Below are 144,179 nucleotides of genomic sequence, written 5' to 3'. Positions count from 1 at the left end.
TCTCCTGTGGACTGCAGACCCCTGTAGCCGATTTCCTCTTCAAGGTCTCTACTCGGAGGTTTGGCAGGACCTTCAAACCAGCACATCTGTCCCCATGTGAACGCATCATGTCCCCCTCCCCCACCATCCAGCCTTCTACTTGCAGTCTTCCCTTTCTCCTACATGATTTGCTACTGTCCTTATAAGGACACAAAAGACCTCTGCTTAGCTAAATTTGTTTTTCCCCCTATACATACCACTTAGAAAAGTTACATGAAATTTCATTTTCCTGGTTTGTAGAAGAGAGATAATGCCTGACCTACAGGGTTAATTTGAAGGCTTTATATAACTTTACATAACTTGTGTAAACAACAGAATATCAAAAGTCTGTACATAAAAAAATTAGAGATGCTCTTTAAGTGAAAACCTGACTGCCAAATATGCTCTGATTAGGATTTGGCATTTTTCCCTTTTCTGTTTTTAAATTGAGACATAATTGCCATAGAACATTATGTAAGCTTAAGGTGTACAACGTGTTGATTCCCATACACTCATACTTTGCAATATGACTATCACCACAGTGTTAGCTCGCACCTCCATCACGTCACATAATTACTTTCCTTTTTTGTGGTGAGGACATTTGAGATCTAGTCATTTAGCAACTTTCAAGTATATAATGCAATACTGTTAACTATAATTACAATGCTGTGCATTAGGCATTTCCAATAATAATAGTTTAAAAAGACAGGGGCTTCTGATTTCCTATTTACTTATCCTAAACTAGAGCTTGTTTCCCTTTCCCCACCAAGTAGGTGCCTGAGTCAGGTGGGTGGGTCTGAACTGCTCAGCCTGGAGTGACAGCGGGGAGGCAGGGTTCCCCACAGGTATTCTCTGTGTAAATGAGGTGTGTGTGCATCAAACAGACTCTACCTGTCTCCCTCCTACCTGTCTACCTGTCTTTTCACCCCTTCGCCATTCTATTACTTAAGTACTGATGTAGTATAGAGTATCTTAATCTCCCCCACCTTGGTCATAGATAAGAATTAGAAAAAGCTGACTTTCCAAAATTAAAAACAAACACACAAATGTAGCCATCTACATCCAGCCATCCCACCTGTCCCTTGCCTAATGCCAAACTAGCCATGTGGCGAGAAGTGGGCTGTACGAAATCAGCTCTGTATGCTTATTTGTGATCTGCCACTTCCAGAGTTGTTTGCTAAACCACTGGCATTTTGGATAACAATGTAATTTTAGTCCTACAATTATTGAAGTGGGGGGAATAAAACCTTATGAAACTTTTTCTTGATAATAAGTTGCTAGGTACTGTTCTCACTATTCCAAGCTAAGGACTATTCTCAGTTGGTGTTAGAGGAACATACCAATGATCACATTAGTTACAAAATATTCTTGATACCCCCTTGGGTTAAAGTACTGGTCCTAGACTTCCTCTGCCATCCCAAAGCAGTAAAAGCTGACACACGAGCGCCACCTAGAGGAGCCATCGTGTCCTGGGGGAGTGTCGGGAAGCTGGCAGGCGGGTGAGCGCGCTCTGGAGTTTACTAGCTCTGTGCCATTACCAAGGTTCCTAAGGGCTCTAAATCTTCCTTTTCCTACCTTTAAAATAAGAATAATAATTGCTACATCAGCAGCTGCAGTAAAATTTAATGCATAATAAATGTAAGGCATTGCCAATGTGCCCAGCATCAGCTAAATTCTCAATAAATCAACAGCAGCAGTTAGAAGATCCAGGCACCATGTCCAGCATAGCCAGTTATCAAGCCATGAGCCCACGCAGGAAACCTGTGCTGAACAAACCCCTTTATTAAGAATGATTGATTCTGGCTTCAGGTGCAAGATACATATTTTATACCAAACAGTGAAGAATTCTAGCTATACATCTGTTGTTACCCTTTGAATCTATGTATCTACCTCAAGATGTGTTTGCAACACATTATCATAAAAATATGCTTCATCATGTACCTTTAAGTGTAGGATTTTATGAGCCGGCAGGGTAGCTGCTGGAAGACAATTTAACTGCAACATTCTCTCCTGGTGAAGGAGTTTTAAATACTGTATGCATGAGCTGCCCATCTAGTGCTAATTTGGGGAATATGTCTCTAATGTATTCTGGAGCTTTAAGCTGACCTGGTGAGTTCTACCCCCGAGCAGGATTTCTAGTAGATTACTGGGTAACTGGCCTTGAATTCCCTTCTGAGCCCTCCTGCCCAATCCTAGCTCCCCTCCTGGTGTGTGAGTGGGTGTCACAATGGGACCCTTATGACATCACTGCCTCTCCCTTGGTTACTTGATTCTGGGAATTGCTTCTCAACCTGCCCCAGCCCAACTCCCAGTCTCTGGGGGACTCATCCAGTGATTGTCCTTCCCTCCTTCCAGCTCCCGCTTCTCTCTACCCCTGTTCCTCCCCTATCTGTCAAGAGTGGAGTCAGTTACATGTCCCAAGTTAGCACCAGAAAGAAATAATTGAAGCTCAGAGAGTAACACTGCCAAAGACTGACAGCCCAGATGTGCAGGAGCAGTAAACACAGAGACATGGAGCCCCCAGGTGAGTGGCCAGGCCTTGGGAAGTCAGAAAATGAGAGACGAGGCACTAAAGCTTGGGTCTCTGGACCTGGGGTTCAGGGTGGCAGCAAACAGGATCACAGGAAAACATCATAGGAAGCCAGGGTCTCAGCAGCTTAAATTGGGGATCATGGAGGAAGTATGGCTGAGGGATGTTCCTGGGTCTTCCTTGGTGGCCAGCGCTAGGACCAGCCTGAGGAAGACACATTGGGGCTCTGTCTATGGAAGATGTTGGAAGGGCCCTGGCCAGTGGGGAGGTGGCTCTCCCAGCCTGGTGCTGTGTGAGCAGAGGCCTGAGCCTTGCAGGTGCACCCTTAGTGGGTCAGCACTGGGTGGTGGTCAGGAAAGAGGTTCCCTTCTATTAGTATCTATTTTTTAAATTCAATTCCTTCATTCATCTGGATTGAACAAATAAATTCTAAGAGGTTTTATTTCAGGAAACAGCAGTCTCCTCCCCTGGCTTCTCCCCATTGTTTGCCCAGCAGAAAACTATTTTCTCCTGTTTGAGCTGAGCTGCAAACATCTCTCATAGTCCCTCCCTCTCCCCATGTCCCCCTCAATGCCAGCTCCAGTTCAAGGCGTCCTGCTGTCCCCCTTCTGTTCCATAGCAGTTAGATCTCACCCTTGCTGTGTTGCAATTTGTTGCAACAATTTGGGTCATAGTTGTCTTTGCTCTAAGGCAATGTTTTTCTGGTGAGTGTTCTCAGTAAGCCTTCCATCCCTTTCCTTTTCCATTCTTTTTGTAGTGTTTTTGTAGTTTTCATAGATTGTTTGTGGTTCTCATTTCCCCACAGCTTGCAAGGTCTGTCCTTTTCAGCTTTTCACTCCCTGGAAGTGCTGTCCCGTAGCCACATTGCCGCTCTAAGCCACCGACTTTTTAGGTTAATACTGTCTTTCTGTCTGTGCATTATGTCTCTCCTGCCTTCTCAGAATGACAGTGACTCATTAAAGGCAAAAACAAAATAACATCCTGTCTATCCTTCCTCCAACAGCACCGTTACGCAAGTTCTCAGTGAGTATTTGCTGGTGGGTAGATGATTAGTCTCCATGTGTACATGTTTTTTTTAAGTGAAAGAAGCCAGTTCTGTTTAAGAAAGAAAAATCTCTTTGTGGTTCACTAGGAATCGAGGGCACATTCATTGTCTACCTTAATTTATTACTATATTCACAACTCCCAGCAGGATGCCTAATGGGTGGGAGGTAATCAAAACCTTTCTGAGTAAGTCATAAATGGAAGGTAATATTTCAAATAAAAAGAAAAAATAATTACGTATATAAATCCTAGCTGAAGGACTGTCATCAGTGCTAATAAAATATTTTGAATGCCATTTGCTCAGCAGAACAATAGGGAAGCCCTGGACTGGGCCAAAGGCCTGTGCACCCACCCACCTAAGGCCCCATAGCAGTAGAAGGCGGCAGTGGTTGTGGATTTCAGTAATTAAACCATACAGGTTTAAGGTGTTTCAAATAACTGAGGACACTTATTTTTTAATACCGTGTCTCATTTGCTGAGGCCCTGGGTTAAAGCTTCCGCAGGGATCACCCCACTGGAGCTTGAGAATCATCCTATGAAGTGTCTCTGTCGTGCACCCATTTAGCAGATGAAGTTGAGCCCCAGAAAGGTGAGGTGATTTGCCCAAGGTGACCCAGCTGGAGAGATCTGGAGCCAAGAGGAGGCTGAGCACTGCTGGCTTCAGAGGCCACTGGGCTGTATCCTGCCTCCCCTGCGCATGGAAACAGGACGCCAACAGCCAGCGACTCTGCCTTGTTCCCTGCGCCGGGAGCGAGCGCAAGGCCCCAGGCGGAGGGCAGGCCCGGCGGAACCGGCCGCGCCCTCCCCGCGTCAGAATCCGCGCTCCTCCTGGAGACCCGGGTACCGGCTTCCCCAGAAAGACCCCCGGGTGCAGCCAGCAGCCAGCGTGTCCTGCGCCGGGTGGGCCGCGGAGCACGTGGATGGGGAGGCGCGGTTCCCGCAGGAGCAGCGAAAGATGCGAAGGACGCTTTGCGGCGCCGACGGGGAATTCGACCGCGGGCTGCGCGGGCGGCCGGCCACCGGGGGGCGCCCTTAGCGCTTTGCGCCGCCCTGGCCTCCACGCCCGCTGGCCTCCTGGGGGCTCGCGAGTTCCGAGCAGCTCCGGGGTGAGGGCCTGGGCCTTTGCAGCGGGCGGCCTGTCCCCTGGGGCAGCGGAGGCGCGAAATCCACCCAGTGGAAGGCCGTTTGCTGGGCGGGGAGCCCGCGCGCCCAGGCCGTGGCGCAGCGCCCAGGCGCAGCGGGCGGAGCTGGTCCCGGCTGCCCCCCTCTGCAGAGGCGGGAGGGGCGGTTCCGCGCTCGGCCAGGCCCGTGCGGGAGGGCGTCCTCCCTCGGCGTCCCCAGCCCTGCCTGGCCAGGCACGAGTCCCGGGGAAGGGAGCCCTCCGTCCCGCAGACGGCCCCCGACGACCAGGAGACGCGCAGGGGCACCGGCGGCCCGCAGGGGCGTTTGGAAGGGAGCCCGAGACGCAGGGGACTGCGCGCGCCCGGTCCTGCAGCCCAGCGCGGTGGCTCGGAAGGACGGCGCCCGGGTCCTCCAGCCCAGCGCGGTGGCTGGGAAGGACTGCGCCCGGGTCCTCCAGCCCAGCGCGGTGGCTCAGGAGGACTGCGCCCGGGTCCTCCAGCCCAGCGCGGTGGCTCAGGAGGACTGCGCCCGGGTCCTCCAGCCCAGCGCGGTGGCTGGGAAGGACTGCGCCCGGGTCCTCCAGCCCAGCGCGGTGGCTCAGGAGGACTGCGCCCGGGTCCTCCAGCCCAGCGCGGTGGCTGGGAAGGACTGCGCCCGGGTCCTCCAGCCCAGCGCGGTGGCTCAGGAGGACTGCGCCCGGGTCCTCCAGCACAGCCCGGTGGCTCGGAAGGACGGCGCCCGGGTCCTCCAGCACAGCCCGGTGGCTCGGAAGGACGGCGCCCGGGTCCTCCAGCCCAGCGCGGTGGCTCGGAAGGACGGCGCCCGGGTCCTCCAGCCCAGCGCGGTGGCTCAGGAGGACTGCGCCCGGGTCCTCCAGCCCAGCGCGGTGGCTGGGAAGGACTGCGCCCGGGTCCTCCAGCCCAGCGCGGTGGCTCAGGAGGACTGCGCCCGGGTCCTCCAGCCCAGCCCGGTGGCTCAGGACTGCGCCCCGGGTCCTCCAGCCCAGCGCGGTGGCTCGGAAGGACGGCGCCCGGGTCCTCCAGCCCAGCCCGGTGGCTCAGGACTGCGCCCCGGGTCCTCCAGCCCAGCGCGGTGGCTCGGAAGGACTGCGCCCCGGGTCCTCCAGCACAGCCCGGTGGCTCAGGAGGACTGCGCCCGGGTCCTCCAGCCCAGCCCGGTGGCTCAGGAGGACTGCGCCCGGGTCCTCCAGCCCAGCCCGGTGGCTCGGAAGGACGGCGCCCGGGTCCTCCAGCACAGCCCGGTGGCTCGGAAGGACTGCGCCCGGGTCCTCCAGCCCAGCCCGGTGGCTCAGGACTGCGCCCCGGGTCCTCCAGCCCAGCGTGGTGGCTCAGGGCGCAGGGCTCGTCCTTGGCACGAGGCCCGGGCGGTGCACCACTGGACGGGCAGCCTCGGGAGGGAGGCGGGCCCTGCGCGGGGCAGGAGAAGGAGCTGGTTGTGTCACCTGTTATTTCATGAGGGGGACAGACGGGTGAATTTCAAGCCCCTCTGGCAAAGTGTCAACTCCGATCATCTGATCGGTTCTTAAATTGTTTGCTGTAAGCTTATGTTTGACCCATTTTTTTTTCAGTTGTAAAGAAAAATGATGTAAAGTAATTTTAAAAATAACAGAGAGCCCACCAGCCCCTCAGAGCCTGTCTTAATCTAGGGTAGTGGTCCCCCCACCCCCAAGCATGATTCCCCAGGGAAGGCCTGTGTCCATACCTTCTGCTTCCCAGGCCCAGGCGGGGGGGCCAGGCCTAACCATGGGAGACCAGACTCTGCTCCAGCTCTAACCAGCCCACAGCGCCTCAGGTATTTAGCGCTTTGTCTTTCACATCTGTAAAATGGGGAGGGGGCTCGTCCTATGTACTTTATCGAGTTATAACACACATTAAATGAGATATTTGTGAAAACAGCTTGAAAATAACAATACAAGGGAGTTAGTGATAATCATTTACTTGCCAAGCTCTGAGTCCCAAGGTCCTGTACATTGGTAACATTAGCATCAGTAACAACAGAAGAGGTGCAGGGAGGGTGAGCAAAGCAGTATAAAGGGAAAGAGAAAGAAAGAAAACCTCACTGATGAGAGCTGAGACCTCCAAGGGAACAGTAGTTCTTCCTAAGTCCCGACTCAAGGCCGACCTTTTAAAATACTGAAAATTATTTTCTGAAAAATGGTCCCAGGGGTCACTGTACTTAGAATTAGGAACAGTTTTTCTATATCTTGTATTTCCTATGAAAGCCACAGGGCTTCCATGTTCTGAGTTTAAATAAGGAGCATAGAGACACCACCAAAGAAACATAAGTATCAGTATAAATAAACTGGGGGGGAGAGAGAGAAACCCACTGAGCTGCCCACGGCAGTTTCCTGCTGAGACTGCTCTGCAGATCCTGGGGGATCAACATGACTTGGCAGGTACTTGAGAATCAGTTAACCCAGTAGGTGCAGACTTTCTGGGGAAGGAACAAGTCTGTTTCTGTTCTAAAATCCTGGTACTACCTAAGAAAATCCAAACCTATCGATAGATGCTTTGCAGGAGGACCACTAATGGTATAAAGGAGTGTGAGGGACCTTCTGACAGTTGACGCCAGGGGCAGCAAAAAGCAAGATACCCAGTGGGTGGCAGTTATCTGGCCCCTCCCAACTCCTCCTCTTGGACCTGCCCTCTGCTCAGTGTCCCTGTGTCTCTCCCCTCATACCATGCTCCAGGACCCAGGCTTCTCTGCCTCTCTCACGACATTCTTAGTATTAGTTTACCTACACCTGCTGCTACAGGCTTAAGGTGATGACTCTTTCAGAAGGACCCCAACATTCAAAGAGGCTGCTGGGGAAGCGCAGCATGGTGTGGTACAGGGGCTTTCCCATGCACGGCCCTGGATTTGAGCCCTGGTTTCTGTATGTGGTCATCAGTCTCCATGACAGCTCACAGTGTACCCCACCTCCTGGTATACATGCTCTGGCTAGTTCCCTTGGATACCCAGTCACGTCTGGCCCTGGGTGACCAATAGAATATGGTGGAAGTGACAGTGACAATGGATGAATTCCAAGGCTGTCACAGAAGGCGCTGCAGGTTCTCCCCTGACCTCTTACATCCCTCCCTCTGAGGAAGCCAAGCACCACTCGCGAGGAGAAAGACCCACATGGGGAAGAACCAAGGCCTCCTACCAATAACCAGCACCAACTTGCCGGCCTTGTAAGTGAGCCCCCAGCCCCAGCTGACATCTGACTGCAACGTCATGGGAGACCTTGAATTTGAGGCACCCAGGTGAGCTGCTTCTGAGGTCCTGACTGACTGGAACCATGAGAGATGATAAATGATCATTGTTTTAAATCCTAAATTTGGGGCAATATGTTACATCGCTATATTAATAAGAATTTAACCTTTCTAAGTATTGGGGGTATTTGGACTGATATTCAGTTGGGAGACACCTGTACAGCTATATCAGTGGATTCAGTGTGCGGTAGGGAGAGAGAAGCCAAAGTTGGGAGGCGCAGAGGTGGGCCTAATGAAAAGCAAAAGAGGCTTTTACTGCTTCCCAAGATGGGGACGACTCTGGGAATGGCAGAGAATAAACCCCTCTCCTTGCTGTATCTCCAAACTTGGTTGGAGAATGGCAAAGTTGCTTCTTCAAGGCAGCCGAAACCATGGACCCATGAAAGAAACCACAGTGTTCAGAAGACCAAGGCCTCCTTACCCGAATGTGCATGAGACCCAGAGACTCCTAGAAAAACATGAGTGAAGAAAATTCTCCTCCATCCAGGAAGGTGAACACTTGGAAAAGCTATGTCATATTTAGAGAAAAGGTAATGGTAATTTTTTGCAACAAATAATGTAAAATAAAATTGAAACCCACTATAGCAAGATCTGTGACAACTTCCTCAATTCTCAAAGGAGGAACTTAAGAACCAGGGGACTAGAAAGTGAGTCCCAGCCTGCTGGCCCACACTGTGCGTGGTCTTTCCCTACATCCCTCTGCCCTGGTAGAGTTGTCAAATACTATCTCTACCCTCCTCTCAGGATACCGGTGCCCTGACTTTTATAGGCCATCTGGCACTTCTCTCCCAACAAGCTAACATGGGGCCACCCAAACTGAAGACCTCAATATGACATCACTTCTAGTATCCCCTTATTTTCTTTCTCAGCCAAAATTCCAACACCCACTGCTTTTTCTAGGCAGACATCCACAAAAGGTCGTCCTTCTGACCCAGCCAGCTCATCACGCATTTTGAGTGTTTTGAGTAGGACCTTCCAGAATACTGTCTTATTTCTCTGTGCCTTTGAAGTTGGTCCTAATAATTTTGAAGGTTCCTTCCAGCCTTAATCATTATAAATAAAACCTTTTGATTTCTTGTCAATTCTAGGTGTCTCCTCTGCCTCCATTCACAGTGACTGTCATTCCCTTCTCTGACCTCCATGGCATGGCAACCTCTGTCATGGTCTGGAGAGGCCTAGCTTGCTTTCTTTTCTTTTTTTAAAAATTATTTTCTTTATTGTTCAGAAGCAATTTTTAAACTTTTTCAATTACAGTTTACATTCGATGTTATGTATTAGTTTCAGGTATACAACAGAGGGGTTAGTCAATTATATACTTTACAAAGTGTCCCCCCAATATTTCTAGTAACCACCTGGCATCATATGTAGTTATTACAGTATAATTGACTGTATTCCCTAGGCTGTGGTTTACATCCCCATGACCATTTTGTAACTACCAATCTGTATTTCTCAATCCCTTCACCTTTTTCACCCAGTCCCCCCCCACTCCCCTGACAGCTAGCTGTCCGTCTGTTCTCTGTATCTATGAGTCTATTTCTATTTTGTTTGTTTCTTATACTGTTCTTTAGATCCCACATATAAGTGAAATCATATTGTATTTGTAGAGAGATCTTGTTTTCAATCCCAACTTGACCACCAACTAGGTATGAAAACCTGAGCAAATTCACTAACTCCTCTGAACCTCAGTGTCTTCCCCTCTGCCTGCATCACAGAGCTGCTGTGGGGAAGAGCAGGTCACAACTATTGAAGGCCAGCCCAGTAACCAGCACAGAGTTCCTCAGAAAACAGCGCAGAGTTCCTCAGAAAACAGAAGCCTCAGTTGCCTGCTCACCCTGTCTTATGATCACTGATTCGCACGTCTTCTCTCCCTGTGTCCCCCCCAGGTCAGAGCCTTGTGGCGAGTAGGCATCCATGAACTCATTACTCAGACATTACTGAGGTAGGGAAACAAGTACTGTGGATACAGAGTGGATCGCACAAGATTTAAACTCTCAAGTTACATCCTAGTGAGAGAAAAACACAGGCACAAACACTGAGTTCTCAAAGCCGAGCTGTAATCTTTAGCTTTCCTTGACCTTATAGTGTGATTACTGCTGCTTTAGCATAAGTCAAAATAATTGACCTAGATGGACAGAAGTCATTAAATATGGGAGCACATCAGTTTGGGGCTATTTTATTTCCTGTGGGGTCTTTGAGAGCTTAGAGAGAAATCCAAGCAACAGTAAAATAATAGCCAGCAGACTACTACAATTAAATGTGATTTCCCACAACTTAAGTATCACTTTCAGATAGCGTGAAATTAAAGCATTTCAACGATTGCTGAAAAAGACTTTTCTTATCAAAGTGAAGTGCTGGCACAGGAAGCCTCCAAGGAGACACGGCAGGTGCTGTTTTGTGTGCTTGGGGTGTTGGGGCCTAATGTCGCCGCAGTGTTTTTGAATTCCACATCGTCTGCAAAGTTGCCACTTCTCGAAAACTGCCTCTGAAATTCATTCTTAAACCATGCAGGTAGCTTGTCCATCACATCTGTCCTGCCTGGTTTGCATTTCAGAAGTGTAGGATTTCGTTTCAAGAAAAGCTTTCTTTAACCTCGGTTTTCCTCCCACCCCTACTCCCGGCCAATACCCCCCACCACACAGTGTCTTGTGTTCTTAACAGCATCAGGGCCACTCAGCTCCCCTGGCAACTTCCAAAGCACTGCTCTTAGAGCATTTCCCACTTCAGCACACATGGCAGATAAACAGACACTACTTCCACTATCTCTTTAAAATTGTTTGGCCATGGAAAAAGGAAATTAACAGACCATGACGTTGTCTTTTTCATCACTGCACTTAAGTAAAATAAGTGAGATAATATAATCACTTCTAAAGCCTCAGTTCACGGGCCATTAACCAAAATAAGTCACAAGGCCAAGCCCAACATCAGAGGGGTGAGGAAGTGAATTCCACCTTGGAGAGGGCAGGGGAAAGAGGAATCTTTGTTACCCGTAATGCAATCACCAAGAGGGGAGAGTGGAGAGAGTGGAGACTAGGGATGGTGAGGCCCTTCACAAAGAGGCAGCTGAGAGCCAGCATATTTTTACCAAAGAACATTACTAAGCCCCTGGCCTGTGCCAGACACTGCACTGGGTACAGGGATACAATTTATGAACAATTAAGGTGGAGTCCTTGGTGGCTAAAATGTCACCAAATCACATGGTCCTTAAAAACAAAGAGGTGATTTAAAGGGGAACAAGGGAGGAATGTTTCCAATTCCTCCTTCTCTGCTGGGTGGCAGCCACCAACACTTCTGGCCCCCTCCAGGTGTCAGCTGCCTCCAAGGCCAGGGAGTCAAGCCTGGGATGCCAAGTAAGTGCTCCCCACGAGATGCATGTGGCAATTAAGCCATCGGCCCCTGGAGAAGCCTGCACTCTGGCTGTGCTTCTCCCCAACAGAAAATGAATCAAACTGCAGGGAAGGTTCCTGCCCCCAGCCCTGCGCTGTTCTCCATGCCAGAAACGCGGCAGCGATTTCTCTAAAGAGCTAATTGCCAATTTTAACAGAACTCAAAAATCTATATATGGATTTTGCCCAAGAGATGAGGTCTGGCATGGTTCACAGAGCAGAGCCCAACCCACAGAGCAGGGCCCGTGGGATGTCCCAGGAGCACCATGTCATGGCCCCGAATCCTTGGCAATGTCTCCCTTCATAGTGACCCTGAACTAGAAATTCCTTCCTCCTCTACCTTCTAGCACAACCTGGTCCCCCAGGGAGCTGAGTGGGTCCTGGGGGCCTCCTTCCAGGGGCAGACCACAGCCTAGGTGTGCACTCCCCTGGGCTGGAGGCCTAGTCAAGGCTGCAGCTAGGAGGGGTGGGAAAGGAGCTCAGACCACAGGCTGGAGTTCCAGACACATGGGAGCAAAGGCCCCCTCGGTGTGGAATGCAGCTGAGAGGAGAAGAGAAGGGAAATAAATGAGCCACAAGCACAGGGTCAGTTACCCTGTTTTGGCTCAGAAATCCAAGGAATACAAGAATTCTGACATTGAACCTGGCCTTCCAAGTAACTATAGAGATATATAGAAGATAGAGTATTTTATTTCACTTATTAGCTTGATTTAAAACTTTAAATATTAGCTGGATGATCTGAGGGCCTGTTTGTATTTTCTCCAAGCCTAGCAAATGTCCAAGGTGGGACTGTAATTTTGCTAGGGACATGGAGGAGAAGGTCAGTGCCCACTTGGCTGTCCCCTCAGGCATTTGTGATGAGAAATCACAGGGGCATCTCCCAAAGCAGTGGGCATTTTAGATCTGGCTTGTTGACTCTGGGTCAATTTTTCGTCAGCTGCCATGCATGCTTGTGATTAATCTTCCAGTGTTTTATCCAACCCAAGTCATATTTACTCACCTATTTTTTATGAGCATAGTTTTCCAACCCCAGCATTTCATCTGAACAACACTGTGTACCTCATTCATTTATTTCAAATTTCCTGTGCACTCAAAATGCCACAAATTCACCAGCAGGGATCAGTTTTTTGTTAACAAAGGGAGAAAGAGGCAGATTGAAACAAGGGTTTCTTAGGCACAAGAAACCTCCAGTCAAAGAACAAAATGAAAATGATCAGAGTGAGATTTCTGGGGATAAACAGAGGAGGGGTCGAGTCTGGAGGGCATATTGCAAGAGGAACCTAAGAATTACAATAGAGCCCCTTTAAAAAGCCTTCTTTTATTTGGACTCAGGGGAGACTTAAATATTGAATTGAGGGAACGATTCAAGCCGGCAGTGGACTGAGTGGAAGCTTCCTGCCACTCTCCCGGGACCAATCTGGATTTACAACTAAACTATAGAAAAACCATCCTGAAAAACCAACTGCAACTGAAGACTAGATGGACAGCACCCCATAACCAAGGAGGAAAAGGGGAGACCGCATAGAGAGGGGAAGGAAGTGCGGAGGCACGAGAGGGCTGGCCGGGCTCCCACAGGCAGCAGCTGAAGGTCCCGAGGGAGATCTCAGCTGTGGGGGGTTCCCACAGAGGACTCGGGCCTAAACCCCTGGCGGGGCTCCCCAGCCCAGAGCACCAGACCTGAGATGGCCCCACAGAACATCTGGCTGTGAAAGCAGCCGGGGTTCTGTCTGCCAGGGAGAGACGGCTGGAAAAGCAGGCGCCCTCTTAAAGAGCCAGCGCAGTTTCGAGTGCAGCCACTCACCTTGGGCTCCAGCAGAGGGAGGGCAGAGTGGACGGGAGCTGTGTGAGGAGAATCTGTGGCTGCCGGCTCTGGACATAGAGCTCAGAGGGCACCCCTCTGGATTCCTGGGCTGAGTCATTCACCCAGACTGCAGAGGAAGACATTTACCTTCCAAGCAGCTTTTGCCTGAGGAGGAAACAATTGCCCAGCCTGCAAGAAAACCTCTTGCCCTAAGCCCCTAGAGATTCTACAGACTGACGCCCATTAGAGATGAATATCAATCAGCTGCCCCACGCTGGGGCCCGAGGCTCATTAAGAGAATCAGATTAATCAGCCTGCAGGCAGAGGCAGACCTCAGGGTGCTGAATCTTTGCCTGATCTGTTTTGGGACTCGGGCCTTAGAAAAGCAGACTTTGGTGTGCATCTTGGTCCTGTCCAAATGCACCCAGCCCCAGCAGTGGAGACCTCAAGCCTGGGGTTGTTGATAGCTCCAAACAGGGTACTCAGGGCCAGTCACAAACTGCGTCTGGCATTGGCCTGTACCAGAGACCCTCCAAAAAGACTGAGTCCTAGCAGATCTACCTAACACTTAAAAACAAACCTAAAAAAGTAGTTAAAATGGGGAGACCAAAAAACAAGCCCCAGATGAAAGAACAAGAGAAGTCTCCAGAAAAAGAGCTAAATGAAATGGAGATAAGAAATCTATCAGATGTAGAGTTCAGAACACTGATTGTAAGGAAGCTCAACAGCATGAAAAAAAGATATAGAAACTAAAGGAAATGAAGAATGACATAGCAGAAATAAAGAATACGCTGGAAGGAATAAACAGCAGATCAGAGGAAGCTGAGGATTGTATCAGTGAATTAGAAGACAGGGTAGAAAAAAATCAATCAGAGACCCCAAAACAAAAAACAATTAAAAAACAGGAGGACAGTCTAAGGGAGCTGTGGACAGCATAAAATGTAACAATATTCATATTATAGGAGTGCCAGAGGAGGTTGAAAGCAAGCAGGGGTTAGAGAACCTCTTTGATGAAATACTTCATCAAACTTCCCTAACCTGGTCAAGGAAAAAGGCACACAAGTTCAGGAGGCACAGAGAGTCCCAAGCAAGAAGAATCCAAAGAGGCCCACACCCAGACATGTCATAATTAAAACGCCAAGAATCCAAGACAAAGAGAGAATCTTAAAGGAAGCTAGAGAAAAGCAATCTGTTACCTACAAAGGAGCCCCCATAAGACTGTCATCTGACTTCTCATTAGAAACTCTACAGGCCAGAAGGGAATGGCATAAAGTGTTCAAAGTAATGCAAAACAAGGATCTGAAACCAAAACTACTCTATCCAGCAAGATTATCAATCAAGCTGGATGGTGAAATAAAGAGCTTCCCAGGGGGGAAAAAAAAAGGTTAAAAGACTTTATCACTACAAAACCAGCATTACAGGAAATGTTAAAAGGACTGCTATAATTAGAAGTAGAAATAAAGAGAATGAGAAACATAGGTATAAAGAAACAAAATGGCAGTAGATAAGTATCTTTCAATAATAAACTTAAATGTAAATAGATTAAATGCCCCAATAGAAAGATATAGGGTGGCTGAATGGATAAGAAAACATGATCCAAATATATGCTGTCTATAAGAGACCCACCTCAGAACAAAAGACTCACACAGGATGAGAGTGAAGGGATGGAAAAAAATTTTCCATGCAAATGGAAATGAAAAGAAAAAAAAAGCTGGGGTAGCAACACTCATATTGCACAAAATAGACTCAAAATGAAGACCATAACGAGAGACAAGAAAGGTCACTACATAATACTAAAGGGATCAATCTAGCAAGAGGATATAAAGCTGATAAACATATTTGCACCTAATATAGGAGCACCTAAACTTATTAAAAAATTTCTAGAGGACTTTAAGGGAGAGATCGACAGCAATACAGTCATATTAGGGGACTTTAACACCCCACTGACTTCACTGGATAGGTCTTCCAGACAAAACATCAACAAGGAAACAGTGACCCTAAATGACACCCAGATCAGATGGATTTAACTGACATTAACAGAACATTATACCCCAAACGTGCAGAATATACTTTCTTCTCAAGTGCACACGGGACATTCTCAAAGATAGATCACATATTAGGACACAAAACAAGTCTCTATAAGTTCAAGAAGACTGAAATCATATCAAGCATCTTCTAGGATCACAGTGGCATGAAATTAGAAATCAACTACAATAAAAACACTAAAAAATATTTAAACACATGGAGGCTGAAAAGTATGTTTTTAAACAATGAATGGGTTTCCAAAGAGATCAAAAAATAAATTAAAAACTTCCTGGAAAAAAATGAAAATGAACACACGACAACTCCAAATCTATGGGTCACAATGAAAGCAGTCCTGAGAGGGAAGTTCATAACATTACAAGCCTACCTCAAAAAACAAGAAAAACTTTGAATAGACTCTCTAACCCTACAACTTAAAAACTTAGAAAGAGAACAAAAAGAAAAGCCCAGAGTAAGTAGAACGAAAGAAATAATAAAGATAAGAGCAGACATAGAAACTAAAAAACAATACAAAAGGTCAATGAAATCAAGAGCTGGTTCTTTGAAAAGATAAACAAGATTGATGAACCTTTAGCCAGACTCATCAAGAAACAAAGAGAGAGGACCCAAATAAACAAAATCAGAAACAAAAGAGTTGAAATAACAACAGACCCAAAAGAAATGCAAAGAATTGTAAGAAAATACTATGAACAACTATGCAACCAAGCTGGACAACCTGGATGAAATGGATAAATTCCTAGAAAAATACAACCTTCCAAAACTCAATCAGGAAGAGTCAGAAAGTCTAAATAGGCCAATAACTTCTGATGAAGTTGAAGCAGTAATCAAAGGGCTCCCAGCTCACAAAAGCCTTGGTCCGGATGGCTTCACAGGGGAGTTTTACCAAACATTCAAAGAAGAACTAACACCTATCTTCCTCAAACTATTTCAAAAAATCCAAGAGGAAGAAACACTTCCAAACTCTTTTTAGCAGGCTAGCATTAGCCTAATTCCAAAACCAGATAAAGACACTACAAAGAAAGAAAATTATAGGCCAATATCCCTGATGAACATAGATGCTAAAATCCTCAACAAAATATTAGCAAATCAGATCCAGCAATATATTAAAAAGATCATACACCATGACCAAGTGGGATTTATTCCAGGGATGCAAGGCTGGTACAACATCTGCAAATCAATAAATGTGATACATCACATAAACAAAATGAAGGAAAAATTCACATGATCATATCAATAGATGCAGAAAAAGCACTCAACAAAATCCAGCACCCATTTTTGATAAAAACTCTCAGCAAAGTGGGATAGAGGGATTATATCTCAACATAATAAAGGCCACGTATGATAAACCTACATCCAACATCATACTCAATGAGCAAAAACTAAAACCATTTCCCCTAAGAACAGAAACAAGACAGGGGTGTCCACTTTCACGACTCTTATTCAACATAGTACTGGAAGTCCCACAGCAATCAGACAAAAAGAAAACATAAAAGGCATCCAAATTAGAAAGGAGGAAACAAAACTGTGATTATTTGCAGATGACATGATATTGTACATACAGAACTCTAAAGACTCCACCAAAAAACTACTATATTTAATAAATGAATTCGGCAAGGTAGCAGGATACAAAATTAACACCCAGAAATTGATGACATTTTTATACACCAATAATGAACTCTTAGGAAGAGAAACTAAAGAAACAATCCCATTTACCATTGCAACTAAAAAAATAAGATACCTAGGAATAAACTTAACCAAGGGAGTAAAAGACCTGTACTTAGAAAACTACAGGACACTGAAAAAAGAAATAGAGGAGGATATAAACAAATGGGAAAATATACCATGTTCATGGATTGGAAGAATTAACATTAAAATGTCCATATTACCCAAAGCAATCTATAAATTCAATGCAATCCCTATTAAAATACCAACAGCATATTTTACAGACCTAGAACAAACACCTCAAAAATTTATATGGAACCAAAAACACCCCAAATAGCCACAGCAATCTTGAGAAAGAAGAACAAAGTTGGAGGGATCACAATACTATCAAGTTATACTACAAAGCCACTGTAATCAAAACAGCCTGGTACTGGCACAAGAACAGACATACTGATCAGTGGAACAGAACAGAGAACCCAGAAATTGACCCATGTTGTTATGGTCAATTAATATTTGAAAAAGGAGGCAAGAGAATACAATGGAGTAAAGACAGCCTCTTCAATAAATGGTGTTGGGAAAATTGGATAGGTACATGCGAAAAAATAAAACTAGACCACCAACTTACACCATACACAAAAGTAAATTCAAAATCGATAAAAGATTTACATGTAAGACACGAAACCATAAAAATCCTAGAAGAAAACATAGGCAGCAAAATCTCAGACATCTCTTGTAGCAATATATTTGCTGATACATCTCCTAGGGCAAGAGAAACTAAGGAGAAAATAAACAAATGGGACTGCATGAAAATAAAAAGCTTCTGCACAGCAAAAGAAACCATCCACAAAACGAAAAGGGAGCCCACTGTATGGGAGAACATATTTGCCAAAGACACATCAGATAAGGGTTAATATCCAAAATATATAAGGAACTCATACAACTTAACAAAAGGAAGACAAAAAAATCCAATTAAAAAATGGGCAAAGGACCTAAATGGACACTTCTCCAAAGAGGAAATACGAATGGCTAAGAGACATATGAAAAAATGCTCAACATCGCTATCATCAGAGAGATGCAAATTAAAACCACAATGAGATTTCACCTCACACCTGTCAGAATGGCTCCATCAACAAATCAACGAACTATAAGTGCTGGTGAGGGCGTGGAGAAAAGGGAACCCTAGTGCACTGCTGGTGGGAATGCAGACTGGTGCAGCCACTATGGAAAACAGTATGGAGTTTCCTCAAAAGACTAAAAATTGACCTGCCATTTGACCCAGTGATTCTACTTCTAGGAATATAGCCTAAGGAACCCAAAACACCAATAAGAAAGAATTTATGCACTCCTATGTTCATAGCAGCGCAATTTACAATAGCTAAGATCTGGAAACAGCCCAAGTGCCCATCAGTAGATAAGCGGATAAAAAAGCTGTGGCACATTTACACCATGGAATACTATGCAGCTGTAAAGAGGAAGGATCTCTTATACTTTGGGATAGCATGGAGGGAACTAGAAAGTATTATGCTAAGTGAAATAAGCCAGTAAGAGAAAGACAAGTACCCCAGGATCTCACTTATATGTGGAATATAATAAATAAAATAAACTGATGAATAAAGTGGATCCGGAAACAGAAGCATGGAACAGACTGAGGGATCTCAGAGGGAAGGCGGGGAGGGGAAAGAGGTGGGGAGAGATTAATCAAAGAACTTATATGTTTATAAGCATAACCCATGGACACACACATTGGTATGGGGAAAGCCTTGGGGGGTGGGATGGATGTGAGGTGGAGGGGATCAGTGGGGATAAAAAGGGGACATCTGTAATATTCTCAACAATAAAGATAAAGAAACTTTATATATGTGTGTGTGTGTATTGAATTGAATTGACTAATTAATATGACCAAATATAAAACTACCAAGAGTGAAAGTACTGATGACCAAGGTTAAGTGGTTCTGGATAGGGATCCGAGGGAAGCATTTTCTAGGGCAGAGACACACTTTGAACAAAGTAAAGGCAAGACGTCAACAACTGCTCCGCGACCATCACCTGTGAACTCTTGCTACTCAAGGTGTAGGCCTCAGACCTGCAGCACCAGCATCAACTGAGAGCTTGTTAGAAACGCAGAGTCTCGAGCCCCACCTCAGAGTGGTGGCAAATCAGAATCTGCCTCTAACGAGACAACAGTGATTCCCACGCACATTAAACTATGAGCAGGGCTGTCGTCAATTCTTTGAAGTACTTGTTTTTCAGCTCTGACTGCCCTGGACAAACTGCAAAAATAAGATAGCCATTGACCAGAACCACCCCTTCCACTTTCCCTCACTAGTTTGCCCCTAACCCTGTAAATATCTTTACTGCACCTCTAATCCTACTGCCTAGGATCCTGGACCCCTGGGCGGCCAGGAGGAGGTGTTCTAGAGAGCGGGGCACAGGGGCTCCCTGAAGGCTTTGTGAGTTCAGGCTGATGAGTTAGGCTGATCCCTGACTCTCCACCACAGGAACTGTCATCCCCATCATTACATCCTTTCTGATCCTAAGACCCTCACTGTAATGACGAAATCTCACACTGCAGTCATCCACCAACGACTTAACAGCAGAAGAGATGCCTGAAGCAGCAGCAATGCTCTCCGAAGACTCAGATGCCTTCATGCCCTGGAAGTTTTAAGAAAGATGCATCTGTTTTGAGCGCAGTTCAAGTCCTTGAAACAATAAAGGATGCCTAGTTTTGCTCCAGGGAAATTTCACTCAAAAAGGTGGAAGACATCTCTATTCTAAATCTGTTTTAAGTTGCCTTAGTTAACCCAGCCCTTGTGGAAAAGGCCACCCAACTTAACGTTTATAACATTAGTTTTCTATTATTTGCTTTCTTCTAATTAATAAATCTTTGTCGTGTGTGTTTTGTGTTTTATTTTTATCATCGATTTTTATATTTTTGTGAAATCAATGGATTTCCAGAAACAGAACTCCAGTTTATAAAACTCTGTGCCTCTGGGAAATAAAGGTTTGATTTACGAAGTGTTGATTCGCAGCCATGGTTCAGGAATTTAATTAACTCATAAGTCAGGTGAATTGTATTTCCTCCCCTAGCCCAGAGCCAGTCCCCGTAGGCGTGAGAGCCCTGAGAATGAATAGCACTCCCCAGGAACTCTGTGGGAGGCAGTGGGCCATTTGGGGACGTGCCAGGGCCCAGGAGCAGGACTGCAGGTTCTGGAGTCTGAGGCCACTTTTTTTTTAAACTTTAAATAATTTTTATTTTTCAATGACAGTTGATCATGCAATACTGTATTAGTTTCAGGTATGCAACCCGGTGATTAGACATCATATAACTTGCTAAGCGATCTCCTCGATAACCTTTTAATAGCTGTGTCTTCCTTCTGTTTCATTGTTTCTAAAATGAAAATATTGGCCAATGCAGTTACAGAGTAATGAGATTATCGATGTGAAGTGTTCATCACAGTGCCTGGCACTTAAAAAATGTACAGTAAGTATGAGCTATTGGCCACCTCTCCCCAGAGGGTCAAAAGCCATGTGTAAAAGGAGAAACTGAGAGGTTCCCCCCTCCCCACAAGGCACAAACCTGTAGGAATACTCATTCATAGGACTGAGGTCTTGCATCACAGGTCTTGATAAAGCAGGACCCCTAGCCTTGTCCTTCTCCAAAAGTGACCAGTGGCAGATGGCCTCCAGGTGTCCATTGGCCAAACCAAACATCCAGGCTGCCACTTGCCCTTTGTGGTCACACAAGTGCCTTCTGGGAATTACAGAACATTCAATGGGCTTCTGGACGGAGGAGCTGTGGCTTCCCTGGACGGGGCCTCAGGAGAAGGGACTCTATGGTTTTGGCAGGAAGCAAACAAGACCTTTCCCCCACGGCCAGGCTAACACATATCGCAATATCAAATGCCCCCTAGGGCACCTGAGTTCTAAAATGGTCTTCACATAGCTGCTGATCTCACTGAGGAAGTGTCCTCAGTGTCCCCTGGGAGTGGAACCCACACGAATCATATGGTATCCAGGCATCTGGGCTTTTTTTTTTTTTTTAATATATCTTTATTGATTTCAGAGAGAGGAAAGGAGGGGAGAGAGAGAGATAGAAACATCAATGATGAATCATTGATCAAGCCCGCAACTGGGCATGTGCCCTGACCAGGAATCGAACCCCGATTGCCTGGATCCTAGGTCAACGCTCAACCACTGAGCCACGCCCGGCCGGGCTGGGCTTCACTCTTTAGCTGTCTCCACTGAGATGCAAAGCACCCTGGAAAGCAGTGAGGGAGCCTCTGGGGAGCTGGAATGTTCCATATCTCAATCTGGGTGGCGGTCACATGTGTGAATCCATTTGCAAAAACATTTATTGAGCTCTGTACTTAAGAAGTGTGCACTTCATCCACTATATTATACATATGTTAATATACTCAAACTAAAAAATTTAAAGATGACCTAGAAAAGCTGTGAAAAATCACCAGGCAGCATAAAAACACCCGAAACTAGTGCAGACTATTAGAAAGGGGAAATGACCTTCTGCTTTGGAAACCTGAGTGCTAATCATAGGAACTCCGGAAGCTTTGCTTTCAGTTTTATTTCTGACTTTCATGGATGTGGCTTTTGACCTTAATTAAAAGCCAACGGCAAAATTAACAGCAAAAAGAGGTAAGCTTATTGCTTCTCTGACAGCCTGTTCCAATGAGACACTGAAAGCGATTCCTCTCCACTCTTGAGTGATCCCCACCAAATGACTTCAAGAAAGGCCATGGGATCACAGCCTACAGGAGTTCTGATGAATTCAGAATCGGAAATCATTAGGACCTTAACAGCTACTTAAGCATTTGCTGTGAGAAATCCTTTGCCCCAGACACAAATGGTGGGTTATAAATTATTTATGGACCCAATTAGGGACGTAATTGGAATAATCTGGCTGGTTGCCATAGCACTAATGCACCTAAAGTTTGCATGTCTCAGTTAAACGTTTTTTCTGCTTTCTGTTACATTTCCTAATATCCTAATCTGCTCTCTAGAGGTCTATGAATAATGTTCATGATTCTTTCAAAAATGGGCATAAGATTCAGCTTTAGTAAGGAGCCATTGACTACAAGTGAGTTATTTCTGCTACTGCTCCATCGTGTTCCCACAAGTATTAGCAAAAGGCACCAACCTCAAACCACTTATGAAGAATTGACTTTGATGTGTTTACGGAGCCGCCTCCCTTCTCCTGTTTCAGGGCATCTCATATCCCTTCCTCTGTCCTCATGGACCGTCTTCTTGCTGTGAACTTTGTGAGATGCCCGTCCCATTCAGGGACATCACTGGAATTAAATTAGCTCAGCTGGAATTTAAGTTTTTTGCACCAAACTGTCCCTACAACAAAGTGAGCTCACTTAATCCTTCCAAAATAAGTAATGTGGCCCTGCCCCATTAAAACTCACTAATATTTATAACAATTTAATGAGGTCAGGACTATTATTTACATTTTCAGGTGCAGTTAAATAATTTGCTCAAGACCTTGCAGGAAAAGATTATATCTGAAGGCCTAGGGGGCTTTCTATGACCAGGCTCCAGACAAACAGATGTAAAAAATTAGAGTATATAATTAGTGCCAAGTGATTGAGCCAAAAAACATTGCAGGCAGGCAGACAATAAGTGATAAGAGAATTATATAAGGGATGGATTTCACCATTTGTCCTGCTTTCCTGCCACAGTTGTGGTGGAAACCACCCATTTGTGATGTCCATCTCCCTGCAGTGCCCACACTTCCCTTCCCCAACAACCAAGATGAACTCTGGAATATGGATTCATTTTTAAAAAGTGAATACATCCCCATACTTTTAGCCTTTCCCACAAATTAACCTGGCATTGTATGCAATAGCCCTGGATAGCAATAAAAGGTGAAGGCTAAAAGCTGGAAGGTTTCAATAAGGTCAAGAGAGAGTTTCAGTGGAGTCTTTGGCAGGAGGTGGTGGTTAGAGAACAGAATGAAGTTGCCACTCCAGAAGTCATGACGCAGGGTCTGGATGTCGTAGGAATGGGTGTCCAAGTTGAAAAGGAGAAGTCTTTGGGGGCGATTAAATCAAGAAACAGAGGGTTCAGGGTGGTAGATGATACGTTCATAGGGCAAAGGAAATCATCCAGAATGAAGGGAGAAGGCCATGAAAACAAAACTCACCTTCTTTGGCAAATGAAAGTGATGAAGATGTTAGTGAGTTATAACAACGATGAAGAGGTGAGAGGAAACCGAGTGATCCCCAAAGAAACAAGGGCTTTCCAGAAGAAGCTGTTGGTATGTGGAAACGGGAATGGAGAAGAGCCTCAATTCCACTTCCTGGCCCTGCAGAACCTGTGCTGTGAGGGGAAAATAGAGAAATAAAACCCAGCCTCCACTTGAGAGAGCTGAGAGGGAAAGAGAATCCTTGAGGGAGAGCTTATTTAAATCCAGAAAGAAGTAATGGCTTTGAGATACTCCTGATGACAGGAAAGTTTGCTAGCATACCAGAAGACAGAGGAAGGCTTTGGGACAGGGAGGGGGTTTGGATGATTGGTCCATTTTAGGGAGCAGACTCAACAGAACAGGGATGAGTCTGGGCGATGGTGGCCGCTGCTGAGGTGGGACCCAGGACTGGCCCTGAAGCCCAGGTGCATTGAGGTTCCTCCATCTGGATGTCCCATGCATTCCTCAAACACAACTTTTTCCTCTCCCTCCTCCCTTCCCCGCCTCAGTTTGCTCTTCCGTCTCAGTCGATGGCACCCCATTCATCCAGTGCCAAAATCTGAAAAATGGGAATCGCCCATCACACATTTTTCTTTCTTTCTTTCACCCTAATAGGTCACCAACTCTTGTCGCTTTAACCTCTTGAGCATCTATTGAGTATGTTCCTTCCTCTCCATTCCTGCTATGCATTCTCTTCATTTCCTGCCCTGACGGCTAGCTCCCTCCAGCCTTGCCCATCTCAAACGCCTCCTACACCGTTGCCAGAGCCACGCAATGAAAACGTGAATCTGATCCATTACTACTGCCTTTGAAAGTCCACTGGCTCCGTGCAGAAAGATGCCAAGGGCTCTCAGAGAGCACACACGAGGGCTCCACGACCTGAACTCACCTCTCCAACCTCATTTCCACTAATTCTCCAGCTTGCACTGTCTTATCTAGAAATATCAACTTGCTTGGGATTTCCCAAAACACCGCAGGTCCCCACCCCAGACCTTGTCCACGGTCTTCTCTAGTGTGTGGGGGAGCTGGCTCTTTTGGATGTGAAGAATAAAGACATGCTAGGGTTCCCTTGGGAAAGGTGTTGCTGTCTATCAGAATGGAATTTACACTGCGTGGCATGTCCTCATGGCAGGACTGGAATCAGGACACTGTCCGGACTTGTGGAGACCAGAACGTGGCTGGGAACTGAAACTGCCAGTTGGGCACTGCTGTACTGTTTTGTTCCCCCCCAGCCGGCTATACGTACCCGTAGCTTTCTACCTGGTGTTTCCTCATTACGGTCACTCCCGTCCGATCTGTTTGTCTTTTGCTGACACTAAGCACTCTGCCCTTCCCTCTGCTTCACAGCTCCTGCTGCCTCGGGGCTCCTGCTTCCCGTCTCCTTTTCTCTGCATGACCTTCTGTTTCTGCTCCCTGCAGCCAACTGCTCCTTATCTCTCCGCTGTCAGATTAAAATTCCCCCAAGAAGGGCTCTGATGAGGTGAGCCCGTCAGCATCCAGTGTGGGCTTAGAGGGGGTTTGAGGAATTTGGGGGCTGATCAAGGGGAAAAAATGTGAGTACCAAAGGCAGCAACACACAGCTCTTGGACGTGGTCGCATGGGAGCGGAAGTCACTCATAGCACAAGACTGTCCAGAGGCTACGGCACAGGGACCGCCATCTAGAAAGACAGGAGGTAAGGGAAGTCTCAAGGGAGAGGGGATTGGTGAGGGGGCTTATTGCCTGGGTGATGTCACTCAGCAACACGGTGGGAGTCTCTGGGTCAGAGAGCTCAGGGGCAGGAGCAGCTTGGAGTCTTATAACCATAAGGCTCCGTCTTACCGATGGCCAGCAGATGCTGGCCGTAGTTTCACAGGAGAGCTAAAAACCTGCTTGTTTGGGCTATTTTAAAAATAATTGGATATGTAAAATTTTGAGTTTGGTGCCTGTGTGCTTTTGAACTAAGGAGTCTCAGCCTGCTGTGAAGATACAAACCACCTGAGGGCCAATACACAGAGGCCAGCTGAGATCTGAGTGGGACAGCTGATGTCCTGGATGTGGCATCTATAGTTAAGCGGCCACTCAGAAAGCAGTTATAAGCTTCACAGACCCCAGACACCCTTTGCTCTGAAATCCCAGAAAGCCTTGTATTCCTTATGATCTTTGCCTGGTCCATTCACTCATTAACAAAGTCAAATACCATCTCTTACAGGTAGCCTTTTCCTGACACCTGCCCACCATTGCCCCCACCTTCAAGTCTCCATAGCAGTCTATGCATGTGACTGTCAGATGTCTTACCTGTCATTTAGATAGGATTTTTTACATCATCTCATCTGTGAAACTACAAAGCATGAACTTTCTGAGTCACTCCCATGTCCCCAGGACATCTCAGAGTTCCCAGTACAAAGGTACTCAGTAAGTAACTGCTAAACAGATTGTTTCTAGAAAAGATGAATAAGAGCCCACAGAGGAAGTGATGCCTGAACAGTGCTTTGGAGGAATGACCCAGGAGATGAAAGGGTGAATTTCAGGGAAAGAGAGAACAGCCTGGATAAAATCCCAGAGGCATGAAGCATGACATGGTTGAGGAACTGTAAGCACTGAGTAGCTTGGGGTGGGGGTGGAAGTGGATGGTCACCAGAGGCTTCCAGGGGTAATATCATCTGAGTGGACTGAGCCCAGACCTTTGATTTTGGCAGCACCTCAGGTTCATCAATCCCAGGCAGACTGAATTACACTAACAAAACTAATTTAATGAAAAGGTATAAAATCAGAATGCCAATTTCTTAATTAACAATGAGAACTGTAAATGCCAGACAGAACAGAATGCTTGTGTCAACATGACCAGTACATTCTCTCCTTATAGATGAATTCACATGTGAAGCCAATTTATAAACAGAATAATTTGGGTGAAGATGAGATTGGGGCGAGGGAGTTATGATTTGAATGCTTAATGATATCAGGCACTGATCAGGGAACCAGCAGGAAACAGATGGCACACTTAAATTGGGTAACTTGAGGAACAGTGCAGTACTACTGTTGCTGCCTGCAGGCCAGGCGGAATGAGGGAGGGGAGTGGCAAAGCCACAGCAGAAGCTGTGGCCTTAAGTCAGGACCACAAGCATGGGGTGGAGCTGGAGGAATCAATAATCCCACCTCACTCTCCTATCTCCCTCTGGTCTCCGGACTATGTTCTCTATTAACTAACCCCAAGGCGTAGCCAAAGGGCAAGGGAACCCATGGGTCGGGTCCACTCAGGCCAGCCTCCCAAGGCCACAGCTGGGTAGAGGAGCCCACTGAGAATAACCAGACATCCTAATTACCCAGCAGAGATGCATCTGTGACAAGCAGACAGGTATTCTGAGCAATGCTCAAGCCAACATTGCCAGTTCTTTGTCACAAACTCGATTTTCTATTATCTATAGATGGTACCTCCCCACCCCTTGTGGATAACATATTTTCTTCATAAGCCTTCTTTAAACAGGGACATGACCTTCACTCTGCCTGAGCTTGTTCTGGCTCATACAGACAGGTTTTGCTACTCTTGTTTCTGATCTTAGAAATACTTTACCTTTAAGAAGATTTTCATATATATTATTCTCATCTATTATGAGTTGATATTTATAGTTTAACTGTCAAAGTTCTGGAGTACCTTGCTGCACCTGCTCCCACTCTAATGACCTTGAATTAAATTCTATAGGCATTGGGGATGGGAGTGGTTAATGGCAGCCACTGAGTAGCAAGGTATTTGAGAGAAACCAGTTAGGAAATTATTGCAGTGGTGATGGGACTGGAAAGAAAAAGGTGCTTTTAAAAGCATTTAAGAAACATGGCTCCCAAGACTTAGAAGCATCGAAGGGAGAACAGGATGTCTAGAAGAAAATGAATTTTGTTTTGGAGGGTAAAGTTTGAGAGGCCTGAAGGACAGCCCAAAGAGGACCTTCTCAAAAACCGCTCTTATTCATTGTTAGGCTCTCCAGTGTTTCCAGAATCTCTGGTTAGCACAAGTTCAAAGTTAACCTTTCAGCACCACAGCTGGGGACAGCTCCAGCTCGGGGTTCTCGCTGAGTCTCCCTGACAGTCAAGGTGCTGGACAACTGTTTGGAGAACCACATTCACATCCTTGGGGTACATTAAGAAGCATGGTTGTTTAACGGCACTGATTCCTTGACTTCTTTTTGCTGGCACAAGTTAATTGGTTCCCCTACCCTGAGATTCACTTTGGAGATTATACATACAGCTTATAATCACTCCTATTTATCTGCAAAATTATCTAGGCAAAATTATCTTGGATGTCTTATGATTATCCAAATGTGCCAACTAAGGTCCATTGGAAACTGGGAGTTTTATAATTTCCACATATGTGAGCATGTGATTCTCACTAGGCAGGCTCCAAAGAAGGGTAAGACATGTTTTTCATCTTCATAGAGCCTACAGTTTGATTGGATGGATAAGGCACTCACACACTGAAGTTACAATTATATAAAGCAACATTGACATTCAGAGGAGGGAGAGGCCACCTTTGGGGATGGCTTGAAGAGGCTTGTAGGACATGCAGAATTCAGCTATGCTGGGAAGAGAAGGAAGGGCACTCCAGGTGAAGGGAGTGTCCCTGAAAAAAGCATGGAAAAAGGGATATTCCATGTGTTGAGGTATTGGAAGGTGAGGAGTATCAGTGAGTAGGCATCTATAATCAGATCACTGAGTAGATATGGTAACTACAGGAATCAAAATTTGAGAATGTCCACGGACTTTGGCTCCTCTCACCCTAAATCTGGTCCCAAGAAAAAACAAAACAATATGCCTAGTACTGAAAGAGCTTAAGACAGGGATTTGGAGATCACTTTACTCATTCTTAAAAATATTATGAGGACCTGCTATGAATAAGACTCTGTGAACCCAACAATAAATGTAATTGAGTACTTTCATATTTCTTTAATCCACTTGATTACCAAAACACTTTGTAAGGTAGACAGAATGGAGGAGATACAAGGTCCAGAGGAGAAAGCTGAGCACAGAGAGTTCAGATCACTTGACTAAGGCCATGAGGTTAGAGACAAAGTCAGTACCATCGTCGGGGTCTTCTTTTCCCCACTGGGGTATGATTTACTTCACAAGCAACCCTGAGCCTTCCTAGAGAGTAATGGGTGACTGAGAGAGTAAGAAATGGTGTCTAATGAACACCAGTAGGTCCCATCGAGTGCCTACTATGCTAGGAGGTGTGGGATTCAGCTGTAAACAAAGGAGCCATGGTCCTGGCATCAGGGAATTTGGTTTAGACTGTAGCCTACTTTAGGACTCTGTCTTGTTGATCCATACAGTGGTAGACTCTTGCAAAGGCTGACACACGTGTCCTACACAGTGGGAGTGCTGGGATGTGGGACAGTCACAGAAGCCGATGCCCACCTCTTTCCTGCTAGGCAATTTGCAACAAGCCAGTATGGAGAGGCCTCCCCAGAGTAGGTCTCAAACCTTACACTCTAATTGGCTTGATCCACCAGGTAGACATATAAAGAGATCTGTTCCCCAAGTGACAGAAGGTTGGGCATATGGGATTCCCTTCTTTTAGGTCCGGAATCAATTGGTGATTATGCTGGAGATGTAACTGATCCCTCGGGATTCTCCATGCTTTTGTAACTCAGTCCTATTTTCCACTGCTTGCCTTTTTAGCCGCTTTATCACGATCACTCATGAGCAGTCAAGGTTAGTGAAGGGAAGGAAGCCATGTGATCCGTTTCAGCACAAGCTTTGGCAGCACCACCACGTCTTTTCATCACAATGCACAGGCAGACCTGTCAGCTACGTGATTTCTTAAATGATTCTGAGTCAAGGAAGGTTTAAGGCAGGAATCGTGCCTTATCGATTGGCTCTGCTTACTCCAGAGCCAATATCTTGGTTCATTAGTCAATAAATATTTTGTTGTTGTTAATCCTCACCTGAGGATATTTTTTCCATGAATTTTAGAGAATGTGGAAGGGAGGGAAGAGAGAGAGAGAGAGAGAGAGAGAGAGAGAGAGAGAGAGAGAGAGAGAGAGAGAGAGAGAAATAAAAAGAAAGAAAGAAAGAAAGAAAGAAAGAAAGAAAGAAAGAAAGAAAGAAAGAAAGAAAGAAAGATAAACATTGATGTGAAATAGACACATCGATTGGTTGCCTCCTGCATGTGCTCCGACCAAGGCTAGGGATGGAGACTTGACTGGGAAGGGAACCCGTGACCCTTCAGTGTGCAGGCCAGTGCTCTACCCACTGAGCCACACTGGCCAGGGCTAGTTAATAGATACTTTGGGAATCAAACCACGATCTCCTGGATCCTAGGTCGATGCCCAACAGCTGAGCCACGCTGGCAGGGTCAGGTTGTTCTTATTTGTTGTTCATGGTTTTATTGTGGCTCAGAGCAGGAGGCTGGAGCTCAAGAAGAGGGGATGCTGGTAGAATAAAGTCAGACTGCAGGCTTTTTGCCCAACAACTGCATACTGCCTGTAGACTCAGGGTGTAAGTTATTGTGGAAAAAGAGGGGTAGTGTGAATAGGCCAACCAGGAGATCACTGGTATTTTGTTTTGAGTTATCAGCAAAAGGGTTTCTCTCAGCTGGCCCCTAGTCTGGAAAATTTGGAAAAAGAAAGTGGTCAGAGCATTGGTTTTTAACCTTGGCCATGTATTAGATTCACTTGGAGAAATTTTTGAATCCCCTTTTCCCAGGCTGCATCCCAGACCCATTAATCAGAATCTCTTGGGGTGGGACAAGGCATTAGTATTTTTTTAAGCCTCCCAAGAGATTCTAAATGTGCAGCCAAAATTTAAAACTACTGTCATAAAAAAGGTACCGATTCCTGGTCCCATTGCAAACTTTCAGATGCAAAAGGTCTGGGCTACGGCCTGGGCGCCAGGATTCCTACAAGCTCCCCAGGTGATTTCAGTGGGGTAGCCAGGCTGGGAACCACTGGCTTAGAGAAGAGAGAGCAGTGCAGGGGCTTTATAAATGAAAGACATTCTACACATAGTGAGAACACCTTCCCGAGAAGTCCGTCTGATTCGCCACCCTGTCTCCCAGCCAGGGGAAAACGTCTATACCTTAGGAAGGAGTAATTTTGCATAGAGATTTTCCTAATCAAGCTATGGAGAGAGGATTTTGTAATGTAATTGTGGAGGTGGGTAGGTAACTCTACTATGCCCATCTGCTGAGGGTTGCCAGCAAGAAACTACCTCTAGCAATGGAGGTTATATCTGAGTTTTAGGATCCTATGAAAAAGGGAAAGTTTTCTACCTGGAGTGGAGGTGTCACACACCTCACAACCTCTCTTTCCCACCTAGGAACTTTGAGTTCCTGCACCCAGCAGAGACAAGGTACTTCCAATTCACATCCGAGGCCATCAAAAGCTGCAGAATTAGTAAGACCCAAGTTGGGGTGGGAACTTAATGGTTCTTCATGCTGGAAGGGAGAGAAGAGTTTGAGTCTTTGGGAAAGATGAAGAGACAAAAGGGTAGAAGAGAGAGGAACTGCCAGAAGGAAAGGTGTCCATCGTGGCTGGACACCCGGGAATAGAGAGGCCAGGTGGGTGATCGACTTGGTGCCATATCAGTATTCAAACTGCTTCCAAACTGTTACTCACAGGAGAGTCGCAACCAGAGAAGAGCCACAAGGGTCACATTTGGGCAAGTCTTTGAGGCCTCCTTCCTCTTTGAACAGAAGAGAGGCCTGGGAGAGGTACTGAGCAGGGGGAAATGTTTGAGCCAGTACTTGGACATTGGAAAGCAGCAGGATTTCACATAGGGGAGAAAGGAAACCTAGCACGATTGTAGTCACTGTTTCTTCCCAATGTGCATCACTTATGAAGCCAAACACAGAACAAAATTTCATTTTGTAACACCCCAAATACGTATTTTCAAGCATAAAGTGAAAGTGTGGTTCTTGAGTGTAAAAATGCATTTTTTGTGTTCTGAGAGAGCGTGTGGGCCAGGGGAGGCCTCTCATACAAGCCCCTTCCCCTCCCTGCCCTGCTCAGCCAGCTGGCTTGGCCTTGGGCCCAGGGGGCATTCTTGGTGGGCAGTGCCTCCATCTCTGGAATAATGAGATGGTGCTGGGGCAAGAAGACTGAGAGAGGAGGCTGGCATAAAAGAGTTGTGCCATTACTGACTTTAAATTATACTCTTATCCTGGGATTTCTTATTGACTCTAGTTCAAAGCCAGTGGTCAGCCACCACAATGTCGAAGACACCCATCACTCCAACTCTCCTACCTCCTCACCTGCTCTCCCCGGCACTACTCATTAGGCACCACAAGCTTCAGGGCTTCCCTTCCCCTTTTGATTAGCTTGTTATCTGCTTTTGAAGCTAAGCCCTCATTAATGAATTCCCGGATGGGGGAATAAACCCAGCCATTGCCAGCATAATCCGTCCCTTAGGAATCCCTTGCTTCCCAGCAGAAAGGGGCAGATGTTTGGCTGCTGTCCAGCCGAGGGCTTTACAATTCCAGTTTGATAAAGCCTTGGAGAGTCTCTCACCCTCTGGGAGTCCACATCCTCAATCCCAAGCATTTCAGGGCTAATTACACTGATTTAATGCACCTGGTTTCCTCTTACACTTAAAACCTCAATCCGAGAGAAAGTACTCCGACCGATCAGCATTTATGGGAGAGCCAGGGGACCAATGGTGTGCAAGGTCAGTTTCATGGCATACGCTAGGACAGAGGGAGCAGTCGCCACCTCCAGCCCCAGGGAGAGCTTCCTACCCTCCTAGTGCCAAAGGGTCATAAATCATCCTGAGAGTCTAAGTGCTGAGGCATCTGTGGGCTCTGGCTGTTTTCTGATGGTTTAATGTGTGTGGGTCTTCTTTCCTCAGTTAACAACAATAATAGATTGCAAGATGGTATCATCTCGGTGGGAGGCCACAGAGCAGTGGTTAAGAAAACGGACTCTGGGAAAGAGAACAAGACGGCGGCGCAGGGAACCGCGGAGCCGCCGCCTCCCGCAACCACATCAAAATTACAGCTAAAATACAGAACCACCATCACTCAGAACCTCCTGAAATCTGGCTGAACAGAAGCCCGACAACCAGGGAGCTGAAGAGGCACCAAGACCGGTAGGAGGGGCAGAAATGCGGGCGGATCGGGGCTGGATCAGGGAGATGTGGCCGGGCCCACCCCCGGTGCGGAGGGGTAAACCCGGGAGGGAATCTCGCCGGTGGGGGTTTCCCGGAGGAGGGAGGGGTCCCAGCCCCACAACAGGCCCCCAGCCCAGGGCTCCAGGGCTGGGAAGACACGTCCCCAGAACTTGGGGCTATGAAACCAGCAGGGACTGTCCCTGAGGGTCGCGGAGGCTGCGGGAGCCCCAGGCTCTCCTCTTAAAGGGCCCGGCACGGACTCACTTGGACGCTCCCTCTGAGCCCAGCGCTGGGAGCAGCCTGAAAGGACCCGAGACACTCAGGGGGGAACTAACCTGCCTGAGATCCGGGCGAGAGCTGGAGGGGCGGCTTCCTCCCAGGCAGAAGGGCTGGCGGAGGCCATGGCTCCTTTGGCGAGTCCTCCCCGCACACAGCCGGCGGGCAGGCGCCATATTTGAATCGCCAGCACCTGACTCGCACCGTTAGCCCCGGCCCTCCCACCTGCAGCTCATCCAGGCCATTTCCAGGGGCTTTTCTGTGCAAGTGGCCTCTGGAGCCTCATGCTTAGGACTTTCCTAAAATCTCTCAAACAAGCAGCAGCGGGCCCCACACGGCTTGATAACCAGCCCCAGGCCTGGCACTAGCGACAGCCTGCATTGGCTCATAGCTTGGCCTCTGCTGGACACCTCCAAGCCCAGGACAAGTAGCAGCCAACTAAGGTTTGCTGTGTAGCTCATGCTGGCTGGCCGTGGGCAAAGCACTGGCAGAGGCTGACTTTGTACCTCCCGGGAGGCCCCAGAGACAGTGCACCCGGTGGTCAGACTTGACCACACTGGATTACAACCCTACCACATCCACAAGAGACACTCAAGGGGCACACTTGGTGAACACCAAAGCCCCACTGAAGTAAATCCTGCTCCATAGGGGGTGTCTCCAGCACAGCAGCTCTTTGGCTGTAGGTGCAGCTGGTCCTCACAGCTTATTGGCCAGGGGATCAATTCCTCCCAGTGACACCAACAGCAACCAAGGCTCAACCACCACAGGACAGTGCACACAGCCCACACGGGGAGCACCTAGAAGGCCCAGCTCAGTGACTGGGGAGGCTGAGCCACTGGATCCCACAGGACACCTACTACACAAAGCCACTCTACAAATTCCAGGAGACATAGCAGCTCTACCTAATACATAGAAACAAATACCTGCAAGAAGCCAAAATGTGGAGGCAAAGAAACATGTCACAAAGGAAAGAACAGAAGAAATCTCCAGAAAAGGAACTAAATGAAATAGAACCAAGCAAGCTACTAGGTACAGAGTTCAGAATTATGGTTATAAGGATGCTCAAGAATATTAGTAAGACTATTAAGAAAACAAGTGAGACCATTGATGACATAATAAAGTACCAATTTGAAATGAAGGCTACATGAACTGAAATGAAGAATAATTTACAGGGAATCAACAGTAGAGGACACTGAGAATCAAATCAGCAATTTGGAACATGAGGAAACAAAAAACACCCAACCAGAAGAGCAAAAAGAAAAAGGAATCCAGAAATATAAAGATAGTACAAGGAATCTCTAGGACAACTTCAAGAGGCCCAACATTCATATTATTGGGGTGCCAGAAGGGAAAGAAAAGGAATTAAAAACCTATTGGAAAAAATAATGACAGAAAACTTTCCCTGCCTGGGGAAAGAAATAGACTTACAAGTCCAGGAAGCACAGAGGGTCCCAAACAAGAGGAACCCAAAGAGGCCCACAGCAAGACACATCATAATTAAAATGCCAAATGTTAAAGACAAAGAGAGAATCTTAAAAGCAGCAAGAGAAAAGCAGTTAGTTACCTACATGGGAGCTCCCATATGACTGTCAGCTGATTTCTCAACAGCAACTTTGCAGGCCAGAAGGGGGTTTTCAAAGTGATGAAAAACATGGAACTACAACCAAGATTGCTCTACCCAGCAAAGCTATCATTTAGAATAGAAGGTCAGATAAAAAGCTTCACAGATAAGAAAAAGCTAAAGGAGTTCATCACCACCAGACCAGCACTACAGGAAATGTTGAAGGGTCTTCTTTAAGAAGCAGCTAATGAACAAAAGAATCTGATAAACTAAATAGATCCAGAGATATTGATGCATGCAACAAATGATCATATTTCAGAGGGAAGAGTGAAGGGGGCTGGAGGGTGGGGAGAGATTAACCAAGGAAGTTATATGCATATATGCATAACCCATGGACACAGCCAATAGTGGGATGAAGGTCTGGGGAGGGGGTGGGAGCGAGGTGGAGGGGTCAATTGGGGGGAAAAATGGGACACCTGTAATACTCTCAACAATAAAGATAAATTTTTAAAAAACCACTAAGATACAAAAATAAATACATAAATTTTAAAAATAATTTTTAAAAAAAGAAAGAAAATGGACTCTGAAGCCAGACAGACAGCTCAGGGGTCAAATCCTACCTCCACAACTGACTGTAGGATTTAAGATAAAGTAATTACTCTCCCAAGCTTTAGTTTCTCCAGCTGTCAAGTGAGGGTAATCTTACCTAGTGCATAGAGCAGCAGTTCTCAACTTTAGCCTGTGTTAGAGCCACCTGGCTCTCACCCCCAGGGGACTGACATAATTAGTATGGACTGTGTGGGGGGATTAGGTTTGACACCCCCCACACCAGGTGCAGTCAGGATTGAAAGGCACCGTCTAGAGAAATCAGGTTTTAGGAATGAAAAAGGATCTCTTTGCAACCAGGAGAACGCTACAAAGTTTCTGAAATTGTTGTTTGGCTGTTTTCCTTAATGCCATTACTGTGCAGGACATCTCCCTCCAAAATATTAACATGCCTTCCAGTAAGAGGGGACGCACAAACAAGTCCAGGAGCTGGCTGCCTCCTGCCCCCTAGTCCACCCCACTGGCAAATGTCTTCAGGTCATCTTCTACTTTCTTCCCTGTGTCTTTTTTTTTTTTTTTAAATATATCTTTATTGATTTCAGAGAGAGGAAGGAAGAGGGAGAGAGAGCTGAAACATCAATGGTGAGAGAGTCATTGATCAGCTGGGGATCAAGCCCGCAACCCGGGCATGTGCCCTGACCAGGAATCAAACCACCATCTCCGGGATCCTAGGTCGATGCTCAACCGCTGAGCCAAGCCTGCCGGGCTTCCCTGTGTCTTTATCTCTCTATAGGTGGCCCCAAGCAATGGTAGGACAGAAAACCTACTTTTTCCCTATATTTAATGTGTTCCAGGAAATAGGTTGTTAGCCAACATTTTTCTCCTTCTAAATGGTTTAATTTGATTGTTTGATGTTTTGTCTTTTTTTTTTTGGTCTTTGTGTCATAAAGACAAGAGAAGGAACATAGATGTATTCTAGGTTGAATAAAAGTACAGTAAAGTCACCATAAGGCATAGAGCCATTTCTTCTGTTTGTGAGATTTAAAACATTGTGTGTGGAGTTGGGTGCTCATGAGCTGACCCAGCCAACCCTGCTTCAATTCACGCTGGCCATTCCTACAGAAACTTCCTCAGACCAGTTTTCCTTGTGTCTCGCAATGTGCAGGTAACAAAAGAAGCCACATTCAGGACCCCCTCCCCACCTCAACCCTAGACCCCCGACTCTGGCCCCCTAACCTGGGCCCAGGCTGCGCAGTCTCCTCATGGGAGGCCCTGGCTGCCATGCACCTGGTCCTTTGTTGTGGTGACAGCAACCTAATTGCATATTTCTTTTCTCATTGAAGCAAAATTGTTGGCATTCCACGGGAGCTGTTGGCTGTGTAATGCACCATCTGGTTCTCTGTGATAAGGAAATAATTGATTATTTTGAAGACTTAACTCATCGTGCCTGCAGCACTGAATGGAGAGGGAAGCCTAAACTCGCAGGATAACCCCACTTCCATTAAAGCGAGGCCAGCGCCACAGCTCCCGGAAGCCAAAGTGCCCTCCTAATTATTTTCTGACAAACTCTGATAAAGTGATTACTATATGCCAGGCACTGTTCTAAGGACTTTACAAATATGAGCTCATTTATTCTTAACACAGCCCTGGCCTGCAGTGGGGGAGGGAATGAGGTCTCGGGAACCTTCTGGTTGTTGATGGAGATGCTGGCTGCCTGAGTGTGCTCAGTTTGTGAAGATGTGTCGACTGTACGCTTACTGTGTGTATGCTAACGTATGTTATCCTTCAAAAGAATTAAAACAAAAAGTGCAGTGTAGTAGATGTTATTACTTTACCCCTTTTACAGACAGGAAGACTGAGACCTAGAGCCTGCTTTTGGTCACAGAGCTCAAAACAGTTCACCTGGAACTGGAAGTCAAACAGTCTCACACTGAACTCTAGGCCCTTACCGCCCCTCTGCGTGTGGTGTGCGGAATGCAGGTGGTGCGGGAGCCAGGCCACAGGGCTGGAGGGGACTCCGTGGTACACAGGTGAGAGATGGCCATGAAGCAGGTAATAAGCTGGTCAGGAGGGGCCCCGGGGAGAGCAGCGATGTCAGGTAACTGGACCCTCCATACTGGAGCCTTGGACTTCCAGATCCTTCCCTCTCCTTTCTCCAAGTTGACTTTTGGTGAAATGAGACAAAAGACAAATAGATTAAATAACCTAGAGAGTATTTAGGCAGATACCCACACTCACTACTCTATCCCTTCCCACCCAGCTGAGAAAAAGCCCCACGACTCCTGCAAGGAGGAGAGAAGAGCAATAAACAAAGCTTCCACGGCATTTTCTGACATTACCAAGAGCTCGATGGCTGCTGCTTTCCTGTTTCACATTCTGATATGGATCATACACTCCTAGTTTCTGTATCACCATTTCATCTTAGCAACAGCAACAGCAATGACATGGAGGCCCTGCTGTGTGCCAGGAATTGGACTTGTGTTGAAAAGAAAAGACTTTAAGCTGAGTATCTCCTTGACCGTGCACTTAGGAGCCAAAGCCCGAGCAAACAGCAGCCACACGCCTGCGAAGTAAGTTCCTATGAAGAGAGTCCATCTGAGTAGGGCCGTGCCCGTTGGACAAAAAAGGCTCTGAAGCCACGATACACTGGACCCCCGTGTAGGGTGGATTTGGCTTCAAGCACACCTAGATCAGGTCATCCCCTTTCTCTCAGTCCTGCCTTCTTCCATGTCAGCTTCATTTTCTGGTTCCACATGGGGGTCCCTGCTACTCCAGGCACCTTATTATCATGATACCAAATGTCTCAGAAGAGAGAACTGCTTCCCCTAAGGCTGGGCATGGGACAGTTCAAGTCTTGAGGGACAAAGACTCAGAGGTCTCCTTGGCGGTGACACTGCGTCTCTTGAATCCAGGCTTTGCTCATGATGTTTCCTCTGACTGGGACACTGTCCCCAGCCCACTGCCCCTGGTATTCTCTGTCTTAAAGCCAGCTCGTCCTGCCATTCTTGGCTTAGAGGTAACTTTTTAGGAGCTTTGCTGTCACCCTCGACCAGCTTCAAAACCTTGTTTTACACCACTCATCACCCTGCATTTCCCCCTCATTATGATTTATTTAATACAGTCCTTCAACACCACAAGGGAAGCGACAGCGCTGTTTACTGGCAAATCCCCAATGTCTACTTAAGTGCCTGGCAGGAACAACACTCTCAAAATCTCAGGCACTGAATTGCACAAGTAGAGAAAAATGGAAAAAAGAAAATTCACAGTGGACAGAAGGGACCCAGTCTGAATATGCACCAGAAAAGAAAAACAAACAGTTACAGAGGCAGGATTGGGATGCTCCCATCCCATTTCGAGCCCAGCCAGGTTCGGAGAGAGGCTTGCTCTGCTTTAGGCACCTGGGGCTCTCATCCCTTCCACGCCCTCTCCTCTGGGACCAGCTCCCTGCTGGGCTTTCAGCTGGTCCGTGGGAAAAGCCCAGGCAGACCAGTTCACAGACTGAGTCCTGAGATGCTCTTTATTAACCAAGAGCACAGCCTCGGGGAGGCCACACAGCCCTGGGGGGCTTCACGTTACCTATCTGTCAAAGCAGCAGCTCTCACAAAAGGACCTCAAATGTTCCTTCAATCTCAAACCCCACAAATCTAATTTGGATAGAGTGGTGGCAGGATTTTCCATTAAACCTCAATCTGGTTAATAGAAATGAAACCCAAGCCTTGCAACTCTCAAAAAGGGACATTATTCTGTCTTCAAATACCTTGTAAATGGTAACAGCAGAGGGGCTGCACTGTGCCATTTTGGGTTTGAATAAACGCTGATTATGTTGGCATGTTTTCCTGTTTCACCTTCTTTTCTGATTACTTATCTGAAATGCAGGTTAGGCCATGCATATGTAATGAGTGTTTGTGGGTTTTGGAAAGAGGCTGTAATGATTTGTAAATGTTTTCATTTTGAGTTTGTAACATCCCTTAGATGTTCATCTGACTCAATACAATTGCTTCCTCAGAAAGCTCTGCCCATGTGTTTACTGAGTGGACTTACAGAGAACAAATAATCACACGTTTTTCTCTTCCACAGAATTCCAAGGGTGACTTAAGAGGGCCCGCAAGCAAAAACATGGTAGGACCACTATTTCGGAAAAACCATCTGGTGAAATTGTGCATGGGTCAAAAAAATTAATTTTATTGCAAAACTTTAGTCAGAACCATCAGCAAGATATATTTTAGAACACTTTATAAGCTTCTAATCATTTTCCAGTGTCAACACTCTGTTCCAGTGAGGATTTGGAAATTAATTTACACAACCATGTGGTCACTAACGTTCCTGATCCCCTGCATTGAAAACTAGAGATTGGACCAAACCCCCAAATTATAGGCTATAAAAATATGCAGTAGAAAAATCATATCAGGGCTCAAACACTTTACAACAGCCACCAGTATTTTTTTAAAAATTTATGGAAGTATGATAACATAGATACAGAAAAGTGCACAAATGGTAAGTGTGAGGCTAGGTACATTTTTACAAAATGAACACATCCGTGTCCTGAGCACTGAGCAAGAAACAGAACACTACCAGCTCCCCCGAAGTCCCCCGTGCCTCCTTCCAGGCACTTCCTCCCCCTCCAAGGTGACTTCTGAATGAGGGGAGAGCAAGGCACCTGAACAGGTACATCTAAGCCAAGAATGGCAGGATGAGTAGGATTTGAACCAGAAAGAGCAAGGGGGCGGACTTGGGTGGGGACAGTGTCCCAGGGAGGCGAAGCACCATGTACAAGGCCTGACTTCTCACAACGTAGATTACTTGAGCCTGTGTTTGTATTTTATATAAATGGAATCACACAATATGTGCTTGTTTGTGCCTGCCTTCTTTCATTCAACATTTTGTCTGTAGCTATAAACCATTCATTCTCATTACTATATTCCAGTGTGTGAATATCTCAATTTGTGTATCCATTTCACTGTTGTGGGCATTTGGGTCCTTTGCAGTTTGGAATTATCACAAATAGATATTTTGATCAACGGCTTAGGTGTGACATTCCCCGTGACATTTGTCCAGTAGTTGTGAAGACAAGGACAGGACCCTTCTGAAGCCTCTAGGCCAGGACCCTTCCTTGCCTCTTCCAGCTCTGGTAGCCCCAGGCATTCCTGGGCTTGAGGCAGCATCACCCCAATCGCTGCCTCCATCTTCACACGACTGTCTTCCCTCCGTGTGTGTCTATATCCAAATTTCTCCTCTCTTCTAACAACACTGGTTATATTGGATATGGGGCCACTCTAATGACTTAATCTTAACTTGATTACATCTGTAAAGAATCTATTTTCAAATAAGGTTACATTCACAAGTATCAGATGTTAAGACATATCTTTTTGGGGACACAATCAACCCATAACATTGACCCCTATATAGGAACCTTTCAGAAGGGGGTTGCAGCTTAGGCAGACATGCTGAGAGTGTTCTAAAGAGGGCAGTACCGGTAACTGTCACTTTATATGACCTGTCCTTCCCACATTCCCTCCCACCCACCCAAAATAAAGCCACCTCGGAAATTGGTAGTTTCAATTTCCCCACCCAATTTTGAGAGAGCGCACCCTGACCTCAACATTCAAGAAAACAAAACCCATACCCTTGGTGTCTGCATTTGGAAGGTGGTTACCCCCACCACCCTAATTTATTCTAAGACCTGTTTACAAAATTGCAGAGAGAGAACAATTTGCTGTCATGTAACTAGCATCACATACCTTGTAAGAAAATTACAACTCTTCAAAACACTGAAGTAGATCAAGCTAAAAACAAAATTGTCATGGCCAGCAAAATCTGTCAGGTTTGTCAGGCTGGTTCCATAAGTGATGGTTTTACAATTTTGCCAGAATTATGGGCTCCCTCTATTGATATAAAGACACGAATGTGCGAGCTCCTTCAAATGTCACTGACTTTTTTGCATATTGACATTTAAGACATTTGCAAATTATCTGCAAAGTGTAAAACTGTTCCAGATTCCTCTGAGAGCTGCATGAACAATATAAATGTAAATACAATGACTCCCTCCCACTCTTACTGCTCATCAGTTACGTCAGCAGTGGCCAAGTGCTGATCTCAGAAGCCTAAGAGTGACTCGGTTTTAAAGTTGCCAGGGCCACGGGACTTCCCAGTTGCCACAAAAATCATGTTTTCAGTATAGAAGCAAGTTTTCACTGTGGCACTGGCCAAACACCACACACAAAATGTTTAACGGTCACTAAGCGACCTGGCCCTGGGTACTCTGACATCGCCTTTCTGGAGACCTTGCACGCACTGGCTAGCCACGCACGCCCCGCAGCCAGACCCGGGCCCCGTGCCAGCTCGGCCATCCCCGTGAGCAGCCTCGGCGTCCGCCCTGGAAAGTCAGGGTCGTGCCGCCTCCCTCGTTGTATTGAGCACAAACCGGAACAGCAAACTGAAGTGCTCAGCACAGAGGCTGTCACACACCAGGGACTCAGTAGATACTGGCTATGGATGGCTACCGCCGTTTCTGAAATAACGGCCACCATTTACTCCCACGGTTTATGTGTGCAGTGTTCTACCCAAGAAGGCCCGTGTTTCCCATCCTCTCCCCCTGAATCACGGCTCTCTTTTCCTTCTCTAAGGTAACCTTCCAATACTTCATGTTATCAGAATCAACCAGTCTACACGCCGTAAATTACCTGCGCTTGCTGGGAACTGGGGCAATACAAAGACACAGAGGACACCACCCTGGTTTCCGGGGGTTTATAATTTTGTATGACCCGAGAACTGGGTATAACCAGTTAGGGATCAAAAGGAGTCTCAAGGAAGAGTCATTTAAGCTGAACCTTGAAGGAAGGGGGCAGAAGGTGTGGCGGCAAGTGCATTCAGGAGAGAGGAAACAGCATAAGCAAAGGCCCAGATTACAAAAAGCAGAAACAGCAACATGAACCCAAAGCAGAAGGAAGATTTTAAAAACACACACACACACACACACAAAGACAGAAAATGGTGCAAAAATACTGCTGAAGAGTGAGTGGCCGAGAATTTCTCAGCATTGAGTAAAGACAGGAGTCCACAGATCAAAATATTCTGACAAGAGTTCAGTAAAATAAGTCTAGTATTTTTTTAATTCACACATGCACACATCATGGTGAAACTTCAACAAAAGGACACCTGAGTGGTGGATCACCTGCTTGTGTCCATGAAGGATGATGAATGGGCTGCCTATGAGCTCGTGCATTGCAATTCATCATCGGCACTTGGAAGGCATCTGCAGCCCTGGGCTCCTCCCAGGGCTTAAAAATATAAAGCCCGAACCCCAAATCAATCAGAGTGAAAAGCAGGTTTGCTACAAAGGGCATAGGTTTGTCTGTAGCAACTTGGCTGCAGAAGTCACATAAGTAATACCTACCTTCAGAGTGCTGAAGAAAAATAAATTTAAAACAAACTGAAACAAATTGTGCAAATGGCTCATCCTTGAGCATTTGATTCTTTGCCAAGTCTTGATGATTTTCCTTTCTTGTCAGAGAAGGAAATCAATAGCATACAATAATTTGTATTTTAAACCACATCTAAATGTTAGAATAGACTATGAAGAATGCTTTGGAACTAAATTCAACCAAAGAGTGGATACAAATCCACTTACGGCTCCCTCCCAGGTGGAAACACTTGACTCTCCAGCCTGAGGACCACGTTCTGGTGGACTTCGTATCCAACAAAATGCTGTCTTTCCAGGAGAGCCCTCCACAATGCCTGTCTCTGTTCAACCCAAGTATACAGATCTGATTGAAACAGCAGCCGACCGTTGGCTGCCACTCCCAGTATGTACTTAGAGCTAGGAATTTAAATTTAGAAAGACTAAAAAAATGAATCAATGAGATGTGAGCACACAATTTTTCTACCCTTGAGCTTTGATAAAAGTGCAGAAAATACCATCTCACTGATAATGAAACAATTATTTCATATCTTTTTAAAAAACATATGCTTCTGTGTTATTTTAACATTGTGTTGAATTGTTTCATCTTAACTTACCTGTAATCAGTGATCCTTTTCAGTAACAGCATCCAAGGAACGAGTCACATCATTGCCATGCCTCATACCTCCATGCCAACGGCCACCAGCCCGAACGGTCTTCTCATTTGAAATGGAGATCTCACACCCTGAGAGGGCCTGGCTGGACTGGGCGGTACAGAACAGGAATCCACATTGCTGGGATCAAGGTTTGGTGTAATGAAGGTGCATGCCCGTTTTACACCTGGCACTTGGGCACTACACTTTACAGAAGCAATGTGTGCCATTCCGTCGTTATCATGGTGGAGTTGGTAGGTGTGCCCGGGCCAAACAGTAGGGTTGGACACAGGGTTGGTCGCCCAGAAAGAGTGCTGAATTTTTGCTGCACATGCTTAGGAACACAGAGAGTAATGCTGAACTTAAGGGTTTAGATGTAGATTCTCTGGTCATTGAGCACATCCAGGTGAACAAAGCTCCCAAGATACATGCAGAACTTACAGAGCGCATGGGCGGATTAACCCACATATGAGCTCTCTCTCCCGGCCTCACGGAGATGATCCTACCCGAAAAGAGCAGATGGTTCCTAGGCGAAGAGAGGAGGTGCACGGAAGAAAAGATATCCCAGAAGAAACTGAAGAAACGAAAACTTACAGCCCGGGAGTAAATTCAACATAAAATAAATACTAATAAAAGTAATGTTGGTTGCAGAAAAACAAAAAAACAAACAAGAAAACACAGTGAGCTATCTCCTCACACCAGTTAGAATGTCTGTTATCAAAAAGACAAGTGAAAGCAAGTGTTGGTGAGGATGTGGAAAGGAGAACTCTAGTGCATGGGAATGTAAATTGGCGCAGCCATTATGGAAACTGTATGGAGGTTCTTAAAAAAATTAAAAATCGAATTACCACATGAAGCAGCCATCCTACTTCTGTGTATGTATCTGAAGGAAATGACATCTTTATCTTGAAGAGATATCTGCACCCCTTGTTCACTGCAGCATCATTCACAATAGCCCAGTCATGGAAACACGTAAGCGTGGATGGTATACAATTATATATATATAATCAGCCATAAAATGTCATACACACACAATGGAATATTATTCAACAATAAAAAGAAGGATATCATGCTGCCATTCAGAACAATATGGATGAAACTTGAGGCCATTTTGGGTGACTTAAATAAGTCAGACAGAAAAAGACAAATATTGTATGACCTCAGTTATATGTAAGATCTTTAATAAAAATTTTTAAAAAGCCAAATTCATAAATCACAAGTAGAATGGTGCTTGCCAGGGAGTTGGGTGGGGGCGTGAAGGAAATGGAGAAATGTTGGTCAAAGGACACAAATGTCCCCTATTCATAAGATAAATAGTTCTGGGGATCTAGTTAATATACAGCATCATGACTATAGTTAACAACACTGTATTGTATACTTGGAAGTTGCTAAGAGATCAGATCTTAAAAGTTCTCACCACACACACAAAAAATTATAATTATGCTTGGTGATGGATGTGTTGACTAACCTTATGGTAATCATTTCACAATATATCAAGTTGTATACCTTAAAGTTACACAATGTTGTATGTCAATTATATCTCAATAAAGCTGGAAAAAAGTTTTAAAGGGGAGGGAAAGGCAAAATCACAGAATTCTACATAAGGAGGGAAAGGCAAAGTCACAGAATGTCACCACCCAAAGGATTTCAGGAATTTTAAGCTGGTGCGCAAAGGGACTGATTCATTCTGAGATCTGCTGTTTTTGGCCAGCATAGGTTTTGTTATTTTGTTTTAACTAAGCCAACAGAGTATAAAATTCTTAGATTCCAGACTCTCTGGGAAAATGTGAAGATCTGACAAAGCAAAGTCCATATTCCAAGCTGGCAACAATTGGCTGGGATTTATCAGTGGAGGGTTCCCTCTCCTAACACAGCTCCCAGGTCCAATTCTGAAAACCCAGAGCTTCCCTCTGAGCTTTCCAGCTACATGTAGGTCATTAGAAATAGTCGGTCTTTATAGTTTAATCCCCTCCCTCAATATGTAGAGATCAAGGACCAGAGATCACGAAAACTGTCTAAAATCAAAGCCTGTTGGAAGCAAAGTGAAGGGTTCCTGAGTCTCCCGACAGACAGGCAGAAGTCCAGCTGGGATGGTCTTTGAATGGCCAAGGAATCTGGCAGTGGTGGGCATCACAAGCATTGGTGAGGACTTCAGGGTCAGAGCTTTGAGCAGGGCACTCTGCCCTCGGCCCCCCAGCTTCCTCCGAGGGGGCCTCCTCCTCTACCACCATCCCATAAAGCTCGCTCTCTGCGCTCTTAGGAGTCTCCCCACCACCAGCTCTGGGGCACCAAGAAATGCACCCCGGACTCCTCCTGAAGAAGGCACCGTGTAGCAGGAGCGGACTCTGGCACCGGGCTCCTGCAGAAGACCAGACGCTCAGCTCCTGCACGGGCCACTTCCCGCAGGGCTCCAACGTGGCGCGCAGAAAGCGTTGCAGGTTGCTGCAAATCGCATCAGCTAAACCGCGCTACTGCGCTCCCATTGACACTAGGGTGCGAAGGCGCAGAAACCTCTGCGAGGGGGACACCGCGGCCTGGGAATGCCCACCGACACGGCAGAGCCCGTGCGCCCGGCTCCCTGGAGCGCACCACGTGCCGGAGCTCAGCTCCCTTCTCCCTCTACGTCTAGGACGCGGGCGGGGGACCCCGGGGCGGAGCTGAGCGCGGGGCGGGGCGCATCGGGCAGGGTCTGAGCCTGGAAGAGCTGGGAGGCGGAGCGCCAATCCAGCAGAAGACCGAGACCGCGACCGAGGGTGCGACCACGACGCTCCCAGGAAGCGCGCTGGGGCAATTAAGAAAGAGGGACACCCCCAACGAAGCGGCTTTGCAAGTGCAAGTCCGGGTCCCCAGAGCTGGACAGGGCCAGGAGCGCGCGGGAACGAGGCGCAGAGACAAGGAGGGGTGAGGGCGGCGCGGTCGAAGGCTCCACTGGTGGGGTGGGGGGCGTCGCCGGGGCTGGGGCGCCGACGCCCACTTCTCCTCCGAGGGATTGGGGCTGCTTTGCTTCCCGCCTCCTCGGGATGCACGCGGGATGGCTCGAAGGAGAGGAGTCGGTGCGGGGAGAGCGGTCCAGCCCACCGACCTGCTGAGACCGGGCAGAGGATGGTAAACTGAGACTGGGGAGTGTGGGCGCGGGCGAAGGATGCGAGCGGGCGAGCGCCAAAGTGCAGGGAAGGGCGTGGGGAGGGCAGAGCCTTCTTGAAAGGAGAGCAGAACAGGGGAAGCGTTTGGGGGGAAATTCCCGCCCACCTATCTACCCCCACCCTCACGCTTTGCTTTCGAGCCCGAATTTCTGTCTTGATTGTCGCCTCCGTCAGGGCGGCGCCTCTGGGGACAGCGCGGCCACGCTGGGTGGTTAATCGGGGAAGGAGATGAGAGGGCTCCTGCAGCGAGTTGGTCAGGGCAGGGAGTGCATCCCGTGGAAAGGGGGCCGGGATCTGCCCGCTCCGGGTGCACGCCCCTTCCTCTGGGGCCCCGGGACAGGAGGGACTAGGAGCCTAGTAGCCAAGAGGGCGTGACTCTTGCTTGTCCGTCTGGGGCTGAGCACTGTCTGCGGGCACTGGGCCTCCCCTAAGTCCAAGAGGCGACCGGGAGGGAGGACACCCCGGCTGCAAATGCCCCTGGGGCTTGGACTTCACCTCTCAGGTTTTAGCTCAGGTACGCAGCAGGCCAGCGCACCGCAGGTGGTAGTGTCCCTGCCCCCTCCGTGCCCCCCCCCCCCCGCAGTTCTATCCCTCCCTCCACCCCTCTCACAGGGCCAGGCCATACTTCCTGTCCAGTTTCGTCCACTACTTGCTACCAGCATCCCGCGGCCCACACGTGGAGTCGTTTCCAGATGTGCTAAGGGAAGGGGTGCAGGTGGTTCACAGCTGGACTAGGGCCCTCATTCCGGGTGTTGGGGGTCCGGGTTCTTCTTCCAACCCCTAGAGGCCTTGAACTCAATGGTACCCTATCTCCTGAGGGCTCAGTACTTCAGAGGCTTCATTTCCTCTCCGTGAGCCTCTTGATGTAAAGTCCAGTCCTCTAGCCCTCCTGGCTCCTTGCTGACGCTTGCCCGCCCCTAGTGGGGCTCTTCTCAGTTAGGCCCAGTCTGGAAGCAGCTACCACCTTCAGAGGACACACACCTTGGTGACAGGCCACGGTGCTTCCCAGTCAGGGCTGATTCCGGGAGGGGAACTGTGGGCCCAGTGAAGGGGACAGAGGAGGGAGGGAAAGCAGACAAAGGATTTCTTTCTAAAGCTGGATCTCGGAATGTAGGGTAGCAGCTGAAGAATGTCCTCCCACCCACAGCCCCCTCTCCACCTGTGGAATCCTGGTTGGGATCCTCATTCATTCATTCAACAGATTCCTCTCCGGCCCCCACTATGTGCCAGGCCCTGGGCTGGGCAGCAGGATTTTGGTTTGCAGGAAGACTGGCACACAGAGCGCATAGATCACTGCCCCAAGTGACTCAGCCTGTCCACAAGAAGATGGATATGGCCATCTCTAAGTCCGTGGTTTGGCCTGGACAGAGGGTGCAGTGCCCTCCTTTAGAGGAAAGACCCTGATGTATCCGTCCTTTGGCTCATTGCCCCTGGCTAACGGATGGCGTGACATTGTGACTGCCACAGATGCCTGGACTAGCTGCCTGGAGCAGCCCTGGAAAACTTCCAGAAGACCCCCGTGAAGGCTGCTGGGGAAGGGAGGAGTGGTGATTGGTCAGTCAGCGGGATCCTTGCCCTGGTGAAAAAGGAAGAGATACAGGCTCCTCTTGGGTGTCTCTGGAGAGTCCAGTCCATCCTATGCCCTGTCCCTCCTGACAGCCCAACAGCCAGGGGAGGATTTCCCAGTCTCTGGGTCTCATGTCTCCGCTGCCCTGTACCCTGGGTAGTTCTGTCCATGGGTAGCACCAGGTCTAGCTGGCCCATACCTGGAGGACTCTGGGAACGCTACCAGGTGTTCTCCTGAATGTTGTCCACTGGTTGTGTCTCCTTCCAGGGTCCAGGATGGCAGGACTTTCCCCAAGGATGAGGGCGGATGTTCGGCTCCCTGACCTCGTGAGAGCAGATCTGGACCTCGAGCTCAGAGTACTCAGACCCTGAGATTCCCGCCCACCACTCCACCTGCAGGCTCACCATGGCCACCCCGAATGGAAACACGAGTTTTGCACCCAACTTCCATCCCCTCCCAGACCATGCCTCCCCCCTCCCCGCCAACTTCAGTTACAGCGACTATGACCTCCCTCTGGGGGAGGACGAAGATATGACCAAGACCCCGACCTTCTTCGCGGCCCAGATCGTCATCGGTATGGCCCTGGCTGCCATCATGCTGGTCTGTGGCGTCGGCAACTTCATCTTTATCGCTGCTCTCGTCCGCTATAAGAAGCTGCGCAACCTCACCAATCTGCTCATCGCTAACCTGGCCGTCTCTGACTTCCTGGTGGCCATTGTCTGCTGCCCCTTCGAGATGGACTACTATGTGGTGCGCCAGCTCTCCTGGGAGCATGGCCACGCGCTCTGTGCCTCTGTCAACTACCTGCGGACCGTGTCGCTCTACGTCTCCACCAACGCTCTGCTGGCCATCGCTATCGACAGGTGAGGATGTTGGGCAGGGGTAAAGTTGGGACTGGGCCAGGCTGCCCTTGTCCCTCACTTCAGCTCTGACTGTTCGCATTGCTTCCCATGTGAATGCTCGCTGATCCATCGCCGGGCAAGAGGAGACCTGGTTTCTCCAGTTGTGGCTTGCAGTCTCCCAAATGCAAGCAAGAGTGGGGCTCCTGAGCCCCCAGCTCTGGGCCATGCCCCCAGATACCACATCTGTTTCAGATATAGGCATGTTACATGACACGAGTGGCATCAAACACAAAAGCCAAAGTAGAAAGTTGAGGCAGCTTACTACTAAGAAACCATGTGAGAGTAACCAGTGCAGCTTCCAGTCAGATAGACTGTACCCAGTTTTTCTGTAACCCCTACCCAGACTGGGATATAGGACACTTTCATCACCTAGAAAACTTCCTGATGCCCCTCACCTGCCAATCCTCCAATACACACAACCCTCTTCTTTAACGTCATAAAAATAGAAGCATACAGGATGTATTCTTGTTTCTGGTTACTTTCTTGCACAGCTGACTTTAAAATCAGACAATGGAGCTTATTTGCAGAAAAGAAGGAAAGAAAAGCTTTCTTTGCTTTTTTGGTATACATTCATATGCTCATTTGCATACATCTGCATGAGATGTTCTAGAAGTCCTTGCTCTGTTATAGATTATAAAGTAAAATTTCTAATAGCAGCTTATGATAAACCTGACACGTGTTTTACTTATGTGAACAGTTGCAGGCCAGCAGTGATTCTCTTTAAGGGGAGCAACTGGTGTCACATCTTCTTGGTACGCGAAGAGCTGTGCTGAGACTCATCTTGATAATGTGTTTTTAGTCATCTGTTTTCCCTTTGGTCTCCTTTCAACCCTTTTACTTTTCCCTAGTTCTCAGTGCTATTTAGATTTGCTGTCCTTTTTATCAACCAGTTTATTATTACCTGTGATAATAAAATACACATACATAGAGGCATCTTCCTTTTTATAACAAACAATTATAAGCATGAAAAACAATTTTGGTATTGCAACTCTAAGGTTCTCCAGCCCTGAAACCAATGTTTATGAAATGTAACCACCAACCAACTGCAAAATTCCCCAGGCTATTGTTTAATACAGTGTCACAAAGTCAGATTCCTAGGCCCCACCCCAGCCCTGCTGAATGGGAATTCCGGGGCTAGGTCTCATGAATCTACATTTTTATCTAATTCCCTGAGTGATTCTGATATTCACTTAAGTGAGAGTTATTATTATCCTGATCCCCTTTGTCCCTTTGGAATCTTTTTGTCTTTATAATGTAGGGCTGTTGTTTTTTATGTAACAGGAGTTTCTTAAGAAGCAACCATCCTTTTACAACACAAAGTGGGGGTTTTTTCACCCCAAACCAGCTCTGCCCAGTCAGCTCCATTAGCAGTTCCACCATTCTCCCAGTTTCCCAAGCAGGGAAGATTACCGCCATTCTTTGCCTTTCCATGCCCCACCCCCACCCACCCACCCACCCTTTGTGTTCACCCTTACACCAAGTCTTGGCAACTGTCCCTCCAACCTCATCTCTTAGCAAGTCACAGCTAGACCACCATAACGTGTCTCTTCACCCCCTCCTGACTATCCCCTGAAATTCATACTCATCCATATTAAGCATCAGAATATCATCATTGATGAGTCTTCCTAAAATATTTCATTGCTTACAAACCTCCGAAAGTTTCAGTGCCTAACAGAATACATGCTAAATCCAGTCTAGCATTCCAGAGCCTTTAAAATCTGTTGCCAACTTGTCTTTGCAATCTCATACTGTGTATAGCGATACATACCTGTATGTCTTTGCAAAGAACGTTGTATTTTAAGTGCAATAACCATGTCTTCTATCTTTCTGTCTCCACAGTGCCCAGCACAGAGCCTTATACCTGTGTCTTAGTTTGGTGTACTCCCGAAATAGACTCTGACACAAGGATTCATGTGCAGGTAGCACCCAGGGAGCACCTGTAGGGAGACAAAGAGTGAGGTAGGCAAAGGAAGGCAGTCAATATAGGTTGTGTTACTGAACGAGGTTTCACTGTGAGCACCTGAGGCTTATTCCAGCTGAGGAACTCTTGGAGCCAGTGTAGATCACCTCAAAATTCTCCCAGGAGTGGCAGATGGAAGGGAGCTGGAGCATTTATACACCAACTCTCATAAGTCATTGGTGAGGGCTGCTCTGACAATGCCATGCAGGTAGCCAAGACGACTCTGGAAGCCAGAGGCGGCCTTCATACAGAGAAATGCAGGTGTTGGCAAGTGGAAGTGGACAGGTGTGCATGGAAGTGATAAGAGCAAAGGGATATAAGAGAGACAAACAGCATCTGCTACAACCTGGTAAACCCACAACAGATTGCTGGTCCTACTGTATGTGCCCAACCTTTGTAATGGAAACATAAAGCAGTAGAAGATATGCTCCTTGACCTCAGGGAGCTTTTCTTCCCACAAAAACTGGAATAATCAAATGATAGGTAAGAGTAACTTGGAGGGAGGGAGATGTGATCAATATGTTAGTGAGACGGTCTGGGAATGCTTCATGAAGATGTTGCTATCCAGCTGTGCTATCCTAACCACCTCCTACTCTAAAAATACAAAATGATTGAACACACAATAGTGACACTGGACAGATGAGAGCGACAGCAGCTCTTATTATGTCAGTATACTCACATATACTCATTATATGAGTATAATTTGTCTCATATACTCACAGCCCAGGGAAGGAGGACACTGCACACCATGCAGGGGTTGCACTCTGATGAAAATGAACCAACAGGGGCTGTGGGCAGCAAACTTTATAGTGAAAAGGGGTTGGGGTAAAGCTTGGTTCCCACGGGGGGGGGATGTGATTGGTTTGTTTGAACAATTTTGCCAACTGGAAGAGAGGTGAAACCCATTAGGTTGAGGACTAGGGTTGCAGCTGGTTCAGTTGATAGAGGAACTAGCAGAACAGGAAGCCTTTGGTGTATTTGGGAAGAACAGGAATCTCATGGCTACAACTTTGAGGCCCTGTGAGGCTCAAAGATTTCAAGGCAGCTCATGGAATTTCAGGACTTGCAATACAGGAGCCTAATAATAGCACCCCTCTTTTTCATTCACGTTTCAAAGCAACTGAGAAGGCAAAACAGTAAAATGGATTGCCAAACTCACTTTTGTTGTGATGACACTGGTATTGGAAAAAGGGGTTTTTATCTGTGGGTGTGGGGACCACTGCATACTCAGAATTTGATAAACCTGCAAACCCTGACAAAGGCAGGGTAAGAGAGGCAGAGGTGTCCCTGTGCACTTCAGTTTACCCTGTGGTAAATATGCCTGTTCTTCTACGTATAAATATCAGAAGGGCTACCTACTGCCATTTCTGGCTACCACAGCCTGAGAAAGAACAAGGTAGAGGGCCTTGTTCTTATGTGTAGAGGGCCTGGAAGAGATGCTATTTCAAGTCATAGAAATCCTAGAAGGAGAGTGTTGGCCTCGAGAAACACATCCAAGAAAATTGATGGTAACAAATACCTTGTTTTATGGGGTCAAGGTGACTTCACCCCCCCATCTAAGCTTGAGAGAAAGCCCAAGGAGCCGGGTGTAAAAGCTTTGTATCAGGAGCCTGGGTTCTGGTCCCCGCACCAAGTGAGCTTGGGCAAATCGTTTACTTCTCATTAGATTCCTTAGATTCCATCCCAAGCCCACCCCTTCTCTTCTGCTCTGTAATGCAGGATGGTACCAGGATGGGAGGAGAGAGAAAGCCCTAGTCCACTGCCTTGCGAACGGCCCCCACCTCTCTAAACCATGAGATATTTGTAATGAAAAGTTTTCAAAGTATTACGTTCTTGGGCAAAATGGCAAGATTTGAAAGCCAAGGTGGTATTCCTAGGACTTATGATAATAATAGGCCACATGTACTTCTTGAACACCGACTACATGCCAAGCATTTTACAAACATTAATTTATTTAATGTTCCCCGCAGCCCTGCCAGGTAGGTGTCCTTTTTATCCCCTGCTGCAGTTGAGGAAACATATCTCAGAGAGACTGAGGGATTCACTCCAGACCCGGAAGCCAACCAGGGGAAAAGCTGGGATTTCCTCCGTCCGTTTGGCCCGAGTCCTACGCCGTTTCCTCTAAGCCACTCCACTCCTCCAAATGCCAAACGACGTTGCTAAAATAAGACAAAGCTTGTGGAAGCTGGATGCATAGGTGCTCGGGGACTTACGCAACACTTTGCCTGCTTTTGTGTGTGTCTGGGGTTAGTCAGAAGCTAACAGTGTTCTCAGGGCACACGATCACGGGTCGCTCCCCTCGCCCACAGGTACCTCGCCATCGTCCACCCGCTGAAACCCCGGATGAATTACCAGACGGCCTCCTTCCTCATCGCCTCGGTCTGGGCCGTGTCCGTTCTCATCGCCATCCCGTCGGCCTACTTCGCAACGGAAACGGCCCTCTTTATCGTCAAAAGCCGGGAAAAGACCTTCTGCGGCCAGGTCTGGCCGGTGGACCAGCAGCTCTACTACAAGTCCTACTTCCTCTTCATCTTCGGCGTGGAGTTCGTGGGCCCCGTGGTCGCCATGACGCTGTGCTACGCCCGCATCTCGCGGGAACTCTGGTTCAAGGCCGTCCCGGGTTTCCAGACGGAGCAGATCCGGAAGCGGCTGCGCTGCCGCCGGAAGACGGTGCTGGTGCTCCTGTGCGTCCTGTCCGCCTACGTGCTGTGCTGGGCGCCCTTCTACGGCTTCGCCATCGTGCGCGACTTCTTCCCCTCGCTGTTCGTCCGGGAGAAGCACTACCTCACGGCCTTCTACGTCGTGGAGTGCATCGCCATGAGCAACAGCGTGGTCAACACCGTGTGCTTCGTGGCCGTCAAGGACGGCACCCGGAAGTACTTCAGGAAGGCGATGCGGCTCCGCTGGCGCCCCTCTCCCCTCGGGAGCAAGTCCAGCGCCGAGCTCGACCTCAGAACCAGCGGCCTGCAGGCCACGGAGGAGGTGGACAGTGTCAGGATGAAGTGACCCCTCTGGCGTTTCGCGGTTGAAACCCCAAAGCCAGGACTTAGAGCACAGTTCACCGATTGCCAGGTTCACCGGCTGCGCGGGCAGGGCAGCTGTGCTCAAGCCTCCCTGCCCTCCAGTCGCTGGATGCTGCCCGGTCGTAACGTGCACACGCCCGGGCCGCGGCCGCCGAGCGGCCCTGGTCTCCGCTCGGCGCCCGCTGGGTGCACAACCGCACCAGTAAGACGGGGCAGGGCGGCCCCGACGTGGGCGGGACATCGGTGTGCTCGCCACACCCATGCCATTAGACAAGGGCAACAGGAGCTGGCGTTTATAGATCACCTACTGTGTGCAAAATATATATATATATATATTTAAAAAGCAAAACAAAATGGCAGAAGCTACCGGAATTACCAAGCTGTATCGATACAGAGATGCCCAGGTAGAGACTACAAATGGCCACCTGGACTCACTCCTCTCCATCTTCCCTCATTCTGTATCGCGTCCGCGCAGGAACGTCACTAAAATAAGGCACTTAGACTCGATGGAGATGTAAAAATAAGTTTGTCAGAGCGTGGGGCCGACAGCCTCATCGGAAGAGAGTTCGTGCCATCACACTGAGCTTTCCCACTCGGCTCGCACCACCTCCCCGGGGCGTTCTCTAGGACCCTGGCTTCCAGAAAAGAATTTGTCTCATAGCCGGCCCATTGGTTATCTACATGGGTGTAATTTCAGAGGAAAGAACCAAAAAGTGTTTTCCACTGATGCGTGAAAGGTCGTCATTCTTTTGTGTGAAGACAGATAATCCTGAAACAAGGACCGCATCCAGTTCCTGGTACCTTAGTATTTCAGGGCTCTAGTCAGGGAGGAAGGGGGCAGAAATGGGTGGAACTTGCCACTGGCAATGAACATAACCTGTGTGGCCTGGACCGCTTTTCTAGAACAGATCCTCTTTGACAAAATGAACTCTACTTGGAAAGTGCTTTTCAACTATATGAGTGATAAGAACAGATGAGTATATTGAATGGTGTGTCTGGGCAAGGGAAACCCCATCCACTGTGGATTATTATGGAAAAACACTCCCACTTTTTCATTCCTGTTGGGACCAGAGTGCCCTGAACTCTTCACAATGTAACCCATCTACAGTAGGGCAAAAAAGGAATCCTTGCCCTGGGTTATAATCTGAAAGATTCCACTTTAGAGTCTCAGCAACATCCAGGCTTTCAGCATCCTATGGTCCTAGAAGTATCGAAAACCTTTCCTGCATGTTGCACACCCCAAGGGTGCATAATTGGTTGTATTATTATACATCTGTGGTGATTGTGTGTACTTGTCTTAATTTCTTCCTGATTCATTTTGAAGCAGAAACTATACAAATGGTATCTGACTTGGGACTGGCCCACTCACATTTGGAAAACTCCTATTTTTCTATAGAGAAAGGGTTATTTAGTTGTTTCTGTATCTTTTAAAATTATTTTTTGTTTGTTCACTAAACAGTGAAGTTTACATCAACATTTAATCACCACCCAGCAGACACCTGCAAGTCCAATCACTGTACCCTCAGAAAATGGAAACTCATTTCAATTTTAGCCAAAACCAAATGATTTGTAAATTCTGCTTTCACAAAATTACACACTGCATTCTAAAGCCAAGCAAATAACTATTTGGGTTTATCTGCATTTTAAAAAATATAATAACTATATTTGTATTTATTACCCCCTACCTGACTCTTCTTCTAATAAGATCCTTTAAGAGTAGACTGTGTACCAGTTGTGTCTGTTTACAGAATTCATCCCTTTTCCTTTTGGTCCCAAAATGTACCATCTTCTCTTCATTTAAATGTAACTGAAAGAATTTTGTAAATATCAATATGTATTTGTGATTTTCCAGTGAATACGAGTGCATATGAAATAATTAACATCAAATGAAATAATTAACATATGGAATCTTCACCACAGTGTTTGAGCATTTTCCCCACTAATCTTTAATACATGTCAGATATTTAGATATAAGTGAAGTAATAGCCATCTAAACAATTCAACACTGAAAAAGAAAAGAAACTTCTTGAAGGTGTTTTTAGAACAGTGGTAGCTCATGCCAGCAGCAGCCTCATCTTGGTTACATTCTTCAAGCTTATAGCCTAGGAGTGTAGTCATGCATGCAAATAAGCAGAGAACCACTACTGTCCCTTCATTTTAAAATTATCTTGTTTGTTTAATGAAAACTGTTTGCATGGAAACTGTTCATCTAACTGGCGTTAAGGTAATAAATTAATTGTACTTGTGTTTAACCTTTTCTTCTCAAGACTAATTAATGGAAAGCCCAAGATACTTTTAATATGCCAAGATATATAAACACATACATATTATTATATATTGAAAATTCAACCTCATTTGGGAAAAGGATCCATTTTCTGAGAATAAAAGAAAAGATGGATTTGTGATGAAGCTATCAGAGATTTTCCTTTCAGTCTCCAACATCTAAAATAAGTTGATTCTCAAGTGGAAGAAATCAAAAGATGGCTCTAAGCCCTTCAGGCTAAAAAATCAATTTCAGACTCACAAGGAAGAATGTGACTTATGGGAGGTGATTAGAAAACTTAAAGTGAGTTCTAGGGGAAAATGATAGCTTTGAAACATCTCTTCAATTTAACCATTATTTCTCCACTGGGCTCAAGAAGACACACACACACACACACACACACACACACACACACACACAGGGCTCAAGAACACACACACACACACACACACACACACACTGGGCTCAAGAACACACACACACACACACACACACACACACTGGGCTCAAGAAGACACACACACACACACACACACACACACACACACACACCCCAATAGGACACCAGAACAGGAAAAGACCTTTTAAGGGCACATAACTTACTCCTTTCTTAGGTGAGAAGATAGGAATTCCAAATGAGGGAATGGCTTACTTAATGATGCACAGCTAATATTTGCTAGAGCCATAACACTGCTGCAAGATCTTACTCTGGTTCAGTAAAATGAACTCAGTTACTGCCTTCCTTTGAGTCCAAAGGAGAGGTCTCTCTCTACGAATGCTTAAAGGGCCATTTAAGCTGGTTTCTTACCTCATGGGAGAATCTTAAGCTGCACAAAAGATAGCTTTCCTCCCTCTGGCAAGCAAAGGGTGCATCCCACCCAAGGGACTTCATAACCCAGACTCCAGGATTCTAGAGAAACGAGAGAGAATTATACCAGGACCAATCCAGTGTTCCTGCCTTTTCCCCTAATGAGAGAACCGCCCCCATGGCGGTGGTCTAAACACATTTGATTTGAACGTACAGGGAACTGTTTGAAAGTGACGCTGGAGCCATGTGGGATGGCATATTGTGATGAGAGGCAACCCTGCCCCAGGAAAAGCAGGTGGTGGGAGAGGGGTTTGCTCACATTCAAAGACAAGTCCGGGGCCACAGAAGACAGAGGATGCATTCTTCACACGCAGTACTACTGCTGACCCCAAAGAGGTCATTCTTCATGCACCGCAAGAGCCAAATGCCTCCTGGTCACTGGGCCAGCCTCTCTCCTGAGGTCCACCAACCAGGCACATACCACCTCCTAGGGATGCTTAAATCACTTATCCCTTTATAGATGTTCAAAGAGCTCCAACTACAGTACAGTTTTTCCAAGGCATAAATTAGTATGGGGGGAAAAATGTGAAACTTTCTTCAGACACAACAAATTGGTGAGAGGTGGGGGATTCATTGGAGCTTTGTGAGGATAAGTAATCACTGAACAGGGAAGTAGGCAGGGGGGTTGCCTCCAAGAAGCAGGGAGGCCAGCCCCTGCAACAAAAGGCCATGTAGGCACATGGTCCTTGTGTGCCTTCATTGGCATCCTTTTGTGACACAGATCACAGACTGGGATGAAAGAGGTCGCCTCCAGGAATCTCATTTAATGCTGACCTTGGGCTCCCACCTCTGAATTCAGCTTCCAGACAAGATCCTGACATAATCCTTTGAGCAAACTCTGCTGCAGGGATGGTCCAGTGTGTGCAGAAAAGGGTGTCCCTCACGCACTCATCTGATCTCTATGCAGTCTCCACTTTAGGTCCTTGGTTAAAAGGGTTCTCTCCAGCTAGTCTTCAATTGATTATTCAGGATGGTTTTTCTATATTTTAGTTGTAATTCCAGTTTGGTCCCAGGAGAGTGGCAGTGTAGCTTTCCACTTAATCTGCCACCATCTTGGAATCCCCTGTATTTCTTTTATCAATAAAATAACGGAAACTTTCAAAATGTTTTCTTCATATATTTTATTCCAAAAAATTTGCTTTTTTCTTAATGCTGAAACATCATTTTCACTTTGATAATACAGCTTTTGTTAGTTTATTGTTTTTTATTTATTATAAAAGATTTTATTATGAATATTTGAAACATACAGAAAATTAGGGGGAAATGGTGCAATGATCTGCCATCTACCCATTACCTAGACTTAAACATTCTTAACATTTTATCAGATTTGCTTCATGTAATTTTTTGCCAAAGTATTTATAATAAAATAAATAAAAGACATTTTACCTCATATACTTCTATATGCATCTCTAATAAGAACTTTCCCTCCATAACCATTATACAATTATTATACCTAAAAAAATAAATAATAATCCCTTTATATCACCTAGTACACAATCCATATTCAGATTTCCCCAGCTGTCACCAAAATGTCTTTTGCAGTTGGTCCATCTGAGCCAAGATCCACACAAGGACCACACACTGATCGCATTTGGTTATTAGGTCTCTCAGCTCCCTCTTAATCCAAAGGCCGCTGGACAGCTCTAAGTTCAGGAATGTGCCTGGACAAGGCTGCTAGCCTAAGGGGGCAGAGTGAGGGACACAGAAAGCCGTGTTCACGGCTGAGTACAGGGACCTGAAATAACACTGCGTGTCATAAACTCTGAGACCGATGAGGTGCTCCTGGCTCTACTGCAGAACCATGTCTGTATGTCTGGGGCCAGAGACAGGCTTCCAGACATCTGGGAATCCTCAGTCTAATGTTGCCGTCTGACGCTGCAGCTCTGGGAGAAGATTTGATGAACAGGTTTTGCCTCTTTGTGGCTCAGTGGACGCGCCTAGTCTCAGAGGGGCAGTGAGTTTTGACCGTGCCACCTTCCCTCCCCACCCGTGAGGTAAGCGAGTCTCGTTGACTGACCCGTCCATGCTTGTCTCTTGGCCTTCTGCCAATCTGAGCCCTCTCGTATCATTTGTCAATTCTATTGATTGTCACTTGTCTTTCCAGAAGAGGCTCCCAAATCTGAAACATTTGTCTTGTTTTTAAAAAAACTGTGTAATTTATCTTTAAGTTAGAAGCTCTTTTATAAACTTTGCCACCCCACAACAAGCGAACTCTCACGTAGTCAAATTATTTTCCTGCTCATCCTTTTAAAAATGTCCTTCTGCGGCCCTGGCCAGGCGGTTCAGTTGCTTGGAGTGCCCTCCCATACGCCAAAGGGTTGCGGGTTCGATTCCCGGTCAGGACACATACCCAGGTTGAGGGTTCAGTCCCCGGTTGGGGCACATATGGGAGGCAACCAAGTGATGTTTCTCCCTCACATAGATTTTCTCTCTCTCTCCCTTCCTCTCTCTCAAATCAATAAAAACATATCCTCGGGGGAGGATTAAAAAAGAAAAGAAAAAAAGTCGGACATCTTTTTAAAGAACGTCCTATGCAGCGAGCTGCCTGAGGGAAGTGTTCTGGCTTTCGCCTCTGCTGCAGCACCAGGCCTCTGAAACAACGGCGGGTGCATTTTTTATGGGGTGCTCAATATCCTCACCCCCAAACCCCAGTCGGGGTGAGTACGAGAGGCAGCCACTCGATGTCTCTCTCTCTCTTTCCCTCCTTCCCTCCCTTCCACTCTCATTAAAAATCAATAGAAAAATATCCTGAGGTGAGAATTAACAACAACAATGAAAAAAGCAGAGGCTGACACAGGATTTGATGCACATGTGTTTTTGTGGGTGACTGTCAGGGAAGGGGAGTGAGAGAAGCAGGAGCGGGCAGGGGAGGGAGCTGAACAAAGATGTGGTTACAGCTGGAGTCTGGCGCCAGCCTGGTTAACAGGGAGCTCTGAAGTGCACCACATAGTAGGTCTTACCTTAAGGCAAGGGGCTGGCCCTTTGTACCCCCTTATCAGTCAGTCATTAGCTGTGGGCTGCCAGAGGAGAGGAAGCTCCTGGGCAAGGAAAATTCTGCATGGAAGGGGGCAACTCAGGGGCAACTCTGAGCCATTAGCCACCAACACTCATTGCAGCTTAGAGATGGGGTGACTGGCTGACAAAGGACATCTGGCATTCTGCACAGCTGGTGAAGTGAGATGGAAGAGAAAGGAGGTGTGCCTGGCTGTAGTCACCGTTACCGGCTGAATTGTGTCTCGCCAACCACCACCAGATTCCTATGTTGAAGCCTTAAACCCCCACACCTCAGAATGTGCCTGTATTTGACAGTCTCTAAAGAAGTAATTAAGGTTAAATGAGGTCATTGGGGTTTAATCCAGTATAACTGGTATCCTTATAAGAGAAGATTAAGACACAGACATTCAGAGGGGAGGCCAGGTGAAAACCAGGGGAGAAGATGGCCATCTAGGCCAAGGAGAGAGGCCTCGAAATAAACCAACGCTGCTGACACTTTGATCTTGAACTTCTAGCCTTCAGAACTGAGAGAAAACAAATTTCTGTTGTTCAAGCCACCCAGTCTCTTGTACTTTCTTATGGCAAACTAATAGTCTAATATGGCAAACTAATGCAGTCACCTTTATTCATTAGCTCTCCCAAGGCCAGGATGTTTGGTTAGCCTGGAAATCTCATATTCCAATCCTGCTACAAAACCTTGACTAGGGTGTTTTTTAATCCCCAATGTCCAGAGACTACTAATAAAAACAAATTCAACTAATGCTCCACATCTGTGGAAACATGCTTACATTCAGGCCTCTCATTAGTATATTTCGCACACCTATGTGGGGGTGGTTTATACAGTCGGGAAGCAGACTTTGTTTTGCTAAGAATTATAAATGTGAGAGTTCCTGCATCAGGGTGGCTAGAAAAACAGTGGGAGAGAAAAGCTATTAGATGAGGCGTGCATTATCTTTTGTTTATAGAACATGTTCACTCTGCGATGGTGTCAGGGGATATTAAAATGTCATTGATGAAAAAAGGCTTTATAACAACAGCGTTACTCAGAGATGCATTGGTGGCTGGGCTGTGATGAAGTAGTCCAATAGTTACTGATTTCGGCCACATTGTGCGAGGAAAAGCATGCATCGCTCTAATTCTACCATCTTCTAAACAGTTGGGAATGAGCTGCCATTTGGTAAGGAGCTGCTCTAGGTTTGGGTGCAGGTCACTTGTACCTGGAAATAAAGCTAATTCTTAGTTTCCCTTTCCATAATGGGAATAAAGGACTGAGAAGACTGAAATTTTCACAAATATCATTTCAATTCCCTTCCCCAGGCCCTTAAATCAAATAGCCATGTCGGCTCCCCAGAGTCTCTTCAGTTGTCTATTGACTGGTGGAAATGCCTAGGAAGAGGGGAGGTGGCAGGCCCCAGAGGAGACAGGGGAGATGCGTATCACAAACTAGATCGTTCCATTCTCAGCCCACCCTGAGTCTGAGCTTCCAGCTTGATTAGAGCCAGTGGCTCAATCGCTCTGGCTGGCATTCAGCCTGCAGAAGCATCGGCAAGAGTTCCTGATCTTTTGGTCCTGCTCGTGGGTCCTTATATGAAGCTCTCTCTCTGAGCAGCTGTTCACCATTACCCAGATGTAACCCCTACAACTGTTCAGAATCTTCTCCCTTAACTCAGTGGGGATTTGGGGGGACCATTTTGCTCCCCAGGGGACATCTGACAGTGAATGGAGCCATTATTGGTCGTCACTAATGTGATGTGGTGTGATTTACAAGTCTCCAGTGTATAGAGGGTAAGGGTGCTTCTAAATATTCTACAATACACAGGACAGCCCACCACACACAAAACAATTATCTGGACCAAAATGTCAATAGAGCTGAGGTTAAGAAACTCTGTTGCAACTATTCTTCATGACAAACACCCTGCCCCTGCATTTTATCCTGCCTTGACCTACAGCATTCATCTGTGCATCTGTCCATCCAGTCTATACTCACCAAGCACTTTATCTGGCCCTGTAACTGTACTATTGGCTTTCAAACACACATGGACTAGGAATGATAAAGTTTTAAACTGTAGACTGGTCACTAAGGAAAGCACTGATCCGGAGAGCAGATTTTACTTGTGGGTATGGAGGAATGTTGTGTGTGATTGATGTGCTGGGCTAGTAGGATGGCTGCTCAACATGGTGCACTGTGGTCAGCTCGTGATCCACGACTTCATCGCATGTCTTCCAGATGGCTGGCTGTTGCCTGGGACAATAAAGGTCCCTTTTTCAGAGCACGTGTTGCCAATCCTTCAGTGAGCTCATTCACGTAGCGGTGGTTGTAGGGTTCCCAAGAGCACCACGAAAGGGCAAGCTTGTTGCGCAAGCACTTTTCAAGGCTCCGTTTGCAATGCAAGGCCAAGCCCAATTTCAAGAGGTGAGAAATAAACTCCACCTCTTGATGGGAGGACCTACAGAGTTGCATAGCCAAGGGCCAGGATACAAGGAGAGGGAAAATTGGAGCTATTTTTGCAATCAATCCACAGAGAGTGACTCCTTAATCTTTCTGGTTTTCTCTCCAAGACCAAATATTGGGTTCTTCCCATTGGTTTGGTTAAAAACCATTTCTCACTTTCACCTTAGTTAAACCTCACCCCAGCTCCATGTGGGTCAACCAGGCAGGCAAGTTTGGTTTTTTGTTATTGTTGTTATGTTACTTTATAAATGTAAAATTTGAGGCTCAGCAAGATAGAGTTCTAGCCCAAGGTCAAAAGCTAGTAAGTGACAGAAGTAGTCCTTAATAATGATCATCATGTGTTGAGTGATGACCAGATGTCAGGCACTGTGCTACGGACTTTCTTAATTCTCAAAACAACCCTCTCCTTTCGTGGATACTATTTTACAGATGGGTAAGATGAAGCTCAGAGAACTTACGTAACTTGCTCAAAGTCACACGGCACATAGGGCTGAGACTCTAACCTAGGACTTAAGTCCAGCTTTTTCTGACTTCAGGTGTCCTCTCAGCATAACAGGGTTGTTGTAAAATCTGGCTGAGCACTCGCTGGAGCATTAGGTGGCCCCATCTTTGTAATTAGGCAGGACAATGCTGTACTTAGCCGAGGCCATCTCTGAACTGAAAGCAATTTTCCCCACCACCTAAGCTGACATACAGGACAATGAAGAAGAGCAGTGTCCACCTCAGCCTCGTCCAGTGATGTGGTCTGACAGGGAGTGAAGGACACATTGCTGTTTTGTCACGGGGGGTGGAGGCCCAGGGTGAGGAACCGTGAGAGTCTTACGAGGAAACAATGGCACCCTCTCCACCTGCTGGGCCAGGCTCACACCTGAGGCTCCTCTGGGCTCCCCTTTCCCTCACCACCCCATATCCAACTCAGCGGCGAGCTCCATTGCTCCTGCCTCCAAAATACATCCCAAGGGGCCCATGCCTCTCCCTTTGCCTCCCACCCACCCTGGTCCAAGCTGTCATCAGCACCCCCACCTGGGTTACTGCAGTAGCCTCTTACCTGGCGCGTCTGCTTCTGGGGTCAGTTTTGGTAGTCTGTGTCTTTCTAGAAATTTGTTCATTTCATTCATCCACCCGGAATTGATTTTTTTGGTGCGATGTGAGGCAGGTTTTTCACATTGATATTCGATTAATGCACATCTATTGAAAAGAACACACTTTCCCCACGGCAATATCACCTTTGTCATAAATCAAATGACCAGAGGTGGCAGGTCTGTTTCCCCACTCTTAATTCTTTCACTTTATTTACCAGTTTTAAAATTACTTCCTGCCTTGCTAGTTGGTTCCTCTTTATGCAGCTGGTATTTAATACCGATGGCACAGTTTATTTAGAAAAGGCAGGATAAACGCTGGATTCTTTTCCCCTTGTCTACTAGTGATAGAAATAGATTTGGCTCACTAGCATCCCTCAGTGGTGATCAATTGAGTTTTTAAAGTATCCTCATGAATTCATGTATTTAAATGTAATTGATACATTGCAATCAACTGCAGTTATTTTTATTGATGTTCAAAATGTCCCATCTTGGGGAGCCTCTTTTTGGCTTGGAGGCATTTCCATACGACCCTACAGTTTCTTGTAACTCTCTTGCTTTCTCATGTTTGCAACAATAGGCAACAAATGGGTAGAAAGCCCTTGGTCAGATGAAAATCCCACATGGTTGACCGGTGACGAGAATTCAGTGTGGGCAGCTGCTTATGTACAACAAATAAGAACCAGGCTGGAAGGGCCAGAGCCCCCGCTGGGACCATCTCAGGGGTGATGAAACCGCCTGAGTACACAGGAAGAAAAGGGGGCAGGGGACGCCGGAAATAGTATTTATGCAGTTTTACTTTGTGCCCAAAGCTCATCTGAGCTCTTTACAAGTACTAACGCACTTAATCCTCACAGCAGTATCACGGGGTGGGCACTGTTATTTATCGTCATTTTACAGATAAGAAAACTGAAACTCAGAGAGGTTAAACTACTTGCCCAAAGCCACAAGGTCACACAGCCAATAAATGACAAGAGTCAGGCATTGAACTCAGGGGCTCTCCCAGTCGAAATGGAGAAAGACAAAGCATTCCTCCTAGCTGGATTTGTTAGGATGACTGTGGAGGGCCATTCCAGAGCCAGGTGGGAATCTGGACAATGCCTTGAAATGCTCAGCAGCATTTCCGTGTGAATTTCAGTTCCAATCGGCCTTGGGGTCCCCAAGGTAAGCAAACTCAGCCGTTATAACTTTCGTTCCCCTCCCTTCCTTCCGTATCCAGCCCTGGCTCGGCCTTCCCTGGAGTTCACCAGCTCCTTTCCCTGCACCCCGCAGAAATTCACCTCTCTGACCAAGGTGATATTACAAATAAACGTCTCTGGTGAGTGATTAGTAGGTGCTAGGTGCTGGACAAGTACTTTGTGTATTTTCTCAATTATCTCCATTTTATAGAAGAGGCTGAACAGCTGTTTTGTTCAAGGTCACAAAAGCTAGTTAAGTGTTGTCAGGATTCCATCCAGGCATGTGTCTCCCCCAAGCCCTGCACTTGTGACCCGCTGCTGCCCTCTGCTGGGCAAGTGGCAGCACTGCCCCTTTGTGCTGGGCACCGTCTTAACCTGGGGGGGGGGGGGGCCTGTAGGGAGTTCTGGTCTCAAAACCAATGCTGAGCCCCTCAAACTGTACCAGTCAAAACTGTATGTATTATTTTTCTATGAAAAGCCCTAATGGTATAATTGGTGAAATGTGAGTAAGTTTACTTAACAGTAAAGGGGCATCAAGCCTACAGCCTACAGCTTCTCATCTTGCTCAGAGGAAAAGCCAATGGCCTTGGCCCTGTTTAATTACCCACCCTCCGGCACCTCATTGCCCACCACCGCCCCCTCCCCACTCACCTGCTGTGCACCAGCCTGGAACCCCCACCCCACCTCCTTCGGGTGTGTCCATTTGCCCAAACGTCACCTTGGCAGCAAGGCCACCCCTGATTGGCCTCTTAATAAAAATGCAACCTCTCCCAGCAGCACTCCGTTCTCTCCTGGTTAATTTCCCCCATCTAACATGCTTTTCACACGCTCGCCACCCTCTCCTAAAAGCAGCTCCGTGAGCACACGGACTGTTGGCTTTATTTGTTGCTGCGTTTCCAGTGTCCAAGGACAGAGAGAGCTCCACGGCGTTTGTGGCATGCATGAAGACAGTCAAGGACCTGAGGTAGGTCACCAGATAGAGGGAAGGTGGGTCCTGATGCCACTGACAGGGACCTCCTCAGAGTGAAGGTATGGACCTCACCAGCCTGGACGAGAAACTTCAACAGGTGGACTGGAACCCAGGGCCCCCACCGCCTCTCCAGCACCGCACAGGCCCTCGGCTGCTGGTACGAGAGAACCAGGCAGCCAGGGCAAATGATTAACGTTGGGCTCCTCAGCAACCCCTGGAAACCCATGGCTTGGAGTCAGATTTTGTTGGATTTAGGAAAGTAAACGCAGTATTTCTAGCACCTTGAGTGTTAGGAAGCAATTCATTTCAGAAGCCCCACTGTTTAGGGTTCCTGTGGACCATAAAGGCTGGAGCCCCCAAAAGGCAAACTATCTGGAGGTCCCACTGGCCCAAGCATTAGCCTGGGCAGGGTTGGCCCAATGGCTCCCAGAACTTCAGACTCAGGGCTCCTTCGGCCAGTCACCAGGGCCCACAGTCTCGCCAGGAAAGCGAAGTCCTCCCAGAGCAGGTGCTGCTGACTGCAGGGTAGACCATGAGGTGGGCAGGAGTTAGGCAGGCTGAGGGAGCCAGGGAAGGGAGGGGAGGGGAGGAGAAATGATCAGGCAGAGCCCCTGGAACAAAGAAGGGGCTTGCACCCCGTGTGGCTGAGAGGGCAGACCTCAAGCGTGGGGGTCATTAAATGGGCAGGCCTGGGGAAACTCACTCACAAACTTTGACCTAAGGCCATGGGAAAGCATCTAGTGGAGAAAGCTCACTCGGGCTATAGAGTAAGAAGTGGATTAGCAGAGGTGCCAGGCTGGCAGTGGGAATGAAGGTGGGAGGGGCAGGCCTGGCTACTGATGAGCTCACTCCTAGTGACTGGCTTACGTAACAGAGCAGACAGGGGGGGGGGGGGTGGGGGGGGTGGAGGAAGGAACCCTGATTGGGGCAGGTGTAGGTAAAGGGCCAGGCTTGGGTTTGCTCATTAGGAGTCCACGTGAAGAGGCCTTGTAGGTACGTGTGGGCTGAGGACATGGACCTGGAATCGTGGAGGTGAGTGTGGTCATCGGAGCTCTGAGAGTGGTGAGAACAGCCAGGAGAGCGCTCAGTGCGGGAAGAGCGCCTCGGACAGAATGCCACCACCTGGGGCCAGGCTGGAGAAGAGACGCTCAGAAAGGTGGCTGAGGAGCAGCAGCCAAGGAAGCAGGAGGAAAGCCAGGAGAGCAGGTGGTGAAGGCCAAGGGCAGAGGGTGTCTCTAATGGTTGGCAGCACCCTGGGAAGTGACGCTGGTTCCACATACTAACCCCCACCTCATCCAAGTTGGCACTGTCCCCCCCCATCAGAAAGCACACGGGACCTAGAATTGAGTAGATGTTTATTTGTGTAATAGGAACATTCAGGTATATAAATAAGGTAAATACTTTCCAAGGTACAGTCCATCATGTTCTGACACTGCAGTGGGAAAGAATCTACACGTATTGTCCAACACTGACCGGACGGTGCAGAGAAGTCGGCTGTGGGACAAGGACAGGGATCTAGGGAAATACCACGTCAGGCAAAGGGCACAGCAGCTAGAAAATGCTCTTTACTCCCTTTCTGGTCTGGTGCTCCTTGGCACAGAGCCAGCAAACCCAGGACAGGAACCTAATGGAGGTGAAACATAGGCATTCCGGCAGTCAAGGTGAGAGACAGCGATGGATGATGCCAGCAAACAGTTTCACTTGGGACAGAATCACCAGATGGCTCAACCCAGCTGAACCCTCTGAACTCTACACACAGGGATGCCTCAGGAGGCTGCAAAGGGCTCAGCCCTGCCCAAGTGGGGGGAGAGCCCTGCGGGGGGCACTGTCAGGGGGCCCTTGCCCAGTTGGGAGCCTTTTTCTCTGCAGATAAAGAGCTACGTAGGCCCATTAGCTGCAAGATTGAGGGAGCAAGCTCCAGTGCAGGACGAGAGGACAAACCCAGGATCAGCCCGTCACAGCAGCTGCTTATGAAACACCTCCTCATCACGCTCTCCCAGTCGCGGCCATAACCCTGACTTCCTTAACTAACCAAAGGGGAGAGGCCAGTGAACACAATGGGCCTTTGGATCTGGTCTTCATTCCCCACTAAAACCCAGCAAACAGTTCACAGCCAAGCCGGTAGTTCCGAGTTATTACTATTCCATTGGTCTGAGAATTTCACGGGTCCTCTGTCAACACCATTCCTTCAAAGTGAATCCTCCACCTCACACACTCCCCCCAACTCCCCCGTCTCCTTTCAGAAAACTAAGTATTTCTCACTCAATCGAGTGCCTGTTCTCCCTCCATTCATGAGTCACCCAGGTGATCCTTTGCTAACCTTCAATCCAACAGAAACACCCATCATCTGTCCTCAGTGGTCACCTGCTTCTATCCTGTCAATACTTTGAAAAAAGCATGGAACACAAGGCCCTGACTTGTTGCATTGTAAGGGGGTGGGCAGAGCTGTAGGCTTTCCATCTGCATTCTAATTTGCTACAGAGGTGGTTTCTCTTTTCTCCATTCTCCTAGGCCCAAAGTGTCCACTCCTACAGGGCACTGCTGCAGGTTCCTGAGCTGTGTGTGCAGAGCAAGGCCCTTGGCCAGAGGAGGAAATGGGGTCCTGAGCGAGTCACACAGAGGCCCTCACTGCCCATGGAGCAGAGGTACCACTGGCAAGAGGAAAGTGCCTCTTTCCCCATGGAAAGTCCAGACCAGGGGCAGCAGAAAGTGGGCAAGACCTCAGGCAAACCACTCCTGCTGAGTATGGAGAATTTCAAAATGTCCTCACGCCCTCCTTCCTTTTGTCAGGCTGGCCTTCTAAATGAAGTGTAGGTGGATATTAAAGTTGGACTGCTTCTCTCAGAAGGACAGTGCAGTCGCTTTCCTGTGTGCAGGGCAGGTGGCAATGCAGTGGCTGAGAACCGAGTCTCTGGCATTAAGCAACTTGGATTCAAATTACCAGCTGAGTATAACAAAAATAACTACCATTTATTGAGCACTTACTATGTGCTAGGCACTGTGCTAAATGCTTACATGCATTATCTCATAAAATCCTCACAATCCCACAAGGGAGGTGCTGTCATCAGACCCAACTGGGCCAGAGGTGCACTTAGTAACCTGCCCAGACCCAAGGCAGTTTGACCCCAACATCTGTCTTCCTAACCACTGCGCTCAGCCTGGGCCACTGCCTCAGTGACGGTCTGTTCCAGCTGCAGACAGCACTAAGAGACTGCCTGAGGTTACTGTCTTATGCTGTGTCCACGATAGTCACCTGGACATCCTCCTCTTAGCCTTTCCTCCCCACCCTGACTTTGGGAGAACAGGAACCCTGGTTCTGGTTACAAGTGACATTGCCTCTCCCCACGCCACCCTTTCCTTGGACATAATCATAAGGTGGGCAAGGAGCGAGTTACTTCAAAAGACAAAAGTTAATGGTGATGCAGGAACAAGTTCCAGCAACAACTATCACATTTGGTAGAGTAATGAAAATCACTCCCTTACAAAACTGACCTTGGGCAGGCTTCTTAGGAAACAAGGCCACTGCACAGTTTCCTGGGCAGTGATGCTCTTTGTCCTGAGTCATTCACGTCTCCCCAGCCACCCACCCGTCACCAGCAGGGATGCTCCTGGGCCTGCCGGGAACTCACTGACAGTCTGAAGATCTGAACTCAAGGATCCATTCGAATCAGCCTCCAGCTGACTCAACTAGCTTAGATTCAGATCACAGGGTTAGCTTAGTCTGCCTCAAGACATATTTTTGGAATCTTCTTGCATAACATAAGTCAACTTACAGGTAAGAAGGCCGGCGGGAAAAGATAAATACCATCAAAATGGTTTCAAAGTCCACTTGTATAAGGTTAAAAGTTACATTTCACCCCTTCTGAAAGAGACACCAGTTTCAAACATACATTATAGAATTGTACAACACTGTATTTTTTAAATACAGTTATACTATAGCTACTAAAATGTTCAGAGTATGAAACAGGCAAAAAATAAAAAACATAAATAAGGCCCAGGCTGCCTTAGAGGGTTTTACTTTCAGGAGTAAAACGTGTGTGCTTCTATGATGTTGAGGCACATGCCCACACAAAGGGAAAAGACTTGGGAGACCTGTAAGCAGTGACAAGAACACACCAGGTTCCTCTAAAAATTAAAAATGGAACTGCCGTTTGACCCAGCAATCTCATTTCTGAGAATATATCCTAAGAATCCCAAAACACCACTCAGAAAGACTATATGCACCCCTATGTTCACAGCAGCATTATTTACAATAGCCAAGATCTGGAAACAGCCCAAGTGCCCATCAGTAGATGAGTGGATAAAAAAGCTATGGTACATTTACACAATGGAATACTATGCAGCTATAAAAAAGAATCTCTTACCCTTTGAGACAGTATAGAAGGACCTGCAGAGTATTAAGCTAAGCAAAATAAGCCCGGAAGAGAAAGACAAGACCACAGAATCTCACTCATATGCGGATTCTAATGAACACAATAAACCAATGAACAAAATAGGTCCAGAGGCAGGAAAGCATGGAACAGACTGACAGATCTGAGAGGGGAGTGGGGTGGGGGAGCAGGTAGAGATTAACCAAAGAACATACATGCATATACGCATAGCCCACAGACAGGCAATAGTGTGGGGAAGGCCTGGGGTGAGGTGGGGGCTGGGTGGAGGGAGGCAAATGGGAGGAAAATGGGGGACATCTGTAATACTGTCAATAAAAAAAAAAGGACTCACCAGGGAGGCTGCCCAGACTCAGCCCTCTGCAGAAGAGCCCTGTTTCTGTAATGCCCTTGTTCATCAGCTTCCCTTCTGTCACTACTTACGAACTAACAGCAACTCAAGCTCCAACCTGGTGCACAGGTCAGGCCTCCTAAGCTTTAGGGAAGAAATGGCACAAAATTTCAGATGCACTTTCACCACTTTCGGTGGTGCTGGGGACAATCTGCTCTTGTCCTGGTAGGCGGACAGTAAGATGGAGACTTGACTCCACCACATGACCCTGGGGAAGCTCTCCCCTCCCTGGCCCTCAACTTCCTCACCAGCAAGGTGCTCCTGGCTCTCACCCCAGGTACCTCAGGAGGTGGTGTGAGGATGTACAGGATTCACACTGGAAAACAAAACCAAACTCTACACCAGGACTACGCAGTATTTGTGAATACAGAGCAGGGGGGGACACAGCGCCATGGGCAAAGTGAGAAACTGAGTTCATGACAAGGGAGGGCATGCAGTTTCAGTCACGTTTTATTTCTCACACACACACAAATGGATCTGAAGTAAGCTGCGCCATTAAGATCTGCACAGGTATATGTTTAAATAGTCTCTTGAATCTTAATGGTGAAATATTGTCAATAAATGGGAGAAAGAAAAACACTGTGCTACACAGACACAGGGAAGCATTGCTCTCCAGACGGCCCCACTAGAAAAGTCCTTTTATTTCACTGGAAAGAAAGTGGAGAAATCCCAACAAAATAAAACCCAAGCTGACCCTCTGGCATCCTTGCTGGCAGCATTGGTGAGCAACCACCTTACCCTTCCCAGGACCCCCAGGACTTCGAGATGCCCCTATCAGTGACTACTTCCACAAAGGAATGTGCCAGGCACCCTGATCTCAAATGCAGCCCTACTCATGAGTGGCTCTCAGCTGCTGGGCTCCCGCCGAGACTCCCTGCTCCCAAGCACCCCACCATTTGCCCACAATAAGTGATAGGAGACAAATGAGGTCCCTTTCTGTCTTTGGTTCAGGAGACCAAGTTCATTCTTCAATAAGAAAACTAGATTCATTACTGATTACCTCCACTGTTTAATTCATTGCTGAGATAATGCCTCATCTTAAGGATAAACATTTAGAAAAGGCCTGAAAACACTTGTTTTTGGGGAGCCCAGGACATGCCTCATTGCCCACAACTGCCACTGGTGACATGAACTTGCTCAGCCAGAATCATGGAAGACTGGAATTAGAAGACACTCAGAAAACAAGGACCCAAAGAGTGATATGTCCTGTCCTGCTCTGGGTCCACAGCCAGGACTGAAACCCCACGCAAAAACACATTTTCTTTTTAAGGGGCACCTGAACCTGAAAAAGAAGAGCCATTGCTAAAATGGAAGTAAAAGTACAGAACAAAGAGGCCACTGCAGTGCTGCATGCATGGGGAAGGTTTTGCAGTGACTGCAAGCTGAAGCATCAAAGGGTCTGCCCTGTGCTGGACGCTCCCATGATCTGGGTTGAGTGTGAGCTTCCTGGGAGGCAGGAAGGCTGATTTAAACAGAAACAAAACAAACCAGCACCAAGCCTGGTGCTAAAGCCGTTACACCGCATTTGGCAATGAGAACAACCATGGCACAGAACAACTGAACATATTTGGGCACCAAGTTCTCTCTCCTGTATCCCCTTCCCAAAGTCAACCTCACCTCTATAATTAAAAAGGGAAACAAAATAAATCACAGTTTAAAAACAAAAAAAAGGTCCCTTAGTAAAATACAAATTACATTTAACTGGTCACATTATATAAAAGTGTGCATTTAATCTTCAGGAGTCAAACCTCTAATGGGGTTGGGTTTTCCAAAGTTTCAAGCAGGACTTTGTGGTTTCGGTGAAGAAGTCATGGCACAATTGAAATCACTGTAAGAAATAAGTGATTTTTAAAACACATACACAATACACATTTGTCTCAGGAGTAATATATATACAACACAGCAGCTACGTGGGTGGTCGGTCAGGCAAAGGGGCATGAAGGAGAAGCCCTCTGCTCCCTCCCTAACAGGAAAGCCCCCAGAAAGGATTCAGCAGCGACCAGCATACAGCACAGACATGAACACCATCGTCCCTGAAAAGACACAGTGAGCTTCACTGCCCTCTAGGAGCCATCTGAGCCTAAATACATAGAAAGGGGCTCAGTTACAGCACATTCTACTGCATACACTTGAAATATTACAGTGTGGTATGTTTATTTTTACCAGACTATTATAAATAATTTTTCGTGCTTTCTCAAGAAAACTTTTTAGTCTGTGATGAAGTAAGGTGAACCCACGTCATAAAGCAGAGCTCATGTTCCACAGGATTTCTTGTGGACAGAATGCTTATCTGATCAATAAGCCTTTGTCCCTCCAGCCTACAGAAGGTAAACCCCCTGGGGCTCCAGGGCAGCGAATACAGAGCAGCCCAGATGAAAGCTCTCCAGCAGTAAACACATCCAAGCCATGAGCCTCTTCCCTGCTGGGAAAAGGGGTAGTACAAAGACAGGTACAGGGGTCCTGATGGGGTTGGACACAGGTGAACAGCCACTCCCTGATCGAGCCCACTTCAACAGATGAGACTAGAAGCGCCAAGCAGCCCCTGCTGAGCTGGGCAACACTGTCCTCCAGGTTTAAAACTTCAGTTTAAAAAACCCAAATGGTTTCACCCCCATGACTTCTTTCCAACTCAAAGCTGTAGTTTACTCACAACCCAAATCATAAGAACATAGACTGCATGTACAGAATTTTTTAAAAACCCACAGATAAAAAACACTCTACCAAAAAATTAAAAAAAAAAAAAAAAGACAGTGAGTTGAAGCCTTGTCATTGTCTCAGTTGCACCAGCTGGGCTTGCCTTGGAGCCCCGCCCCCTCGTCAGTCCTGCTCTGGCTCTCCAGCCCTGCGTGGCCCCTACTAGTCCTCCATGGCATCTGTCAGCATCCCCTTGTCGGTCAGGTGAGACTTGAGTGTGTTGAAGATGTGCAGCTGCTGATCTGGCCGCAAGTTCATGAACTGCTGAATCAGTTTGCTCGGGTTCGGGCCCCTGGAAGAAAATGTGACAAGATACACTGACGGGGGCCCAGCAACTTCTAGGGCTGATTATCCTCGTGCCTGCTCCCACCTCTGGATTCTCTACTAATGGGGCAGAGGGGCCTCGGGGAATCCATAAGTAAATAGTAGCAATGGAAAACTGTATTTATATTTGGGATGCTTTTCAATGAAACTGAGATGTGGCTAAAATTCTAGAATTTCACCTTATTTAAAAATCCACCAACTTGGTTCAGATGGAAAGGCACTGTACCTGATAAAACTGGCGATGTACACATTGACAAAGGTGGCCATCAGATACTGGCAGTCGAAGCGATCCATGATGCCTCCATGGCCAGGAATAGTACTGGCAAAGTCCTGTTAGAAGCAGGAGAAGGACTGGTGAGCCTTGCTCAGCCAAGATCAAACCCTGGCCTGTGGTCCCACCTCAATGTCCCACTATTGTCCTGAGTAGCTGAGAGAAACAAAGAAGTAAGCACTGACTCAAATGCTGAGGCTAGTATAGGACACGATCTTATTAAATTACAAAATGGTTTTTTTTAAAGAAAGATATAAGATATTAATCAATAAATGGAAAATCCAACTACTGAATTTTCCCGGAAACAATGTCTTGTATGTAACCTCCCTAAATTCCGCGCATGGGTAAAGAGCACACATTAACAGCCTAGTATTTTGAAGGGGGTGGTGGCTGACCGGGTGGGGAGGGGAAGGCAGAAGACAGGTGAAGGGAGGGGCCTGGCTGGGAAATGATGAGAGGAACCGAGAACAGGGTTTTCCTACTTTGATTTTAAAGGCTCTTTTGAATCCACTTGCGAAGAACCCTCCAAAGGGGCCAATGAGTGAGGCGAAGGTGGAGAGTGCAATGCTGTGAATCTGGAAGGGGTACATCCGGACGATTTTCTGAGAAGAATAAATGAAGTAAAAGTCAAGATGCCCACAGGCCCAGCCTTATTACATGTCAACATAAATAACTCTTTATGCAACTAACTAGATTCCCCTCCAAAAAAACATAACTAGTAAGAAGACTGGGTTTTTTCTAATCTCTAATGTCTGGCTTAATAGAAGACATTAAGATATTCTACATTCAGTCTCTTGATACATTGTTCTGGTTGAAGTATATGAAGAAAATCCAGCCTTACACAGATATGTAGTTGAAAAAAGGAAGAGTATTTTACCACTGTCTTTTCACATAATTATAGGCATTCTTTGACACCAAATGAGAACCTGGTAAATGGTACTTCCTTAAAAATTTGGTGCAATCCTATCAATGAAGTTTTGTACTCTTAAATTAAAATCCATTGATCTATCTGGCAGTTTGAGTGGATCTTTTACCCATGCCTGACTGTGTAACCCCATGCACTGGCCATTTCGAAAATATTGTTCATTGAGTTATATCAACCTTCCAAATGTAGACATATCTAGCTATACAATGTCAAAACGTCATATAATAAAATCAGCACAGACCTCATCAGAAAGTCCTTTAGTATTAGGAAGCTGTCAAGCTCATAGAAGGCACACACTTTCTAAAATTCTCCTTTCCCATGAAAGCCACATTTTATCAGTGTTAACAACTAGTGACAGCTGTTTTCCTTGAAGTGGCAGGCTTGCTTCATTCATTTTCAAGAAAAAGGTCTGTCACTTATCCAAGTCTGAAACACTGTAATCTCTCAGTTCTTTTCAAGTGAAAATTATGTGTCTATAAAAAAGGTGCTAGGTCAGTTCATAAGTCAAGCAAGTGCCACGGGCTTTTCCTGTAGGTAATCAAGTACTTCAGTATTTAGCAGAAGTGTTTCATGCATACTTTTCATTTTGGTACAAAGAGTATTAGAAGGTGTGTTTTCAAGGGTCAAAATTTAATCAAGTTAATAATTTTACTATTTTGCCAAAGACACCCTGAAGAGGAACTGGCTTATTTTTACTGCGACCGTGTGGCATGAAGAGTCCAATGATTCAGTCCAGTTTGGTGCCACCACTGTCACCCACGCTAGGTCGCCAACAGGTTTACCCACCACTGCTTTTGTCAACAAAATGAACAAGGCAAATCATGTCACTGTATTATAAAAATAGTTGTGACCTCAGGGACCCCTGGAAGAACTTCAGGGACCCCAAAGCACACTTTGAGAATCACTGGTCCTAACGATCTGAGGCAGGAAGAAGCCTCTTCTTGTCCTCACTGTGAACTGACCTGCACAATTCTCCTTCATCCTGGGGCCTACGGCTTTGGGAGCGGAGGGGCTTTTTTTGAGGGAAGGCAGTGGTGGACAGGGAGCTCTCTCCTGCAGTCACTAGCCCACTGAGGTTAGTTTGCTCCATGGGAGTGGCACATACCCAGCCAATGACCGACTGGATCACCTCAGGAATGTTGTACTCATGCAGGCGAAACAGGTCTGAGGGCTCACAGTCCACAGTGAAACTGTTGGTGTCATTGTTGTACTCCACGGGGCAGACAAAGCATCTGTACCCAGACATCACATAGGACAGCTGAGGATGAAGCAGAGAGAGACATGCCAAGGAGACAAGTTTGGCCATCCTGCCTGGGCAGAAGACACCTGGTCTAGCCAAATCCCTTACAGTGCCTAGCACCCTCTAACTGCAAGCCACGCCCTGAATCAGAGGTTTAGGTTACACACAAATACCCACGTCCAGATTGAATTTAGGGAAGACCTGAGGAATGTGGCGAAGGAACTGTAAGAAGTTTCTCCCCACCTGGGAGAGCTACAGTCCATTTTCTCAGGATCTCTTAACTTGGTGCTCACTGGAGGCAGAAGGTGGGGGAATGGTACAGAGAGAGGCAGGCAGCCAGGAAAAAGAAGGCTGAAGAGCAGTCAAGTAAAGGAGCTGGCACTGAAGGACAGATGGACAACACTGCAAAGGGGAGACTAGCCTGAGGTCAGAGCAGGGAATGGTGCTCTTGAAAGAGCTGGAAGATCATCCACCTCCAGGCAGGGAACTCAAAGGAGAAAATCTGGGCTGGAGTGGCATATCTCACCCCATCCCTTACTCCCCTGTGCCAATCACCCCAACCTTGAAATATCAAATGCCTGGACAAGAGTGCCACCTGCTGAGTGCTGCATGCCTCGGCAAGAGAGAAGTACAAGTTGCTCTCTAGCCCTGGACAGTCTTTGAAGATGGGTGTGAGGCCTGGTCTCTGTCACTCACCCACCCAGCTGGGAGCCACTACCTACCAAAAGGCCAAAGAGCACAGTAGCAAAGAAGCCCCCAATGAAGCCTTCCCAGGTCTTCTTCGGCGACAGCTGTGGACAGAGAACAAGTTCTTAGCAAAGGGCATTTTGATATCTCAGGCACTGGGACAATGAATACTTGTTATAAACCTCTCTCTGTTAACCACCTCACCTTCTAAAATACCTCCATGGTTGGTTTCTTTGTTCCCTGCCTGATTTCCCTCAGTTTCCTTTCTTCTTCATTGGTCATTCAAGTCATTTAACTATATTATAAAACAGTATACTAATTAAGTAGCAATACTCAAATTCAGATGGAAGTCCCCAAAGTGTGCTTATACAGTCTATAAAAATATTTTATTAGCTTTTTTTTCCCTGTGGGTAACTATCAATGTTTTCCTTTGGTTTTTCTCTTAAAACAAATTTAGTACCTGCCTTTCTCCAGGATGACATGAAAACGTACACACACACTAGCCAGATCTCCGGTCTCCCAAGCTGACCTACTTGTATTAAGAGCATCACCCTCCCCTCATGGTAATATTTCATATTAGGGTGATCCATTTACCTTGATGAGTGGTGTCCGACCAAAGAAGAAGCCAAACATATAGGCCATGATGTCATTACAGATCACACAAGAAATGGGGACAATGAACCTAGAAAATAAACCAAAGGATCAACTCTACCAAGATAATATAATACCATTCATAAATTCCAGTACCAAAATAACTCATAGAGTACTTGTTACCCATTAAGAAATAACATTTTAAGTTAATATTTTAAAGAGATTTATTATTATTATTATTATTGATTTTAGAGAGAGGACGAGGGGGCGGAGAGAGAGAAAGAAACACTAATTGGCTTCCTCCTGCAGATGCCCGACTGGAATCAAACCTGAAACCTGGGTATGTGCCCTGACTGGGAATCAAACTCACCACCTTTTGGTGTATGGGAGATGCTCCAACCAACTGAGCCACCCAGGCAGGTCAGAAATAACTTTTAAAAAAATAAAATACCGAACAAGCCCTTCCTAGTACCTGGCAGGTAGCAGGCATTCAAATGTTTACTGAAGATTAGTGAATAAATGAAAGTGACATTCTATTAAATGCCATTTATTCTTTTGTCATTATAAAGTAATTGTCTACACAATAATACAACTTTAAACTGTAAAGGAAAAAAAGAACGTAAGTTTTCCTTGTTTCTCCCATCCTATCTCCACTCCCCAAAGTAGCCACTTCTAATCATTCCTGATTTTCTTCTAGTAGTTGCCTCCATAACTCTAATAAGCAGTATACTTTATGTCTATTTCATAACTGGCTTTTTATTTTAAACTCTATACTACAGGAGCTCTATCTAGTAAGCCCAACCTTTCCCTAGGACTACCCTGACGGCAAAACCACCATCCACACACATAGCTAGATTTCTTCTCTGCCTCTCCCCGCTGGTCTGGTCACCCCATCATGAAAACGGGGGCAGTTTCCACACTTGTACCATCGCCCTCCTCTCCTCACTCTCCACTCTCTGACAGTCACTTAGGGTGGGAGTTAGAGTGTCTGTATTCTCCCAACCCCCACAACATTCACTCTGTGGAGGCTTCTAGCACATACTCTCTGCTCTACAACTGTAATTAAGTCCTGTAGGCTGAGTCTGAAAGCCAGTAACTGGAGATTTTAATACTGTATGGCGCACTGTAGAAGCAAGTGGCACATCTGGTCCTAAAGATGAGGACTTCGCATGTGCCACTGTTAAGAAACACCTAAGAGAAACTCTGAGAGAAGGGGAGGAGCTGCAGGACCCCAATTCCATTATAATTGTTTAACTGTAACACCTATAACGTTTATATGAGCTAGTCTCTGTTCTAAGCACTTTACATGTATTTACGAACTTATTCCTCAGGAGGTGGGGAATAGGATACCCTCATTCTAAGATCTGGCAACCAAAGCCCAGTCTTGGGTCTTACCAGCAATACTCTAGTACCTCTCTGATACACGCTAGGATAGGCGCCACCTCTTCACTAAGACCATCCAGCTTCTTCAATCAGCCCGCTAATTTCTATCAATGCTGACAGATTTCCTGTTGAAACTGTGGTAGGCAGTTGGACAGACACGAGCAGAGCAAAGACGATGGGCCAGGTACAGAAGGTCACCAGGGTGGAAAGCCTGGGGTGCTCAATGGGCAAACCTGACAAAACAAGGTCCTCACCCCCCCCAGGGTAACCTTTCTTCCCCTAGCACATCACTGGTCACTTGGTTTAGATGCCCTAACCTTTCTTATGGCTGGTCCTGCAGTTGGGACCCTCCTTTGACCTTTCCTCCCCTGGCCTCTTGCTAGTCCGGTGGTAGACCCCCTTAGAGGAGGAACTAGGAAAAGGAGAATAACCCTTAAGCATTAAGCCCCCAGGACAATGAGGTTCTGACCCAAATCAAATACATCTAGGCCTCAGTTGTATTTCTGCTCCAGCCCAGAAAAGCAGCAAAACCAGACAAGTGACACCATGGCTGACATCTGGACCAGCTGCAGTGACTAATGACCCCCCTGCCCTGGTGCCAACCAATCAGTGGAGACCCTGGCCCTGAAAGGCCACACCTAGAAAGCTGATGAATATTCTGTTGAGACCCTCCCCTATAATCCCCACCCTTAAAAGCCTTTAGGACAGAGGACACAGCCACTCTCCCTTCTCTTTCTCCCCAGGCATGTTACCTTTACCCTTCTCTCTCCTAAGTTCCAAGGGCCCTTCTTTTGCCTCTGTAACTTGTTTTCTGAGCCCATTTCTTCTACCACTCACTTCTTCTACCTCTGTGACTTTCTAAATAAACTTCTCTCACAGTTTAGGTCTTGGCTCTGAATTCCTTCCTAGCCAGAACCCCAGGACCGAGGTCGCTGAACCAGGTCCAGTCTGACTCCACCAGTCTAACACCTGGTGCCGTTCTCACCGCTGCTAAAAAAATTGCTGCACTTTGGAATAAAATCTAACAATACAGTCATGTGCAGCTTAACTATGGGGAAAGCATTCTGAGAAATGTATTGTTAGGTGATTGTGTCCTTGTGCAAACATCACAGAGTGCACTTGCACAAACCTAGATGGGATAGACTGCTATACACCTAGGCTATAGCCTATTGCTCTGTAGGGAGGAAAAATAATTTTCCCCCTACCCTTCTGGGCTTTTGGCAGACACATCCCTGTAATAAAAGAAAGATTAATAAAAGAAAGACAAAAGTTTAAAAACATATATACCAGGAAAATTGAGTAACTGGCCAAAATGGCTGAAACCACCACATTAAATAGCATCTTCAGCTGAAGACAAAAGAAGATACTGGAGGTGGGGGGAGTTGGTTATAGGTTATCAGGGAGAGCAAAGCAAACATGGGTAACGCTGTTTGCAGTCCATTCTCTTCTGCTTTGATAATGGTTTGTAAAAACAAGGTCATCTCCCTCTCCCAGGTACAGCAGGGAGATACTTACAAATGCAGATTTCCTTTACAAATGTAAAAGTATTTTACAAAGGGTAACTTCTAGTAGCTTTTCAGAGCTTCTCCAAAGTCTGATTTTTCTTAAAATTAACCAGCCTAAAATAATCCTTATGCCAAGTAGAGATATTAGGGGCTGACACACTCTGTTCCCCTACAGCTCCTAGGCTACAAATCTGTACAATATATTACTGTACTGAATACTGTAGGCAATTTTAACACAGTGGAGAGTATTTGTGTAATGCATCACGCTACTTCTCTAGGCAATAGGAATTTTTCAGCTCCATTGTAACCACCACGATATACAGATTGTCATTGATCAAATCGTTCTTAAGCAACAGCACATGACTGTATACATTCTTTTGACACATTGCCAGATTCCATTTGCTACCAGCTTATTTCAAATGGTTTATCTATATCATAAAAGAAATCAGTTTATCATTCTTGCTTCTCCCTCCCCATGCTTATCAACTTTAGTATTAAGAGTTCGATAAAACTCAGCTGTTATCATTGTTCCTTTCTTTTTTCAGGTGTGGGTTCTCATTCAAGTGTCAGTTCTACAGTTATTGAGCTATTCAAGTTTTCTTCTTCATGACATTTAGTAGTTTAAATTTTGCGAGGAAATCATTAAAATTTCCTCTAGGATTTCAAATTTGTTGCCATACAGTTATACTGTCTTTGAGTCTTTAAATATCCTTGTACCTGTTAGTCTAGAACCGTGATTCTCAAAGTGTAGGTCCTGACCAGCAACACTAGCATCACCTGGGAATGTACTAGAAATTCAAATTCTCAAGCTCCACCTCAGATGTACTGAAGCAGAAACTCAGAGGTGGGGCCCAGCAATCTGCATTGTAACCAGCCTTACAAGGGATTCTGATGTAGCACAAGGTGAGAATCACTGGTTTAGAAGGTAAGGCACCTGTACATGAGAAACACACACAGAGTAAAAGGGAAAATTCCCTCACTGTCATCACTCACCAGATCATTCCCTCAAACAAGTTGTGGATAACGAGATGTGACTGGGTGACAACAATCAGTAACGTAACATGAGTCCAGCCAAACTGCAAAAGAAGAAAAAGACTCAACTTTACGTATCAGTTTACCTTGAAAGGAACTACAAAGAACAGTCAATGCCAAATAGAAAATTGCTAACAAACAGGTAGGAAAGATATCTGCTTCTGCACCTTATTAGAAGTGAAAAGGTACAGAACAGGCCTCTGGGAGAAATTCTGTCCCCCATCTACAGGTCCATCAAGTCAGGACCACAGGGCTCACTAGTGAGTACGTCCTTCTGTGCTCTGAAAGCCTGGGTACTTCCAAGTACTTAATGAGTGTTTAGGGCACTCAGAAAAGGAATATTTTCAAGCTGAGAAAGTGATGTAAGATATCTGTGAACAATGACTGAGGTGCTGAGGCAGGATAGTAACAAAGTAGGAAATTCCTTGGCAAGTGGAATGAGGGAAATTGAGACAGGTAGTTAAACAAGGCTAAGCAATGTTAAGCAAGGCCTGCTAACAAACCACAAGATCTTATCTTCCCTAAGCGAGGACACTTAGGAGCAAATGGTTTACACCTCTCCTCCTCAACCAGAGAGTGAGTAGTTTAAATCACCCTAGTCAAGGAGATAGATAACAGAGACCCAGATGGTGCCATTAGGGCCAGTCAAACCCAAGAACAGATGAAGTCAGGAGAATAACAAAAAACAAAACAATTAGAGCCAGATAAATCCAAGATGAAAGTAAAGCAGTGAAGCTGACTAGAGAATGATCCCCAAATCCCTTATAAGCTTATTTTGGTGCATCAGCATATTAAAGAACACATCTGGAATTGTTGACTATTCTTTTGAGACCCTCCCCTGAGACCTTCCCTAAAATTCCCATCTACAGAAAACTGATAAAAACTCTTTAAGACAAAGGACTCAGTGTGTTCTCTCCCTTGAGCATGCCTGCACCCCTTTTTTCCTCAGGTGTGTACTTTTGCTTTCTTTCTTCTAAGCTCTAAAGGTCCCCAGGAGATTTGCAACCAAGGAACAGTGGGTAGTGGCAGCTTGTCCAGGGCTAACCCCCTGAACCTATCTCCAAGGGCCCTCCTTTTGCCTCTGTAACTTGTTTCCTGGTCCCATGCAGCTCAGGGTGATTCACTTGTTACTGTGACTTCCTTTCCTGAGTCCACGCAGCCCAGTATGGCTCACTTCTGCCACTTCTGTTACTGTGATTTCCTTTCTTGCATCTAGGCAACAAAGGCTCACTCCTGTTGCTATGATCTTGCCTCTTCTGTCTTAAGTCCTTCCTTTGTTTCACTGTCCCCAACTTTAATAACTGTACTCTCAAAATCACTGGGACTTGCATTATGCAATCTTTCCTACATGAAGTCAAGAACCCAAACATTCCAGGCTGTGCCAGGGCAGACCTGCCTCGGTCTTGGTTTCTTTCCAGTGACAGTATCACCTTGAGCCTCACCTAGAGCCCACTTCTTCAGGACCAAGCGGAGAGATTGCTCAGGATGTAAATTAAGTAACAATGATTCAGTCTAAGTGAACGTACAGCTGCTAAACTTAAAAGGGCCCTCTTCTTTCATGCTCTGAATTTCAGATACATACAGAACAGACTGGACTCGAGTTTTGATACCTCACAGAAACGATGAGAAGCCTGTTGAGTTTCTGCAGAACTTCATTTAAACCAAGAATTCACACACACACACAACTTCCCTTACCATGTAGAACTGCAGGCGGTAATGCTTCTTGACCAGACTCAATACAAACATGCAGAATCCTGGTTTGAGGAGGGAGGAGAAAGGGCAAAATGAATCACATTCTGCATTTACCTCTGTTCTAGTCATTTCCTTTAGCTGTGTACATGATCGCGACTGTGATCCTTTGGCTAACTTCCTGGCAGCAGCTAACCAGTATACAATCCCAAACCCCGGATAGGGGAGGAGCAAGGAAGACACGAACTAGTTCTTCAGATAGCAATGAGAAGGGAAAAAATGACTCCTTCAAGACAATCAAAGGAAGGCACTATCTTTAAATCTTGGAGACTACACTCAATTTAGGCTGCTGTTCACCAGATAAGAATATTTTGACCCAAGAGCAGGGGCAAGCAAACAAGTCAGGCCAGCTGCCTGATTTTATAGCTAAAATTTTATTGAAACACAGCTATACCCAGTTGTTTACATATTGTTTGTGGTTGCTTTTATGTTACAAAGGCAGACTGGGAAGCAACAACAGAGACCCTGGGCCTCCAAAGCCTAAAATACTCATTATCTGGACTTTTAAGGAAAAGTTTTGTGACCCCTGTCCCAATGAAGGGGTCTGGTGAAGGGAGGATCTACCAGGTATGGGGTAGAGGCCACCCTTGCCCCTCTCTCATACTGACGCATATGGTGGCAAAAAATACCTGTAGCCTCCACCCACTTCTCCAGGAAGGAACAGGACTTTTATCAATTAAGTGTGCTGGGCTGTCAAAAACAGTTCTGCCCAGAAGAGAGCATGCCTCTTTTCCAGACACCCCTGACCTCCCGCTGGGGTGCTGCTTTCAGGGTCTGAGGAGTGCTCTCTGAATATAATGTCTGCAGACCCCTTAGCAGTGGATTGTGTATCTTAGTGCCCAGGTGTCATTCACAGAGCTGATCAAAAATAGGTCAGACAGCCCTAGCCGGTTTGGCTCAGTGGTTAGAGTGTCAGCCCATGGACTGAAGGGTCCCAGGTTCAATTCCAGCCAAGGACACATACCTTGATTGCAGGTTCAATCCCTGGCCCTGGTTGGCAGTGAGGCAACCAATCGATGTGTCTCTCTCACATCAATGTCTGTCTCTGTCTCTCCCCCCCGCCCATACTCTCTCTGAAAAGCAATGGAAAAAATATCCTCAGGTAAGGATTTAAAAGATATATATAGCTCAGACAAATTGAGGTCAGGACAACTTTCTCAGGTGCCTCAAACAAGCTTTGAAGGCAATTATGAAAAACACTAGCATTATCAGAACTAGTGTACAGTCTGAACTGTGTTTAGATTGACCAGCACCTCACTGTTTATCAAGTTTTAACATATCTGACTTAATCCTCACAGTAAATCCAGTTTTAGCTCTAGATTATAAAAGAGCTCACTGAGACTCAGAAAGAGTAAGCTCTTGGCCGCACTGAGGTCACAGAGTCTTTGAAAATCCAAATCAGTAAAATTTCCACTGCACTGAAATGTCTGTCCTCCAAGGCAGTCTCCTAAGAAGATGCTTCTAAAGATGGCTGCCTGATTTTACATGTAAGTTATGAAAACAGGTGGTTTTTCTGTATACAATTTTAACTTTATATCCTTTTAGAATTTTGTTTATGCAAAATCATAGGTATGAATGTATAAAAATATGGATTCTTTTGTAACCTGCTTTCTAGACTTCCTCTCAAATAATGTAATACTTTTATATTTCCATATTTCAATAAATCTAAGTGATCCGTGTTGAAAAAAAAACAGGTGGTTTTTGTTTTGGTCACATCGCAGAATCTCTGCCAACAGGAGACTCATGACAGGACTATGCTGTGCTGTCCTCCAATGGAGGCTGGAACACAGGGACAGGTGGCACAGACTGCAGTCCCCACACCCACACAGCCCCTCAGTCTTAATTCTCTTAATAGAGAGTTGCTAGAGCGTATGTAAGGCAAAGCCCTCGGCTCTGCTCCCCTGCACAGAGTTAACATCATCAAAACTTTACGTTAACCAAGAAACTCCCCAACTCCTACTCAGCAGACACACAAAAAAAAACAGATACAAGAACTTGTGAGTCATTCAACGCATACCTATTAGGTAGAGAGTAAAGGAGATGAACCGGTGGTATTTGCTGAGAATCCGCAAAGGCTCCTCTCTCTGGACCAAAGTGAAGAAATAATCCGTCACCGTTTCACCATAGAAGAAATAATTTACACACAGTAGAAAGTACCTGTAAATGAAGACAGGTCGTTGTGGTGGGGAGCACATGCAGCCTGTCCTTTACAGTGAAGCTGTCCGAAAACCCCGAGGAGAGGGCCAGGAAAGCAGCCCCCCAACCCTTAAGACCCCTCTGTTCTCTAGTGACATTGCAGGTGAGAAGCTTGTGGCAGCTTTCACTCAGCCTCCATTTATCACAAACCTGGGGTGTCGTTTCTGCCCCTTTCGCAGAGTTTCTATACCTAACCTAAGAACACTCAAATCATAAGGTAACGCTCCTAACCACGCCTCATCCTGCCTCTGGTCTTATTTCTACCCTCCCCAGCAGGAGCGCCGAGTGCTCATCGGGACAGTTGCTCGCTCCGGCTCTGTTGCCTGTCTGCTTTGCTCGCATCCATTCCCTGCCTGGAGCAACCCCTTCACTCACCTTTCTTCACTCACTGTACAAACACCATTTTCTTCATAAAACCCCGCCCAACCTAATATGACATCTGTCTCCCCAGCATCTACTTCTATAGCACATCAGCCGGTCTGCTTTCTTCTGAGGAAGATTCGATTCCTGATAACTACTAAAGACCCCTCCCAGGCTGGCCATGTGGTCTGGCCTAGGAAATATGCAGGCCCAGGGCCGTCACTCCCTCCCACCTGCCATCGCTGTAAACAGCTGCCACCAAAACACTTATCATCTAAAGCTGATATAGGTTCTATGGGGCTGGAGAGCTTACCAGCTGAGGGTCCTGAACCAGGGTAGGTCATAGGAGTGGTAGACATTGTAGCCAATGGTGATAATCTCATGGAAACACTTTATCTGAACACACATCACCTGCAGGACACACAAGAATTAGAACACTTGATATGATCTTTGGAAACAGAAACCAACATGCCATAGGCCTTCAAGAAAAACCGCTGTATTTAAGAAAAATGTCAGTCTTACAAGAGCTCAGCTCTTTTCTCTCTCATACCAACTCACATGGCAATGTAGCCTTTTATGTCACACACAAGAGATCCAATTTCTCACAATAAATACATGCTCCTGAAGTTTAAATTGACTTTGTATTCTAGAACCTCCCAGGACTCAATCAGTTTCTTCCCCCTTTGACTTTGAATACAAATACTTGAAAAGCCCCAACATCTATGCTCTGCAGTCAGTTGTTAGTGATTTAACCTTGTCAATGACACTAGGACTAAGGGAAAAGCACTGTGGACTGGTATTTCTTAATGAAAGGCCTAAGACTATGAGTAAGGCCCCAGGAAAACAATAAACAAAACCAAGAATCAAAGTCACAGCAGGGGTCACAGTATAATCAAACAGTTGAAATAATAAAATCAAATTTTAAAAGAGGCATCTTTAGCCACATACAACTGGCCTAGGCCAATGTCCCTGCACTTGGCTGCTAAAAAGTGAGCAGTCTCAGATATTCTAAGAAAGAAATGTTCTGTGGAGCCTGGACTCCAAATGATTCCCAGAACTAACCCAGCACCTGGAACTTCAGGTGCCCAATCCTGCATGAAAAACTGAAGGCACAACTAAAATAGCATGCAAATGGCACTTACAATTATCATTAAAACCATTGGTCCCAGGTAAATGATGATGAAGAAAAATGCAATCATGGCCAAAGTCAGGATGCCTCTCACCCACCAGTTCTTCCATCTTAGAGAGGAGGGAAGGAGAAAGCACATTAGGAGCCCAGAAAGAACTGAAGCATAAACCCAAGGAGGGCGGCTCTTCCTGGGAGGAGAGGGCCTGAGGTCAGTCCTTTCCAGGAGCACCTCCTTCATCTGGACAGACAAACTAGCAACATGCTGGTGGGAGCAGGGCAAGGCCATCAGAGCCAATGCCTCATTGCTCTATTCCTGCATTGCTGTGGTGATAACAATATAAACAGTGATAATAACAATTATCACAAATACGCACCCAGCAGCTTTATAAGGACTTAACATATATTAATTCATTTGGCCCTCAACTACCAGTTGTGAAGTGGTTAAGCTGGGATTGGAATCCTGGCTCTGGAACCCATGCCCTGAACCTCTGCATAATACCACCTTTCACAGGGACACGTGTGTGGGAACCACACATAGAAACACTAGAAACAGTTTTAGATAATGTTTTGGGGTCTTATAGTTTGTGTTGAAGGAACCAGAGTCTCAAGAGACCAGAATTTCAACCCTGGATTCACCTAATTAAGATGCTTCTCAGTCCTTCCAGGAGAATTTTTAAATGTCCACAATGGACATTTGTTGGAGAGGGAAAACTAAACTTTGAACTGGAAACTTGGGCTCCTCTGTGAAAAGTAGCCCAGTCACAAGCCCCAGGGACCCTTTCTCCACATGTGCTGTGTTAGTGACCTTGCCCTCTCCCCTGTTGTCCACCCTTCTTCCTCCTATAGCATCCTTCAACTGCCAGACCCCTCCAGGCTGTGCTCGCAATTGCTGTAAGATGATGCTCAATGAAGCCCTTGGCAGAAGCAGGGGAACTGTGGCAATGCCAGTGGGCAGGCCTGCCCCGCACACTCTGACAGAGTAGATTCCCACCACAGACTGGGAGCTCCATGAGGGGCCTGGGTCCTCCATGGCACTTGGACACACAGCAAGGCCCCCTACAAGCACCTGCATCATTAAGCCAGTTTACCTTGAAGACAAGTTGGAAAGGGCCCTGTTGAGGACCTCTGGGGTATCGTCTGCAGAGGTTACCGGGGGAGCAGCTTCTGCTCGGCTCTCACTGTCTGAAGCAGTCTCTCCATCTACCTTTACTTCTTGCTCGGACTCCTACAAAGCAGAAAAACAGACGAGAAAAAGGTCAACAATGCTGAGTAGGATACTGAGAAGAACGCCTGTTACAGGAGATCTGGGCAAAGACCCAAGCTGGGCCTGAGGACCGGGCACAGTCAGGTGACATAACAGATGGGACTCATAGTGACCACGACATGTCCTGACATATGCCAAGGCGGCCTGCTCTCTACTTCGAGAGAGACATGCATCTGCGCCTGGGGATGAGCAACAGCCCCACTTGACTCGATCCCCAATGCCTGGCAGGGAACAGTCCAGAAGAGGGGAGCCTGGCCAGGCGTGGCTCAGCGGTTGAGCATCGACCTAGGATCCAGGCAATCGGGGTTCGATTCCTGGTCAGGGCACATGCCCGGGTTGCGGGCTTGATCCCCAGTCAGGGGCGTGCAAGAGGCAGCCAATCAATGACTCATCATTGATGTTTCTATCTCTCTCTCCCTCTCTCCTCTCCCTGAAATCAATAAAGATATATTAAAAAAAAAAAAAAAAAAAAGAGGGGAGGAGGGACTCCATTGTACCCAAAGAATGCAAAAGGGGGCTGTGACTAGATTTCATCGGGGCCTCATTCCTGATCCTACTACTCAGAACTTTTAATTCTTTTTTTTTTTTTTTTTAGAACTTTTAATTCTTAAGGAAATTTAGAATAGTTGCTGTGAGAAGATGTGGAGAAATCGAATCACATAGAATTAGACAGTAACAATACCACATCGTATTTGTATAGCCCTTCACAGTTTTTAGAGTGTTCCCCATACCTGTGAACCTCAGAGCAGGTCTGGGAGGAAGGGAAGAAACAGAGGAAGATCTCTATTTATAGATGAAGAGCCGGGCTCTGAGGAGCTCCACAGCTGGCCCCAAATCTATTAACCCAGGTCTTCTGACTTGAATTTGTTCATCCCACTAGATTTCCTCTTATTTAAGCATCTTGGAAGCCATTTTATTTTTTCAGTAAGAAATTCAAAACAAAGTAAATTAGAAATGGCAAAAGGATGTTTTACCACATCTTCAAAGATTTTGTTATATAAGTATACAAACATATTTAAGTTTGAATTACGGAAATTTGAATTTCCCAAATTAGTAAATATATGAAATAGAGCATCATTTCAATGATATGTTTGCTGGCCACTTGGATATCTTCTTTTGTGAAGTGTCTGTCAAGTCACTGGCTAGTTTTCTACTGAGTTTTCTGCCTTCCTTTTTATTGCTTTGTAGAAATTTTTTATGCATCTCAGATTTAAGTACTTTGTGTCACTAATGTGTTCTCCCAGCCTTCTCTAACCGCAGCCCTACCCTAGTCATTCCGTCTAACCCCATACCTTCTCCCTCTTGGCACTGGCCACACAGTAGGGGCTTAGAAGGAGATCTCTCTGTCTATTGCTCCCTATGGGAACCAAGATGCCTTGTTCTCATGACATCCCCATGCCTGGCACACAGAAAAATACTAATGGATGGAAGGAGGAAGTGAAGAGTTAATTCCAAGCATAGTAAAGAGATACCCAGCCCCTGCCCTCACGGAAACAGCTATTTCTAAATTAAGTTACAACTGTGATAACACCACAAAACAGAAGTCCTTTAGTACAAGATTACTCACACAAGAGACACCTGGTTTTAGTACAGGACCTATAGAGGTGGTCTTGCCATTTGGATCTGAGGGAAAGAGCTATAGCTTCTGATGACGGGGGCACTGCTCCTTACTTTGCCAAAGCTGAGCCAGGTGGCTCTGGACAAGTCACGCAAGTGCCTCTGTGCTTCACTGTCCTCATCTTATAAAAGGGGCCCAGAAAGGGCCCTCTTTACCTGCGGGGGGTTCACTAAAGAGATACAACCAAACTCCCACCCAAGGCTGTGTCCTATTCTACCACCCCGAGAAGTTCCGAAACATAGCAGCACCCCCAAAATTATCCCTTTCCAGGTAGACTGAATGAAGATGGAGGCATTCCGAACAGCTTTCCATTCTTTATCTTTTTTATTTTTTAGAAAGAGGAAGAGAGAGGGAGAAGGGGAAAGGAGGAAGGGGAAATGGGGAAGGGAGAGGGGGGAGAAACATTAATTTCACATTGATAGACTGCGTCCTGCAAGCCCCCACTGGTGATCAAGCCCAAAACCCAGGCATGTGCCCTGACCAGGCATAGAACCAGCAATCTTTGGGTGCACCAGACGACACCAAACCAATTGAGCCACACAGGCCAGGGCTTTCCATTCTTTATCTTAACATTATCACCCACACCCGTCTGCAACAATCAGTAAAATGAGGTAAGGATGCTGAGATTATCTAGGCGACCCCTAAACCAAGGGGCTTCAACTTGAGAGAGCCTGAGCTTCATGGAGGCCTCTCCACAGAGGCTTTCCGGGAGCATCCAGAAGCCACAGGGGCTGAGCTTGATTGAGCACAGCAGGCGAGAGGGCATGTGCCTGTGTGCATCATTCACACACAGTTACATGCGCATGTGCGCGCACACACACACACAAGACCCAGCACAAAGTTATTTTTAACTTATCCATTCTGTTGTCAAGGAGACTCTCAAAGGCTACTGGTTCCTCGGGCCAGGAAGGGCAGGGAGGAGCCAGGCAGAAACCCTGCAAAGGAGGGGCAGGGAGCTCCAGCTCCTCTGACTCCCGGACCTTCCAGGCCCTTTGATAAATGTTAGCCCAGCACTGTTTCCTGCAGCCGCAGTATCAGCATGTGCGATTCCTCTCTTTCCTTGCTGGGATGGGGTGAGGTGAAGGGAGGTGTCTTAAGGCCAGAAGTAATAGGAGAGAGAGAAAGACACAAAGACACTGACTTGTTATTATCAAGAGGTAGGGTCCTGGGATGAACAACAGGAAATTTAAATGCCCTGAAGGAACAAGCCTGAAGGAGAGTAACTTCCTAGGTTTTACCTGCCAGGGTCCCAGGCCTCACCCCAGGCCACTGAAAAAGAGCCCTTTTCTGGAGGCTCCCTCTGAGCAGGAGACCAACACCTACACAGACAACCGCTCTCCCACCAGCAGAAAGGCAAATTCCTATGCAAGGGGAGGAAGGGGCACACCCTCAGAAGACATGGATTTGGGGGTGGAGGGCAAGTCAGCCAGCTCTCCAGGCTCCTGACCTCCAGCCCCAGTCAAGTGTCACAGGAGAGCAGGCCAAGGGAACAGAAACAAGAGAACCTGGAGAGGTCTACAGGGTTCTGGCTCCTCCCCACACCATGGGCAAAGGCCTTGTGCTTGGGCCACTAATGCCTGAGTAAAGGAGGCCAAATGCAGCTTCCATAGTGGGCCCAGAAGGAAGCAAGGACCTGGAGCCCAAGTTCTCATCCAGAAGAAGGTGGCACATGCTGAACCAAGAGTCAGGGTGCGGAGCATGTTCACTGGTTTGTTCCCCCAGGGGATGGCAAGACAGGCAGATGGAAAGAAGACTTTCTGCAGGAGGAGGCAGCAGCCAGTCAGGGAGAGCCGGGCCCAGGGTCAGGCTCTCATGCTCACTGCACTCGGCACAGGCCTTCATTCTCTGGTCTTCCCAGTGGGGAAAGGATCCCTCATCTTGGACGGTTCTTGGGATGATCAAATGCAACATCAATGAATGTCTATAAAAACTAAAAAGGGGCTGAATAGAAACACCCCCCCACCCTTCAGTACCCTGACCACAGTGCACAAGAACCTTAAACACCCACCCCAGGCAACCTGGGTACCTTTCCCAAGGAGGGTGGAGTGGGGAAAGAGTGCTGGCCAGCAGGCCTTGCTGAGAACCATGTGCCAAGCAATTACATGAGCTCAGCATTGCTGCCCTGCTTCCTCCTTCACACCTTCGATCCATCCAATAGGCAGCCCCAACTCAAAACTCATCCGCTTCCCAAAGCAACCGTGGAGGTGGAGGCCTGAAACATAAAGGCAGTAAAGGTATACACTCTAGTACTCTCTGAAGTGAGATGTGTGCAATGCAATCCACTGAAGTGTGGGGGAAAACAGGAGAATTTATTTCTATTTATCTTGTTCGTATTTTCTTTCCTGTGCTTGCTTTACAATGGACCCATCAGTACATGTATACAACTTCGTAAGTTTGTGCCAGCTGGGACACATGTGGGCATCTTGTTTCCCACTGCACTGAGCAGTGTCTGGACCATAGCAGGCACCGAAAGATTTGCTGAACTAATAAGATAATCAATTCTACTTGACCTACCATAGATCAGCGTCCAGACTGCACTGAGAGTATGGCAGGACCCATTTGATTTCTAGCTTACTTGCCAAGACGCACACACTGGCCTCCACAGTGGCCCTCACAGCAGGATCAGACCAGTGAACATTCCGCTCCCCCTGCCCCCCAGGTAGCAGGTCTGAGGACCCAGCTCAGTAGTTCTGGGACTAGCACAGGGCAGCAAGGAGAGGCTGCCTTGCTGCTTCAAGCAGTCCCAGCCTCGCCCCGCCCCGCATCCCCTTCTTTCCTGCCCCCTTTCCTTCCTTTCCTCCCTCCCTCCCTCCCAACCCAAGGGCCCAGATCAGGGGTTAAGTGGAGCAGATCCTCTCAGATTCTGTCTCAATCACCACCCATCCTCCCCCACTCCCTTAGCCATTTCCCAAGGGGGTTGGTGCTGGTGTAAACAGGAAACAAAAGTGCTGCTTCAAAAGGAAGAGAAAACAGCTCCCTCTGAGGCCTCCTTCCTTCTGGTTCACTTAGATCTTACAGGGAAAGGCAGAAGTACTCAGAGTGATGGACACATGGAGTCCCCTGGGTACCAAGGGCTCAGGTAAAACCTGTCAACATTTTTGGAGAAACTCACGCTCCAAAGGCTCCTCCTACCTGCCTCCCAGGGCCCCTCTCTCAGCCACAGCTGCCCAGAATCCAACACCAGCACTGACCTGGGGCTCAGAACAGCAAAGAAGCCTCCATAAACAGAAGCAAGAGAGGGCACTAGGGAGAACCAGAGGGAGCAGAGGGGTAGGAGGAGAAGCTCCTTGTGCAAGGTCTGGCTTTTCCTGGCCTGGGGAGGGGCCTGGCTCAGGCTGGAAAGAGCACTCGGGAGAACTCATTTACACTGTACGCTCAGGGTGAGAAATCCTCCTTCTCCCCATTCCCTCTCAATTCTCAGGCGTTCCTCAAGGCCTGCCTTGGGCTTACAAAAGCTTACTGCACAGCATCCCTTTGAGGCTCCCCTTCTGTTACTAGTTGGTATCAGAGGCCCACCCTCCAACCTCTATTTCTCAAGACTCCACATTGACACCCACAAGTGGCAAGTCAGAGCTTGACCAAAAAAAGTGTGGCTGTGGCCAGGCTGGACAGGAGCCCGGGGCATTGTGTCAACTGGGCTCCAAGCAGATGGGACTTACTCCACCCCACACCCCATTTCTTTACCAGATGCCAACTTAGTTTTGTACCTTGCTGAAGAAAATATATTAACATTCTGTTCATGTTTGCCTAAAAGGAGCTAGCAACTAGGAAAAGAAAATAAGTGGAACCATCCACTAGGCTTTTTCTTCTCATTTTCAAGGCAATTTCATTAAAGGTAGTACAGTAAGTCCTCACCTAATGTCAATAGGTTCTTGGAACTGCGGTGAAAGGACATATAAAGAAACCAATTTTACCCTAGGCTAATTAATATAAACAAGAATTAAGTTCCTACAGCATCTCATCAATGTCATAACAACGTTAAACGAAATGATGTTATTCGAGGACCTGCTGTACTCAATGCCCTGGCTGGTTATGCTCCCAAAAGCTCCATCCTATCTCCTGGCACTGCATTCAAATTCATCAGCTTCATTTACTGAGTGACTCCATAACTTACACAAACTATGTTTTGCACTGTTTTAGATGCAAATTACAACCCCTGTCCTGGAGGAGAGTCATTAGGCTGAGCCTAACCTTTCTGCTAAATACGGGCTTGCATCTTCTTAATCAAACCCTGCGGCAGCTGCCAGGGCAAGTGACTCCTCCACTTCCAGACACATCCCCAGGATAGAAATTACAGGTTTATCTTGAAGAAGAGTGTCAGGAATGTGTGTGTGTGTGTATACACACATGCACATACAGTGTTAGAGATGGCAAAGAAAATATTTCTAGCTTTTTCTAACGCTAACTCCATTTGACAAGTTCCACTGTCTGCACAAAGGATCAAATAGGAGGAGCCCTGTTCTGAAAGTTTAGAATCATCCCCCCTATGGCTATACCCTGTCCTCCAAAAGCCTCCTACGCCAGATAAACTGCTGCACTTACAAGTACTCCACAGGTAACTGCACTCACACCAAAGAGCTCCAGAGAAAAGAGGCAGAAGGACAAAAGGCTCGTGGGAGATCCAGCTTTATAAAATCTAACTCTGGCTATGAAGCATCTACTTCCAGACAGTAAGAGGGCACTTTTCATAATCTAATTTAGGTTTCAAACCCATCAAATGTAAGGACTGCCCTATTCATATTTGTTTACCTTGAATCTTTGCCTTGAATCTGCTAAAAGCTCAGAGTGTTTTTTTTAAACTCAGTGAATTTTAATTAAATTCATCAACCTTTATCTACAAGGCCTAGAATAATGGGTGCCACCATTATTAGTGTGGGGAAGACAACCCTAGAACTACAGTCATACAAATGCAACTAATAACTAAAAGGGCTGTGATTGCAGCTCTTCCCAAAGGTTTAAATCATTGAGGGGAGGGGAGCCCCCAGGGGGCACCCATAAAACCCAGGGTGGTAATGAGCTGTATTTCCAGACAGCAACTAATGTGTTGCCAGGAATAATGGATAAACAGGCATAGTGAAAGCTTTTAGAGCCCTAAATGGTTCAATCCTGCCCTACAAAATGTGTAAGTCTGTGCACATTTTCACTCCTTTCCCCTGAATAGTGGGAAATGCTTCAAGCAGAGACACACATCTGTCCTTTGAGTCAACTGGACTGCATACTGGAGCACTCCTTCCAAAGCTAACACTTAAAGATGCTACTCTCACACTAAGAAACATCTCCATTTTTCTTCTTCCTAACATCACTATCACCTGAAATTATTACACATTTGTCTGTCTCTGCCACTGAAATATAAACTCCATGTGGAAGGGACTTTTGCCTTTCACTGCTATATCCCCATGGCCTAGCATATAGAAGGTCCTCAATAAATGTTTCTTTGCAGAGGGAGGAAGGGAGAGACAACAAAGGATTAAGGACTAACTAAGGAACTCTCCACTTCTGAGTCTGTAGGTTAAGCTGGCAGCCATAAATATCACATCACAGAGCCAGCCACTTACCATGTTTACACAGATTTGCAGACTCCACAAGTAGAAGGAATGTGAAAGTCTTAAGAAAGTTAGAAGGCCCTGGAAGGTGTGGCTCAGTTGGGTAAGTGCCATCCCATGCACCAGGAGGTCGCCAGTTTGATTCCCGGCCAGGGCACATGCCCGGGTTTCGGGCTCGATCCCCAGTAGGAGGCATGCGGGAGGTAGTAGGTCAATGTTTCTCTCTCATCCATGTTTCTCTCTCTCCCTTTCTCTTCCTCTTTCTCTAAAATCGATGAAAACATATTTAAAAATCTGCTAATCCGTAGTGAAATTTCTAAAAAAACAGAAGTCAGCTGTTTCATCAATAACAACAACAAAAAAGGCTTTAAGTGTTTGGGGTAGCAAATCTTCTACCCAGAGATTACTGTGCACCTCTGCAACAAGGACACTTTAACAGGACATTTGTCTTACATTTTGTTAGTCAAAAAACAAAGTTCAGGTGAGTAAATTTTAAAAATCTAATTGACTTTATTCAATGATTTATGAAATCAGGCAATACTAATCTAGCAGATAGAAATAAGCTCTGTACAAAATGAAAGACTTCTATAGGTAGAAGAGATGGGAACAGGAAGTTAGGCAAGGCAAAAAAACCAGATTACTTCAAGGTCACTTTCCCTTAGGGCACGGGTGGAGAATGTCATACGGCCAGAAAAAATTATTTGGTCTGGCCCTGCCAAGGCAACCGCATGTGGGACTCGAAATTCAGTAATACTAGGAGCTTTTTTCATAGCTAATTTTTAAGTTGATAATTTTCTATGGGCCACAGATGATGTTATAAATATCCAAATGGCCCTTGGCAGAAAAAAGGTTCCCTACCCCTCCTTTAGAGGATGGCAGGGACTATAGGCGAATTACCTAACTAGTGCTGACCAAGTGATTCCTGGCTGACTAGTTTAAGATTCTATTTCTAGGGGAGCAAAAACTGCTAAATCAAGTCTCAGTTTGGTGATGTGGGGCTTAACATAAGTGATGCATTTGGGACCTCTTGTCTTGTTTTTAACATCTTGAATCTCCATTGCTCTTCCACCTGCAAAAGCCTTAAGAGCTAGTGAATGAAGAGGCTGTCTACCCCCATAATATAGACCCTGTACTTTAGCGCTCAGGAGCAAATCCTAGAGCTTACTATCAGGCCACTGGCCATCAGCATACCTGCCTCTCCAAGTTGTCTCTTACTCAGAGAACTCTACAAGGGAGAACTCAGAGAAGGCCAAGGCTCTTAGAATTAGGCCTAAGCTAAAAATGGACAGAGCCAGGAGAGTTCACAAGTTCATAGCTGAGAGGGTGCTCAGGCCCAGTGCCTAATCAAGGACTTCTTGGGGCAGACTGGGACATCAGCCTCAACTGTTCTCAGAGCATCTGCTCCTCAAGGTGCTGGCTAGAAGCAATGGCCTCACAACCAGCAAGGCTTGAGGATGACAGGGCAACTCAGCAGACATGCCCTGCAAGTAGGCATTCTGGAGCCTGAGGGAGACATGGGGTGGGAAGAAATCTATCCACAGTTTTCTACACAGGAAAGGAAATGCAAATCAGCAAAGTGCTTTCCTGCACAGTGAGGATGGGAGCTGGGCACACCCAATCCAAGCCATTTGTCACACCTGCATGCCACCTATGGCCCTGCAGTTTCATTCTAGGGACTGGGAGGGCGGGTGCAGAGCACAGAGGATGATGCCATAAAAGCCTCGAAACCACACAACCTCCAGAACAATGAACAAATGTGCACAACTCATATTCACAAAAACACAAACAAAAAACGCTCTCAGTACTTAAGAATGGTAATATCAGAATTCACTAAAGCTACATTAATAATGAATATCAATCCTATAAACACAAGATGGAATGAAAAACTAGACCAAAAAAACAACAAACAGTACTAGTTGTGTGATCCTGGAATTGGAAGAAATCATGTCACCTCTGGGCCTCGGTTTTTTCATCTATAAAACAGAAACAAATCCCATCTCAAGGATATTAGAGAGATAAGACAAGATAAGCCTGTATTTTTTGATCTGTGGGTCAAAACCTACTGGTTCTTGAAATCAATTCAGTAGATCACCACTGGCAAAAAATAGGGGGGGGGGAATGATGCCAGAAATTAGGCTAGGGGCTGCTACCCCTGAGAGAGGAACTGATTAGAATAAATCAGTGGGGAGCCTTCCAGGTACTGGTAGTGTTTTGTCTGTTCCAGGGGCAGGCTGCAGAGATGTGCGCATTTTATGAAGACTCATCCCACTATATAGTTATGATATGGACATATTTCTGTACATATATTACATTTCAGTAAAACTTTACTTAAAAAGTAGAGTAAGAATCAAACAGAACAGAAGACTTTTGAATGTATCACAAATAGTAAAAGTACTGCTTCATGAAATTTTTGCTTCAAAGTTATTTACATATGAAACCTTGTACTGGGACACAATGTAAAATGTATTTATTCCTGTGGATCAAGGTCCAAAAAAGCCTGAAAGGCCTGAGGCAATGCAGAGAAATATGTTGTAAACTAAGTCACCATAGAAACGTTGGTTGTTGTGGGGGAGGGGGCAGGAATAAGGGGGAGACATGCATTGCTGACCTTTTACAGATGAAAAACTAAAACATAAAAACATAGCACCTGTGTGGTACAAAGGCATTCGAAATGTTATGCCTCTCCATTACCCTACTTATGTCTGAGCCTTACTCACTCCTAGGTTTCCTTGCATACAAGCCTTTCTTTCTCTCCACAATCCTCAGAAAGAGGGAGAGAATCGACCAATAAAGTACACTTCTGCCTGAAGACTCTTACTCCAGTTCAAAGAAACTAATAATGAGATAAACTGCCAAACTAGTGATGAAACTAAAGACAAACAGGAAATGCTATCTTTGAACCAAAAACCACAGCACATAGGCAATTAAAAGGCTACAGTCTGTGCAAAAAAAAAAAAATCCTCAAAGTTATCAAACAACAGGTGGGATTTGGAGATGAAAGATTAAGAGGAAAGAATTGCAGTTCAATGGTCTCATCACATCCCTACTCCCAGAGTTAGATTTTGGCACAGAGAAAGAAGTTAAACAAAAATTTGCTGCCTGGTTGGTGTGATTCAAAGGTTGAGGGTCGACCCGTGAACCTGGAGATCACAGTTCAATTCCCAGTCAGGGCACACGCCCGGGTTGTGGGCCCGATCCCCAGAAGGCGGGTGTGCAGGAGGCAGCCAATCGATAATTCTCTCTCATCATTGATGTTTCTATCTCTCGCTACCTCTCTCTGAAATCAGTAAAAACATATTTTTTTTAAAAATGTGCTGAGCCTGGCTGGCATGGCTCAGAGGTTGAGCATAGACCTATGATTCGGGACATGGAGGTTCGATTCCCGGTCAGGGCACATGCCCAGGTTGCGGGCTTGATCCCCAGTGGGGAGCATGTAGGAGGCAGCTGATCAATGACTCTCATCACTGATGTTTCTATCTCTCTCTCCCCCTTTCCCTTCCTCTCTCTGAAATCAATAAAAAAATATATATTTTTAAATGTGCTGAAATCAATGTCACTGGTGATGTGTATGTGTATATATATATATTTTTTTCTCTCTCTTTTCTCTCAGATATTTCTAATGAATTGACCGTTACCTTTCTTAAGTTCTGAAATGGCCAACAGACCGTAGAAACACATTTCTTTAGGCTCCTGCTTGAAACCAGCAGTTTCGGCAAACTGCTGGCCTTGATTCAGGGCCAACGTTGATAGATATTTTTAAAGAGCATTTATTGCATTTTAAGTTTAATAAGTTTAATTTTGAATTTAGTAAATGTAGTTCTTTAATACATTTTAGTAAGTTTTAATTTTGAATAAAATTTTAATTTTACTTAATCTACTAACCTACATAGGAACAGTCATTTTTATGTTTAGCATTTAAATTTTTATGAATTTAAGTTTTTACTTGACGTTCAGTAGCATCTGAACCACTTAGTTTTACTTACTGTCTCTTTAATTTCATAAAAGTCTTTTTAACATAAAACTTTTTTTTCTTAATTCTCACCCGAGGATATTTTTTTAAATGACTTTTAGAGAGACAGAGGGAGGGAGGGAGGGAGGGAGGGAGGGAGGGAGGGAGGGAGGGAGGGAGAGAGATAAGTTGCCTCCTGTACGTACCCCGACTGGGGATTGAACCCCAAACCTAGGCATGCGACTGGGAATCAAACCCACAGCCTTCTGGTGCACAGGACGACGCTCCAGCTGAGCCGCCAGCCAGGGCTTTAACATAAAGACTTAAACAAAATCCTGGGGTTGATACTAAGTGCATCATGTTAACGGAGCATGGTACTCCAATATTAAAAATAAATACTGACATGCCAGTATTTTCTTTTTACTCCTCACTCCAGTCACTAAGCTCAACAAATTCCTCCTGAAACCAGAGGCCTGGCTCTCACTGCCCAACCAGTTGCTAATCTTCACACTGTCTTAGCACCACTCAACCTCTTAACAACCCCATGTGCTGGGAACAGCCAAGACCGAGAGTGAGCAGGAGTTTATGACATCAGCGGAGCTGTGCCTTCAAGCTCTGCCTCCTTTGTTCCCCTGAGACAGTTAGCTTTGCCACCCTGTCAGGAAACTCTCATGACGGATCAACATGCCTTCACTTAATTGTGTGGAAGCTACTGAAATCTAGGACTGGGAGGCCAACTCCAGAGAATGCATCTCCTGAGCACAAAGCAAGAGATGGCACTTAACCAGAATTTGGACAGCCAATTTCCACAGAAGCCTGGAGAGGGAAGGAGATGAAGAAATGGGGTCTGGAGTCAAGAGGGTTCCACAGAGAAACTGGGGTTTAGCAAGACCTTAGGGTAAAAGGGTTCCATGCGATGCAGCCTGCAGGGCTGCGCTGACATGCCCTTGCCCCCAGCTTGCAGGACCCAAGGAACGTGGTGACCACTGTCACCACCTCCTCTCTCCAAAACGAATGCAGAAATGAGGTAAGGACTCCCCCACCCTATATGGCCCCGCTAGCTAATGCTGAGATGATCACAGGTCCTTTTAGGGGCTCGTCGGCCAAACTGTGGAAGTAATATGACTGGGGGACCAGGAGGCCAGGAAGGTGGAATGACTACAGCAAAGAGCATGGAACTCAGATTCAGCTCGCCTGGGTTCCAATTCTAACTTGAATTTCAGGCCTTTCTGCTCATCCTTGTAAATAGGAGGCAATGCTTCTGATAATCCAACAAGCCCTCTTCTGGAAATGTATGCAAGTGGGCAGTTGCTCACTGCACGGTCAGGGAGTACACTAACATCACACCCTGCAGAGCAGCTCCCCTGCCCCAGGGGCCCTCCTCAAGGCTATCACAGCAGCATGTCTGAAAAATGGATAATAATTTCTTTTAATCCTTTAAGAACAATACCGCAATCTAGATTTCTCAACTTAACCATCATAAAACTCTTAAAAATCAGTAAGATGTGAACATCCCAATAGAAATATTAGCAAAAGAGAAAGACAATTTGCCAAATATCAGTAACCTGCATACTTATTTAATTTCACAATAATAAATGACATAAAATATCAAACGAACATGAGAAACCATTTTTCTTACATTGGATTGAATGAGTAGATGAAAGGATAGTCACTGTGGACCAGGGTTAGAGAAAACGAGTACACTCACATAGCACTCATGGAAATAAAATTAATGCGACCTTTCTGAAAGGTCGTTTGGAAATATGTATTAAGAGCCTTTAAATGGTTCATATCTCCTTTGATCTAGTCATTTCATGTAGAGAAAATACCCTGAGTATCTAAAGAAACACATAATTTATATGAGGATGCTCAGTACAGTATTATTTCTAAAAAGAGCCTATATGTCCAACAACAGAAGATTCTGCCACGATCTATGTAACAAAGAGGGAGGGATGCCAAGCAGCCACTTTAAAACCTTAGGAATAACATTAGTGGGACGTGATGAAAATGTTACTAGCAATTATATTCTGGTAGTGAAATCAGGATGCTATCATGTCACCTCCACATTTTTCACAAAACAAGTACTGCTTCCACAATTTTAAAAAAGTACAAAATGAATATATCTGAGCCCCTCCCTCCTCTGTGCTGACACTGTTGTATATAGGTTTACCATGATTTCAAATCTACTTGATTATGACAATGACAAAGACAAAAGAAAGCTGTTTTCAGAAGTAAAGTTGTTTTGATATAAGAATGCAAGGATGTCATCATTTTACATCAGTTGTCATTGATAAGCAGTCAGCAGCCCCTCTGGCGCTGGCTTATCTATAAGAACGCATGGAGAAGCAACTATGGTAGGGGGATATTTAGTAAATAAATACAGAGTTTGTGAGCACCATTTGAGAATTTTGGAACTCTGTGAAGAACCTTGGGGCATTCGCTCCTTTCCTCCAGGAAGGCAGTGGTGATAAACCTCACAGCTGGCCCTGTGAAAGAGATCAGCCCGCCTACCAACACTGGCACCTTCTTTCCCTAGCAATGTGCTCCAAATCGGCCTTAGGCTGGACCCCACTCTCCGAGGTATTTTAATTCATAAAAAATGGTACACCTCATATTAAATTTGGACTTTATTCCCCTTACCTGGAACAACAGTGTGATTAATCTTTCATTAGTTTGGAGAATGTCGTTTCTTTATTTTACTTATTAAGAGATGTTAACCTACATGCTATTGGCTTGTGAAATTATAATTCCCACAGCAACCCTGTGCTAAATAAACTGCTGGCAAAAACAACTTAGTCTCTGAGCATAACTTTTGCTGCCTCCCAAAACAAAACACACTTTTCCTGGCTTCCCCCTAAACCCTGGGCATGACCCTCAAGGCCTTCCCATCGCACCTGGGGACCCAACTGATCCTCTGTCCATCCTTCCAGGCACGTTTCTGCTCCTCCAGTTCAAATGTCCACCCGCAACAAGCCCCTTCCTCTGCCCCTGCCCAGGCAGTGCCAAATACCTTAGAATAGTGAGTGAGCCCTGGAAAGGAGAATGGATGCTGGGAAAATGCTCTAACCAACTGAGCTACCCAGCCAGAAAAGTCAGGGCTCATTTTAGTGTTTTGGATATTTTCTGACCAACGAGAAATGTAAGTCATGTGTTAAAACACCAGACCCAATACTGAGGCAATTCTTTCTGAGATCTAGGATATAAGACGTCCACAGCTACCAGGAAGGATTCAAGGGGAGCCTTCTGGAGCAATGAGATGTCACTTGTCTGGTGAAAAGGCCCTAGGAGAACTGGTATCTCTGGAAAAAATAGTTCTTTGTCAAAAGTTCTCAAAATAGCTACTCCCCAGTGGCACCTTTTCAACAGATCACTATGTGCAAATTGCAAAGTCTCTGTACAGAGAATTCTGTGGAACAGACAGGAGACATAAATGCCAACTGTTCAAGAGAAAACTGGGTGTTTGGCTGACATCCCTGTGAGAAAACAAAGCTCATGTGAACCTTGCTTTCCCAATATTATAGGAGGGTCCAAACAGCACAGACTAGATTTTAGTGGGAGATTCTATTAAAAGTAGTCAAAGATACCCTAGCCAGTTTTGCTCAATGGTTAGAGCACTGGCCCACTGGACATTCTTGGGAGCTACTGGGATGCAATGAGTTCCCTACACATTATTTCTTCTCAAAAACTTGTTTTCTCTGGCTTTGGTATCACACCACACTCTCCCCTTTCATTGGTCTTCTACCCTGACTCCTCTCCTCCACCAGCCAACTCAAATCAAACACAGTCACATTCCAGGGTCAGTTGTCAGCTTTTGCCCTTCTAAATGTCAAGAGCAGAAGCCCAGAATTCACGTGTCATCAATCAAGAGGAACCATTTTTACCCGTCTGTCCCCCCACCCCCACCCCCACAGAACAACAGAAGTGTAGCAACCTCCTGCTTCTGATGTTGTAAGATCAGCTCAGTCTCTGAAAACTTCCTGTTGAGGACAGCACTCAGAGCCCAGGCCTTTTCACCTCGGTATCCTACTGAAATGAATGTAGGGGACAGGGATCATCTGTGGATACGAGATTTCAACAAAGGTGACTGAAGAGCTAAGGTGGATGAAATAAAACAGAGAAAATGCAGCCAAGAGTGCATACTTCAGGAAGGTGCCAAGGACAGCAGGAGCCTTCTGCTCTCTGACACCCTGGAGAAGCTCTGCGTGGAGATCTGACATCTGGGATGGTGGATAATGTTTAGGGGGCTCTGCTCCCCACCTACCCAACCTAAAATGAAGTCTATCAGACAAGTCCCATCTAAGCACACAGAGGTCTGTCAAATTCCCAGTGTCAAAATTTATGACAGAGACCTTAACCAAGACAGGAAATGGGAAGGTGGCAGGAGGAGCGTCCACACCCTGTGCCAGTCAAGAGAGCCCCAGGAGAACTACTCTACAGTTCTAACATGGGGAGGAGAGTCAGTAATATTCTGATAACTACGCATGGTGTCAGGTGGGACGAGATTTATGGGGTTGATCCCTTAGTAGGTTATATATCTAATCACTGGGTGTACACCTGAAACTAATATAGTATTGGATGTCAACTGTAATTGAAAAATTATTTAAAAAAATTAAACATAGAATTACCATATGATCCAGCAATTCCACTTCAGGATATAAGCCCAAAATAATTGAAAGCAGAAACTCCAACAGATATTTGTACACCCATGTTCATAGCAGAATTATTCACACATTAAACTGCAGCTCGGGGCTACTACAAAGAACACGGCCTTCAATATTCTAGTACTTGTCTGAACACACATACAGGTTTCTCCTGGGTAATCACCTGGGAATGGAACTATTAGATCATAAAGTTTGTGTACATTTAGCTTTAGTAAATATTGCAAAACAGTTTCTAAGTGCTTGTACCAATTTACACTCCCACAAGCAGTATACGAAAGTTCCACTTGCTCCACATACTTGCCAATTCTAAGTGTTTTTAGTCTTTTCCATTTTAGCCATTCAGGTGGGTATGTAGTAGTATCTTATTGATACTTAATTTGCACTTCCCTGATGACTAACGATGTTGGGCACATTTTCATGTATTTATTGACCATCTTGAAGTATCCATTTTTCTATTGAGCTGTCTTTTTTATATATTCATTTTGCAGGAATTCTTTATAGATTCTGGATATGAGTCCTGTGTCAGATATATTTTTTACAAATGTCTTCTCATTGTCTATAGGCTTCCTTTTCACTCTCTTAATTCAAGAAAAAGCAGCTCTTCATTTTAATGTAGCTCAGTTTACCACTTGTTTCCTTTATAGTTAGTGGTTTTAAATAGGAACTTTTAAACATCACTATTCAATTATCACACCTTAAGAAAATGAACAATTCCTTCAATTAAGTATTTAAATTTACCCAATAATTTAAATTCTTTTCTCTTTACAGCAGTTTGAGTGAATGGATCCAGTGAGGTCAGAAATCATTAATGCGCCTTAAGTACGTGAATCTGTAGGCTTTATTCTCCATGCCCACTGCTCCCCTCTCTCTCCACTCAGATACGATTTTTAGACAAGAATCCTCCGTCAGCAGTACTGTATACTTCGAGAGACACACAATAGCTGGTTGTCTCTGTGACGGCAGCATCACTAATGGTTACTACCTCGTTCTAATAGTTCGATAGGAATTGAAAATATTAATATTAATATTCTATCACTCCCTTTCCATTTATCTTACAAAGAGAAACTTCTCCCAAAGGTTTAGTTTACTTGGTTTGGCCAATGTCCTTCCTCTAAGTGAAAGCTGACTTTAAGTTTATCTCTGTGGTTCTGCTTTCCTAAAGATTTTGACTTTTAAAAGTTATTAATTTTTTGCCAGCTTATCAATATATTGAAAAAGGTATCTTAGTTTTATTTTATCAAGCATTTTTTGGTTATTTTTAGTGGGAGAATTAATTAGGGTATTCAAGCCACTATACTGCTGGAAATGTGAGTCCTCTGCTCTTCTGTGAGTTATTTAAATAAAGTGTGATCTTAAAATTTAAAGAGAGAAGAAAGAGAGAGAGAAACTTCTCCTAATAAACTACTTGGTTATTCTAAGGCAGCGATTTCCAACCCTTTTCGTCTCATGGCACACATAAACTAATTATTGAAATTCTGTAGCACACCAAAAAAATACATATTTTGCCAATCTGACAAAAAACAAAATAAAAATAAGGTATAATTTTGATTAATTCATAGCAGACAGTTATTATAGTGTTGGCTGTTGTCATTTTTAAAAAAAATATGTCTATTGATTTCAGAGAGGAAGGGAGAGGGAGATAGAAACATCGTTGATCGGCCACCTCCTGCACGCCCCCTACTGGGGATGGAGCCCTCAACCCAGGCATGTGCCCTGACCAGGAATCAAACCGCCATCTCCTGGATCACACAGGTCAATGCTCAACTGCTGAGCCACGCTGGCTGGGCTGTTGTCACTTTTTTATTTGACAAGTTAAAGGAAAAGAGGTGAGTGCTCCTGACTAAATAGGTACTGCATGTTTTAAAAATTCTTACAGCACACCAGTTGAAAATCACTGTTTTAAGGTACACTTTGTATTCGAAAGGCATGCCTCAGAACAACCTCATTCTAAGTCCCATTGTTCAAATGAGAAAACAGGCAAATTAGTAGTAGAGCCAGGTCATAAACCAAGCAGTCCAACTCCAAATCCGTGCTGGTAACCACTAGCCTGTAATGCCTAAGATCAAGAAACAAGTGAATACTTAGTATTCCTTTGTGGGGGAGGAGAGACCATACGCATGTAGGACAGGCCCTCTGGCAGTTATGGTGGCTACAAATTTACTGAGGAAAGGAAGTATATTATCTGTATCTAAAGCTGAAACATTGTATATCCCTTTTTGAGTCTGCAGTTCTAAACATAGAACTTATCTAAGGATATCATGCATGTGCAGAAAGTTTTTGTGTATTTTTTTTTTCACATGAATATTTCCTGCAGCCTGCTTACAACAGCAAAAAACTTAAATGTCTGATTAGTTCAGCAAGTTAAGGTATAGCTACACAATGAAATGACACACAGCCATTAAAAATTATGCTGGGTTAGAATTTTTAAAGACCTTAATAATGTTTAGGGCATAGTCTTAAGTTTAAAAAACAAACAAACAAAACTGAGTTATAAAACAGTAGTACACATAGTACAGGAATGTGCAGTGTGTATAAAAAGAAAGTACAGCCCTGGCCAGGTAGCTCAGCTGGTTAGAGCATCATCCCATATGCCAAGGTTGTGTGTTCAATCTCCATTCAGGGCACATACGAGAACCAATAAATGCATAAATAAGTGGAACAATAAATCGATGTTTCTTTTTCTCTCGAAAAAAAAAAATCCATTAAAAAAAAGTATACACACCAAAATATTAACAGTAGTTATCTCTGAGTGGCAGGAGTAAGGTGATTTCTTTTTGGTGCTTCTACAATGAATATAATTTCTTTTTATCTGTTTCTTTTATGATTAAAAAAGTCTGAAACTATTTACAAAGAAGTTACTAAACAATAACAATTTGGGAAAATACTTCTGACAGCATAAGAAGGCAAGCTATGAGATCATGCATGATAGCCACTATTACAGCCATGTGCAGCAATATGCATGGCAGAGATATATTCATTTGAACAATGGTTGTTTCTCTGAATGATGAGACTGTAAGTGGATTTCATCTCATATGTACACATTTCTACAATAAATACTAGCCTGATGAAGTACTGAGATAGGGAAGATCTAAAGTGAATTTTGAGAAAATAAGATTTAAATAGGTAAAGGTAGGGAGACAGGTGACAGAGAAAGAGCACATTCTGGTGGCTGGAAATAGCAAGGGCCAAAATCATGTCACAGAGGCACCAAAGCAGGAGGAGGGGGCTGGTTAAGAGAGAAAGCTATAAAGGACCAAGTTTAAGGGATCTGAAAAGGGGGCCGGAATCCTTTTTTCCTTTTTCCTGTAATTCATAGGGCGGTTTCAGAGCTGCTAGAAAATACAAAGGACAGATGGACTAGAAGGGGCTGAGAACAAATCCCGAAGGGAGGAAGTTCAATTAGAAGGGTTTACAACAGTGCAGGCATCAATTCCTGAACTATGGGAAATGCGCAAGAGCAACAGATAAGGAATCCAGATAACGCCTGGTTAGAACCTGTGACTTGGTCAGGGCACATATCTAGGTAGCAGGTTCGATCCCGTCGGGGTGCATACAGGAGGCAACCAACTGATGTTTCTGTTTCTCTCTCTCTCTCCCTCCCTGCCTTTCTTTCTCTAAAATCAATTAAAAAAATTTTTTTTTTAAATTTTCTTAAAAAAGACATCTGATTCTGGAAGGACAGGTCAGGTCCTTCTGCATGGACAGCAACCGCTCATAAGCACCACAACCTGGAATGAGGGGCTGCCTCTGGGGAGAACTAGGTAGGAGGGGAGGAGGTGTTCACAGCACACCCCTTGCACCTATCAAATTTTGAACCATGGATTGCTCAGCCAAAACAACATAATAAAGTTTAACTTTCCTTAAAAGTTCGCTTAACTTAGTGGGCCCTATGCCATGCCCACTGTTGGGGCAAACAGCACGAGAACAAAGATCCAGGACTGGCAAGGTGAGCTGCCTAATGGGGATCAGGTCTGCCCTCGCTGGCACTGTACCAGCCCAACTGGGCAATCATGTGGCAAGATTTGAAAAGCAAGAAGTTTGCCCAACGCCAGGAACAAATTAGTATTCTTCCAACAAGACCCTGGCAAAATGAATAATCAAGTGTCAGGGTCTCTCTGTCTCCTTTCCAAACAGGAGGCAGGATGACCCAGGAAAGGCTGTGCAGCCTCCAGCGCAGGCAGGAAGGCCGGGGCTGTGGCACATGGAACAGGTTAGGAGGCTGTGCGCAGGGGGCCCTCTGCAAGCCCATGGGAACACTAGCGAGTTCAATACACTCCACCTGTGCGGATCCCAGGGCAGCTGGGGGAGTGCGCAAATCAGAATTGACACATTTTTTCAAATGGCTTACAGGATGATTATTTGCACTGTAAAATTCGTTACAAGATTCATTTCAAAGAGTTCCCAGATGCATTCAAGTTATAGGATTTCTTCAAATCAGTGGAGAATGAATGGATTATTTGGAGCCAAAATTGGTATAAAATCCTGGACATTTTCCTCATGAACACAGATGCCAGCTGCCCCCCAACTCACCACCCCCAGAGCTAACAGAGATTGCGTACAGCACACTGGATCCTGTGAATGTCCTAAGGAGAAGGTGTGTTGAACGCTGAATGATTCTTGCTAGAATAAACAGTTCTGACACTGAGTCACCAACCAGAAAGCATTTATCCTGAGCAGCCTCACACACAGCTCAGAGTGAAGAGCCTGCACCGCCTGGGAGTTCCTTTCAAGGATGCCCTGGTGCTGCTCTCAGGGACGGGCTTCAAAATATATAACCACCAGCCGTCCAATAACTGGGAAAACTGGACCCAATCAACTGTTTCTACAAAAAAAAAAAAAAAAGTTTCTCAGACTCTCCACATTGAGATTTTTAAAAAATATGTATCTGACATTTTGAAAGATTTATTTTGCAATTTTTTTGTTTTTGTAGCCACATAACAAAAACAGATGATATTTGGGCATTTTTTTCTATCAAAGTCAATCGATGTAGAAGCTTTTAGTTTGTAAACTAAGTGCCCTTGAAGGCAGCATCACACAACATAATGAGAAAAAAAGAGAATTAGAAAAGCGTTATCAGAGTAACCTCTGCATCTGACCAACTGTGCGGCCTTACGTAAGTGAACCCTCTGGGCTATGGTATCCACGTCTATAAAATAACAACCTTTGGGATCCCTTCTAGTTCTAACATCTGATGAGAACAATTGAACATTTTTAAAAGCCATAAATTCTTCTAAGAAAAAGAAAATCACAAATTTGTGCACACACAAAAAAAATTTTAAACAAACTTAGCTTTAAAAAAAAATTTTAAATACTAATAAACTGCGAAGTAATTGAATTTTTAAAATAAAGTTATACTGTTCATCAACATAAATTAAGAAATTTAAAATGGTGAGTTATATGACAAATCAATCTTTCACCGTTTCTCCTACTGTTAAGTCTGAGAACCAAAGCTAAGATTCACCGATTTTTCAATAGCAAAGTGTTTCTCAATGAAAAGAAATTTTCGAAAGATACAAAGCATTTCTCCTATATCTGAAGTAGTTGTAGTTCTTAAAATAAAATTTTATTATTTTAGTAGTTCACTCTTTAAAGTATACCAGAAAATCACTTCTAGCCTGGCCAGGCTTGGCTCAGTGGTTGAGCATAGACCTAGGATCCAGGAGATCGCGGTTCAATTCCCAGTCAGGGCACATGCCCGGGTTGTGGTCTCGATCCCCGGACAGGAGCGTGCAGGAGGCAGCCGATCAATGACTCTCTTATCACTGATGTTTCTCTCTCTCCCTCTCCCTTCCTCTCTCTGAAATCAATAAAAATATGTTTAAAAAAACACTTCTAATTATTCACCACTATCCTACGATATATTAGCTAGTGCTATGAAGGGAAGGTCATTGTATAGTGATGTTCCTTCCAAGGTTTAAGCCTGACTGTGATTCTGAGCACTTAAAAACTCAGCAAGAAAATGGACTGAAAAGATAGGTCATATAGAAGGCCAAGCTCTGTCCATAACACTTTCCTTAAAAGGTGATGAATAGGAAAAGACTATTCCAAACATTTATAACTTGAAGATTTATAATCATCTTCCAAGAGCAAAAAGTGAATATTAAAGTTTTTTTCTGTAAAACTATGTTTCAACCAGAAACAACAGCTAACATATTATTACAATGTGACTCTTCCTGCCCTATGTAGCATGCATACTCATTTAATGCATTTTTATTACCCCAATTTAGAGATGGACAAAATGAGGCTTTTATACAAGTTAAGTGACTTGCTCAGTCAAGTATCTCTTAGAATGTAGAACCCAGGCTCAAGATGGATCTAGCTGACTCTTAAGTCCTGCTTTAAACCACTGTCTTCAGTTAAAATTTAAACTCCCTTTCTAAATGATGTCACTATTTCCTCCTGACACTGGTTTCATCAATCTAGAAGGGAAGCCTTGAAAGGAGTAAAGCTCTAATTTAAATAGCACTGCAGCATGTAAGTACAGCAGAAAAGCCCGAACCTTCACTCCAACCTCTAAGACAAAGTCTCCTGAAACGCCAACCCAGTCATAAACTGTGAGACGCCAACCTTCTGGCCCAAGCTTCGTCCTCTCTTTCCTAAGCTACATTGTAAAAACATGGTTGAGAAGAAAGAATCATTCCCAAAGTTTAAATTCCAAGTGTCTTAGTTTGGCAACAATACTGTGCTTTGGGACTTTAAAATTATAAGCATGGTTCCCAGAAGAAAACATTTCCTTTATTAGCAACAGGCTCTGAAAATTCCATTCTATGATGCTAAATATAACAAAATACCTCTGACTTTTATAATAAACATGCTCTCCAGATTATTCTGAAGCTAATGATTATCCGCTTATTTATATGACAATTTTGCCATAGCAGTTAAGCAACTGTAACATTTTAAAGAATCTTTCAAATTTGTCCCAGTTCTTTTAATACACTGACCTGATATTGTTTTCTGAATTCTATGAAATAACCAAGTTCCCATTTCACACTTCATTTCCCTAAAAGAGATACCCTTTTTTAGTTGTTTCTAATTTTCTTAAGTTCTAACAAGAATATAAGCAAGGCCTGGCCAGAGTTCAGTCGGTTAAAGAGCATCTTCCCGACACACTAAGGTGGCAGGTTCGATCCCTCGTTGGGGCACATACAGGAAGCAGCCCATGCACGCACGGGTGAGTGGAGCAGCAAATGGCACTCGCCCACATGCCCGCTCTCTCTCTCTCAACAATCAATCAAGAAATTTATTTTTTTTTAAAAAGAATAAAGAATATAGCAAAACCAAAATCATGGAAGGTTTTTCAACCTATGAAATAAAACAAATAAATATTTTTTAAAACTACAACATATGTTCACCAAAGGCAAATGAAGCATTTCACAGTTCTTAAAATGTATCTTTATTTTAAAATCCCATACATGATAATTCAGAAATACAGTGATGATATGAGGAGCTGATTGCCCTATTCTGAGCTAATGGACTACATCAGGCTTTTAACAGAATACAGTAACTGCTGTATTTTAGGAAGCAACATGCACTTAGTGTGCCTCACAACCCCAGGCATCCTGTCATTGTGTAAGTGGTTTAAGTGCAGTTGTAAAAAATTAAGACACATTTAGCTGGACAGCTCCTTGCACCGGACCAGAGGTTATTTTCTTTTTAAGACATTTTTGTGGAGTTTTTTTAATGTGTTTTTGTTTTTTACTTTATTGAGTTTATTGCAGTGACACTGGCCAGCACTTTTTCTCTGGGAGATGAATCCAAGGAGTCTGGGGTGGGGAGGAGAGGAACTTTGTTTCACCTTGTAATCAATCCAGTGTGGAGGGGGGAGTTGTATGTACGGTTTTGTTTTGTTTTTACCAGTAACTATGTCTAATTATTAAAAATAGTTACCTTTTTAAAAATACAGCACACTAGCTCTCGTGCCTTCTTTTTTCTCCCTCTTCTCACGCCTTCAAGGCCCACAAAGTACCGTTAAGTCTGACCTGTCACCCCTTCAACAGGGACACACAGCTTCCAACTACCATGCAGGGTGGGAACAGAGTTCTTCCAGGCCCAGCCAGGGTGCTTAATAGGAAGATTAGAGATTTCAGAGTACCTTGTCTCTGTTAGCGACTCCTAAACTTGTACAGAAGACTTAAATTTTCTACAAAATATACTCTAAAAATCAATATGGAGAGTTCTCCTTGGATGATCCACTGTCAAAAGCAACGAGTTGTTTAAAACCCAAAACATTCTTTCACCTAAAACACTCCTCCTCGTAACACTGCTCTGTTTGTACCCTATCACCAAAGAAATTCAGACTGTTCCAGAAATCTTGTGTTTACTTTTTATTGATGACAGCGAGCGCACGAGCCTGTTCCACTTACTTAGGCGCTCATGGCCGAGCCTCGTCGGCGCCTGACCGGGGATGAGCCCACAACTTCGGCGTGTGGGGAGGACGCGCTAACCAACCGAGCACCCGGCCAGGGCAAGTCTTGTTCTAGAGCAATACGTGGACCGAAGAAAATACCTGCGGGCCACCCACGAGCAAGCCCCAGGTCGACCATTCCCTTCCGCCCCGGCGCAGGCTCCCTCGGGGCGCTCTCCGCGCCGCCGCGGCCCCGGTGCCCGGCCGCTGCTGCCTCGGGTGCCCGGTGAAGTCCGGCCCTTCCGCTGCCGCTCAGCACGCACCGTGGCACAGCCACCCCGTCACCGTCCTCAAGCCCCTTCACAAGCCTCCTCCCCTCACCCCCCAGCTGCAGCCCCGCCGCGACCCCCGTTTCACCCTCCTCTGCCCCCTCTTAGAGCAGGAAACGCGCGCATCTAGCGGGGGCACACCTGCGGGCACCTGCCGACCGCGCAGTCAACAACCTCCTGCTGGAAGCTAACGGGTTTCACCTTCAGGGGATTTAAATCCCCTGGGAGGCAAATCCCAAGGCCTTGTGTTGATACCGCCCCCCAAGGTTTAGAGGGGTGCGGAGAGCCCAAGTCGGGCACAGAGTCGAGTCGTCTGCCCAGGAAGGCGTCAGGGTCTCCACGTCTTCACACCCGGGAGGCCTCGGGACGCGGGGCACTAGCGGGGCGCCCGCACCAACGCGGGGAGGCGGCGGCGACGCGCAACCCCCGGCCGGACCCCAGAGGAACCCCGATGCTGGCCCCGCCGTGCTCCCCAGGGAGCCCGCAGCCAGGGACCCTCGCGCGGCCCCGGCCCGGCGCCGCCGCCCGCCGCCCGCCGCCCGCCGCAAGGGGTCAAAGAGCTAGACGACCCCCCCCGGAGGCGCCGCCGCCCTGGCCGCGCCCACCCGGATGCCGCCTCTACCTTGTCCGCGGGCGGCGCGTCCGGGTCGCGGACCGCCCTGAGCCTGAGCTCGCTCATGCTGGAGACTCCCGGGCGACCTCGCCGCGGCCGAGCAGCGCAGCCGCCGGAGCGGGCAGCTCAGCGCGGGCGCGCGCGGACTCCGCTCGGCCGGCCCCGCCCCGCCTGAGCAGCGCGCAGTTCTGCAGCAGCTCGCAGGCCCCGCCGCAGCCAGGCCGCCAGCCCGCCAGCCCTTGACCTCGGCCCCGCCCAGCGCCGCCACCGCCCTTCCCCCCGGGCGGAGCACTGTGGGCCTTCTCCCGCCCCAGCCTGCTCGCTTCCTCTCTCCGCAGGGCCCGGGAGCGAGCGCGCACGCGCACCGGAAGGCCCACCAATAGCGTGAGCCCGCCAGGGAGGCTGGGCAGTGAGGGCGGGGCGGAGTAGATGGGCGGGTTTTGACCAGCAACGTGAGAGGGCGGGACAAGGCGTGCGTTTCCGAGGAAGACTAGCCAATGAGAGCTCCCACCAGACCGCGGAGGGCCGGCGCTGGCACCCTAGGTCCTAGAGGTAACGGGTTGCTGAAGGTGAGAGGCGGCTAGTGCTTTGCTGGCTTCTCTGGGCCGTGTGTCTTCCGTAGCCAGGGCTTTTCCCTCCCGCTTCTAAGTAGACGCTGGTTAGATCCTGAGTAAAAAGGCCTGGGGAGCCCAAAGTGTAAGAGGAGGTCATCACGTGATAAGATGAAACCCAAACTTCAGTCTGCACAGTTGTCTCTAGTACTTACTGAGCGTTAATTACGTGCTAGGCACTGAACCAAGTAATCGCTTAAATTTCTCTCATTTAATATGCACAATGCTTGGCAGATAAGATCTTCCGCTGAAAAATTTGAATGTTTTTCAAATTTCTGTCTTCTGGACCTTTTTGGACAGGAATACTGCCAACTTTGTTCACAGCCGATCCCCCCTATGTACCTGACACATCCTAAGTACTAGTTGAATGGATTTAAATTTTCCCCTAAAGGAAAATGGTTTAACCAAGGTTTCACAGCTAGAAAGTGCCCACTAAAAAACACTGATGTTTCTTACCAAAGCCCACAATAACCTTTGTTGCTCAAGCATCGCCTTCAGCCCTCCTTACTCGCAGTCTTGTAAGCGATGTAAAACAAGCATAAAAAGGTCCCTTCCCTTGAGCATATTGTAATTTAACAAGGAAAGAAACTTGCACACATAGGAATTGCAGTTTCATATAAACAATTTTGACCTGAACTGTGGGGTTTGGGGAAAATAGTGAGAATTCTGAGAAGGCATTATATTTTCTTGATTTCTGTAAGAGTATATTTCCAAGTTCCTGTAACAGTGCTTCACAGTGACAGTAAAATAGGTGTGGAAGAACACAACTCGGGTTATGCTTTTTTTTCGTATTAACAACATTGCACAAATACTTGTTCGGGGGGTTTGTTTTTCTTTGAGAAACAGGCCACTCCCTTCAGTTTATTTATTATCTCTGTAAATAATGTATTTACAGAAAGCTTTGCTTTTGAATTTTATTTTGTCTTTTCCTGTTATTTGTAAAAGAAAATACCATGCTGATGCAAATTTTAAACTCCTAATCTGTTGAGGACTGTGTGATCACCACTTGGACTCTTCAGTGGTCACTTCTTGATCTAAAGACCAGATACCTCTAGGGTAAATTAAGCAATGTTTATTATCTAAAGAACCTAGAAGGACATGAACACAGAGATAGCCACAAGGTCATCCTCTGAGTCAGGTGGAGGTGCTGGTATCTAGATCCTTACCTTTAGCGTACATAATTGTGAAAGGTCTCATCTGAGTAAGCATCACATTCCTTCCAGAAGCTCAGCTGTTCCCTTTCAAATCCAAACTAACATAAAGGAGGTTGAAGAACTAGTTCACTTAGATCAGAGTTTTGGAATGCACAGTATGATTACTAAAGTAGATAACCCCCTACAATTTGGCCTAAATAAACTTCTCATCCATCACATTCAGCCCTGCCAGGCTAATTGAACTCAGACCAAGTATATTCCTGAAGTCAGAGCTGTGGAGAAGAAGGATTTGGTAGTTAGACCTCTGGAAGTCATGCCAATAGACCTTTAGGCCAGTCTTATGGCTTCTCCTTTACTTATAGAAATAAATAAATAAAAATCTCCCCCACCTGCAGCCCAAAGAAGAATTTTGTTCTTTTACATTACCTTCCACCTCCTCCTCTATCCCTGATTTTCCTTTTCTGTTCCTCATATTAGCATTTTTCCTTTAGGGTCATTTGTTCCAGGCTTGTGGCATATCTTGTGTACAGTGATTTCATTGCACTCCTTAATTAGTTCCATTATTTTGAGATGTTATTTTGATTTGAAGTAACTAGCATGAGATTCTTCAGCCCCCAGAATGTGCAAGCTGACTGTGAGCTCAGCATGAGTTGGCAGCTATTGCTATAATTATTATTGTATAATAAAAACACCGCCCCCTTTCTTGACATTTAAAAATTGCATTGGTACAAGTGGAAAGAAAATTCTTCAGTTCCCTGAATAGTATTTTTCCTCTCTTAAAGGGGAAGAATTGTCAATAAACAATTTATTGTTTAAAGAATCATCAATAAACAAAAGCAGGCTTTATCTGCTCTTTCTCCTGCCCTTTATATTGCCTTTCTAGTTCTTAGTTTGACAAGTGCTCTCAGCTAAAACCTCTTATTCAGTTTAATGAGATGACATGCAATATAGAATTGAGAATGGGCTATGCAGAACTGACAAACTTCCTGAAGCTTCAAATATGCAAATCCTGCACTCCCACAACTTATAGACCTATTAGATTATTAGACAGTCCACGTAAACTATGACGTCAGTTTCCTGTGACAAACTCTTGGTCTTACTTTTTCAAACAACTGGTCTACACATCAGGGGCAGGGGGCTTTAAGCACAATTATTTATCTATTGACCACAAAGCTGGAGCAGTAATTCTCAGTCTTGATCATTAATTAGAATTAACTTAGAGCTTCTAAAAAATACTAATGGAGGACCCACCACTGTCCAGCTACATAGCAATCTCCAGAAAGAGCCTGAGAGTAAATAGGCTTTTGTTGTTGTTAAGCTCCCAAGGTGAGTCTAATTGCAGCCAAGATTGAGAATCACTCTAATATATGATATTACCTTGTAAGAAATTTGCCAGAATTTATATAGTTTCTTTTTCTCCCAACATTCATTAACATATTCTGATCAATGATGCATGGTTGATGAAGAAAGTGTAGAAAATGCAGAAAAGTATAATGAAAAATGTTAATCATTTGTGGTACCATCAGCCACAATAATTACTGTTAATATTTATATATATATATTTTTAAAGAAATGGCAGTATTTTATTTCATTATTATTATTTTTATAATCCTCACGGGAGGACATGTTCATTGATTTTTAGAGGGGGAAGGAGACAGATAGGGAGAGAGAAACATCAATCATTTGCCTCCTGCACATGCTGGGACCAGGGCCAGGGATGGAACCTGAAACCTAAGTATGTGCCCTGACCAGGAATCGAATCTGTGACCTTTCAGTGTATAGGATGACACTCCAAGCAATTGAGCCACATTGGCCAGGGCTATATTCTTTTTTGTTTTTTATTGAATTTATTGGGGTGACATTGGTTAATAAAATTATATAGGTTTCAGGTGTTTGACTCTACTACATCAACTGTATATTGCATTGTGTGTTCACCCCATTAAGTTTCCTTCCATCATGATTTATCCCCCCATGCCGCCTTCTTCCTCCCCCATCCCCCAATATTTATACACTGGCCTTTTCAACCTATTTTCTATGCACTTACACCCAGATATTAAGAATTTTAGGAATACTATTGTTTATACTGTTTCATAACCTGACTTTTCTCTCTCTCTTCCTCTCTCTCTCTCCCTTCCTCTCTCAAAAACATCAATCAATCAATAAAATGAGATCAGCTGGTGTGGCTTAGTGGTTGAGCATCCACCCATGAACCAAGAGGTCACCGGTTTGATTACTGGTCATGGCACATGCCTGGGTTGTGGGCTAGATCCCCAGTGGGAGGCGTACAGGAGGCAGCCGATTGATTTTTCACTCTCACATCAATATTTCTCTTTCTCTATTCCTCTCCCTTCCTCTCTCTGAAATAAATTAAAAAAAACATTTTTTAAAAAAATACAAAAATAAATAAATAAAAGGCTATGTCATCTTACAGATTTATCATAATTTACCCAAGAAAGATCAGATTATTAACCTCAAGTTTATTTTCAATTTCAGGGGAATTGTTCACAATTCTATAAGAAACATTCTTAAGCATGCCTTGTCTTGGTAAGTACCTCTGATTACTTCTTAGGAAAACAATCCTAGAGACTGAATTTTTATGTCAAAGAATAAATAAAATTCTGAGGCTTTCCATACACATTTCCAAATTACCAGCAGAAAAATTATACCTATTTATGCTCCTATCTTTAATGCATGAAAGTGCCCACTTTCTGGACTCCTTCCTAACAAATGAGTGTTAACACAACTTTTATTAATTTGGTAGGTTAAAATTCTATCTCCCTTTAATTTATATTTCTTTGCTTATTAATATGGCCAACCATTTTTTTCCCTACATTTACTCAGAACACTGGAAGCCAGACACCTCTGGCTTATGTTTAGATGCTTAAATTCCCCTTTTCCCTTAATCAGTTTGAATTGGGTTCTGTGTCATGGAAACAAAGTGTACTTACCAACACAGTGCTCTTAGGCATAATGAAGTTTTAAAACTTATGTAGTCACTCTTTATGTTTTATGGCTTATTTACCTTAGATGTTTAGAAGCCAAAGCAAGATCTCACAAATACTTACCAAAATACTCTTCCATTTTTAAAAAATTTATTGATTTTAGAGAGCGAGAAGAAGGGAGAGACAGAAACATCAATTTGTTGTTCCACTTATTTATGCATTCATTGGTTGATTCCTGTATGTGCCCTGACTGAAGATGGAACTGGCAATCTTGGCATATTGGGAAGATGCTCTAACCAACTGAGCTACCTGGCCAGGGCCCACTTTTCCATTTCTTATTGGGTTTACATTTATTTGAATTTGAATTTTTTATCTGGAATTTAATTCTGTGAACAGTTACTAGGAGTCGTCTATAGCTTTATTCCTAGAAGTTTAACCAATTGTTCGATCATAATTTACTTAATTCATTCTTTCTTTCACTGACTGGAATAGCACCACTACCCATATGTTAAACCTAGAAGATCCTCCTAAAACACAAATTAGATCATGTCAAAGACCTTCTTTTGATAACCTTCCCTTGCATTTACAGAGGGCTTGCAAAGTCTTAAAAGATCTCACCTGCCTGTTTGCAACCTCATCTTGCACCACTCTCCCCATTGTTCAATGTGTTCCAGATACATCAGTCTTTGAGTTCTATTATATGTCAATTATATCTCAATAAAACGGGGACACCACCCCCCCAAAAAGCTTTGAATTCTAAAAATTGCTATCTCAAAACCTTTTAAGCATCCTGTCCTTCTTAAACATGCTATTGTTTCAGCCCATAATCCTCTTTCTTTCATTCTCCAAACAACTGGCTCCTCCAGCAAAATGCTACCTCCCTGGAGAGGCCTCTGACCACAGGTCTGTCCAGTTTCAACTGAGCAACTGCACTGTGGGGGTGGACTTTAATTGCCACTTTAAATGCCTTCAAGTCCATTACACTTTGATTTGCTATTAAACCAAAAACCAAAATGCTATTATGTAAGCAAAAAATATGGAAATAGAGTAGCAGAGGATACATTTGTTATTAGTGAAGCAAATGTTCCTTCCTGGAGGAATGAACACATTCCACATTTTGCAAAGGAACAGAGACTCTAAAAGGCCTAAGAAGGGAAAATACTCACAAATAGATGAAGTTATGTTTGATATTAAGATGTATGCAAAAGAGTAACTGATCATACATAAAGCAAGAAAGTGCCAGTATCAAAATTTACACATGGGAAAACATCAACAAAATGAAAAGGCAACATGCTGAATGGGAGAAAATAATTGCAAATCATGTATCTGATAAAGGGCTATTATCCAAAATACAAAGAACTAATACAACTCAATAGCAAAAAACAAAAACAATCCAATTTAAAAATGTGCATAAGATCTGAATAGACATTTATCCAAAGAAGACATAAAGTTGGCCAACAGGCACATGAAAAAGGTGCTCAACGTCATTAATCATCAGGGAAATGCAAATCAAACCACAATGTGATATTACCTCACACGTGTTAGAATGGCTATTATCAAAAAGACAAGAAATAAGTGTTGGTGAGGATGTGGAGAAAAGGGAACCTTTGTGCACTGTTGGTGAGAATGTAAATTGGTGTAGCCACTATGGGAAACAGTATGAAAGTACCACAAAAAATTAAAAATAGAACTACCAAATGATTCAGCAATTCTACTGGGTATTTACCCGAAGAAAACAAAACACTAACTCGAAATTATATATATGCACCCCTATTTTCACTGCAACATTATTTACAATAACCAAGATATAGAAACAACCTGAGTGTCCATTGATGGATGAATGGGTAAGGAGATGTGGTGCATAGGAACAATGGAATAATATTCGGCCATAAATGTGTGCCAGCATGGATGGACCTCAGGGGCATTATGCTAAGTGAAATAAGTCAGACACAGAAAGACAGACTGTATATGTGGAACCAAACAAACACACAAAAAACCAAGCTCATAGATGCAGAGAACAGACTGACGGTTCCCTGAGACAGGGGTGGGGCGAAGGAAGGGTGGAAATGGATGACAGAGACTTGGAAGAAATTCCAAAGCTGTATCATCATCCTTGACAATAGAGAATATTATATGGAAAAACAGCAGTATCAGCAACTGAGTGGGAAACTGAGTGTGGAGAAATAGTGGGAATGGCTTAACCACTTAATTTTGTTTATATATTTTTTAGTGTATGCACAGTAGTAATATATGATACAAATATTTTTTAAAAATCTAAAAAAGTTCTTTCAATAATTACAAAATAGAAATTCTAAGTGATAAGCACTGTATGATAGTTTGACATTTTTTCTTTCTTGTGCTACATAAAACAATGGTGCATCTGACATTGAAGATATCTTAAATTCAGTGAAATAGATGCATGTAACAGAAATGCCAGAGGAAGAAAATAGGGTAGGGAAAAGGCGGTATTTGAAGCCATAATGGTTGAGAATATTCTGGACTCGATGCAATACATGAATCTTCTGATTCAGGAACACAAAATTCTCTGGACAGGATAGATAAAGCTAAATCCACCCTCGATACATAGCAGAAAAACTAAGAAATTCTACAGACCAAGATAATATATCAAATGCAACCAAAGGAAAATGTTGTAATGAAAGTGAAAAAGAAATAACGAAGGGGGGGTAATCTATAAAGGGGAAGTGATTAATATGTAAAGCGCTCCTTTTAATCAATACGAAAAAGACAGTTTAATAGAAAAAAATATAAACATGCAATGGTCAGGAACTATATGAAAAATGTCCAACCTGTAACACTTTTTGAATGTGAAAATTGAAATTTTTACGCAAACGAGCCCGGATTTAAAATCGAGATTGCTAATGTCTATAGTTAGGAAAATCGGGGGAAATGAGCATGCTCATAGTCTTGGCTGGAATATAAATTGCAACCTTTCGATTTTTTTAGCGGTCAATTTAGTAACATTCATCAAATCCTGAATGCGTACGCTCTTCCACCCAGCAATGCTACTTCGGGGAGTTGATCTCGCAAAAACCACCTAAGTGCCCAAAGGTGTTCATAATGACAGAAACTGGTAAATTAGGTTACAAAGACTACTGCCTTCCACAGGTGTGGCGTGTTTTACAAACTGAAGGCAAGACCCTCTACCAGCAAAAAGACTCCCTTGACTACCTCGCCGGCTTCACCGCCGGGGTGTGGGAGGGGCCGCAGGGCCTCCCAGGTCCGCCCGTCACGCCATCTTTTTAAAAGGTGTTCATAGAGAAAACGTGTGGCATGAGAATAAACATACTTTATTAAGTACATTGCATACGTGTTAACGGTATGAACCCATTTTTGTTTTTTAAAACGTGTATTTGCAGAGAAAAAGAAATTTAGAAAGCAGTATACAGAAACGATTGAGTGATACGAGCTTGGTGGGTGGGTAGGTGTGGGGACGTGTAGAGATGGTGGTGGGAGCTGAGGTCATTTTGTAATCATAACTGGGCACCTTTTTACCGTTTGCCTTACAGGAACGCGTTACTTGTACAATAACAAAAATAAAGAGCATACTTGAAGCAGCTGTTCTCTTCAGGCTACAAGGCGTCTTTCCCTCTCGATAGACTTGACTTGGGTTTCACGTTCACTCTCGGGGCTGGCGGCTTTCTACCTCCGGAGCGGGAGGCTGAGGAGGCACTATAACACCGGAGCTCGCGGACCCCGCGTGTGAACCTCACTGATGCCCGGACATGTCCAGCGTTTAAGTTGACAAAACGGAGGGCGGTCCTACCAGACTACCTTCCCCTTCCCCCGAAAGCGCGCCGTTCCTATCCCGCTCCGTCACGTCATCCTCCAATGGGTGCTCAACGAGGGCGGGCTTAGCGCGAGATAGGCACACGATTGGTCCTGGAAGCTCTCCGCCCAGGCATGGGCGGGGCCGCGTAGTGACGTCTCGTCACGGGACGCAGAGGCGGAGAGCTCACGCAGGCAGACGCGGCGTTATTAAACGGTTGCGGGCGGAGGGTTCTCGTGCTCTTCCTTGGTCTCAGGCTCTCACCGCGGCGTTAGCCCGCTCGCTCTTCTCCTGGGAAGCCTAGGCCGGCTGCACCTCCTCTCTCTCGCCTCTAGCAGCGTCGTTGCGACTCCGCCACCATGTTCGAAGCGCGCTTGGTCCAGGGCTCCATCCTGAAGAAGGTGCTGGAGGCGCTTAAGGACCTCATCAATGAGGCCTGCTGGGACATCAGCTCCAGCGGCGTGAACCTGCAGAGCATGGACTCGTCGCACGTCTCTTTGGTGCAGCTCACCCTGCGATCTGAGGGCTTCGACACGTACCGCTGCGACCGCAACCTGGCCATGGGCGTGAACCTCACCAGGTGAGCCCGGGAACCGCGGGGTAGCCGGGCCCCCGTCCCTCCACTCCCATTCCCGCTCTTGGCGCGAGCGCCTCTAACCCGGGCGCTCATTGGCTGGCGCGGGCCCTCGCGCCGTCTCATTAGCCTGCTCTGCCGGGGGGCGGGACCCGGTGGGGCGCGCGGGGCCGAAAGCCCGCGCTGGCGGCGGCGCGAACCCGCCCTTTCCGCGGGAAAGTCACAAAGCTGCTGGTGGCGGGAAAATGACGGACTGCGCCGGGCTGCTAGGAAAATATTGTTCCGGAGCTGTTTCGGTCATTAGGTGCCGGCGGCCTTGGCTGAGACACCGTGGTCATGGATGACTTTAACCGCTTTATAATGTCCCCTGCTTCTGTCTCCTTACTTAGCTTACTTCCGGTCTTTTATTACAAAGTTGCTGTGATCTCCCTTTTGAACGGGAGCGGAAATTTCTCCAGATCAGCGGCTTTCAACTTTTTGACCATTAGTCAGTAAACATGTTTAAAATTTTAAAAACCTTATACTTACCCATACTACATGCAATATCTTTTAATAGGCAGAGTATATCGTTTTTAGTGGTCATTGCGGCCCAGTAATTTACTCAACCACCAAAAGGATTTGCAATTCAGTATATACTGCTTTTCCGTTTATATTCAAAAGTGGGAATTGTTGGTGGCAGGGTGTGAGCTTTTTAGTACTTCCCTGCCAGATTGCACTCCAAAAGGGATGGACCGGCTTACAAGTTCTCCTGTAGTACCTTTACCTAACTTGCCAATTCATCAGACAGCCTAATGACTAAAAATGGTAACTCCTTGTTTTAATTCCTTGAAATCTAACGATCTTGAGAAGATGTTGTCGATTTTAAACCCTGTGTCTTCTCTGTTCTAGCATGTCCAAAATACTAAAGTGTGCTGGCAACGAAGACATCATTACTCTAAGGGCTGAAGATAATGCGGACACCTTGGCACTAGTGTTTGAAGCTCCAAGTAGGTTATACTCTTCTACTGAGTTATACTGAAGAAAATTAAAATGCAGCGTCAGTATTTTCAAAGCTGTGAGAAATGTAATGTTTTTGATGCTTATAAGATTTACTTCATAGTTAAAAGCTTACATGCCTTTCTTCAATGTTTGCTTTCTTTTGGTAGATCAAGAAAAGGTTTCAGACTATGAAATGAAGTTAATGGATTTAGATGTTGAACAACTTGGAATTCCAGTGAGTATCAGTTTCTGCTTGAGTGTACTGTACATGCAAGTTACCTCAGATATGTTCATATGATTTAAAGCCTCCTTCCTAACAGAACCGTATCTGCTGGTGCATGTTCCAAAGCAGGGTTTTAGTATTTAGGGTGACAACATATTAAGAGTAGATTTTAGAACTATGGGGCAGAAATCTATTAGATTAACTTTATTAACATTTAAGGAGAGAAGTAGTGTTGGAATGTACCATCATTGTTCCTATGCCATACTCTGAATGTCCTCTTGATTTAGCCCTGGGGGGTGATTTGGGGAGGCTCTAGTTCCCTGGATTTTACTGTTAGAGTTTTAAGCTCTAATCTGTTTTCTTAGTATGATTATTCTTATAACGTACTCATTTTATATCTGCATTGATTTTTTGAGTGATTGGAGTGTGTGAAGTCACACAATAAGTGGTATTTCAAAGTAATCAAAAATCTTAAATTCTGAGTTCTCGTTTAGATGCTGATTTTTCATGAAGTGAGGATACCTACCAAATATTTAGTTTCCAGCAACTGATCTTTAAGTTTTTTTGTTCTATAGGAACAAGAATATAGCTGTGTAGTAAAGATGCCTTCTGGTGAATTTGCACGTATATGCCGAGATCTCAGTCATATTGGAGATGCTGTTGTAATTTCCTGTGCAAAAGATGGCGTGAAATTTTCTGCAAGTGGGGAACTTGGAAATGGAAATATTAAGTTGTCACAAACAAGTAATGTTGATAAAGAAGAAGAAGCTGTAAGTAGTTTTGAAGTAAACAGAAAAAGTACTTTGAAGAGAATTGTAACACTGCTTAATACTGGGTTATGTCTTAGTCTGTTTGGGCTCTATAACAAAATACCATAAACTGGTAGCTTATAAGCAATAGAAATTTGTTTCCTACAGTTCTGGAGGCTGGGAAACTGGCAGATTTGGTGTCTGGTAGGGACCTGCTTCTTGATTCATAGCAGCATTCTTACCTGGTGGAAGGGGCAAGGGAGCTTTTCTGGGGTCTCTTGTAAGGGCATAATCCTATTCATGAAGGCCCCACCTCCGAATACCGTAACATTGGAGGTTCAGTTTTAACATGAATGGGGGGACGACACAAACATTCTGTCCATATATTAAATGCTAAAACTTAGACAAAACTAAAAAATAGACAGAATTGCTTTTCTGTGTAACTCATTTATGAGATGTGAAAAATACTGTTGAAATCTGCAAGTGATTTATATGTGCCATCTAATTTATAATTTGTGAGCAGGGAATGCAAATTCAGTGCTTCCTTTATAAATCACAGAACAGTGTATTAAACCCACACATACTCTTAAGAATAGGATTGGAAAGCTAGATGTCTAACCTTTAGCTTTCTGGAGGTATTTACTCTACTTTTAACAAATAATTCAGCACAGGAAATAGCAACAGAAGGAGCTAGTTAGGGGTAAAAATAATCTAGCTCTTATGAGCTCTTGTATAATCCACATTTAACAAAAAATAACACTCTAATTCCTTAATATCCTTAAGTTAGGGTTTTCCTGTAATCAAGTGGGTTTTTTGTTTTTTTAGATTCTTAGAGTTGTTATAAACTAAAATTTGGTCATTGTATTAAAATGAAACTTCATTTGCTAGCCTGTGAACATCAGTTAATTATAAATCAAGAACAATTAAAGGGCATAGCCACAGGATTATTAGGATTAAATACGGTAACAGTCAAAGTGCTTAACACAGTATTTGGCTTATTGTAAGTGTATAGTAAATGTTAGATATATTTTTTTTGTCCCTTGCTTGAGTAGTCAGCTCGGTTTAAATGAAGGTAAACTCTGTTTAAATACTTTTATTTTTAATATTGAATGCTCAACAATAAAGCTGACAGTACATAAGAAAATAAAAGGTTTGTTTTTTACTACTAATTTATTTCACATTCTTTTATTATTATTATTGGTTTTTAGAGAGGGGAAGGGGAGGAGAGTGAGAAACGTCAATTTGTTGTTCTACTTATTTATGCATCCCTTGGTTGATTCTTGTATGTGCCCTGACCTTGATTTATCAGGATGATGCTCTAACCAGCTGCACTACCTGGGCAGTGCTCACATTTATTCTTAAATCTCCTGTGTAAAACACTCCCGCACTAAGTGAATATATGTGCACAGCATAGCAATGTACCTTCATATATTCTCTCTGCAACATGAATTTAATAATATGTTATGGATTCTTTAATAATGAGCAGGAAGATTCAATGTGCGGATCTCAGGTGTGTTTGTGCATTGAGCAGGGAATCCTTTGTTGAGTTACAGCTGTTCATACTTCAAGGGAGATCTCTTATATCACTATTCCTCTGACATCAGTCTAAATTCTTTTAAAAAATGATGTTAATAGCAAAAGCCTGGGGACTAATTCCAACTTTTATCTCAATTACTTTCACTCCACTTGCAAAATTCCATTTTTAAAAATCTCTAACATTAGTTCATCCATAAGTATTTTAATATTACATGAAGTATAAACATTGAACTTTACCACATACTATAAGAATATTATTTAATTTTCAGTGTTCCTATTTCTTTGATCATGTCAGAACTGTTTGAATCAAAACTTTAAGGTCCATACATTGCATTGCAGTTGGTTTCAGTCCATTGGTTCTCTCTTCAATTTGGTTTTGCTTCTCTGTTACAATTTCACTTGTTGAAGAAACTAGGTCATTTGTCATTGAGCTTCTCAAGAGTCTGGGTTTTGTCAGTTCACCCCTTTTATGTCAATATGTTCCTGTACCTTGTTTTTCCTATAAACTAGTAGCTGCCGCTCTTGAGGCTAAATACTCAGGGTGTTTTCTTTGTTATGGGGGTGGGAGAGCAAGAATACTTAATAGATGGTGGTGTGTACCTCTAATAGGAGTCATGAAGTATCTGAATACCTTTTTGTGATTTTAGCATCCATAATAGTCATCGCCTAGATTCATTAAGTCATTACGTTTTGCAGAGTTTTAAGATTTTTTTATGTATCTATCTTTTTTTTTCTAAATATATCTTTATTGATTTCAGAGAGGGGAAGGGAGACAGAGAGAGAGACAGAAACATCAATGATGAGAGTCATTGATCGGCTGCCTCCCTCATGCCCCAGACTGGGGATCGAGCCCACAACCCGGGGCCATGTGCCCTGATTGGGAATCGAACCACAGTCTCCTGGATCCTAGGTCAATGCTCAACCGCTGAGCCATGCCTGGCCAGGCAGGTTGTGAAATACTAATACCATCTCATTCCTTTTTCATTTATTAGCTGGTTTATTTTCTAGAGACATTTCCATAAAGAGAAGCTCTTATCACCTAATTTGGTTACTTGAGATTGGTTCATAAACAGAAAGGCAAGCTAGATACTTGATTCTTTTGCTTTATTAACCTGTTTTCAAAATTAGTTTCATAGCACCCTAAAGTAATCAATAAAAGTTTTTTTTAAATGTGTGTTACAAATTAATGGGTTGTAACTTTCTTGACATTTTTTCAATATGATGAATCTTTTGTTTTGTCTCTTAGGTTAGCATAGAGATGAATGAGCCAGTTCAGCTAACTTTTGCACTGAGATATCTGAACTTCTTTACAAAAGCCACTCCACTGTCTCCTACAGTAACACTCAGTATGTCTGCAGATGTACCCCTTGGTAAGATAATAAACTTGTTGAATCTTGTTTTGTAAGTAGTGTATGTGGTATGTTTCAGTAATTAACCCATATTCTTGTCTTCTTTCAGTTGTAGAGTATAAAATTGCTGATATGGGACACTTGAAGTACTATCTGGCTCCCAAGATTGAGGATGAAGAAGGATCTTAGGCAGTTTTAAAATTAAAAAAAAAATAAAACTAAGGTCTTTGAGAACTGCTTCTGAGATTCTAACATGCCTTCTGTCACCAAATTTGTACCTGAGTACATATGTAGATAATGTTTTCTGTAAATAACCTATTTTTTTCCATTCTCTACAATTTAAAGGATAGTCTCAATCAAATCTGGTCTTATTAACCTAGAACTACTTCTGCCTTACCTAGAAATACTACAAAGGGTTTTGACCATTAATGCAATTTTAAGAATTGTGTTTTCAATTTAAATAAAAGTTATTTGAATTTCAAACATCAAAGGACAGTGCCTTCATTTGAACCTTGACTGTTGCAAGTATCTAGGAAATTCACAATTAGTGCTATCTTTTTGTGTAAATGTTTTATTTTTCCTTTTCAATCTAGAGCAGCCAGATATAAATACATTAGATATAGCCATAAAAATTACTCCAAATGCAGTAGGTGACAAGATATTTGGGGGGATTCATTTGTCAAACTTATTTTTGTATTCTAACTTTTGAGCTCAAGAAATGAATGGGAAAATAGAACAAAGTCTATATATTTCACTGTTTTGTCGTTTTTAGCAAAACTAATAGTTTTTCAGAAGCTTAATGTGCTCAAAGTTGTGTGGGCTTTATAAAATGCATTGTTACAGGGCAGTGTTTCTTTAGCCTGGGGAACCTTTTACAAGAATCTTATGTTACTAGATCTGTGATAGGGCCCAAAGAGTATATCTGCAAAAAAATTTTCTCCAGTATAAATAGCCTTACTTGGAACTTACTCCCCTAAAGGATGAAGATTGCTTAAGTCTCATGGGTGTTGGATTCAACCAAGAAAGGGAAAATGCCCAGCAGTTGTGAAACAGACCGTTTAAATGTTCCCAGTAATTGTGCTGTAAGGTAAAAACTGGCATCCTCCATACTGAGAATTGTTTTATTACAGTACTTTTTTCTGTTGTATTTTGTGTTTGGTGGGTTAAATGACTGGTTTTTGTTGTACCTGGACTGAGTTCTAGTGATTGGACTTTAGAACTCACTGTCCAGTGGGCAACCATTACTTTAAGAGTGCCTGGGATTAAGGAGATTGGCAGCACAGGGCCTGATGGAAGTTTTTGGAGTGATGAAACTATTTTATCTAGACTGGTGGTGGTTCCAAGACTGCGTTTATTAAACTTCATCCAATTGTACTTTATTGTATGTAAATTATACCTTAATAAAGATGACATTTAAAAGCTTCACGTGTGGCAAAATGTCCCTTGGGGGCGGACCTCTTACCTGGGCAAGGCCTGATGACCAAGAAGAGGGAGACAAGTATAAGTGTGGGGTCAATCAAGAGCGAAGTTGTGGGGTAAAGACTGGCAGACTGCGGCTCGGCCCCAGGGAGGCTGGCTGCCCGGGGCGATTGGCCTGGCAGCCCCCATCCTACTGGAGCCCCTACGGGCTCGGCTTCCGCCTCCTGGGGAGCCCCCTGCCACTGCCTGAGGCCCGGAAAACACGTAGCCAGCTTGTCCGGGCCCTGACTGTGACCCAGGCGGGCGGGCACCCCAGAGACCCGCCCTCCCCCGCGGAGGTGGCCGGCAGCGAGCCCCAACCTCCCGCCGACCCCTGGCCCTCGCGCGGGGCCGAAAAGATGTTTCCGGAAAACGGGATGAAGCGTCGCTCCTGGTGACGCCACTTCCGCGCGCCAGTTCCGGCGCGGCGCAGGGTGGGGCGGGTGGCAGTTAGCTGAGGCGTGTCATGAGCCTCTGGGCTTTGAACCGTGCGGGAGCTGTGGGCGCGCGGGCGGCTTGGCGCGGGGCGGGCGCGGCGCTCCGGTAAGGGGGCGTGCGGCCGGGCGGGCGCGGGGTGGCCTGGAGGCTCACGGCGGGGCGGAGGCCGCGCTTCCCGCCGCGGCCAGACCCCAGCCCTCGGCGCGGCTGGCCTCTGCCCGAAGCCGCTCCTGTTTGCGGTCTGAATTCGGGTGGGTTCTTATTTCTCTCCCTGGCGAGGTCTGGAGACAGGCAGGAAAGGGGTGTGTGCAGCGCGAAGTGCCCGGCACTGTGCTGATGCCTTTAAAATTCTCGCAGCCTTCAGGTGCTGAGGGAATTGGGGAGCGCGGGGGTGCGGCGGAGCTGGTAAAGAGGCCTGTGGGGAGCTTTGAGTACATCTGTTCCCGTCTTTCCAGCCCCCTCTTGGAATTCGTGCTCCTTGCCAGCAGTAAGCCTTCCTCTCCCCTCTCCCGCACAGCCTGCGCTTTTCTGTTTTGATGCGGGTGTATGACTAGTTAATGGCAGAGCACATAAACTTTAAAAAAAAAAAAAAAAAAGACTAATACAAATCAGAGGTCATTAAACTCCTTCATAAACCAACCACATATAGGCAGCTTGGACTGTAAGTTTTATAGAATTAAACTTAGATTACCATGTAATCGGATAGGGACGTTTAAAAACCTAGTCGTTGACGCATTTTAGTCTGTTTTAACGACAACAAAAAACAATAGGCCAAATGGAGTCACTTTTGCTAAGCCGCGTCACCAAACCAAAAAACCAACCTAACTGCAGTTTCAGTCCCCTCTTTCTGCCTATACAAACCTTCCATTTTGTACAACTCGTCAGGATTCCCTCTCAGTTGCTAGATGGGATGCGCCTGTTCCATCCCTCGAGCCCTTTAGATCTTCAAACTAGTTGAATTTTGTTCTTGAACACCTTTTGGGCCAGCATATAAGTTAGCGTACTCTTTTTTTCAGTACTTGATATCTGCACCTGTATGTAATTACTAAAAAGAGACATGACACCAATTCCTTTATAACGCTACTTATTTTTGGTTGAATGGAGGCGGTTTAAAATGACTCATTAATATCTGGGATTAAGTACATATAAAGCACCTGGCACCTAACCAGCACGTGCCCAGTAATGAGTAACTGACGTAATTATAATGGTGATTATTTGTAAAATCTTGTACCAGAGGAAGGCCAGGCTTTGGTGTTTTTTTTATGTTGCCTGTATTGAAATACTTAATTTGCTCTTTTAAAAGATGTGTTTCACTTTTAGAAATCAAATAGCTTCATGATCAAAATAGATTTACTTCTTTTATTATAGAGGAAAAATGCACAAATGTTTTTTGATTCAAATGTCTTTTTTTTTTTTTTTTCTAATCCTCACCCAAGGATATTTTTTCCATTGATTTTCTATAGAAAGTGGAAGGGAGGGATGGAGGGAAGGGGGGTTAGAGAGAGAGGGAGAGAGAGAGATCGATGTGATAGAGACACAGCTATTGGTTGCCTCCTGCACCAGGCGGGGGATCCAACCTGCAAGTCAGGTACTTGCCCTTGACTGGGAATCGAACCCGAGATCCTTCAGTTCTAGCCACTGAGCCACACTGGCCAGGGTTCAAATGTCATTTTATAAGTTTATTTGAGCCTAAACTGACTACATATGCTTGGGAGCAAGATCTCAAATGCTCCTAAATGTCATTGTTTTTTCATCTTATCTATTATCGCTTAAACAAGTGACAAAATAGTCATGAATCTGGAAAATGAAACCTCTGCTTTCACTGATTGGATGGGGCAGAGAGGCAGGCAAGTCAGAAGGCACTGGTAACAGTACTGATAGCCAGGAGCTTATCCAAATTTACAACAAGCTTTATAAATCCTTTGCATTAACGGGATGCTATCCATCGGGGGAAACAGGCAAAACGTTGATGTGTGTTCTGTTCCCCACCCTCTCTCTCCTTCCTCGCTGGCAAATAAGAGAATCACTTGAGTATATGCTCCTCTTGCTTCTTTCTGAAGGAGGGACAAGACGCAAACAATACTATAGCCAAATGGTTGAAAATTTGGACTTCGGATAAGTCCGAGTGATGCCATCTCATACCAGCCTGGCTACTCAGATATCTAATTTGGATTTAAGTCAGGACTCTTCCACCCTGTATGACTTTGGAAAAATTATGAGGCAGGGGAATGTTGGTTGCAAGATAAATATGAGCTCCGATTCTTGGCCAATGTCTTGACTGTCATTCTACCAGGACAAAACAGAGTGGGTATATAACGAGAATATTTTCACTCTGCCAAAAGAATATCAGGTTCTAAGAGCAGTGGAGCCTAAATTGCCAGTTGCTAGTATGTCATCACAGCTCTGAAATCCAAAACACTGCATCTGAGAGGCCTGAATTTCTGGGCTATAAAACACCGTTGTTGTTTGCAGACAATAACAGTTTTCTTTGTTTTCAGACTGTAGTTGTGTCAGTGTGTTATGATGCCATCTCGTACCAACCTGGCTACTGGAATCCCCAGTAGTAAAGTGAAATACTCAAGGCTCTCCAGCACAGATGATGGCTACATTGACCTTCAGGTAAGTGCAGTAGAGAGCTGATGAGACTGGCTGGCTGGCTGTTTCTGATGAGCTAGCAGGAAGACCTTCCAGGTGGAGGTTTTGCTAATTGTCCCTGGAGATTAGAGGGAGCAGCACAAAGGAAACCCAGCTCCTTTTCTGCCTCAGCCTGCAGAAGGAGGGACCTTGGCAGAGATGTTTCAAACGAATTTAAATACAGTTCCTTTGTAAGAATTTTTAGTTGTAATGCCAGAGCCCAGTAATAGCAAATTTTATTTAGTTTACCTAAAAAATAATCAGATTGTGTTTTGTTAAGTAGAAATTTTTTTTAAGGACTGTGTCATCAGTTTGTTTACACTTTAGTCAAAGCCAGTTCATCTTTTAAGGGAGAAACTAACTGCTAAAGCCTGCAGATTGTGGAATTCCTCCTTCTTTCCTGATGTTATGAGATCCAGTTTATTAAAGGTATTCTTTGTGCCAAACAGTAAGTAAAACAGAGTATTTATTAAGTTTGCACCCTACCCGATCATAAAATACTTAATGGCATAGCATCTTCTTTTGCCCATTTCTCCTTAGAGCAGAATATTTCAGGTAGAACGAGGGCCAAGGAAGAAGTAGCTGGCAGCCATCCTTTTAAATATAAACAAATCAATTATTCTTTGTACTCTTTGGACCTGCACTTGAAGGAGAGAGTTTTTTTTATGTGTGTTTTTTTTAAAAATACATCTGGGAAGCTTCCAGGCAGTTAGGTCAGATATAGCCATGAGCAAACCTTAGAAAATTTGTTTCTGAATCTTAACCTTGAATTGAACTTGTTAATAAAGCAGGTTACTTGCTCTGTGGGACAGGCAGCTAATGCTTTAGAAAAAGCTGTTTCTAAAACCTTTGACTGTATGCTGACTTGACTTTGAAAGCCAGAAATCACTTGTTTTCTTATTTCTCCAGAGCATGTTGTTCACTCTTGAATTCCTCTAGATTAGTACAGCCTTCCATGTGCCAAGCACTTAGTAAATACATATCTAATCAATGAATAACCATAAAGTGTCTTTTGTTTTTGTAAGAAAATAGTTTTTTATGGTCTGTGGAATGAGACTAGAACTAGAAAGAATAACATTCTGTTAGAACTCATTGGTAGAGCAATAATAGAGCTTCGTCTCCTGCCTGTCCCTTTCCTTTTTCCCAGAGATGCACTGGGTAGCAGGACTTACTTCAAGACACATGAAGCATCCTCCCTGCTTTAAAGTATCTGAGCCGTGGTATTTTCATAATGCTCTTCCTTGTCTTTTTTTGTTTCTCTTCCAGTTTAAGAAAAGCCCTCCTAAAATCCCATATAAGGCCATTGCGCTTGCTACAGTGCTGTTTTTGATCGGCGCCTTCCTCATTATCATAGGCTCCCTCCTGCTGGCCGGCTATATCAGCAAAGGGGTAAGCTGAAGGGTTTGTGGGAATTTGCCACGAGGTCTTTAAAATGTCAGCCAGGGCTCAGTTGTTTCATATTTGAATTTAGCGCAGCAGATTACAGCAGAAAGAAGAAAAAGGATTTTGTTTGGGGTTTTTTTTATAAAGATTTTGTTCTCTGATAACAAAACATGTGTTTCTTCCTTTGAGCAACAATGACCTTCTCCGACAGTTTCTCTGAGGTGGGTGGTGGCAGGTTGGCAGATTTTCCCTCTGAGATGTTGGGCACTTTTCCCACTCTCATAGTTTGGGATAGCAAAGCTAAGCATGGCATTAAGGACTCCTGGATGATACAGGCTGTAACTGGAGTAGAATGCTGTTATTGTAGCTTTGCAATGCTACAGACATACTAGTCTGGGGAGAATGGGTGAAACTTGTGAAGGTTTGGGGCGAATGACCAAGCCAGGACTCTTGGCTCACGAATCAGAGCGTTCTTATATTAGGTTTGGTTGCAGTTCCTGTTGAGCTTCAGTGTGATACCTTACAAACCTGAAGTGGTATGTGGTGGTTCTTGGGCTGTATACAGACACTTAAACACAGCATTTAAGTTGTTCTGAACTAGCATCGACCATAATTCATGTTTGTTCTTCAACGCACACCAGGCGAAGGGATAGTTGCCATACTGCTCTGCAGAAGGAACACAGCCAAGAACTGAAACTGTGGGCATTATCATTGGACTCGGCAATAGTAGCACTGTCACAATAAAATGGCTGTATTTGGGTTTTAAGAAGTATATCTAATTAGGTCCTTAGCTATTTAAAACTATTCTATGGCCACCAGATGCTTACTTGGTGTGCAGTCTAAGTTTGAACACCTAACTTGAGGACTGTGCCTTCAGTTAACTTTCATTGCGGAATGCGGTATAAATCCCAGTTGTATAGTAAGGAATCTCTTAATCATGTTATAATAACAGAAAATGGAAGTGAGATCCATATGCAACAAATGCCATTTTACCTTGTGTGGTTTATAAAGACGACTTTATTAAAAAAGGATAAAGATGTTAATTAAGAAAATCACTAGCCCTGGCCAGTGTCACTCGGTTGAGCATTGTCTCATGCACCAAAAGGTCGCTGGTTCGATTCCCGGTCAGAACACATTGCCCAGGTTTCGAGCTCAACCCCCAGTAGGGGGTGTGCAAGGAGGCTGCCAATCAATGACTCTCTCTCATCGATGTTTTATGTCTCTCTCTCTCAAATCAATAAAAACATATTTTAAATAAAAGAATTTTTAAAAAATCACTAATAGATTTTGTTTTGTTTGTTTTTTCACTTTTTGTTATAAACATTTCAAATAAAACAGAAGTAGATGGAATAATATAATGAACCCCTATGTGTCCACCAACCAGCATCAACAATTATAAACATGTTGTTTCATCTATCCCCCTCAACTTTTTTTCTTTTGTATTAAAGCAAATACCAGATTTACATTTTGCTGGTAAATTCTTTTTTTTTTTTTAATTTTATTTTTGTTTAAAATATTACAGATGTCCTTTTTCTCCCCAATGATCCATTCCACCCCATCCCATCCTGTCCCATCCCCCTCCCCAGTCCCTCTCCCCACCATTGTCCGTGTCCTTGGGTTGTGCATATATGCATTGCTGGTAAATTCTTAAGTGTGCATCTTCAGTATGCATCTCTAACAGTTTTTACGTAAATCTACAGGTGCTGTCTTAATATCGTTTACCTTGTTCTATTCCTCATATTTCTTGCAAACTGTTAGATACAGGTGCTTGTTTTTTTAATTTTTATTTATTAACTTTATTTTTTTATATTTTTATTGATTTCAGAGAGAGGAAGGGAAAGGGAGAAACATCAATCGGCTGCCTCCTGCACGTTCCCCACTGAGAATCAAGCCTGCAACCCTAGCATGTGCCCTGACCGGGAATCAAACCGTGACCTCCTGGTATATGGGTCAATGCTCAACTACTGAGCAACACTGGCCAGGCTATTTATTAACTTTAGAAAAGGAAGAGAAAGTGAGAAACATCAATTTGTTTTTCCACTTATTTGGTAGCTTCTTGTATGTGTCCTGACCGGAGATTGAACACAACCTAGTGATATTGGGATGATACTCTAACCAACTGAGCTATCTGGCCAGGGCTAGGGACTTATTTCAATTTGAATTTAGTTTAGTTTTAGAAAGAATATGATTCTCAAACTTCAGTGTCAATCTGAATGACCTTTAGACTTGTAAACACGCAGATTCCTTGCTCACACTCCCAGAGATTCCAGTTCTTTTGGTCTAGAGTGAGGCATGAGAATGTGCATTTCCAAGTTCCCAGGAAATGCTGGTCTTCCAAGGACCACATTTGGAGAACACTGCTATAGCATTTACCTGAGGAGGCACGTAATGGTTGTCCTAATTTTTAGTTGATATTAAGATTGATTCCTGGGTTCAAGTGTCTTCAGCCTAATTCATTTATTATAAACTTCCCCATCACCCTTTACACTTATGAATCCAGTTTTATAATTTTCTGGATTTATCAGATGAGATTCCTTTATAAAGAACTTTCTCAAATTTGCTATTTGGTTACTCTGACATACAATGTGTCTAGTAAAGGTAGGAAAAATACTTGATTACTTCTCTATATTAACCTTTATAAAAATATACCTAGCAACTTCAACAGATGACCAAATAATTATATCATTATAAACTCATTGTTTTTTTAAATGTATTTTTGCTTCAATTAATTGCAGTCTGTATTCTCTTTAACATATAAATTATCCCAAATTTGGTTGGTAGGAGCCCATTCAACTCACTCCTTTGTCTTTTGTTATTGTTAATCCTCACCCGAGAATATTTTTTCCATTGATTTTTAGGGAGAGGGAGGGAGGGAGTGAAGGGAGGGGTAGAGAGAGAGAGAGAAACATCAGTGTCAGAGAGACACATCAATTGATTGTCTCCTGCACGCACCCCAGCTGACCAGGGCTGGGGTTTGAACCTGCAGCCCAGGTATGTGCCTTTGACCAGGAATTGAACCCAAGATCCTTTGGTGTGAGGGTGGACACTCTAACCACTGAGCAGCACCAGCCAGAGCCACTCCTTTGTCTTTTAAATCTGACCTGGGTAGCCTTTGATAACTTCCTTGCTTTCTGGTGCAGCAAGTTACACATTTTCTTCCCCCTAACTTATAAATATCCATATCTCTAAGGAGCCCTGATTTAGAGATCACACACTGGACATTAATGGTGATCATTGCTATTGGTTTTCATTGTTTCTAGGCCCTTTCAGTGACAGAATCAGGAAATAGGTATTTTTTTAGAAAACAATAATATATAGATGTCTTATAGATGTAAAAATACAGTTATTTCTAATACAAATTTAAGGTTAGAGTTTGAACTTTTTTGTTTTTTGTTAATCCTCACCCGAAGGTATTTTTTCCATTGATTTTTAGAGAGTGGAAGGGAGAGAGAGAAACATCGATGTGAAAGAGACACATGAATTGGTTACCTCCCGCATGCGCCCTGACTGACCGAAGCCAGGTATTGAACCTGCAACCCAGATACATGCCCTTGACTGAATCGAATCCATGACACTTCAGTGCATGAGCTGACACTCTAACCACAGAGCCACACCGGCCAGGGCGAGTTTGAACTTAACTTATTTATATGTGTATATCTATCCTAGTGATATTTGTGTAATTAATTGTCTTATTCTGTATTATACATATAATAGCTTCAAAATAACAGTAGCAGTGAGTGTTATTGCTAAATATAGGAAGGCTGAATGCACTCTTTTTTTTTTAATATATCTTTATTGATTTCAGAGAGAGGAAAGGAGAGGGAGAGAGAGACAGACAGAAACATCAATGACAAGAGAGTAATTGGGGATTGAGCCCCCAGCCCGGGCATGTGCCCTGACTGGGAATCGAACCTCGATCTCCTGGATCCTAGATTGATGCTCAACCGCTGAGCCACGGCCAGCCAGGTTCTTTAAATTTTCTTTGCAATTCTTTGAATCCTTAGGATATATCTTATTAGGAATGTATAGTCGAAATCCTGCAAAAGATAAAAGGAGAAAAGTAGGAAATGTAAAATAAGGTAACAGAAATAGCACCAGGTATGTCCAGATGTGAGAGTTCTAGACTTTATTCTTTCCAATTTTCATATTGTTTATCTTTGGCCTGAGGGATCTCCTTCAGGTTCTCTTTCCTTGGATTTAAGCTTGTGTTTATTGCGTCCTTGTGTGCCAGCCAAGGCCATTTCGCTTGCTTTACATGTATTGCCTCATATAGCTTTCACTCTAACTATGAGATAAATACTACTCTTTCTATTTGTGAATGAAGCAGCCAAAATTATATATGTGTGTGTGTGTGTGTGTGTGTGTGTGTGTGTGTGTGTGTATTTAAATATATATTGATTTCAGAGAGAGGAAGGGGGAGAGGGAGAGAGAGAGGGAGAGAGATCGAAACATCAATGATGAGAGAGTCATTGATCAGCTGCCTCCTGCACGCACCTGACTGGGAATCGAACCTGCAGCCCGAGCATGCACCCTAACCAGGAATTGAACCTCGATCTCCTGGATCATAGGTCGATGTTCAACCACTGAGCAACGCCAGCCGGGCCAGCCAAAATTATATTGATTCAGTAACTCATCAGTGTACATTGTGTAAATAGCCCTGTTAAAAGATTTGTAAATTGAGTTTAAGTCTTTGGATGAGGGAAATCTTCTTAAACTTAAAAACAATGGGAAAAATCACAAAGGAAAAAGGATAAGTTTAACTAGAAAACATTTAAAGCCACTTAAGAAAGCAAGACAGACAAAGCAGTTTTTGTAAGGTGAATCCATTCAGCACATTTATTGAGCTTCCATTATATGTTAGGCACAGCTGGGGATACAGGGATGACCAAAGTCCCTGTCCTGATGGAATTCCCGCAAAAGTTAAGCCCTACTGATAAAGAGACTAAACACCATGCCTCCCTCTGACCTATGAATCACTATCATGGGAATATACACTAAGGAAATAACCTGAAAGACCAAGAAAAACACTGGTTTAGTGTGGTGTTCTGTACAGTCACAAAAAGTGAGAGGCAACTAAAATATCCAGTAATCTGGGGTGGTGGGGAAGAGTTAATTAAAGTTGTGGTACATCCATTACAGTGGAATGCTACAACCATTAGTTGACATATAACATTGTATTAGTTTTGACCTGGCACTGCGTGACCTGCAGCCATGCACACCATGCACTGCTGCAGCCACCGCAACAGGAAGCTCATCATCCTGGACCACTGTCCTCAGGCCAGCGAGTAGGCTGCTAAATACATCAGGAACCACGTCATCCAGTTTAACCCAGGACCAGACAAGTATTTCAGCCTGGGGCTCTCCACTGGGAGCACCTCACTTGGCTAGTACAAGAAGCTAATTGAGTACTATAAGAATGGAGACCTGTCCTTCAAATATGTGAAGACCTTCAACATCAACAAGTATGTGGGTCTTCCTCGAGACCACCCAGGGAGTTACCACTCCTTTACCTGTAACAACTTCTTCAAGCACACTGACGTCCACCCCAAAAACACCCACATTCTGAATGGGAATGCAGCTGACCTGCAGGCTGAGAATGACGCCTTTGAAGAGAAGATCAAGGCAGGATTGAGGTGTTGTTGGAGGCATCACCCTAGTAAACATGTTGCCATCAATGAGCCCACTCTAGTCTGATGTCTGGGACCTGTATAAAGATGCTGGACATGGACACCGTCCTGGCCAATGCTAAGCTCTTTGATGGAGATCTCACCAAAGTGCCCACTATGGCCCTGTCATTGGGCATGGGCACTGTCAAGGATGCTAAAGAGGTGATGATCTTCATCACAGGTGCTCACAAGGCCTTTGCTCTATACAAAGCCACCCAGGAGGAAGTAAACTATATGTGGACAGTGTCTGCCTTCCAGCAGCATCCCTGTACTGTGTTTGTGTGCAATGAGGATGCCACCCTGGAGCTGAAAGTGAAGACCGTCAAGTATTTCACAGGTTCAATGCTTGGTCGTAAGTTGGTGCGCCCCTTGTACAGTATCAAAGAGAAAGAAACAGAGAAAAGTCAGTTTTCTAAGAAACCATACAGTGATTGTGCTAATCCTGGTGTTGAGTACCTCTTTGGGACAGGCAGGTCTTTCTGGAAATTGTCTTTAGGAGGACAGAATTGTATTTCTTTAATCCAGTGTGGTTACTCCAGATAAATTGGTGAACTTACTTTTCTTGGCTCTGCAGCATGGAGCCCAGTCATGGAGTTTAGCTACAGGAGAAGTCACTTTTTGTAACTTACTCTTAATCAGCACCCTGGCCAGGTAGCTCAGTTGGTTAGAGCATGGCCCCGATACACCAAGGTTGTGGGTTCGATCACTGGTCAGGGCACATATAAGAATCAACCAATGGATGCATAAATAAGTGGAACAACAGCCCTGTCCGGTGTGGCTCAGTGGATAGAGGATCAGCCTGTGCACTGAAGGTTCATGGGTTCAATTTCTCTTCAAGGGCACTTACCTGGGTGCAGGTTCAATCCCTGGCCTGTGTGTGTGGGAGGCAACCAATCAATATGTGTCTCTCACATTGATGTTTGTCTCTCTCTCCCCCTCACTCCCTTCCACCCTCTCTGAAAATCAGTGGAAAAAATATTCTCAGGTGAGGATAACAGAAAAATAAAAAAGTGAAACAACAAATCCATGTTTCTCTTTCTCTTCTTCTCCCTCCCCTTTCTGAAATTTTCTTTAAAATGAGAAAAAAACCAAAACTTTTAATCAGAAAAACCACTCCATAATTTTTATGTCTGTTCCACACAGATGAGGGATTTTTAGCTTTTTGTTCTGCCTCTGACGTTCACATGAACAACACACTTCTGTCATGAATTTCTATCCTTATATGCAGATTTTCATTTTGGGAGAATAGGGGCTTTTTGTATTGGACAAAACCTCTGCAGCAGCTTGAGAACCCCTCTCAAGCAGGCCTGCCCCTTATTTGAGAATCACTATTCTAGATTAAGGAACAAACTCTCAATATCTAAAATCAGCATAAGGAGGCAGTCTCTCTTAGTCAATACAAGTGCCATGGAAAGAAAACTGCCCCTTTCATTCCTTGTTTTTTTCTTCTTTTTCTCTCTCTCAGTTGGCCTTTCCATGAACTCTGAGGACTCCTTGGGGAGGATTTGGGAGGGTTGGGCTAAAGAGAAGGCTTTGCTGATAAACTCAGAGCCTCAAGGGACCCAGCAATGTCAAACTCCTCTCCCTTAGGGGCCCTCTAGCACCCGGAGGAAGGCGGAAATCCTTTTCCCACCTGTGTTTTTGTTTCAAGGCCTCACTGTGGCTTCTCCCTTTTACATACTCATTGAGAAGTAGAAGGACCTGGCCAGCGTGGCTCAGCGGTTGAGCGTCAACCAAGGATCCAGGAGATCAAGGTTTGATTCCCGGTCAGGGCACATGCCCGGGTTGCAGGCTCCATCCCCAGTTGGGGGTGTGCAGGAGGCAGCCAATCAAGGACTCTCATCATTGATGTTTCTCTCTCTCTCTCCCTCTCCCTTCCTCTCTCTGAAATCAATAAAGATATATTTTAAAATAATAAAAAATAAAAAAATTAATAGTCTACTAGGGCAACAGACACTGGCATGATTTCAATGAGTTCTTCAGTCAAGGTGATGGGGTCTGGGGCAAGCAGCTCAATTATGAGTTTAGTCACAACACAAGTGATATGTTCTGCTTCCCTAGGGAGCTAAGTACTCAACATACAAGTGCTTCTAAAGCTGCCTTTCTCCACCTAAAATATCCTGCCCTTCTCACCATCAAGTTCATGTGACCTGCTCTGATGGGCCCATAACATCAGGAAATAGAACGCTTTTGTCCCTTTATCCTTCATCCCTGTTCACAGGATGAGTCTGTTGCTCTGCCTTCCTTTTACTCTGAAGCCTCTTCCTCCCTATCTTTGTGCCTGTTTCAAGCTGCTGCTGCCTCTATTTCTGGTGATCTTTCAGAGCCTGGCTCAGGCCTCTGCTGTGTTCAGTACCAGCAATTTGTCTTTAGCTTTTATACGTGATCGTGTTGTCATTCTCTTTTAATCTAATAGATCAGTGGACTTGTTTACAACATGATATTTTCTGTTAAATATAACCATTATATTAGTTTCAGGTGTACAACATAAAGATTCAGTGTCTGTATATATTGTGAAAGATCACAGTAAGTCTGGTTAGTATCCATCACCACACGTAGTTATACATTTTTTTGTGTGATAAGAACTTTTAAAATCTACTCTCTCATCAACTTTCAGATATAGAGTACAGCATTCTTAACTGTAGTCACCATGCTCTACATTACATCCCCAGGACTTATTTTTTAACTAGAATTTTGTACCTTTGACCACCCATTTTTCCCATCTCCCTACCTCATAGTGAAGAGCTTTAGTAATACTTTGGCAATATCTTGTTATAAGAGACAAAAACAAGGCACAGGGTGTGTTCACAACTAAAAACTTTAAAGAAGGAGCAGAAGAAAATAAGCCAAAATATCTATGGATGAACATGGATAATTTATTTTCTTTATAATTTTTAGTACTTTACAGTTTTTCTACAATTGATAATCAGGAGAAAAAGAGATGTAAAACTTTGCCTTAGGTAGGGTACTACCCAAAGAAAATGCTCTGAAAAGTATAAGATACTGATTATGGATTGGACCCATGTGTTATTTTAAAATTTTTAACTTGTGTGGTACTAATGTGTTTGCCTCCTTCTGCCACCAGGGGGCAGACCGGGCCGTTCCCGTCCTGATCATTGGCATCCTGGTGTTCCTGCCAGGATTTTACCACCTGCGCATCGCCTACTATGCATCCAAAGGCTACCGGGGTTACTCCTACGATGACATTCCAGACTTTGATGACTAGCACCCACCTCAGCCCTGAGGAGCAGAGTCAGATGGGACTGAGCTCAGCTTTGAGATACTGAGCAGAAACTATGGCTTAGGGCTAAGGAATTCTGCAGTTTGCAGACGTTTAACAAAACTGGCTAGGTTTTATGGGTCCACCCTACAGATGCTAACGGAGCTTACAATTAGCTAATTAGGGCATATATATTTCAGCTCCTGGTTCTGACAAAAGCTGACAAGTTTTTCCACATGAACCTGTATCATGGAAGAATAGCAGTGTTAATTGGAAAAAGCAGGAGGTTATTCTGTAGTGGGAAGTGTTGCTGTCACCACCCTTTTTAGAGTTGAGCATTTATTTTAAATAGTCTTTATTGTCAGTTTGTTCTTGTGACAAATGGAAGTACGCAGTATATCAGAATTCTTGTTACTAAGTAATTTATTTTGAAAATACCTAAGTATCTTATCCCCTATGCTCTAACTTCATGCTCTAGTGGAACACCTTGGCAAAATCAGATATTAGTGTGGATGCGTCTGTAATATTTCTTACTTGCTTTCCTGTTAAAAGCAATCAGAAATTTTAAACCTTAGAACAAGTTTTCAAAATGTAGACACACTCTGTTCAATCCTTGGGCAGCTCTAACCTGGTTCACCATTAGGTTGGGCACCATATAATTTGTGTAATTCTATCCTTTATAGATTAAGATGTTCTGTATGTCATGCTTTTAAGGACTGGGCTTTGGGCTGTTTTCTGAGGAAGAATGTAGATAAGTGGGGGTTATTTAGAGTTTATAACCCCATTATTGTCACCTTGTATTGTGATGTCCTGCTGAAGATCACAAGATTTGGCCTGGATCCCTAGGGGACTAGACTGCCTTAATTTGATTCTATTTCCTAGCTTGCAAAAAGTGACTTACGTTCAAAAGAAATTAAAATGTCAAAATCTAAATTCTACACTTAAATTAGTTCATTTTAAACATATTTCAGAAAACATTTTAATGATTAAATGATATCTTAGATCCCAATATCAAGGACTACTTTTATTTTTAGATAACTGGCGTAAGTCAGACTGCTTTTCAGTCATTCTTTTAGTCTGAGGTTGTGGATTGGGCAGCTAGAAGCCTGGAAGTGCTATTAGCTGGGATTTGGAGGGCTGTAGGTAGAGCAAGTTTACTGGGGAAGATGAGTTTAACTTTGGGTGTCTTAAGTTTTAGATGCTCAGCATCCAAGTGGAGCTGTTGACTAGGCAATTGCAATATGCAGGTTTGGAGTACAGGAATGGAGCCTAGGCTGGAGGTAGAAATTTGGGAGTCAGTGGTAGGACAATATATCCAAGAACTGGGGCTTTATGAGATCACCCACAGAGTGTGCACATGGGAAAAAACACTAGGACTCCGGAAATGAGGGACAAAAAGGGTGACCTGAAGCAGCCTCTAGGGTTAGGTACATTTGTTAATGGGAGGGTAGGCTGGGGAATTCCAATAGTCTAATTAAAGTTCTTGGGACTTGGCAGTGAAGATGTAAGGAAATATATAAAGCTTTATCCTGGGCAGTGTTTGCAAAGCAAAGCTCACACCAGAAGTTCCTTTTCATAAGGATAATGATGCTATTGGTAAGGGTGGGGCGAATGGAACAGAAGGATATAAAGTGAAAAGTAAGCATTTGGTTGGGGTGAGTAAGCATTTGTTCCCCCAGCCCATTCCCCAAGGTTGTCTTAAGTTTCTTGTATACCCTTCCTCCCTTCCAGAAATGTTTTAAGTATGACTGTATATCCTTTTGGGGAAAAAAAAAAACACCCCAAAACAAAAAACGTGGTATCCCATTGTATCATTTTATATATTTTTTTCTATCCTATTTTGTATATCTTTCTATATCCACAGAGATCAGCCACATTTTTAAAATGTAAATTATAAGTACAGTTTTTCATGCTGTGTGTGTAGTCATAGGGTTCTAAGAGCAGAGACCATAAAAGTCAGATTCCTAGAGCAGGAATTCCCTCTTGGATGTCCCCTGAGGAATGGCCTTTGCTGTTCTATTTGAACATTCAGGCTCATAATTTCATTCCATTTGGGAATTTTACAGGAGTATTGTTTATTAAGCCAAAATTGGAATACCTATGAATATGGATTGACAGTGGTTGTATATTCTGGTGCTTTATACAGAACATCTAGACCTGCGTAATAATAGTGAATGTTTCTTGAACCCTTTCCCCGATGTTATGTGAAGCACTTTCGTTATGTATCCTATTTCATTTTAGTCCTTGGGGAAAACCCTGAGTAAGATTCTTAGGTAGTAGGTTGGATATTTGCAAGTCAAACTTAGAAAAAACCTGAATTTACTCATACCACGTATGAAAACCAAATGACTTTAGGGAGTGCACAGGTAAAGGAGTATGGACTGTAGTAGGAGGGATGAACACCAATCGCCAAGTGTATATTTTGCCTAAAAGTGACTCTCCCCCGCCCCTCTACCCCTGGCCTTTACAATGCTGGCCAAACCATGTGCCCTAGCCTTATAAGGGTTTTCTTATTAACAACAATTATGCCTCTCAAGTCTAAAACTCTTGCCCAGTTGCATCAGCTTTTCTACATATTATGGAGATTCCAGACCCATTGCTTCTGGATGAGCTTCCCCTGGTCAGTGCCAGAAGCATATTCTTTCTTCCAGGCATTATCAGTGCTAAAGGTACAACAGGAAGTGACAGGGTTTGGTTAGTGAAGGGCAGAATTTGCAAATTAGTGGCCACACAGGTTGGCCTGCACTCTGTTTTTAAAAATGAAAAGGTTCACATGATCTTGACTTTTGGCTTTTCTTTGTTACTGAGAGGCTACAACCAACTGGAGTAAGGTAGCAAAGCACCTTTGGCTGAGCGGAATTCTCCAGTTCACAGCAGTTCTCACCACTGCTTAGTTACTTTTATTCCCAACCTGCTAATTTTCTTCATTAAGGGCGAAGAGTGTCTGACTGGCGAGCCCAGTGCTTGTCGTCATTTAGGTTTATTGAATTAAGAACCAAAGCCAATAGTGTGTTTCCACCGCAGGACACCTCTGTGGGATATGGACAGATGGGCTGGTACCATTTGATTCAGACTTTCCTAAATGACCCTCCGTCACCTGGCTGGCAGGCCATCTACTCTTTAGAGTTGGTGTTACCTAGTGAGTCAAGTCCAATGAGCCCAGTTCACAACCACCTGCGAGTCCCCTCCTCTGAGGTCATGCAATGTTCCTGCTAGCTGGCACAAAAGAACCTCCTGTTACTGGTATGGTGAGGGAAGCTGGTAGAGGGGCAATCGTAGCCTTGACTTTCTGCTGATCTTCAAAGG

At 44.9% G+C, this 144,179-nt stretch overlaps 4 protein-coding genes and 1 pseudogene across 6 annotated transcripts; 4 read left to right on the top strand and 1 right to left on the bottom strand.

The window, feature by feature from the left end:
- Nucleotides 1–45,331: 45,331 nt before the first annotated feature.
- Nucleotides 45,332–55,433, top strand: PROKR2 (prokineticin receptor 2). Its single transcript, XM_081149235.1, is given in 5 exon segments — nt 45,332–45,487; nt 47,564–47,662; nt 47,665–47,688; nt 47,691–48,159; nt 52,468–55,433. Coding segments are annotated over 4 exon segments (1,281 nt in total). The 5' UTR covers nt 45,332–45,487; nt 47,564–47,571; the 3' UTR covers nt 53,165–55,433.
- Nucleotides 55,434–66,323: 10,890 nt separating this feature from the next.
- Nucleotides 66,324–112,504, bottom strand: CDS2 (CDP-diacylglycerol synthase 2). The gene is made up of 13 exons (XM_081149428.1): nt 112,181–112,504; nt 86,939–87,075; nt 85,864–85,960; nt 85,035–85,132; nt 84,183–84,322; nt 82,112–82,170; nt 80,378–80,460; nt 76,500–76,587; nt 75,941–76,009; nt 75,084–75,236; nt 73,536–73,655; nt 73,009–73,112; nt 66,324–72,750 (listed from the first exon to the last, which is right to left on the bottom strand). Exons 1-13 carry the CDS (start codon nt 112,235–112,237, stop codon nt 72,621–72,623), a joined length of 1,335 nt encoding a protein of 444 aa, XP_081005554.1. The 5' UTR covers nt 112,238–112,504; the 3' UTR covers nt 66,324–72,620.
- A 7,901-nt stretch (nt 112,505–120,405) lies between these two features.
- Nucleotides 120,406–127,497, top strand: PCNA (proliferating cell nuclear antigen). Its single transcript, XM_081149429.1, has 6 exons — nt 120,406–121,245; nt 122,128–122,225; nt 122,385–122,452; nt 123,016–123,210; nt 125,972–126,095; nt 126,184–127,497. Exons 1-6 carry the CDS (start codon nt 121,025–121,027, stop codon nt 126,261–126,263), a joined length of 786 nt encoding a protein of 261 aa, XP_081005555.1. The 5' UTR covers nt 120,406–121,024; the 3' UTR covers nt 126,264–127,497.
- Nucleotides 127,498–127,947: 450 nt separating this feature from the next.
- TMEM230 (transmembrane protein 230) lies at nt 127,948–142,783 on the top strand. Of its 2 annotated transcripts, XM_081148714.1 has the most exons (5): nt 127,962–128,075; nt 130,469–130,589; nt 130,955–131,033; nt 131,871–131,993; nt 140,739–142,783. In XM_081148714.1, the coding sequence occupies exons 2-5, from the start codon at nt 130,567–130,569 to the stop codon at nt 140,877–140,879; spliced, it is 366 nt and encodes a 121-aa protein (XP_081004840.1). In that variant the 5' UTR covers nt 127,962–128,075; nt 130,469–130,566; the 3' UTR covers nt 140,880–142,783. The 2 variants fall into 2 exon arrangements, with proteins under 2 accessions (XP_081004841.1, XP_081004840.1); XM_081148715.1 differs by lacking the exon at nt 130,955–131,033 and having other exon boundaries at nt 127,948–128,075.
- On the top strand, nt 137,199–138,196 carry LOC308562805 (glucosamine-6-phosphate deaminase 1 pseudogene; annotated as a pseudogene). The gene has a single exon. The product of its transcript is annotated as a glucosamine-6-phosphate deaminase 1 pseudogene (transcript).
- Nucleotides 142,784–144,179: the final 1,396 nt, after the last annotated feature.

Source organism: Miniopterus schreibersii, assembly GCF_964146895.1.
Source record: "Miniopterus schreibersii genome assembly, chromosome: 10".
NCBI lineage: Eukaryota > Metazoa > Chordata > Mammalia > Chiroptera > Miniopteridae > Miniopterus > Miniopterus schreibersii.
The sequence above is the reverse complement of the archived record's forward strand: the minus strand, read 5'-3'. Positions and strand labels throughout refer to the sequence as shown.

Coding starts and splice junctions, on each gene's coding strand:
- CDS2 (XM_081149428.1), bottom strand. CDS start 112,237: ATGAGCGAGCTCAGGCTCAGGGCGGTCCGCGACCCGGACGCGCCGCCC. Junction 76,010..76,499: donor GTCGGACACCACTCATCAAG/GTAAATGGATCA, acceptor CTCTGTCCACAG/CTGTCGCCGAAGAAGACCTG. Junction 73,113..73,535: donor AAAGAGCCTTTAAAATCAAA/GTAGGAAAACCC, acceptor TGCTTCTAACAG/GACTTTGCCAGTACTATTCC.
- TMEM230 (XM_081148714.1), top strand. CDS start 130,567: ATGATGGCTACATTGACCTTCAG. Junction 131,034..131,870: donor TGAGATCCAGTTTATTAAAG/GTATTCTTTGTG, acceptor TTTCTCTTCCAG/TTTAAGAAAAGCCCTCCTAA. Junction 131,994..140,738: donor CCGGCTATATCAGCAAAGGG/GTAAGCTGAAGG, acceptor TTCTGCCACCAG/GGGGCAGACCGGGCCGTTCC.
- PCNA (XM_081149429.1), top strand. CDS start 121,025: ATGTTCGAAGCGCGCTTGGTCCAGGGCTCCATCCTGAAGAAGGTGCTG. Junction 121,246..122,127: donor ATGGGCGTGAACCTCACCAG/GTGAGCCCGGGA, acceptor TCTCTGTTCTAG/CATGTCCAAAATACTAAAGT. Junction 123,211..125,971: donor TTGATAAAGAAGAAGAAGCT/GTAAGTAGTTTT, acceptor TTTGTCTCTTAG/GTTAGCATAGAGATGAATGA.